The sequence below is a fragment of the Delphinapterus leucas genome, chromosome 17 (genome assembly GCF_059928025.1).
Source record: "Delphinapterus leucas isolate spDelLeu-1000000601 "Yukka" chromosome 17, BTC_Dleu_Yukka2, whole genome shotgun sequence".
In the NCBI taxonomy this organism is placed as follows: Eukaryota; Metazoa; Chordata; class Mammalia; order Artiodactyla; family Monodontidae; genus Delphinapterus; species Delphinapterus leucas.
Genome location: NC_143145.1, coordinates 53,555,271 through 53,699,449, shown reverse-complemented (window position 1 = coordinate 53,699,449; position 144,179 = coordinate 53,555,271). Strand labels below are relative to the sequence as shown.

The 144,179-nt window shown below is 41.3% G+C and overlaps 7 long non-coding RNA genes across 34 annotated transcripts; 1 reads left to right on the top strand and 6 right to left on the bottom strand.

Annotated features, from left to right (window-relative positions):
- Positions 1 to 1,531: 1,531 nt before the first annotated feature.
- LOC149747035 (uncharacterized) lies at positions 1,532 to 11,404 on the bottom strand. 4 transcript variants are annotated; one of them, XR_016388531.1, is made up of 7 exons: positions 9,985 to 11,404; positions 6,527 to 6,814; positions 5,574 to 5,744; positions 4,394 to 5,297; positions 3,999 to 4,143; positions 2,932 to 3,027; positions 1,532 to 1,772 (listed from the first exon to the last, which is right to left on the bottom strand). It is a non-coding gene; the product is annotated as an uncharacterized LOC149747035 (long non-coding RNA). The 4 variants fall into 4 exon arrangements; XR_016388530.1 differs by lacking the exon at positions 9,985 to 11,404 and having other exon boundaries at positions 6,527 to 7,471; XR_016388532.1 differs by lacking the exon at positions 9,985 to 11,404 and having other exon boundaries at positions 4,048 to 4,143; positions 6,527 to 7,471.
- A 5,934-nt stretch (positions 11,405 to 17,338) lies between these two features.
- Positions 17,339 to 27,218, bottom strand: LOC149747034 (uncharacterized). Of its 5 annotated transcripts, XR_016388517.1 has the most exons (7): positions 25,800 to 27,218; positions 22,342 to 22,629; positions 21,389 to 21,559; positions 20,209 to 21,112; positions 19,814 to 19,958; positions 18,739 to 18,834; positions 17,339 to 17,579 (listed from the first exon to the last, which is right to left on the bottom strand). It is a non-coding gene; the product is annotated as an uncharacterized LOC149747034 (long non-coding RNA). The 5 variants fall into 5 exon arrangements; XR_016388516.1 differs by lacking the exon at positions 25,800 to 27,218 and having other exon boundaries at positions 22,342 to 23,286; XR_016388518.1 differs by lacking the exon at positions 25,800 to 27,218 and having other exon boundaries at positions 19,863 to 19,958; positions 22,342 to 23,286.
- Positions 27,219 to 33,153: 5,935 nt separating this feature from the next.
- Positions 33,154 to 43,025, bottom strand: LOC149747033 (uncharacterized). 5 transcript variants are annotated; one of them, XR_016388512.1, is made up of 7 exons: positions 41,607 to 43,025; positions 38,149 to 38,436; positions 37,196 to 37,366; positions 36,016 to 36,919; positions 35,621 to 35,765; positions 34,554 to 34,649; positions 33,154 to 33,394 (listed from the first exon to the last, which is right to left on the bottom strand). It is a non-coding gene; the product is annotated as an uncharacterized LOC149747033 (long non-coding RNA). The 5 variants fall into 5 exon arrangements; XR_016388511.1 differs by lacking the exon at positions 41,607 to 43,025 and having other exon boundaries at positions 38,149 to 39,093; XR_016388513.1 differs by lacking the exon at positions 41,607 to 43,025 and having other exon boundaries at positions 35,670 to 35,765; positions 38,149 to 39,093.
- A 5,935-nt stretch (positions 43,026 to 48,960) lies between these two features.
- On the bottom strand, positions 48,961 to 58,829 carry LOC149747032 (uncharacterized). 4 transcript variants are annotated; one of them, XR_016388527.1, is made up of 7 exons: positions 57,410 to 58,829; positions 53,952 to 54,239; positions 52,999 to 53,169; positions 51,819 to 52,722; positions 51,424 to 51,568; positions 50,361 to 50,456; positions 48,961 to 49,201 (listed from the first exon to the last, which is right to left on the bottom strand). It is a non-coding gene; the product is annotated as an uncharacterized LOC149747032 (long non-coding RNA). The 4 variants fall into 4 exon arrangements; XR_016388526.1 differs by lacking the exon at positions 57,410 to 58,829 and having other exon boundaries at positions 53,952 to 54,896; XR_016388528.1 differs by lacking the exon at positions 57,410 to 58,829 and having other exon boundaries at positions 51,473 to 51,568; positions 53,952 to 54,896.
- A 5,934-nt stretch (positions 58,830 to 64,763) lies between these two features.
- LOC149747031 (uncharacterized) lies at positions 64,764 to 74,647 on the bottom strand. Of its 5 annotated transcripts, XR_016388507.1 has the most exons (7): positions 73,229 to 74,647; positions 69,771 to 70,058; positions 68,818 to 68,988; positions 67,638 to 68,541; positions 67,243 to 67,387; positions 66,164 to 66,259; positions 64,764 to 65,004 (listed from the first exon to the last, which is right to left on the bottom strand). It is a non-coding gene; the product is annotated as an uncharacterized LOC149747031 (long non-coding RNA). The 5 variants fall into 5 exon arrangements; XR_016388506.1 differs by lacking the exon at positions 73,229 to 74,647 and having other exon boundaries at positions 69,771 to 70,715; XR_016388508.1 differs by lacking the exon at positions 73,229 to 74,647 and having other exon boundaries at positions 67,292 to 67,387; positions 69,771 to 70,715.
- A 5,935-nt stretch (positions 74,648 to 80,582) lies between these two features.
- LOC149747030 (uncharacterized) lies at positions 80,583 to 112,354 on the bottom strand. 9 transcript variants are annotated; one of them, XR_016388502.1, is made up of 11 exons: positions 111,054 to 112,354; positions 110,793 to 110,839; positions 107,195 to 109,852; positions 102,603 to 102,668; positions 101,784 to 101,899; positions 85,590 to 85,877; positions 84,637 to 84,807; positions 83,457 to 84,360; positions 83,062 to 83,206; positions 81,983 to 82,078; positions 80,583 to 80,823 (listed from the first exon to the last, which is right to left on the bottom strand). It is a non-coding gene; the product is annotated as an uncharacterized LOC149747030 (long non-coding RNA). The 9 variants fall into 9 exon arrangements; XR_016388498.1 differs by lacking the exon at positions 102,603 to 102,668 and having other exon boundaries at positions 107,195 to 107,360; positions 109,665 to 109,852; positions 111,054 to 111,743; XR_016388500.1 differs by lacking the exon at positions 102,603 to 102,668 and having other exon boundaries at positions 111,045 to 112,353.
- LOC149747029 (uncharacterized) lies at positions 111,222 to 122,467 on the top strand. 2 transcript variants are annotated; one of them, XR_016388539.1, is made up of 4 exons: positions 111,222 to 111,993; positions 113,759 to 113,840; positions 118,980 to 119,345; positions 120,550 to 122,467. It is a non-coding gene; the product is annotated as an uncharacterized LOC149747029 (long non-coding RNA). The 2 variants fall into 2 exon arrangements; XR_016388538.1 differs by lacking the exon at positions 118,980 to 119,345 and having other exon boundaries at positions 111,441 to 111,993; positions 122,122 to 122,390.
- The last annotated feature ends 21,712 nt before the right edge of the window (positions 122,468 to 144,179 follow it).

Here is a 144,179-nt window from a genome sequence, read left to right as displayed (position 1 = left end):
ATAGCCCGGAGATGGAAACAACCTAAGTGCCCGTAATCTGATGAATGGATAAAGAAGATGTGGCACATATATACAATGGAATATTACTCAGCCATAAAAAGAAATGAAATTCAGCTATTTGTAATGAGGTGGATAGACCTAGAGTCTGTCATACAGAGTGAAGTAAGTCAGAAAGAGAAAGACAAATACCGTATGCTAACACATATATATGGAATTTAAGAAAAAAAAATGTCATGAAGAACCTGGGGGTAAGACAGGAATAAAGACAGAGACCTACTAGAGAACGAACTTGAGGATATGGGGAGGGGGAAGGTTAAGCTGTGACAAAGCGAGAGAGAGGCATAGACATATATACACTAACAAACGTAAGGTAGATAACTAGTGGAAGCAGCCGCATAGCACAGAGATATCAGCTCGGTGCTTTGTGACCGCCTGGAGGGGTGGGATAGGGAGGGTGGGAGGGAGGGAGACGCAAGCGGGAAGAGATATGGGAACATATGTATGTGTGTAACTGATTCACTTTGTTATAAAGCGGAAACTAACACACCTTTGTAAAGCAATTATACCCCAATAAAGATGTTTAAAAAAAAAAAAAAGAAAATATATAGGCGAAGGGTAAAAGGGTTGGAATAGATATACCATAACAGTAAAAACAAAACAAAACAACAACAACAAAACCGGAGTGGCTAAGAAAATATCAGAAAAAAATTACATTTTAAGACGAAAATTTTTACCAGAGACAAAGACATTTTAAAATGATAAAATGATTATTCCATCTAGAATGCATAATAATTATAAACTTATATGCACGTAACAACAGGACTTCAAAATACAATGAAGCAAAATCGACACAACAGAAAAGAGAAACAGACAGTTCTACAATAATAGTCGTATACTTTAAAACCCTTCTTTCAATAGCAGAACAGACAGAAAATCAACAAGAAAATAAAAACCTTGAACAGCATTATCAATCAAGTAGACCTAACAGCCATCTAAAAAACATTCCACCCAACAGCATCAGAATATACATTCTTTTCAAATGCACATGGATATACTATATGCTAGAGCATAAAACAAATTTCAGTACATTTTAAAGGATATAAACCATACGAAGAGTGCTCTCAGATGACAACAGAATGCAATAAGAAATCGTTAACAGAAAGAAATTTGTTGAAAATCACAAATGGAAATTAAAGAATATATTCCTAAATAATTCATGGGTCAAGTAAGAACTCGTAAGGGGAATTAGAAATAATTTGAGATGAATTAAAATGAAAGTATAACATATTAATACTTGATTGGTCCCACATACTCTTCTGAAAAGCAGAGGGGTTAGACAAAGAGATCTAAATTAATTAAAAAATCATTTATTATTCTGGGAATAAAAAGAACTGGGCTTAGTCTCAGTTTTGCCTTTATCTTTGTGTCTGTTGATTATCTTGGAATAGTCATTACATAATCAACATACAGTTGCCAGCTCAGGAATCAAATACTGTCATCTCTAGGGCTACCATAACAAGATACCACAAACTTGTTAGCTTAAAAGAACAGAAATTTATTTTATCACAGCTCTAGAGGCCAGAAGTTCAAACTCGAAGTGTTGAGAGGACCATGTTCTTTCTGACGCCTCAAGGGGAGGATCCTTCTTTGTCTTAACCAGATTCTGGTGGTGGCCATCAATCACTGGTGTTGGCAGTTTTTTGATTTGCAGCTGCATCACTCTGGTCTCTTTCACTCTTGTCACATGGAATTGTCTCTGTGTGTTTCTGTCTCTGGAAACAATTTGAATAGAAATTTCTATTTTTAAAAAACAAACTGTTGATTATTATGCTCTATTTAGATACTTCCTCTAACCCCCACCCACCTCCATTTCCCCATATGTATTTGAGAAGGAAAGAGGAACTCCTGTGAGCTATCATATTGGAAAGAATCAATAATACAATGTTTTACTAGAGATGCCTCTTATCTAAAATATTTGAATTAAATATAAAATCTGGGGAAATTATCGCCCAGTTTCCCTCTTCTAGAGGCATGTTCTAAATGACAGGCGGCAGAATATTCTATACCCATGAGGTTTGCTGACATTATTGATTTGGGCCAGGATCTGTATTTTCTCTCTAAAGAAAACAGTATTCTCTCTTTACTTTCTTTAATATATAATGTTGGTGTCTTAAGTTTATTGTCAGAGAGGATGCTTATAGCTCAAATGATTTGGTTGTATTTCACCAGGATTATTACAAGATAGTCAAACAATGGCCGGGCTCCAGGATAGACCTCGGTCCCTTTGGTCCACTGGGATACTGATCTGAAAGCCACTGTTTTCTTATATTCCAAAGACCAAATAAATAAACAAACAAAAAAACAAGTAAATGAAACTATTTTAAAACCAACTCTCTTTTCTTCCTCATCCATGTTAATTCTCTTCTACCTAAAATTACTTCCTGGAAGTGATTTTTATGTTTCTTAGAGCTTCTTTACGTATATATCCACACTAATGCATATAAAACTGTGCCTTGTAGATCTTATACTTTTTCCATTTGAATAACTATTTTCTCATGTCATATAGAGTTTATCCATTGTCCTAGATATGCATTTTCCCTGTGTATTTGAGCATCATAGGAAGATAAATTCTACTCTTGAAAATGTTAACTGGTCACTGAGACACAGAAAGCTATTATTCTTACCAGTTTTCAATAGTGAGTAGATTCTGTAGGGGTGGGATTTTAAGATGTAAGTATACTGTTTTTCTACACTCAAATTCCGTTCCCCTTATCATAGAAATTGACCAGCGAAGTGTGCTGCTGACTTTTCAGAATCCATGTACATATAATCCATTGTTATTAGATATAACATTGGTCAGAAAAGCATACTGTGAAATGTTGCTTTTATTTAAACTCCCACTATTTTCACTACATGGTTTCAAGATTTTACTTCATTATTGTCCTCTGGTGGTGGGCTCTGTGAACTGCATATTTACGGGTCTGGAGCACATATCTTCCCGGAGGTATACAACTCCTCAGGTACCAGCTAAAGAGTAGATGATAAGAAGCATTCAGATTTATTAAAACTCATTAAGAATATCAGTAGCCTGACTGTTGTTTCTAAAAATATAAAATATTTATCCTTCTGTTGTCAAACAACCATATTTCATGAAAAGAAGTATAAATCTTTTTTTGCTTGCAATAGAAGAACGATAATTGAAGATATTCTTCATTTGGACCAAATACCTTCTCTGAAAATATAAGTTAAAATAGGAGTTGAAATTTCCAAAATATTCTTTAGGAAATAAAACTCCACATATAATTTCAAATTATAATTTAGTTTTACCTTAAATTTAAATATCTATATTGAATTTAATTTAAGGAAGGAAGGAAGGAAGAAAGAAAGAAGAAAAGAAGGAAAGAAGGAAAGAAAGAAAGGATGGAGGGAGGGAGGGACGGTGGGAGGAAGGAAGGAAGGGAGGAGGGAAGGAAGGAAAAAGGAAAGAAAGAAAGAAGATAAAGTAAAATAAAATATAATAAAGTTATTAAATTAAAAATTACTTATTAAGAAAAAAAAACGAACGGATAGAACCTTTGGATAAATGGTGGAAGCAAAGCTATACAGACAAAATCTCATACAGAAGCATACACTTACAAACTCACAAAAAGAGGAATAGGGGGAAAAAATCATAAATCTTGCTCTCAAAGTCCACCTCCTCAATTTGGGATGATTCTTTGTCTAAATGAGGGAAGGAAAGAAGGAAGGAAGGAAGGAAGGAAGGAAGGAAAGAAAGAAAGAAAGAAAGAAAGAAAGAAAGAAAGAAAGAAAGAAAGAAAGAAAGAAAGAGAGAAAGAAAGAAAGAAAGAAAGAAGATAAAGTAATATAAAATAAAGTTATTAAAATAAAAATAATTATTAAGAAAAAAATTTTTTAAAACTACAGAACCCTAGAACAAATGGTGGAAGCAAAGCTATACAGGCAAAATCTCACAGAGAAGCATACACATACACACTCACAAAAAGAGGTAAAGGGGAAAAAATGATAAATCTTGCTCTCAAAGTCCACCTCCTCAATTTGGGATGATTCGTTGTCTATTCATGTATTCCACAGATGCAGGGTACATCAAGTTGATTGTGGAGCTTTAATCCGCTGCTTCTGAGGCTGCTGGGAGAGATTTCCCTTTCTGTTCTTTGTTTGCACCGCTCCCAGGGGCTCAGCTTTGGATTTGGCCCCGCCTCTGCGTGTAGGTCGCTGGAGGGCGTCTGTTTTTCACTCAGACAAGACGGGGTTAAAGGAGCCGCTGATTCGGGGGCTCTGGCTCACTCAGGCCGGGGGGAGGGAGGGGCACGGAGTGCGGGGCGAGCCTGCGGCGCCACGGGCCGGTGTGACTTTGCACCAGCCTGAGGCTCACCGTGCGTTCTCCCGGGGAAGTTGTCCCTGGATCCCGGGAACCTGGCAGTGGCGGGCTGCACAGGCTCCGCGGAAGCGGGGTGTGGATAGTGACCTGTGCTCGCACACAGCCTTTTTGGTGGCGGCAGCAGCAGCCTTAGCGTGTCATGCCCGTCTCTGGGGTCCGCGCTTTTAGCCACGACTCGCGCCCGTCTCTGGAGCTCCTTTAAGCAGCGCTCTTAATCCCCTCTCCTCGCGCAGTAGGAAACAAAGAGGGAAGAAAATGTCTCTTGCCTCTTCGGCAGCTCCAGATCTTTTCCCGGACTCCCTCCCGGCTAGCCGTGGTGCACTAACCCCTTCAGGCTCTGTTCACGCCACCAACCCCAGTCCTCTCCCTGCGCTCCGACTAAAGCCCGATCCTCAGCTTGCAGCCCCGCCCAGCCCCGCGGCTGAGCAGACAAACCTCTCGGGCTGGTGAGTGCCAGTTGGCACCTATCCTCTGTGCGGGAATCTCTCCGCTTTCCCTCCGCACCCCTGTGGCTGTGCTCTCCTCCGCGGCTCCTAAGCTTCCCCCCTCCGCCACGCGCACCCTCCTCCCGCGAAGGGGCTTCCTAGTGTGTGGAATCCTTTCCTCCTTCACAGCTCCCTCCCACTGGTGCAGGTCCCGTCCCTATTCTTTTGTCTCTGTTTTTTCTTTTTTTCTTTGGCCCTACCCAGGTATGTGGGGAGTTTCTTGCCTTTTGGGAGGTCTGAGGTCTTCTGCCAGCGTTCAGTAGGTGTTCTGTAGGAGTTGTTCCACGTGTAGATGTATTTCTGGTGTATCTGTGGGGAGGAAGGTGATCTCCGCGTCTTACTCTTCCGCCATCTTCCCCTCCCAGGTATCCGTTTTTTCTAGACTTTTCTTTCTTCAGCTCACAAAGGGGCCCCTGAGGATTAAGCAGAGGAACGTCAGGGTTTCTTCCAGGCCAGCTTCAGCCCTGGGATGTTCAGGGCAGACTCTCATTACAAACCTCAGTTTCTGAGGCTCCTGGCTTATGGCCATTTAGTATAGAAGGAGGCTCCTGGCTGGGGAAGGCTCAGACAAAACGATGCAGGTTCTAATCTGTGGCAGTGGGCAGTGGGGGGCGGGGGGTGTCAGTGCAGGAAGAGGCATTCGCTGCCTTAGGCATTTAAACCGTTGCCTTCTCTTCAGGATGACTCACCTGCAAGATTCTGTGGGGTCCGCCTCCTGCCACCATGCTACAATTGCCGGATTTTGGGTCTGGAGCAACCCAGGTCTTCGTCCGGCATTTCCAGAGAGTGCTTTCTCTTCGGAGCACGTCTGGGGACTGGCTTCTCTGCTTCCACCTTGGCTGGCGAGGCCAAAGGAGCATCTTCCATGGGGAAGAGAGGGAAGACATTCCAGTTTGGAAGAACAAAAGCAAAGACACACTCTTCTCTACCTTGTCCTGCCCCAAATATAAATTCATAGCACCTTCACATTTTTATAACTATGGACTTAAAAAGACCAAGAGATTAAGGGGCCTACCCAGTGTTACACAGGTAGTGGAGAGGTGTTCTGCTCAATGGTTAGGTTCATGGTGGGGCTCCGGATTTACAGCTGATAGGAATGTGAGGACAAGCTCATGCCATTTCAAACATTTCCAAGTGGTACTGAGAGAGATGTTGAAGGTGCAAAATGAGGGTGCTGAATGACCTCACAAAGTGGGGATGGTGGGCCCATTTTAACATGAAATTGAAAATAAATTCATGACAAAAGGACATAATAGAAAATGACAACATAATCATAACACTCCCCTCTCCCCTGGAAGTAAAATTCATTAGAATCCTCTCTCTCTCCACCATGAAAGGATGAGATAAAGTCTCAGCAGCAGCCCCCGTGAAAAACATGGTCAACAGGGTGAAGAGGTGTCACTAAGACCATATGGTGCGACTCAGAGAAGCAAAGAGACAGCTCTGCCCTTAGCCTGATGAGGCCCACAGGAAGGAACATGTGTGGCAACCTTGGATAGTGTGGCAATGAGAGAGAACCTTCTTTAGGAGGGGACTCCCTGCTGCCACCTTGAAAAAGCAAATATGGGACATTCGTTTACTGTGGCTCTTGCAGAGGCGATGTGCCCAGAGGTTGGGCCACCCTGCTTGACAATCAAAGCACCTTGTATTCCTGTGCTGCTTGAAAGCTCCAATCGCCGGATTTTGGGTCTGGGGCAACCCAGGTCTTCGTCCGACCATTCCAGAGAGTGCTTTCTCTTCGGAGCACGTCTGGGGACTGGCTTCTCTGCTTCTACCTTAGCTGGCGTGGCCAAAGGAACATCCCCGTAGAGCCGGTAGCCACCAACCAGGCAGTATGTCTCCCCATGCCAGCCCAACTGCGTTTCTCCACACCCGCGGTACAGGACATGGTAGTGACCAGGTGTAGGATGAGAAGCGGGAGCCACTGCTGCTGCAAAGAAAATCAGAACTGATCAGTCACTTCTGCTGTGCACAGTCTCCTGCCAGAATTTCCCTCTCTCATGTCTCTCCCAGTTTCTGGCTGAAGACCTTTTAATCTACTTGACGTCCAAAACACAGCCTTGGCGCATCATCTCTATGAGTCCCTAGAGAAGGGACACTGGCTGCAAAAGCAATCCCTAGAGCCTAGGGCTGCAGCACATGAGGAAGTCTCTTCACCATTCCCAGGGAAAACAGTAGAACCCGAAAGTAATTGCAATCATGATCCTCTCCATCTCTCGCTTCCACAACAGAGAAAACATTTCTTGCAGTCTGTCACTTCTGAGGCTTTCATGGAAATGTCTTTCAAGTTTTGGAAAAAAATAATCTAATATAAATTGGTTAAGAGCCCCGCCCACCTTGGCAACCCCTCTTGGGCCCCATTTATACTGCCTATTTCAACCACACTGAACTCTAGCTGTCTAATACTTTTATGTCGATTAGAACAAGGCCAAATACTGAGGCAGAGTGATCAGGAGACTCAGAACCGGGTTCTGGGTACCAAGTCTAGGCTCACATCAACCCAGCCTCCTGGGACACCATCTCCTCAGCCCTCCAGTCTCATTAGCACTTCATCACCGCCCCCCCCTTCGTTCTTACGGTCTTCCCATCAATATGGCAACACCCTCTCCCCTAGTACTCAGCAACTCAGTAAGGGATGTGTCTGAGGGGACCGATATAGATGTCTACATGATAGCACAGTGGTGCCTGGGTTTGAAGGTGCGGTTCAAGAGTGGCCCTGTTCCTCAAACCGCTCCATTTGCAACTTGCCAACAAAAATGCGCTTGTCTTTTGTTAAGAGGCCAATCAGGAAAGGGTCTGAATGGAAGCATCCTGTAGCCCAAAGGGTAAGGCTACATTTATAAAGCTCAGAACCGTCCTGCACACTTGTCCAGGGATGAGCTTTCACTTGTCCTCAGCAGTGAGAACTGTGCGTCCCTGAAGGCGTCCCAGGTCACTGGTATTACTTACATTTGGGGGGAAAGTGCTCAGCTGTACGTAGTTGGCAACCCCCACAGGAACATGTGCCAGCCGGGTGAGGTTGTGTGTATATCACACCTCCTGTAGAGTTGCCCTGTCTGGGTGTACCTGCTGCACTGCCCACCCAGGGAACAGAGCACAGGTTAGAGTACACATACACTACCCGGTCACACATTCTCACACAGACAGCCAAAAAGATTGGTATCTGGTGGAGAACGGGTAGAGTAGTTTCTCTGAGTGCAGCCCGTTTGCACAGTTATGCTGCCATGGAAACCCTGAGAACGCCTGTGAGGGCATCACTACCCAGTGACGTCATATATGGAACCTTTGACTTGAGGGGCAGGCTTGAGGAGGAGGGGCAGTTTTGTGGAGGAGAACAGGGTAGAGGCAAAGGTACTCTGCCTCGCCCCTCACCCCTGGGCCTCCCCACCCACGCCCCAGCCTAGTAGACACCCCACGTGGGGCGTGCCGGTGGGCTGGCACAGCCGCAGGGGCCACAGGAGGGCAAGAGACACCCATATTCTGAGTTTGGCTTGAGAGACAAGATTAACGTAAGAGACAGCTAGGTTGTATGGCACTGACCCTAAGAGGCAGAGATTTGTGTGGCCTGGGGAATCAGGGAAGGCTCCTTGGCAGTCGGCCTGAAGGACAAGTGAGATTTGGACCCATGCGGAAGAGAGGGAAGACATTCCAGTTTGGAAGAATAAAGGAAAAGACACACTCTTCTCGACCTTGTCGTGCCCCAAATATAAATCCATAGCACCCTCACATTTTTACAACTGAGGACTTAAAAAAACCAAGAGGCTACGGGGCCTACCCAGTGTTACACAGGTAGTGGAGAGGTGTTCTGCTCAATGGTTAGGTTCATGTCGGGGCTCCAGATTTACAGCTAATAGGAATGTGAGGACAAGCTCATGCCATTTCAAATATTTCCAAGTGATACCGAGAGAGATGTTAAAGGAGCAAAAGGAGGGTGCTGAATGACCTCACAAAGTGGAAATGGTGGGCCCACTTTTAACATGAAATTGAAAACAAATTCATGACACAAGGACATAATAGAAAATGACAACATAATCATTACACTCCCCTCTCCCCTAGAAGTAAAACTCATTAGAATCCTCTTTCTCTCCACCATGAAAGGATGAGAGAAAGACTCAGCAGCAGCTCCCATGAAAAACATGGTCAACAGTGTGAAGAGGTGTTTCTAAGACGATTTGGTCCGACTCAGAGAAGGAAAGAGACAACTCTGCCCTTAGCCTGATCAAGCCTACGGGAAGGAACATTTGCGGCAGGCTTTGATAGTGTGGCAATGAGAGACAACCTTCTTTAGGAGGGGACTCCCTGTTGCCGACCTCGAAAAAGCAAAGGTGGGACATTCGTTCACTGGGGCTGTTGCAGAGGCGATGTGCCCGGGAGGTAGAGACTGCTTCGACTACCATTTTAGAGGTTGGACCACCCTGGTTGAAAACCACAGCACCTTCTATTCCTAAACTGCTTGAATCAGCGGGTGCACGTTAGGACACACGAAGTCAGGCCCCATTTGGAGCAGATTGCCTTTGGGAATGGTAGAATGTAAAATGTGAAGGGGAATGCTCTGGAGGAGCTTTGTCATGGCAGGTGGGCCAGCATGAGACCACTCAGATTCTCCAAGGCTCCAGAGATTACTTGGCTGGGAGCATCCCTCTGATGTGGTGGGGGAACTTCTACCTTAATAGGACCTGGCTGGGCATCTGGGAGAGGCAGAATAAATGGTTTATTAACTACGAGAGCGAGAGACTCACCTGGGGGGTTCCACAAAAGCACTTAAAAAGACTTGTACCTGGATTCTTGAGCCAACCCCAAGAAAACTTATCTAGATGTGGAGTAGGGCTCAGGAAGCTGCACTTTTAATAAGCTTCCTGGGCAGTCCCACCACAGTGGTCCATGGATAGAATGACCAAATTACTGTGTATTCTCGGTTGCTTTTGGGAGTCAAAGCGGGCAATATGAGAAACCGCAGCAGCCCTACGTATAAACAGGGAATATTCAAGGCAAACAGAGGTGTTTAGTTATTCTATGCATGAATCAGATTTGAGAAAAGCTAGCCTGCTGGTTAAAGAACACAACCCTTACGACAGACAGACCAGATTCTGTCCTACTTACTTGTGTGATTTTGACCAAGTTCTTTTATCCTTCTGACTGTTTCTTCATATGGAAAAGAGCTATGGCTGTACATTTAGCACAATATTCTCTTTTGGCAAAAGTTGCTCTGGGTCCATGTGTGCTCTCTGCAACGTAATCCTTTACAGTGCGCAAGCATTTTTAAGTTGTTTGGTGAAGTACTACACTTGACTTTTAACTGTCCATTACTTCGGGCAAAGCTTATGTAGTGCTGCAGAGACTAGAACCTATGCAGAGATAGTGAGAGGATGTTATAAGCTTATTCTGCCGGTTTATGAAAAACTTTTAACCTTTTCTCCTCTTCCTCAACCTGCCACCAAGAGATGAGAAAGAAGGCAGAGCCTGGAAATGCACACCAAGCAATACTTCTGGGGAGTTAGTTGGAGCGGGAGGGCTGACGCCTGAGCCCAGCTCCGCTTAGCCGTGCGGGTCCGCGGCGTGTCCAGCGGCTGTGGCGGAACCCGAGGGTGGTGGGCGTGGGCCCGTGTCGCGGCTGCACTGGAGCGGTGAGTGAGGGCCATGGGCCGTTCTTGCGCGGCCGCCACATTCCCAGACCGCCCGCCAGCCCTCCTGGTTCCTTCGCCGCTCCCCGCCGCCGGGAGCCGGGAGCCCAGAGAAGCCCGCAAACGGGCACCTGCGCCCGCCGCCCGGAGATACACCAGAAATACATCTACACGAGGAACAACTCCTACATAACACCTACTGAACTCTGGCAGAAGACCTCAGACCTCCCAAAAGGGAAGAAAGTCCCCACGTACCTGGACGTGCGGATGAAAGGCTCTTGGTGCTGCAGCCAGGAGGCAGTGCTGTGCCTCTGAGGTGGGAGAGTCAACTGCAGGACACTGGTCCACAAGAGACCTCCCAGCTCCACGTAATATCAAATGGCGAAAATCTCCCAGAGATCTCCATCTCAACAACAGCACGCAGAATCACTCAACGACCAGCAAGCTACAGTGCTGGACACCCTATGGCAAACAACTAGCAAGACAGGAACACAACCCCACCCATTAGCAGAGAGGCTGCCGAAAATCATAATAAGTCCACAGACACCCCAAAACACACCAACAGACGTGGACCTGCCCACCAGAAAGACAAGATCCAGCCTCATCCACCAGAACACAGGCACTACTGCCCTCCACCTGGAAGCCTACACAACCCACGGAAACAACTTTCGCCACTGGGGACAGACACCAAAAACAAAGGGAACTACGAACGTGCAGCCTGCAAAAAGGAGACCCAAAACACAGTAAGAGAAGCAAAATGAGAAGACAGAAAAACACACATCAGATGAAGGAGCAAGATAAAAACACACCAGACCTAACAAATGAAGAGGAAATAGGCAGTCTACCTGAAAGAGAATTCAGAATAATGATAGTAGAGAGGATCCAATATCTTGGAGATAGAATAGACAAAATGCAAGAAACATTTAACAAGGACCTAAAAGAACTAAAGATGAAACAAACAATGATGAACAATGCAAGAAATGAAAATAAAAATACTCTACATGGGATTAATAGCAGAATAACAGGCAGAAGAACGGATAAGTGACCTGGAAGATAAAATAGTGGAAATAACTACTGCAGAGCAGAATAAAGAAAAAAGAATGAAAAGAACTGAGGACACTCTCAGAGGCATCTGGGACAACATTAGACGCACCAACTTTCAAATTATAGGGGTTCCAGAAGAAGAAGAGAAAAACAAAGGGACTGAGAAAATATTTGAAGAGATGATAGTTGAAAACTTCCCTAATATGGGAAAGGAAATAGTTAATCAACTCCAGGAAGCACAGAGTCTCATACAGGATAAATCCAAGGAGAAATACGCCAAGACACATATTAATGAAACTGTCAAAAATTAAATTCAAAGAAAACGTATTAAAAGCAGCAAGGGAAAAACAACAAATAACACACAAGGGAATCCCCATAAGGTTAAAAGCTGATCTTTCAGCAGAAACTCTGCAAGCCAGAAGGGACTGGCAGGACATATTTAAAGTGATGAAGGAGAAGAACCTATAACCAAGATTACTCTACCCAGCAAGGATCTCATTCAGATTTGATGGAGCAATTAAAAGCTTTAGAGACAAGCAAAAGCTGAGAGAGCTCAGCACCACCAAACCAGCTTTACAACAAAGGCTAAAGGAACTTCTCTAGGAAAGAAACCCAACAGAAGGAAAAGACCTACAATAATGAACCCAAAACAATTAAGAAAATGGGAATAGGGACATACATATAGAAAATTACCTTAAATGTAAATACACTAAATGCTCCCACCAAAAGACACAGATTGGCTGAATGGATACAAAAACAAGACCCATATAGATGCTGTCTACAAGAGACCCGCTTCAGACCTAGAGACACATACAGACTAAAAGTAAGGGGATGGAAAAAGATATTCCATGCAAATGGAAACCAAAAGAAAGCCGGAGTAGCAATTCTCATATCAGTCAAAATAGACTTTAAAATAAAGACTATTAGAAGAGACAAAGGACACTACATAATGATCAAGGGATCGATCCAAGAAGAAGATATAACAATTGTAAATGTTTATGCACCCAACATAGGAGCACCTCAATACACAAGGCAAATACTAATAGCCATAAAAGGAGAAATCGACAGTAACACATTCATAGTAGGGGACTTTAACACCCCACTTTCACCAATGGACAGATCATCCAAAATGAAAATAAATAAGGAAACACAAGCTTTAAATGATACGTTAAACAAGATGGACTTAATTGCTATTTATAGGACATTCAATCCAAAAACAACAGAATACACATTTTTCTCAAGTGCTCGTGGAACATTCTCCAGGATAGATCATATCTTGGGTCACAAATCAAGCCTTGGTAAATTTAAGGAAATTGAAATTGTATCAAGTACCTTTTCCGACCAAAACGCTATGAGACTAGACATCAATTACAGGAAAAGATCTGTAAAAACTACAATCACGTGGAGGCTAAACAATACACTACTTAATAACGAAGTGATCACTGAAGAAGTCAAAGAGGAAATCAAAAAATACCTAGAAGCAAATGACAATGGAGACACGACGACCCAAAACTTATGGGATGCAGCAAAAGCGCTTCTAAGAGGGAAGTTTATAGCAATACAATCCTACCTTAAGAAACAGGAAACATCTCGAATAAACAACCTAAACTTGCATCTAAAGCAATTAGAGAAAGAAGAAGAAAAAAAGCCCAAAGTTAGCAGAAGGACAGAAATCATAAAGATCAGATCAGAAATAAATGAAAAAGAAATGAAGGAAACGATAGCAAAGATCAATAAAACTAAAAGCTGGTTCTCTGAGCAGATAAACAAAATTGATAAACCATTAGCCAGATTCATCAAGAAAAAAAGGGAGAAGAGTCAAATCAATAGAATCAGAAATGAAAAAGTAGAAGTAACAACTGACACTGCAGAAATACAAAAGATCATGAGAGATTACCACAGGCAACTCTATGCCAATAAAATGGACAACATGGAAGAAGTGGACAAATTCTTAGAAATGCACAAGGTGCCAAGACTGAATCAGGAAAAAACGGAAAATATGAACAGAAGAATCACAAGCACTGAAATTGAAACTGTGATTAAAAATCTTCCAACAATCAAAAACCCAGGACCAGATGGCTTCACAGGCGAATTCTATCAAACGTTTAGAGAAGAGCTAACAGCTATCCTTCTCAAACCCTTCCAAAATATAGCAGAGGGAGGAACACTCCCAAACTCATTCTACGAGGCCACCATCACCCTGATACCAAAACCAGACAAGGATGTCACAAAGAAAGGAAACTACAGGCCAATATAACTGATGAACATAGATGCAAAAATCCTGAACAAAATACTAGCAAACAGAATCCAAGAGCACATTCAAAGGATCATACACCATGATCAAGTGGGGTTTATTCCAGGAATGCAAGGATTCTTCAATATACGCAAATCAATCAATGTGATACACCATATTAACAGATTGAAGGAGAAAAACCATATGGTCATCTCAATAGATGCAGAGAAAGCTTTCGACAAAATTCAACACCCATTTATGATAAAAACCCTGCAGAAAATAGGCATAGAGGGAACTTTCCTCAACATAATAAAGGCCATATATGACAAACCCACAGCCAACACCATCCTCAATGGTGAAAAACTGAAAGAATTTCCACTAAGATCAGGAAAAAGACAAGGTTGCCCACTCCCACCACTCTTATTCAACATAATTTTGGAAGTTTTAGCCACAGCAATCAGAGAAGAAAAGGAAATAAAGGGAATCCAAATCGGAAAAGAAGAAGTAAAGCTGTCACTGTTTGCAGATGACATGATACTATACATAGAGAATCCTAAAGATGCTACCAGAAAACTACTAGAACTAATCAATGAATTTGGTAGAGTTGCAGGAAACAAAATTAATGCACAGAAATCTCTTGCATTCTTATACACTAACGATGAAAAATCTGAAAGTGAAATCAAGAAAACACTCCCATTTACCATTGCAACAAAAAGAATAAAATATCTACGAATAAACCTACCTAAGGAGACAAAAGACCTATATGAAGAAAATTATAAGACACTGATGTAAGAAATTACAGATGATACAAATAGATGGAGAGATATACCATGTTCTTGGATTGGAAGAATCAACATTGTGAAAATGACTCTACTACCCAAAGCAATCTACAGATTCAATGCAATTCCTATCAAACTATCACTGGCATTTTTCACAGAACTACAAGTAAAAATTTCACAATTTGTATGGAAACACAAAAGACCCCAAATAGCCAAAGCTATCTTGAGAACAAAACACGGAGCTGGAGGAATCAGGCTACCTGAGTTCAGACTCTACTACAAAGCTACAGTAATCAAGACAGTATGGTACTGGCACAAAAACAGAGAGATAGATCAATGGAGCAGGATAGAAAGCCCAGAGATAAACCCACACACATATGGTCACCTTATCTTTGATAAAGGAGGCAGGAATGTACAATGGAGAAAGGACAGCCTCTTCAATAAATTGTGCTGGGAAAACTGGACAGGTACATGTCAAAGTATGAGATTAGATCACTCCCTAACAGCATACACAAAAATAAGCTCAAAATGGATTAAAGACCTAAATGTGAGGCCAGACACTATCAAACTCTTAGAGGAAATCATAGGCAGGACACTCTATGACATAAATCACAGCAAGATCCTTTTTGACCCACCTCCTAGAGAAATGGAAATAAAAACAAAAATAAACAAATGGGACCTAATGAAACTTCAAAGCTTTCGCACAGCAAAGGAAACCATAAACAAGACCAAAAGACAACCCTCAGAATGGGAGAAAATATTTGCAACTGAAGCAACTGACAAAGGATTAATTTCCAAAATTTACAAGCAGCACATGCAGCTCAATAACGAAAAAAGAAAACAAGCCAATCCAAAAATGGGCAGAAGATCTAAATAGACATTTCTCCAAAGAAAATATACAGACTGCCAACAAACACATGAAAGAATGATCAACATCATTAATCATTAGAGAAATGCAAATCAAAACTACAATGAGATATCATCTCACACCAGTCAGAATGGCCATCATCAAAAATCTAGAAACAATAAATGCTGGAGAGGGTGTGGAGAAAAGGGAACACTCTTTCACTGCTGGTGGGAATGTGAATTGGTTCAGCCACTGTGGAGAACACTATGGAGGTTCCTTAAAAAACTACAAATAGAACTACCATATGACCCAGCAATCCCACTACTGGGCATACACCCTGAGAAAGCCAAAATTCAAAAAGAGTCATGTACCAAAATGTTCATTGCAGCTCTATTTACAATAGCCCGGAGATGGAAACAACCTAAGTGCCCGTAATCTGATGAATGGATAAAGAAGATGTGGCACATATATACAATGGAATATTACTCAGCCATAAAAAGAAATGAAATTCAGCTATTTGTAATGAGGTGGATAGACCTAGAGTCTGTCATACAGAGTGAAGTAAGTCAGAAAGAGAAAGACAAATACCGTATGCTAACACATATATATGGAATTTAAGAAAAAAAAATGTCATGAAGAACCTGGGGGTAAGACAGGAATAAAGACAGAGACCTACTAGAGAACGAACTTGAGGATATGGGGAGGGGGAAGGTTAAGCTGTGACAAAGCGAGAGAGAGGCATAGACATATATACACTAACAAACGTAAGGTAGATAACTAGTGGAAGCAGCCGCATAGCACAGAGATATCAGCTCGGTGCTTTGTGACCGCCTGGAGGGGTGGGATAGGGAGGGTGGGAGGGAGGGAGACGCAAGCGGGAAGAGATATGGGAACATATGTATGTGTGTAACTGATTCACTTTGTTATAAAGCGGAAACTAACACACCTTTGTAAAGCAATTATACCCCAATAAAGATGTTTAAAAAAAAAAAAAAGAAAATATATAGGCGAAGGGTAAAAGGGTTGGAATAGATATACCATAACAGTAAAAACAAAACAAAACAACAACAACAAAACCGGAGTGGCTAAGAAAATATCAGAAAAAAATTACATTTTAAGACGAAAATTTTTACCAGAGACAAAGACATTTTAAAATGATAAAATGATTATTCCATCTAGAATGCATAATAATTATAAACTTATATGCACGTAACAACAGGACTTCAAAATACAATGAAGCAAAATCGACACAACAGAAAAGAGAAACAGACAGTTCTACAATAATAGTCGTATACTTTAAAACCCTTCTTTCAATAGCAGAACAGACAGAAAATCAACAAGAAAATAAAAACCTTGAACAGCATTATCAATCAAGTAGACCTAACAGCCATCTAAAAAACATTCCACCCAACAGCATCAGAATATACATTCTTTTCAAATGCACATGGATATACTATATGCTAGAGCATAAAACAAATTTCAGTACATTTTAAAGGATATAAACCATACGAAGAGTGCTCTCAGATGACAACAGAATGCAATAAGAAATCGTTAACAGAAAGAAATTTGTTGAAAATCACAAATGGAAATTAAAGAATATATTCCTAAATAATTCATGGGTCAAGTAAGAACTCGTAAGGGGAATTAGAAATAATTTGAGATGAATTAAAATGAAAGTATAACATATTAATACTTGATTGGTCCCACATACTCTTCTGAAAAGCAGAGGGGTTAGACAAAGAGATCTAAATTAATTAAAAAATCATTTATTATTCTGGGAATAAAAAGAACTGGGCTTAGTCTCAGTTTTGCCTTTATCTTTGTGTCTGTTGATTATCTTGGAATAGTCATTACATAATCAACATACAGTTGCCAGCTCAGGAATCAAATACTGTCATCTCTAGGGCTACCATAACAAGATACCACAAACTTGTTAGCTTAAAAGAACAGAAATTTATTTTATCACAGCTCTAGAGGCCAGAAGTTCAAACTCGAAGTGTTGAGAGGACCATGTTCTTTCTGACGCCTCAAGGGGAGGATCCTTCTTTGTCTTAACCAGATTCTGGTGGTGGCCATCAATCACTGGTGTTGGCAGTTTTTTGATTTGCAGCTGCATCACTCTGGTCTCTTTCACTCTTGTCACATGGAATTGTCTCTGTGTGTTTCTGTCTCTGGAAACAATTTGAATAGAAATTTCTATTTTTAAAAAACAAACTGTTGATTATTATGCTCTATTTAGATACTTCCTCTAACCCCCACCCACCTCCATTTCCCCATATGTATTTGAGAAGGAAAGAGGAACTCCTGTGAGCTATCATATTGGAAAGAATCAATAATACAATGTTTTACTAGAGATGCCTCTTATCTAAAATATTTGAATTAAATATAAAATCTGGGGAAATTATCGCCCAGTTTCCCTCTTCTAGAGGCATGTTCTAAATGACAGGCGGCAGAATATTCTATACCCATGAGGTTTGCTGACCTTATTGATTTGGGCCAGGATCTGTATTTTCTCTCTAAAGAAAACAGTATTCTCTCTTTACTTTCTTTAATATATAATGTTGGTGTCTTAAGTTTATTGTCAGAGAGGATGCTTATAGCTCAAATGATTTGGTTGTATTTCACCAGGATTATTACAAGATAGTCAAACAATGGCCGGGCTCCAGGATAGACCTCGGTCCCTTTGGTCCACTGGGATACTGATCTGAAAGCCACTGTTTTCTTATATTCCAAAGACCAAATAAATAAACAAACAAAAAAACAAGTAAATGAAACTATTTTAAAACCAACTCTCTTTTCTTCCTCATCCATGTTAATTCTCTTCTACCTAAAATTACTTCCTGGAAGTGATTTTTATGTTTCTTAGAGCTTCTTTACGTATATATCCACACTAATGCATATAAAACTGTGCCTTGTAGATCTTATACTTTTTCCATTTGAATAACTATTTTCTCATGTCATATAGAGTTTATCCATTGTCCTAGATATGCATTTTCCCTGTGTATTTGAGCATCATAGGAAGATAAATTCTACTCTTGAAAATGTTAACTGGTCACTGAGACACAGAAAGCTATTATTCTTACCAGTTTTCAATAGTGAGTAGATTCTGTAGGGGTGGGATTTTAAGATGTAAGTATACTGTTTTTCTACACTCAAATTCCGTTCCCCTTATCATAGAAATTGACCAGCGAAGTGTGCTGCTGACTTTTCAGAATCCATGTACATATAATCCATTGTTATTAGATATAACATTGGTCAGAAAAGCATACTGTGAAATGTTGCTTTTATTTAAACTCCCACTATTTTCACTACATGGTTTCAAGATTTTACTTCATTATTGTCCTCTGGTGGTGGGCTCTGTGAACTGCATATTTACGGGTCTGGAGCACATATCTTCCCGGAGGTATACAACTCCTCAGGTACCAGCTAAAGAGTAGATGATAAGAAGCATTCAGATTTATTAAAACTCATTAAGAATATCAGTAGCCTGACTGTTGTTTCTAAAAATATAAAATATTTATCCTTCTGTTGTCAAACAACCATATTTCATGAAAAGAAGTATAAATCTTTTTTTGCTTGCAATAGAAGAACGATAATTGAAGATATTCTTCATTTGGACCAAATACCTTCTCTGAAAATGTAAGTTAAAATAGGAGTTGAAATTTCCAAAATATTCTTTAGGAAATAAAACTCCACATATAATTTCAAATTATAATTTAGTTTTACCTTAAATTTAAATATCTATATTGAATTTAATTTAAGGAAGGAAGGAAGGAAGAAAGAAAGAAGAAAAGAAGGAAAGAAGGAAAGAAAGAAAGGATGGAGGGAGGGAGGGACGGTGGGAGGAAGGAAGGAAGGGAGGAGGGAAGGAAGGAAAAAGGAAAGAAAGAAAGAAGATAAAGTAAAATAAAATATAATAAAGTTATTAAATTAAAAATTACTTATTAAGAAAAAAAAACGAACGGCTAGAACCTTTGGATAAATGGTGGAAGCAAAGCTATACAGACAAAATCTCATACAGAAGCATACACTTACAAACTCACAAAAAGAGGAATAGGGGGAAAAAATCATAAATCTTGCTCTCAAAGTCCACCTCCTCAATTTGGGATGATTCTTTGTCTAAATGAGGGAAGGAAAGAAGGAAGGAAGGAAGGAAGGAAGGAAGGAAAGAAAGAAAGAAAGAAAGAAAGAAAGAAAGAAAGAAAGAAAGAAAGAAAGAAAGAAAGAAAGAAAGAGAGAAAGAAAGAAAGAAAGAAAGAAGATAAAGTAATATAAAATAAAGTTATTAAAATAAAAATAATTATTAAGAAAAAAATTTTTTAAAACTACAGAACCCTAGAACAAATGGTGGAAGCAAAGCTATACAGGCAAAATCTCACAGAGAAGCATACACATACACACTCACAAAAAGAGGTAAAGGGGAAAAAATGATAAATCTTGCTCTCAAAGTCCACCTCCTCAATTTGGGATGATTCGTTGTCTATTCATGTATTCCACAGATGCAGGGTACATCAAGTTGATTGTGGAGCTTTAATCCGCTGCTTCTGAGGCTGCTGGGAGAGATTTCCCTTTCTGTTCTTTGTTTGCACCGCTCCCAGGGGCTCAGCTTTGGATTTGGCCCCGCCTCTGCGTGTAGGTCGCTGGAGGGCGTCTGTTTTTCACTCAGACAAGACGGGGTTAAAGGAGCCGCTGATTCGGGGGCTCTGGCTCACTCAGGCCGGGGGGAGGGAGGGGCACGGAGTGCGGGGCGAGCCTGCGGCGCCACGGGCCGGTGTGACTTTGCACCAGCCTGAGGCTCACCGTGCGTTCTCCCGGGGAAGTTGTCCCTGGATCCCGGGAACCTGGCGGTGGCGGGCTGCACAGGCTCCGCGGAAGCGGGGTGTGGATAGTGACCTGTGCTCGCACACAGCCTTTTTGGTGGCGGCAGCAGCAGCCTTAGCGTGTCATGCCCGTCTCTGGGGTCCGCGCTTTTAGCCACGACTCGCGCCCGTCTCTGGAGCTCCTTTAAGCAGCGCTCTTAATCCCCTCTCCTCGCGCAGTAGGAAACAAAGAGGGAAGAAAATGTCTCTTGCCTCTTCGGCAGCTCCAGATCTTTTCCCGGACTCCCTCCCGGCTAGCCGTGGTGCACTAACCCCTTCAGGCTCTGTTCACGCCACCAACCCCAGTCCTCTCCCTGCGCTCCGACTAAAGCCCGATCCTCAGCTTGCAGCCCCGCCCAGCCCCGCGGCTGAGCAGACAAACCTCTCGGGCTGGTGAGTGCCAGTTGGCACCTATCCTCTGTGCGGGAATCTCTCCGCTTTCCCTCCGCACCCCTGTGGCTGTGCTCTCCTCCGCGGCTCCTAAGCTTCCCCCCTCCGCCACGCGCACCCTCCTCCCGCGAAGGGGCTTCCTAGTGTGTGGAATCCTTTCCTCCTTCACAGCTCCCTCCCACTGGTGCAGGTCCCGTCCCTATTCTTTTGTCTCTGTTTTTTCTTTTTTTCTTTGGCCCTACCCAGGTATGTGGGGAGTTTCTTGCCTTTTGGGAGGTCTGAGGTCTTCTGCCAGCGTTCAGTAGGTGTTCTGTAGGAGTTGTTCCACGTGTAGATGTATTTCTGGTGTATCTGTGGGGAGGAAGGTGATCTCCGCGTCTTACTCTTCCGCCATCTTCCCCTCCCAGGTATCCGTTTTTTCTAGACTTTTCTTTCTTCAGCTCACAAAGGGGCCCCTGAGGATTAAGCAGAGGAACGTCAGGGTTTCTTCCAGGCCAGCTTCAGCCCTGGGATGTTCAGGGCAGACTCTCATTACAAACCTCAGTTTCTGAGGCTCCTGGCTTATGGCCATTTAGTATAGAAGGAGGCTCCTGGCTGGGGAAGGCTCAGACAAAACGATGCAGGTTCTAATCTGTGGCAGTGGGCAGTGGGGGGCGGGGGGTGTCAGTGCAGGAAGAGGCATTCGCTGCCTTAGGCATTTAAACCGTTGCCTTCTCTTCAGGATGACTCACCTGCAAGATTCTGTGGGGTCCGCCTCCTGCCACCATGCTACAATTGCCGGATTTTGGGTCTGGAGCAACCCAGGTCTTCGTCCGGCATTTCCAGAGAGTGCTTTCTCTTCGGAGCACGTCTGGGGACTGGCTTCTCTGCTTCCACCTTGGCTGGCGAGGCCAAAGGAGCATCTTCCATGGGGAAGAGAGGGAAGACATTCCAGTTTGGAAGAACAAAAGCAAAGACACACTCTTCTCTACCTTGTCCTGCCCCAAATATAAATTCATAGCACCTTCACATTTTTATAACTATGGACTTAAAAAGACCAAGAGATTAAGGGGCCTACCCAGTGTTACACAGGTAGTGGAGAGGTGTTCTGCTCAATGGTTAGGTTCATGGTGGGGCTCCGGATTTACAGCTGATAGGAATGTGAGGACAAGCTCATGCCATTTCAAACATTTCCAAGTGGTACTGAGAGAGATGTTGAAGGTGCAAAATGAGGGTGCTGAATGACCTCACAAAGTGGGGATGGTGGGCCCATTTTAACATGAAATTGAAAATAAATTCATGACAAAAGGACATAATAGAAAATGACAACATAATCATAACACTCCCCTCTCCCCTGGAAGTAAAATTCATTAGAATCCTCTCTCTCTCCACCATGAAAGGATGAGATAAAGTCTCAGCAGCAGCCCCCGTGAAAAACATGGTCAACAGGGTGAAGAGGTGTCACTAAGACCATATGGTGCGACTCAGAGAAGCAAAGAGACAGCTCTGCCCTTAGCCTGATGAGGCCCACAGGAAGGAACATGTGTGGCAACCTTGGATAGTGTGGCAATGAGAGAGAACCTTCTTTAGGAGGGGACTCCCTGCTGCCACCTTGAAAAAGCAAATATGGGACATTCGTTTACTGTGGCTCTTGCAGAGGCGATGTGCCCAGAGGTTGGGCCACCCTGCTTGACAATCAAAGCACCTTGTATTCCTGTGCTGCTTGAAAGCTCCAATCGCCGGATTTTGGGTCTGGGGCAACCCAGGTCTTCGTCCGACCATTCCAGAGAGTGCTTTCTCTTCGGAGCACGTCTGGGGACTGGCTTCTCTGCTTCTACCTTAGCTGGCGTGGCCAAAGGAACATCCCCGTAGAGCCGGTAGCCACCAACCAGGCAGTATGTCTCCCCATGCCAGCCCAACTGCGTTTCTCCACACCCGCGGTACAGGACATGGTAGTGACCAGGTGTAGGATGAGAAGCGGGAGCCACTGCTGCTGCAAAGAAAATCAGAACTGATCAGTCACTTCTGCTGTGCACAGTCTCCTGCCAGAATTTCCCTCTCTCATGTCTCTCCCAGTTTCTGGCTGAAGACCTTTTAATCTACTTGACGTCCAAAACACAGCCTTGGCGCATCATCTCTATGAGTCCCTAGAGAAGGGACACTGGCTGCAAAAGCAATCCCTAGAGCCTAGGGCTGCAGCACATGAGGAAGTCTCTTCACCATTCCCAGGGAAAACAGTAGAACCCGAAAGTAATTGCAATCATGATCCTCTCCATCTCTCGCTTCCACAACAGAGAAAACATTTCTTGCAGTCTGTCACTTCTGAGGCTTTCATGGAAATGTCTTTCAAGTTTTGGAAAAAAATAATCTAATATAAATTGGTTAAGAGCCCCGCCCACCTTGGCAACCCCTCTTGGGCCCCATTTATACTGCCTATTTCAACCACACTGAACTCTAGCTGTCTAATACTTTTATGTCGATTAGAACAAGGCCAAATACTGAGGCAGAGTGATCAGGAGACTCAGAACCGGGTTCTGGGTACCAAGTCTAGGCTCACATCAACCCAGCCTCCTGGGACACCATCTCCTCAGCCCTCCAGTCTCATTAGCACTTCATCACCGCCCCCCCCTTCGTTCTTACGGTCTTCCCATCAATATGGCAACACCCTCTCCCCTAGTACTCAGCAACTCAGTAAGGGATGTGTCTGAGGGGACCGATATAGATGTCTACATGATAGCACAGTGGTGCCTGGGTTTGAAGGTGCGGTTCAAGAGTGGCCCTGTTCCTCAAACCGCTCCATTTGCAACTTGCCAACAAAAATGCGCTTGTCTTTTGTTAAGAGGCCAATCAGGAAAGGGTCTGAATGGAAGCATCCTGTAGCCCAAAGGGTAAGGCTACATTTATAAAGCTCAGAACCGTCCTGCACACTTGTCCAGGGATGAGCTTTCACTTGTCCTCAGCAGTGAGAACTGTGCGTCCCTGAAGGCGTCCCAGGTCACTGGTATTACTTACATTTGGGGGGAAAGTGCTCAGCTGTACGTAGTTGGCAACCCCCACAGGAACATGTGCCAGCCGGGTGAGGTTGTGTGTATATCACACCTCCTGTAGAGTTGCCCTGTCTGGGTGTACCTGCTGCACTGCCCACCCAGGGAACAGAGCACAGGTTAGAGTACACATACACTACCCGGTCACACATTCTCACACAGACAGCCAAAAAGATTGGTATCTGGTGGAGAACGGGTAGAGTAGTTTCTCTGAGTGCAGCCCGTTTGCACAGTTATGCTGCCATGGAAACCCTGAGAACGCCTGTGAGGGCATCACTACCCAGTGACGTCATATATGGAACCTTTGACTTGAGGGGCAGGCTTGAGGAGGAGGGGCAGTTTTGTGGAGGAGAACAGGGTAGAGGCAAAGGTACTCTGCCTCGCCCCTCACCCCTGGGCCTCCCCACCCACGCCCCAGCCTAGTAGACACCCCACGTGGGGCGTGCCGGTGGGCTGGCACAGCCGCAGGGGCCACAGGAGGGCAAGAGACACCCATATTCTGAGTTTGGCTTGAGAGACAAGATTAACGTAAGAGACAGCTAGGTTGTATGGCACTGACCCTAAGAGGCAGAGATTTGTGTGGCCTGGGGAATCAGGGAAGGCTCCTTGGCAGTCGGCCTGAAGGACAAGTGAGATTTGGACCCATGCGGAAGAGAGGGAAGACATTCCAGTTTGGAAGAATAAAGGAAAAGACACACTCTTCTCGACCTTGTCGTGCCCCAAATATAAATCCATAGCACCCTCACATTTTTACAACTGAGGACTTAAAAAAACCAAGAGGCTACGGGGCCTACCCAGTGTTACACAGGTAGTGGAGAGGTGTTCTGCTCAATGGTTAGGTTCATGTCGGGGCTCCAGATTTACAGCTAATAGGAATGTGAGGACAAGCTCATGCCATTTCAAATATTTCCAAGTGATACCGAGAGAGATGTTAAAGGAGCAAAAGGAGGGTGCTGAATGACCTCACAAAGTGGAAATGGTGGGCCCACTTTTAACATGAAATTGAAAACAAATTCATGACACAAGGACATAATAGAAAATGACAACATAATCATTACACTCCCCTCTCCCCTAGAAGTAAAACTCATTAGAATCCTCTTTCTCTCCACCATGAAAGGATGAGAGAAAGACTCAGCAGCAGCTCCCATGAAAAACATGGTCAACAGTGTGAAGAGGTGTTTCTAAGACGATTTGGTCCGACTCAGAGAAGGAAAGAGACAACTCTGCCCTTAGCCTGATCAAGCCTACGGGAAGGAACATTTGCGGCAGGCTTTGATAGTGTGGCAATGAGAGACAACCTTCTTTAGGAGGGGACTCCCTGTTGCCGACCTCGAAAAAGCAAAGGTGGGACATTCGTTCACTGGGGCTGTTGCAGAGGCGATGTGCCCGGGAGGTAGAGACTGCTTCGACTACCATTTTAGAGGTTGGACCACCCTGGTTGAAAACCACAGCACCTTCTATTCCTAAACTGCTTGAATCAGCGGGTGCACGTTAGGACACACGAAGTCAGGCCCCATTTGGAGCAGATTGCCTTTGGGAATGGTAGAATGTAAAATGTGAAGGGGAATGCTCTGGAGGAGCTTTGTCATGGCAGGTGGGCCAGCATGAGACCACTCAGATTCTCCAAGGCTCCAGAGATTACTTGGCTGGGAGCATCCCTCTGATGTGGTGGGGGAACTTCTACCTTAATAGGACCTGGCTGGGCATCTGGGAGAGGCAGAATAAATGGTTTATTAACTACGAGAGCGAGAGACTCACCTGGGGGGTTCCACAAAAGCACTTAAAAAGACTTGTACCTGGATTCTTGAGCCAACCCCAAGAAAACTTATCTAGATGTGGAGTAGGGCTCAGGAAGCTGCACTTTTAATAAGCTTCCTGGGCAGTCCCACCACAGTGGTCCATGGATAGAATGACCAAATTACTGTGTATTCTCGGTTGCTTTTGGGAGTCAAAGCGGGCAATATGAGAAACCGCAGCAGCCCTACGTATAAACAGGGAATATTCAAGGCAAACAGAGGTGTTTAGTTATTCTATGCATGAATCAGATTTGAGAAAAGCTAGCCTGCTGGTTAAAGAACACAACCCTTACGACAGACAGACCAGATTCTGTCCTACTTACTTGTGTGATTTTGACCAAGTTCTTTTATCCTTCTGACTGTTTCTTCATATGGAAAAGAGCTATGGCTGTACATTTAGCACAATATTCTCTTTTGGCAAAAGTTGCTCTGGGTCCATGTGTGCTCTCTGCAACGTAATCCTTTACAGTGCGCAAGCATTTTTAAGTTGTTTGGTGAAGTACTACACTTGACTTTTAACTGTCCATTACTTCGGGCAAAGCTTATGTAGTGCTGCAGAGACTAGAACCTATGCAGAGATAGTGAGAGGATGTTATAAGCTTATTCTGCCGGTTTATGAAAAACTTTTAACCTTTTCTCCTCTTCCTCAACCTGCCACCAAGAGATGAGAAAGAAGGCAGAGCCTGGAAATGCACACCAAGCAATACTTCTGGGGAGTTAGTTGGAGCGGGAGGGCTGACGCCTGAGCCCAGCTCCGCTTAGCCGTGCGGGTCCGCGGCGTGTCCAGCGGCTGTGGCGGAACCCGAGGGTGGTGGGCGTGGGCCCGTGTCGCGGCTGCACTGGAGCGGTGAGTGAGGGCCATGGGCCGTTCTTGCGCGGCCGCCACATTCCCAGACCGCCCGCCAGCCCTCCTGGTTCCTTCGCCGCTCCCCGCCGCCGGGAGCCGGGAGCCCAGAGAAGCCCGCAAACGGGCACCTGCGCCCGCCGCCCGGAGATACACCAGAAATACATCTACACGAGGAACAACTCCTACATAACACCTACTGAACTCTGGCAGAAGACCTCAGACCTCCCAAAAGGGAAGAAAGTCCCCACGTACCTGGACGTGCGGATGAAAGGCTCTTGGTGCTGCAGCCAGGAGGCAGTGCTGTGCCTCTGAGGTGGGAGAGTCAACTGCAGGACACTGGTCCACAAGAGACCTCCCAGCTCCACGTAATATCAAATGGCGAAAATCTCCCAGAGATCTCCATCTCAACAACAGCACGCAGAATCACTCAACGACCAGCAAGCTACAGTGCTGGACACCCTATGGCAAACAACTAGCAAGACAGGAACACAACCCCACCCATTAGCAGAGAGGCTGCCGAAAATCATAATAAGTCCACAGACACCCCAAAACACACCAACAGACGTGGACCTGCCCACCAGAAAGACAAGATCCAGCCTCATCCACCAGAACACAGGCACTACTGCCCTCCACCTGGAAGCCTACACAACCCACGGAAACAACTTTCGCCACTGGGGACAGACACCAAAAACAAAGGGAACTACGAACGTGCAGCCTGCAAAAAGGAGACCCAAAACACAGTAAGAGAAGCAAAATGAGAAGACAGAAAAACACACATCAGATGAAGGAGCAAGATAAAAACACACCAGACCTAACAAATGAAGAGGAAATAGGCAGTCTACCTGAAAGAGAATTCAGAATAATGATAGTAGAGAGGATCCAATATCTTGGAGATAGAATAGACAAAATGCAAGAAACATTTAACAAGGACCTAAAAGAACTAAAGATGAAACAAACAATGATGAACAATGCAAGAAATGAAAATAAAAATACTCTACATGGGATTAATAGCAGAATAACAGGCAGAAGAACGGATAAGTGACCTGGAAGATAAAATAGTGGAAATAACTACTGCAGAGCAGAATAAAGAAAAAAGAATGAAAAGAACTGAGGACACTCTCAGAGGCATCTGGGACAACATTAGACGCACCAACTTTCAAATTATAGGGGTTCCAGAAGAAGAAGAGAAAAACAAAGGGACTGAGAAAATATTTGAAGAGATGATAGTTGAAAACTTCCCTAATATGGGAAAGGAAATAGTTAATCAACTCCAGGAAGCACAGAGTCTCATACAGGATAAATCCAAGGAGAAATACGCCAAGACACATATTAATGAAACTGTCAAAAATTAAATTCAAAGAAAACGTATTAAAAGCAGCAAGGGAAAAACAACAAATAACACACAAGGGAATCCCCATAAGGTTAAAAGCTGATCTTTCAGCAGAAACTCTGCAAGCCAGAAGGGACTGGCAGGACATATTTAAAGTGATGAAGGAGAAGAACCTATAACCAAGATTACTCTACCCAGCAAGGATCTCATTCAGATTTGATGGAGCAATTAAAAGCTTTAGAGACAAGCAAAAGCTGAGAGAGCTCAGCACCACCAAACCAGCTTTACAACAAAGGCTAAAGGAACTTCTCTAGGAAAGAAACCCAACAGAAGGAAAAGACCTACAATAATGAACCCAAAACAATTAAGAAAATGGGAATAGGGACATACATATAGAAAATTACCTTAAATGTAAATACACTAAATGCTCCCACCAAAAGACACAGATTGGCTGAATGGATACAAAAACAAGACCCATATAGATGCTGTCTACAAGAGACCCGCTTCAGACCTAGAGACACATACAGACTAAAAGTAAGGGGATGGAAAAAGATATTCCATGCAAATGGAAACCAAAAGAAAGCCGGAGTAGCAATTCTCATATCAGTCAAAATAGACTTTAAAATAAAGACTATTAGAAGAGACAAAGGACACTACATAATGATCAAGGGATCGATCCAAGAAGAAGATATAACAATTGTAAATGTTTATGCACCCAACATAGGAGCACCTCAATACACAAGGCAAATACTAATAGCCATAAAAGGAGAAATCGACAGTAACACATTCATAGTAGGGGACTTTAACACCCCACTTTCACCAATGGACAGATCATCCAAAATGAAAATAAATAAGGAAACACAAGCTTTAAATGATACGTTAAACAAGATGGACTTAATTGCTATTTATAGGACATTCAATCCAAAAACAACAGAATACACATTTTTCTCAAGTGCTCGTGGAACATTCTCCAGGATAGATCATATCTTGGGTCACAAATCAAGCCTTGGTAAATTTAAGGAAATTGAAATTGTATCAAGTACCTTTTCCGACCAAAACGCTATGAGACTAGACATCAATTACAGGAAAAGATCTGTAAAAACTACAATCACGTGGAGGCTAAACAATACACTACTTAATAACGAAGTGATCACTGAAGAAGTCAAAGAGGAAATCAAAAAATACCTAGAAGCAAATGACAATGGAGACACGACGACCCAAAACTTATGGGATGCAGCAAAAGCGCTTCTAAGAGGGAAGTTTATAGCAATACAATCCTACCTTAAGAAACAGGAAACATCTCGAATAAACAACCTAAACTTGCATCTAAAGCAATTAGAGAAAGAAGAAGAAAAAAAGCCCAAAGTTAGCAGAAGGACAGAAATCATAAAGATCAGATCAGAAATAAATGAAAAAGAAATGAAGGAAACGATAGCAAAGATCAATAAAACTAAAAGCTGGTTCTCTGAGCAGATAAACAAAATTGATAAACCATTAGCCAGATTCATCAAGAAAAAAAGGGAGAAGAGTCAAATCAATAGAATCAGAAATGAAAAAGTAGAAGTAACAACTGACACTGCAGAAATACAAAAGATCATGAGAGATTACCACAGGCAACTCTATGCCAATAAAATGGACAACATGGAAGAAGTGGACAAATTCTTAGAAATGCACAAGGTGCCAAGACTGAATCAGGAAAAAACGGAAAATATGAACAGAAGAATCACAAGCACTGAAATTGAAACTGTGATTAAAAATCTTCCAACAATCAAAAACCCAGGACCAGATGGCTTCACAGGCGAATTCTATCAAACGTTTAGAGAAGAGCTAACAGCTATCCTTCTCAAACCCTTCCAAAATATAGCAGAGGGAGGAACACTCCCAAACTCATTCTACGAGGCCACCATCACCCTGATACCAAAACCAGACAAGGATGTCACAAAGAAAGGAAACTACAGGCCAATATAACTGATGAACATAGATGCAAAAATCCTGAACAAAATACTAGCAAACAGAATCCAAGAGCACATTCAAAGGATCATACACCATGATCAAGTGGGGTTTATTCCAGGAATGCAAGGATTCTTCAATATACGCAAATCAATCAATGTGATACACCATATTAACAGATTGAAGGAGAAAAACCATATGGTCATCTCAATAGATGCAGAGAAAGCTTTCGACAAAATTCAACACCCATTTATGATAAAAACCCTGCAGAAAATAGGCATAGAGGGAACTTTCCTCAACATAATAAAGGCCATATATGACAAACCCACAGCCAACACCATCCTCAATGGTGAAAAACTGAAAGAATTTCCACTAAGATCAGGAAAAAGACAAGGTTGCCCACTCCCACCACTCTTATTCAACATAATTTTGGAAGTTTTAGCCACAGCAATCAGAGAAGAAAAGGAAATAAAGGGAATCCAAATCGGAAAAGAAGAAGTAAAGCTGTCACTGTTTGCAGATGACATGATACTATACATAGAGAATCCTAAAGATGCTACCAGAAAACTACTAGAACTAATCAATGAATTTGGTAGAGTTGCAGGAAACAAAATTAATGCACAGAAATCTCTTGCATTCTTATACACTAACGATGAAAAATCTGAAAGTGAAATCAAGAAAACACTCCCATTTACCATTGCAACAAAAAGAATAAAATATCTACGAATAAACCTACCTAAGGAGACAAAAGACCTATATGAAGAAAATTATAAGACACTGATGTAAGAAATTACAGATGATACAAATAGATGGAGAGATATACCATGTTCTTGGATTGGAAGAATCAACATTGTGAAAATGACTCTACTACCCAAAGCAATCTACAGATTCAATGCAATTCCTATCAAACTATCACTGGCATTTTTCACAGAACTACAAGTAAAAATTTCACAATTTGTATGGAAACACAAAAGACCCCAAATAGCCAAAGCTATCTTGAGAACAAAACACGGAGCTGGAGGAATCAGGCTACCTGAGTTCAGACTCTACTACAAAGCTACAGTAATCAAGACAGTATGGTACTGGCACAAAAACAGAGAGATAGATCAATGGAGCAGGATAGAAAGCCCAGAGATAAACCCACACACATATGGTCACCTTATCTTTGATAAAGGAGGCAGGAATGTACAATGGAGAAAGGACAGCCTCTTCAATAAATTGTGCTGGGAAAACTGGACAGGTACATGTCAAAGTATGAGATTAGATCACTCCCTAACAGCATACACAAAAATAAGCTCAAAATGGATTAAAGACCTAAATGTGAGGCCAGACACTATCAAACTCTTAGAGGAAATCATAGGCAGGACACTCTATGACATAAATCACAGCAAGATCCTTTTTGACCCACCTCCTAGAGAAATGGAAATAAAAACAAAAATAAACAAATGGGACCTAATGAAACTTCAAAGCTTTCGCACAGCAAAGGAAACCATAAACAAGACCAAAAGACAACCCTCAGAATGGGAGAAAATATTTGCAACTGAAGCAACTGACAAAGGATTAATTTCCAAAATTTACAAGCAGCACATGCAGCTCAATAACGAAAAAAGAAAACAAGCCAATCCAAAAATGGGCAGAAGATCTAAATAGACATTTCTCCAAAGAAAATATACAGACTGCCAACAAACACATGAAAGAATGATCAACATCATTAATCATTAGAGAAATGCAAATCAAAACTACAATGAGATATCATCTCACACCAGTCAGAATGGCCATCATCAAAAATCTAGAAACAATAAATGCTGGAGAGGGTGTGGAGAAAAGGGAACACTCTTTCACTGCTGGTGGGAATGTGAATTGGTTCAGCCACTGTGGAGAACACTATGGAGGTTCCTTAAAAAACTACAAATAGAACTACCATATGACCCAGCAATCCCACTACTGGGCATACACCCTGAGAAAGCCAAAATTCAAAAAGAGTCATGTACCAAAATGTTCATTGCAGCTCTATTTACAATAGCCCGGAGATGGAAACAACCTAAGTGCCCGTAATCTGATGAATGGATAAAGAAGATGTGGCACATATATACAATGGAATATTACTCAGCCATAAAAAGAAATGAAATTCAGCTATTTGTAATGAGGTGGATAGACCTAGAGTCTGTCATACAGAGTGAAGTAAGTCAGAAAGAGAAAGACAAATACCGTATGCTAACACATATATATGGAATTTAAGAAAAAAAAATGTCATGAAGAACCTGGGGGTAAGACAGGAATAAAGACAGAGACCTACTAGAGAACGAACTTGAGGATATGGGGAGGGGGAAGGTTAAGCTGTGACAAAGCGAGAGAGAGGCATAGACATATATACACTAACAAACGTAAGGTAGATAACTAGTGGAAGCAGCCGCATAGCACAGAGATATCAGCTCGGTGCTTTGTGACCGCCTGGAGGGGTGGGATAGGGAGGGTGGGAGGGAGGGAGACGCAAGCGGGAAGAGATATGGGAACATATGTATGTGTGTAACTGATTCACTTTGTTATAAAGCGGAAACTAACACACCTTTGTAAAGCAATTATACCCCAATAAAGATGTTTAAAAAAAAAAAAAAGAAAATATATAGGCGAAGGGTAAAAGGGTTGGAATAGATATACCATAACAGTAAAAACAAAACAAAACAACAACAACAAAACCGGAGTGGCTAAGAAAATATCAGAAAAAAATTACATTTTAAGACGAAAATTTTTACCAGAGACAAAGACATTTTAAAATGATAAAATGATTATTCCATCTAGAATGCATAATAATTATAAACTTATATGCACGTAACAACAGGACTTCAAAATACAATGAAGCAAAATCGACACAACAGAAAAGAGAAACAGACAGTTCTACAATAATAGTCGTATACTTTAAAACCCTTCTTTCAATAGCAGAACAGACAGAAAATCAACAAGAAAATAAAAACCTTGAACAGCATTATCAATCAAGTAGACCTAACAGCCATCTAAAAAACATTCCACCCAACAGCATCAGAATATACATTCTTTTCAAATGCACATGGATATACTATATGCTAGAGCATAAAACAAATTTCAGTACATTTTAAAGGATATAAACCATACGAAGAGTGCTCTCAGATGACAACAGAATGCAATAAGAAATCGTTAACAGAAAGAAATTTGTTGAAAATCACAAATGGAAATTAAAGAATATATTCCTAAATAATTCATGGGTCAAGTAAGAACTCGTAAGGGGAATTAGAAATAATTTGAGATGAATTAAAATGAAAGTATAACATATTAATACTTGATTGGTCCCACATACTCTTCTGAAAAGCAGAGGGGTTAGACAAAGAGATCTAAATTAATTAAAAAATCATTTATTATTCTGGGAATAAAAAGAACTGGGCTTAGTCTCAGTTTTGCCTTTATCTTTGTGTCTGTTGATTATCTTGGAATAGTCATTACATAATCAACATACAGTTGCCAGCTCAGGAATCAAATACTGTCATCTCTAGGGCTACCATAACAAGATACCACAAACTTGTTAGCTTAAAAGAACAGAAATTTATTTTATCACAGCTCTAGAGGCCAGAAGTTCAAACTCGAAGTGTTGAGAGGACCATGTTCTTTCTGACGCCTCAAGGGGAGGATCCTTCTTTGTCTTAACCAGATTCTGGTGGTGGCCATCAATCACTGGTGTTGGCAGTTTTTTGATTTGCAGCTGCATCACTCTGGTCTCTTTCACTCTTGTCACATGGAATTGTCTCTGTGTGTTTCTGTCTCTGGAAACAATTTGAATAGAAATTTCTATTTTTAAAAAACAAACTGTTGATTATTATGCTCTATTTAGATACTTCCTCTAACCCCCACCCACCTCCATTTCCCCATATGTATTTGAGAAGGAAAGAGGAACTCCTGTGAGCTATCATATTGGAAAGAATCAATAATACAATGTTTTACTAGAGATGCCTCTTATCTAAAATATTTGAATTAAATATAAAATCTGGGGAAATTATCGCCCAGTTTCCCTCTTCTAGAGGCATGTTCTAAATGACAGGCGGCAGAATATTCTATACCCATGAGGTTTGCTGACCTTATTGATTTGGGCCAGGATCTGTATTTTCTCTCTAAAGAAAACAGTATTCTCTCTTTACTTTCTTTAATATATAATGTTGGTGTCTTAAGTTTATTGTCAGAGAGGATGCTTATAGCTCAAATGATTTGGTTGTATTTCACCAGGATTATTACAAGATAGTCAAACAATGGCCGGGCTCCAGGATAGACCTCGGTCCCTTTGGTCCACTGGGATACTGATCTGAAAGCCACTGTTTTCTTATATTCCAAAGACCAAATAAATAAACAAACAAAAAAACAAGTAAATGAAACTATTTTAAAACCAACTCTCTTTTCTTCCTCATCCATGTTAATTCTCTTCTACCTAAAATTACTTCCTGGAAGTGATTTTTATGTTTCTTAGAGCTTCTTTACGTATATATCCACACTAATGCATATAAAACTGTGCCTTGTAGATCTTATACTTTTTCCATTTGAATAACTATTTTCTCATGTCATATAGAGTTTATCCATTGTCCTAGATATGCATTTTCCCTGTGTATTTGAGCATCATAGGAAGATAAATTCTACTCTTGAAAATGTTAACTGGTCACTGAGACACAGAAAGCTATTATTCTTACCAGTTTTCAATAGTGAGTAGATTCTGTAGGGGTGGGATTTTAAGATGTAAGTATACTGTTTTTCTACACTCAAATTCCGTTCCCCTTATCATAGAAATTGACCAGCGAAGTGTGCTGCTGACTTTTCAGAATCCATGTACATATAATCCATTGTTATTAGATATAACATTGGTCAGAAAAGCATACTGTGAAATGTTGCTTTTATTTAAACTCCCACTATTTTCACTACATGGTTTCAAGATTTTACTTCATTATTGTCCTCTGGTGGTGGGCTCTGTGAACTGCATATTTACGGGTCTGGAGCACATATCTTCCCGGAGGTATACAACTCCTCAGGTACCAGCTAAAGAGTAGATGATAAGAAGCATTCAGATTTATTAAAACTCATTAAGAATATCAGTAGCCTGACTGTTGTTTCTAAAAATATAAAATATTTATCCTTCTGTTGTCAAACAACCATATTTCATGAAAAGAAGTATAAATCTTTTTTTGCTTGCAATAGAAGAACGATAATTGAAGATATTCTTCATTTGGACCAAATACCTTCTCTGAAAATGTAAGTTAAAATAGGAGTTGAAATTTCCAAAATATTCTTTAGGAAATAAAACTCCACATATAATTTCAAATTATAATTTAGTTTTACCTTAAATTTAAATATCTATATTGAATTTAATTTAAGGAAGGAAGGAAGGAAGAAAGAAAGAAGAAAAGAAGGAAAGAAGGAAAGAAAGAAAGGATGGAGGGAGGGAGGGACGGTGGGAGGAAGGAAGGAAGGGAGGAGGGAAGGAAGGAAAAAGGAAAGAAAGAAAGAAGATAAAGTAAAATAAAATATAATAAAGTTATTAAATTAAAAATTACTTATTAAGAAAAAAAAACGAACGGCTAGAACCTTTGGATAAATGGTGGAAGCAAAGCTATACAGACAAAATCTCATACAGAAGCATACACTTACAAACTCACAAAAAGAGGAATAGGGGGAAAAAATCATAAATCTTGCTCTCAAAGTCCACCTCCTCAATTTGGGATGATTCTTTGTCTAAATGAGGGAAGGAAAGAAGGAAGGAAGGAAGGAAGGAAGGAAGGAAAGAAAGAAAGAAAGAAAGAAAGAAAGAAAGAAAGAAAGAAAGAAAGAAAGAAAGAAAGAGAGAAAGAAAGAAAGAAAGAAAGAAGATAAAGTAATATAAAATAAAGTTATTAAAATAAAAATAATTATTAAGAAAAAAATTTTTTAAAACTACAGAACCCTAGAACAAATGGTGGAAGCAAAGCTATACAGGCAAAATCTCACAGAGAAGCATACACATACACACTCACAAAAAGAGGTAAAGGGGAAAAAATGATAAATCTTGCTCTCAAAGTCCACCTCCTCAATTTGGGATGATTCGTTGTCTATTCATGTATTCCACAGATGCAGGGTACATCAAGTTGATTGTGGAGCTTTAATCCGCTGCTTCTGAGGCTGCTGGGAGAGATTTCCCTTTCTGTTCTTTGTTTGCACCGCTCCCAGGGGCTCAGCTTTGGATTTGGCCCCGCCTCTGCGTGTAGGTCGCTGGAGGGCGTCTGTTTTTCACTCAGACAAGACGGGGTTAAAGGAGCCGCTGATTCGGGGGCTCTGGCTCACTCAGGCCGGGGGGAGGGAGGGGCACGGAGTGCGGGGCGAGCCTGCGGCGCCACGGGCCGGTGTGACTTTGCACCAGCCTGAGGCTCACCGTGCGTTCTCCCGGGGAAGTTGTCCCTGGATCCCGGGAACCTGGCGGTGGCGGGCTGCACAGGCTCCGCGGAAGCGGGGTGTGGATAGTGACCTGTGCTCGCACACAGCCTTTTTGGTGGCGGCAGCAGCAGCCTTAGCGTGTCATGCCCGTCTCTGGGGTCCGCGCTTTTAGCCACGACTCGCGCCCGTCTCTGGAGCTCCTTTAAGCAGCGCTCTTAATCCCCTCTCCTCGCGCAGTAGGAAACAAAGAGGGAAGAAAATGTCTCTTGCCTCTTCGGCAGCTCCAGATCTTTTCCCGGACTCCCTCCCGGCTAGCCGTGGTGCACTAACCCCTTCAGGCTCTGTTCACGCCACCAACCCCAGTCCTCTCCCTGCGCTCCGACTAAAGCCCGATCCTCAGCTTGCAGCCCCGCCCAGCCCCGCGGCTGAGCAGACAAACCTCTCGGGCTGGTGAGTGCCAGTTGGCACCTATCCTCTGTGCGGGAATCTCTCCGCTTTCCCTCCGCACCCCTGTGGCTGTGCTCTCCTCCGCGGCTCCTAAGCTTCCCCCCTCCGCCACGCGCACCCTCCTCCCGCGAAGGGGCTTCCTAGTGTGTGGAATCCTTTCCTCCTTCACAGCTCCCTCCCACTGGTGCAGGTCCCGTCCCTATTCTTTTGTCTCTGTTTTTTCTTTTTTTCTTTGGCCCTACCCAGGTATGTGGGGAGTTTCTTGCCTTTTGGGAGGTCTGAGGTCTTCTGCCAGCGTTCAGTAGGTGTTCTGTAGGAGTTGTTCCACGTGTAGATGTATTTCTGGTGTATCTGTGGGGAGGAAGGTGATCTCCGCGTCTTACTCTTCCGCCATCTTCCCCTCCCAGGTATCCGTTTTTTCTAGACTTTTCTTTCTTCAGCTCACAAAGGGGCCCCTGAGGATTAAGCAGAGGAACGTCAGGGTTTCTTCCAGGCCAGCTTCAGCCCTGGGATGTTCAGGGCAGACTCTCATTACAAACCTCAGTTTCTGAGGCTCCTGGCTTATGGCCATTTAGTATAGAAGGAGGCTCCTGGCTGGGGAAGGCTCAGACAAAACGATGCAGGTTCTAATCTGTGGCAGTGGGCAGTGGGGGGCGGGGGGTGTCAGTGCAGGAAGAGGCATTCGCTGCCTTAGGCATTTAAACCGTTGCCTTCTCTTCAGGATGACTCACCTGCAAGATTCTGTGGGGTCCGCCTCCTGCCACCATGCTACAATTGCCGGATTTTGGGTCTGGAGCAACCCAGGTCTTCGTCCGGCATTTCCAGAGAGTGCTTTCTCTTCGGAGCACGTCTGGGGACTGGCTTCTCTGCTTCCACCTTGGCTGGCGAGGCCAAAGGAGCATCTTCCATGGGGAAGAGAGGGAAGACATTCCAGTTTGGAAGAACAAAAGCAAAGACACACTCTTCTCTACCTTGTCCTGCCCCAAATATAAATTCATAGCACCTTCACATTTTTATAACTATGGACTTAAAAAGACCAAGAGATTAAGGGGCCTACCCAGTGTTACACAGGTAGTGGAGAGGTGTTCTGCTCAATGGTTAGGTTCATGGTGGGGCTCCGGATTTACAGCTGATAGGAATGTGAGGACAAGCTCATGCCATTTCAAACATTTCCAAGTGGTACTGAGAGAGATGTTGAAGGTGCAAAATGAGGGTGCTGAATGACCTCACAAAGTGGGGATGGTGGGCCCATTTTAACATGAAATTGAAAATAAATTCATGACAAAAGGACATAATAGAAAATGACAACATAATCATAACACTCCCCTCTCCCCTGGAAGTAAAATTCATTAGAATCCTCTCTCTCTCCACCATGAAAGGATGAGATAAAGTCTCAGCAGCAGCCCCCGTGAAAAACATGGTCAACAGGGTGAAGAGGTGTCACTAAGACCATATGGTGCGACTCAGAGAAGCAAAGAGACAGCTCTGCCCTTAGCCTGATGAGGCCCACAGGAAGGAACATGTGTGGCAACCTTGGATAGTGTGGCAATGAGAGAGAACCTTCTTTAGGAGGGGACTCCCTGCTGCCACCTTGAAAAAGCAAATATGGGACATTCGTTTACTGTGGCTCTTGCAGAGGCGATGTGCCCAGAGGTTGGGCCACCCTGCTTGACAATCAAAGCACCTTGTATTCCTGTGCTGCTTGAAAGCTCCAATCGCCGGATTTTGGGTCTGGGGCAACCCAGGTCTTCGTCCGACCATTCCAGAGAGTGCTTTCTCTTCGGAGCACGTCTGGGGACTGGCTTCTCTGCTTCTACCTTAGCTGGCGTGGCCAAAGGAACATCCCCGTAGAGCCGGTAGCCACCAACCAGGCAGTATGTCTCCCCATGCCAGCCCAACTGCGTTTCTCCACACCCGCGGTACAGGACATGGTAGTGACCAGGTGTAGGATGAGAAGCGGGAGCCACTGCTGCTGCAAAGAAAATCAGAACTGATCAGTCACTTCTGCTGTGCACAGTCTCCTGCCAGAATTTCCCTCTCTCATGTCTCTCCCAGTTTCTGGCTGAAGACCTTTTAATCTACTTGACGTCCAAAACACAGCCTTGGCGCATCATCTCTATGAGTCCCTAGAGAAGGGACACTGGCTGCAAAAGCAATCCCTAGAGCCTAGGGCTGCAGCACATGAGGAAGTCTCTTCACCATTCCCAGGGAAAACAGTAGAACCCGAAAGTAATTGCAATCATGATCCTCTCCATCTCTCGCTTCCACAACAGAGAAAACATTTCTTGCAGTCTGTCACTTCTGAGGCTTTCATGGAAATGTCTTTCAAGTTTTGGAAAAAAATAATCTAATATAAATTGGTTAAGAGCCCCGCCCACCTTGGCAACCCCTCTTGGGCCCCATTTATACTGCCTATTTCAACCACACTGAACTCTAGCTGTCTAATACTTTTATGTCGATTAGAACAAGGCCAAATACTGAGGCAGAGTGATCAGGAGACTCAGAACCGGGTTCTGGGTACCAAGTCTAGGCTCACATCAACCCAGCCTCCTGGGACACCATCTCCTCAGCCCTCCAGTCTCATTAGCACTTCATCACCGCCCCCCCCTTCGTTCTTACGGTCTTCCCATCAATATGGCAACACCCTCTCCCCTAGTACTCAGCAACTCAGTAAGGGATGTGTCTGAGGGGACCGATATAGATGTCTACATGATAGCACAGTGGTGCCTGGGTTTGAAGGTGCGGTTCAAGAGTGGCCCTGTTCCTCAAACCGCTCCATTTGCAACTTGCCAACAAAAATGCGCTTGTCTTTTGTTAAGAGGCCAATCAGGAAAGGGTCTGAATGGAAGCATCCTGTAGCCCAAAGGGTAAGGCTACATTTATAAAGCTCAGAACCGTCCTGCACACTTGTCCAGGGATGAGCTTTCACTTGTCCTCAGCAGTGAGAACTGTGCGTCCCTGAAGGCGTCCCAGGTCACTGGTATTACTTACATTTGGGGGGAAAGTGCTCAGCTGTACGTAGTTGGCAACCCCCACAGGAACATGTGCCAGCCGGGTGAGGTTGTGTGTATATCACACCTCCTGTAGAGTTGCCCTGTCTGGGTGTACCTGCTGCACTGCCCACCCAGGGAACAGAGCACAGGTTAGAGTACACATACACTACCCGGTCACACATTCTCACACAGACAGCCAAAAAGATTGGTATCTGGTGGAGAACGGGTAGAGTAGTTTCTCTGAGTGCAGCCCGTTTGCACAGTTATGCTGCCATGGAAACCCTGAGAACGCCTGTGAGGGCATCACTACCCAGTGACGTCATATATGGAACCTTTGACTTGAGGGGCAGGCTTGAGGAGGAGGGGCAGTTTTGTGGAGGAGAACAGGGTAGAGGCAAAGGTACTCTGCCTCGCCCCTCACCCCTGGGCCTCCCCACCCACGCCCCAGCCTAGTAGACACCCCACGTGGGGCGTGCCGGTGGGCTGGCACAGCCGCAGGGGCCACAGGAGGGCAAGAGACACCCATATTCTGAGTTTGGCTTGAGAGACAAGATTAACGTAAGAGACAGCTAGGTTGTATGGCACTGACCCTAAGAGGCAGAGATTTGTGTGGCCTGGGGAATCAGGGAAGGCTCCTTGGCAGTCGGCCTGAAGGACAAGTGAGATTTGGACCCATGCGGAAGAGAGGGAAGACATTCCAGTTTGGAAGAATAAAGGAAAAGACACACTCTTCTCGACCTTGTCGTGCCCCAAATATAAATCCATAGCACCCTCACATTTTTACAACTGAGGACTTAAAAAAACCAAGAGGCTACGGGGCCTACCCAGTGTTACACAGGTAGTGGAGAGGTGTTCTGCTCAATGGTTAGGTTCATGTCGGGGCTCCAGATTTACAGCTAATAGGAATGTGAGGACAAGCTCATGCCATTTCAAATATTTCCAAGTGATACCGAGAGAGATGTTAAAGGAGCAAAAGGAGGGTGCTGAATGACCTCACAAAGTGGAAATGGTGGGCCCACTTTTAACATGAAATTGAAAACAAATTCATGACACAAGGACATAATAGAAAATGACAACATAATCATTACACTCCCCTCTCCCCTAGAAGTAAAACTCATTAGAATCCTCTTTCTCTCCACCATGAAAGGATGAGAGAAAGACTCAGCAGCAGCTCCCATGAAAAACATGGTCAACAGTGTGAAGAGGTGTTTCTAAGACGATTTGGTCCGACTCAGAGAAGGAAAGAGACAACTCTGCCCTTAGCCTGATCAAGCCTACGGGAAGGAACATTTGCGGCAGGCTTTGATAGTGTGGCAATGAGAGACAACCTTCTTTAGGAGGGGACTCCCTGTTGCCGACCTCGAAAAAGCAAAGGTGGGACATTCGTTCACTGGGGCTGTTGCAGAGGCGATGTGCCCGGGAGGTAGAGACTGCTTCGACTACCATTTTAGAGGTTGGACCACCCTGGTTGAAAACCACAGCACCTTCTATTCCTAAACTGCTTGAATCAGCGGGTGCACGTTAGGACACACGAAGTCAGGCCCCATTTGGAGCAGATTGCCTTTGGGAATGGTAGAATGTAAAATGTGAAGGGGAATGCTCTGGAGGAGCTTTGTCATGGCAGGTGGGCCAGCATGAGACCACTCAGATTCTCCAAGGCTCCAGAGATTACTTGGCTGGGAGCATCCCTCTGATGTGGTGGGGGAACTTCTACCTTAATAGGACCTGGCTGGGCATCTGGGAGAGGCAGAATAAATGGTTTATTAACTACGAGAGCGAGAGACTCACCTGGGGGGTTCCACAAAAGCACTTAAAAAGACTTGTACCTGGATTCTTGAGCCAACCCCAAGAAAACTTATCTAGATGTGGAGTAGGGCTCAGGAAGCTGCACTTTTAATAAGCTTCCTGGGCAGTCCCACCACAGTGGTCCATGGATAGAATGACCAAATTACTGTGTATTCTCGGTTGCTTTTGGGAGTCAAAGCGGGCAATATGAGAAACCGCAGCAGCCCTACGTATAAACAGGGAATATTCAAGGCAAACAGAGGTGTTTAGTTATTCTATGCATGAATCAGATTTGAGAAAAGCTAGCCTGCTGGTTAAAGAACACAACCCTTACGACAGACAGACCAGATTCTGTCCTACTTACTTGTGTGATTTTGACCAAGTTCTTTTATCCTTCTGACTGTTTCTTCATATGGAAAAGAGCTATGGCTGTACATTTAGCACAATATTCTCTTTTGGCAAAAGTTGCTCTGGGTCCATGTGTGCTCTCTGCAACGTAATCCTTTACAGTGCGCAAGCATTTTTAAGTTGTTTGGTGAAGTACTACACTTGACTTTTAACTGTCCATTACTTCGGGCAAAGCTTATGTAGTGCTGCAGAGACTAGAACCTATGCAGAGATAGTGAGAGGATGTTATAAGCTTATTCTGCCGGTTTATGAAAAACTTTTAACCTTTTCTCCTCTTCCTCAACCTGCCACCAAGAGATGAGAAAGAAGGCAGAGCCTGGAAATGCACACCAAGCAATACTTCTGGGGAGTTAGTTGGAGCGGGAGGGCTGACGCCTGAGCCCAGCTCCGCTTAGCCGTGCGGGTCCGCGGCGTGTCCAGCGGCTGTGGCGGAACCCGAGGGTGGTGGGCGTGGGCCCGTGTCGCGGCTGCACTGGAGCGGTGAGTGAGGGCCATGGGCCGTTCTTGCGCGGCCGCCACATTCCCAGACCGCCCGCCAGCCCTCCTGGTTCCTTCGCCGCTCCCCGCCGCCGGGAGCCGGGAGCCCAGAGAAGCCCGCAAACGGGCACCTGCGCCCGCCGCCCGGAGATACACCAGAAATACATCTACACGAGGAACAACTCCTACATAACACCTACTGAACTCTGGCAGAAGACCTCAGACCTCCCAAAAGGGAAGAAAGTCCCCACGTACCTGGACGTGCGGATGAAAGGCTCTTGGTGCTGCAGCCAGGAGGCAGTGCTGTGCCTCTGAGGTGGGAGAGTCAACTGCAGGACACTGGTCCACAAGAGACCTCCCAGCTCCACGTAATATCAAATGGCGAAAATCTCCCAGAGATCTCCATCTCAACAACAGCACGCAGAATCACTCAACGACCAGCAAGCTACAGTGCTGGACACCCTATGGCAAACAACTAGCAAGACAGGAACACAACCCCACCCATTAGCAGAGAGGCTGCCGAAAATCATAATAAGTCCACAGACACCCCAAAACACACCAACAGACGTGGACCTGCCCACCAGAAAGACAAGATCCAGCCTCATCCACCAGAACACAGGCACTACTGCCCTCCACCTGGAAGCCTACACAACCCACGGAAACAACTTTCGCCACTGGGGACAGACACCAAAAACAAAGGGAACTACGAACGTGCAGCCTGCAAAAAGGAGACCCAAAACACAGTAAGAGAAGCAAAATGAGAAGACAGAAAAACACACATCAGATGAAGGAGCAAGATAAAAACACACCAGACCTAACAAATGAAGAGGAAATAGGCAGTCTACCTGAAAGAGAATTCAGAATAATGATAGTAGAGAGGATCCAATATCTTGGAGATAGAATAGACAAAATGCAAGAAACATTTAACAAGGACCTAAAAGAACTAAAGATGAAACAAACAATGATGAACAATGCAAGAAATGAAAATAAAAATACTCTACATGGGATTAATAGCAGAATAACAGGCAGAAGAACGGATAAGTGACCTGGAAGATAAAATAGTGGAAATAACTACTGCAGAGCAGAATAAAGAAAAAAGAATGAAAAGAACTGAGGACACTCTCAGAGGCATCTGGGACAACATTAGACGCACCAACTTTCAAATTATAGGGGTTCCAGAAGAAGAAGAGAAAAACAAAGGGACTGAGAAAATATTTGAAGAGATGATAGTTGAAAACTTCCCTAATATGGGAAAGGAAATAGTTAATCAACTCCAGGAAGCACAGAGTCTCATACAGGATAAATCCAAGGAGAAATACGCCAAGACACATATTAATGAAACTGTCAAAAATTAAATTCAAAGAAAACGTATTAAAAGCAGCAAGGGAAAAACAACAAATAACACACAAGGGAATCCCCATAAGGTTAAAAGCTGATCTTTCAGCAGAAACTCTGCAAGCCAGAAGGGACTGGCAGGACATATTTAAAGTGATGAAGGAGAAGAACCTATAACCAAGATTACTCTACCCAGCAAGGATCTCATTCAGATTTGATGGAGCAATTAAAAGCTTTAGAGACAAGCAAAAGCTGAGAGAGCTCAGCACCACCAAACCAGCTTTACAACAAAGGCTAAAGGAACTTCTCTAGGAAAGAAACCCAACAGAAGGAAAAGACCTACAATAATGAACCCAAAACAATTAAGAAAATGGGAATAGGGACATACATATAGAAAATTACCTTAAATGTAAATACACTAAATGCTCCCACCAAAAGACACAGATTGGCTGAATGGATACAAAAACAAGACCCATATAGATGCTGTCTACAAGAGACCCGCTTCAGACCTAGAGACACATACAGACTAAAAGTAAGGGGATGGAAAAAGATATTCCATGCAAATGGAAACCAAAAGAAAGCCGGAGTAGCAATTCTCATATCAGTCAAAATAGACTTTAAAATAAAGACTATTAGAAGAGACAAAGGACACTACATAATGATCAAGGGATCGATCCAAGAAGAAGATATAACAATTGTAAATGTTTATGCACCCAACATAGGAGCACCTCAATACACAAGGCAAATACTAATAGCCATAAAAGGAGAAATCGACAGTAACACATTCATAGTAGGGGACTTTAACACCCCACTTTCACCAATGGACAGATCATCCAAAATGAAAATAAATAAGGAAACACAAGCTTTAAATGATACGTTAAACAAGATGGACTTAATTGCTATTTATAGGACATTCAATCCAAAAACAACAGAATACACATTTTTCTCAAGTGCTCGTGGAACATTCTCCAGGATAGATCATATCTTGGGTCACAAATCAAGCCTTGGTAAATTTAAGGAAATTGAAATTGTATCAAGTACCTTTTCCGACCAAAACGCTATGAGACTAGACATCAATTACAGGAAAAGATCTGTAAAAACTACAATCACGTGGAGGCTAAACAATACACTACTTAATAACGAAGTGATCACTGAAGAAGTCAAAGAGGAAATCAAAAAATACCTAGAAGCAAATGACAATGGAGACACGACGACCCAAAACTTATGGGATGCAGCAAAAGCGCTTCTAAGAGGGAAGTTTATAGCAATACAATCCTACCTTAAGAAACAGGAAACATCTCGAATAAACAACCTAAACTTGCATCTAAAGCAATTAGAGAAAGAAGAAGAAAAAAAGCCCAAAGTTAGCAGAAGGACAGAAATCATAAAGATCAGATCAGAAATAAATGAAAAAGAAATGAAGGAAACGATAGCAAAGATCAATAAAACTAAAAGCTGGTTCTCTGAGCAGATAAACAAAATTGATAAACCATTAGCCAGATTCATCAAGAAAAAAAGGGAGAAGAGTCAAATCAATAGAATCAGAAATGAAAAAGTAGAAGTAACAACTGACACTGCAGAAATACAAAAGATCATGAGAGATTACCACAGGCAACTCTATGCCAATAAAATGGACAACATGGAAGAAGTGGACAAATTCTTAGAAATGCACAAGGTGCCAAGACTGAATCAGGAAAAAACGGAAAATATGAACAGAAGAATCACAAGCACTGAAATTGAAACTGTGATTAAAAATCTTCCAACAATCAAAAACCCAGGACCAGATGGCTTCACAGGCGAATTCTATCAAACGTTTAGAGAAGAGCTAACAGCTATCCTTCTCAAACCCTTCCAAAATATAGCAGAGGGAGGAACACTCCCAAACTCATTCTACGAGGCCACCATCACCCTGATACCAAAACCAGACAAGGATGTCACAAAGAAAGGAAACTACAGGCCAATATAACTGATGAACATAGATGCAAAAATCCTGAACAAAATACTAGCAAACAGAATCCAAGAGCACATTCAAAGGATCATACACCATGATCAAGTGGGGTTTATTCCAGGAATGCAAGGATTCTTCAATATACGCAAATCAATCAATGTGATACACCATATTAACAGATTGAAGGAGAAAAACCATATGGTCATCTCAATAGATGCAGAGAAAGCTTTCGACAAAATTCAACACCCATTTATGATAAAAACCCTGCAGAAAATAGGCATAGAGGGAACTTTCCTCAACATAATAAAGGCCATATATGACAAACCCACAGCCAACACCATCCTCAATGGTGAAAAACTGAAAGAATTTCCACTAAGATCAGGAAAAAGACAAGGTTGCCCACTCCCACCACTCTTATTCAACATAATTTTGGAAGTTTTAGCCACAGCAATCAGAGAAGAAAAGGAAATAAAGGGAATCCAAATCGGAAAAGAAGAAGTAAAGCTGTCACTGTTTGCAGATGACATGATACTATACATAGAGAATCCTAAAGATGCTACCAGAAAACTACTAGAACTAATCAATGAATTTGGTAGAGTTGCAGGAAACAAAATTAATGCACAGAAATCTCTTGCATTCTTATACACTAACGATGAAAAATCTGAAAGTGAAATCAAGAAAACACTCCCATTTACCATTGCAACAAAAAGAATAAAATATCTACGAATAAACCTACCTAAGGAGACAAAAGACCTATATGAAGAAAATTATAAGACACTGATGTAAGAAATTACAGATGATACAAATAGATGGAGAGATATACCATGTTCTTGGATTGGAAGAATCAACATTGTGAAAATGACTCTACTACCCAAAGCAATCTACAGATTCAATGCAATTCCTATCAAACTATCACTGGCATTTTTCACAGAACTACAAGTAAAAATTTCACAATTTGTATGGAAACACAAAAGACCCCAAATAGCCAAAGCTATCTTGAGAACAAAACACGGAGCTGGAGGAATCAGGCTACCTGAGTTCAGACTCTACTACAAAGCTACAGTAATCAAGACAGTATGGTACTGGCACAAAAACAGAGAGATAGATCAATGGAGCAGGATAGAAAGCCCAGAGATAAACCCACACACATATGGTCACCTTATCTTTGATAAAGGAGGCAGGAATGTACAATGGAGAAAGGACAGCCTCTTCAATAAATTGTGCTGGGAAAACTGGACAGGTACATGTCAAAGTATGAGATTAGATCACTCCCTAACAGCATACACAAAAATAAGCTCAAAATGGATTAAAGACCTAAATGTGAGGCCAGACACTATCAAACTCTTAGAGGAAATCATAGGCAGGACACTCTATGACATAAATCACAGCAAGATCCTTTTTGACCCACCTCCTAGAGAAATGGAAATAAAAACAAAAATAAACAAATGGGACCTAATGAAACTTCAAAGCTTTCGCACAGCAAAGGAAACCATAAACAAGACCAAAAGACAACCCTCAGAATGGGAGAAAATATTTGCAACTGAAGCAACTGACAAAGGATTAATTTCCAAAATTTACAAGCAGCACATGCAGCTCAATAACGAAAAAAGAAAACAAGCCAATCCAAAAATGGGCAGAAGATCTAAATAGACATTTCTCCAAAGAAAATATACAGACTGCCAACAAACACATGAAAGAATGATCAACATCATTAATCATTAGAGAAATGCAAATCAAAACTACAATGAGATATCATCTCACACCAGTCAGAATGGCCATCATCAAAAATCTAGAAACAATAAATGCTGGAGAGGGTGTGGAGAAAAGGGAACACTCTTTCACTGCTGGTGGGAATGTGAATTGGTTCAGCCACTGTGGAGAACACTATGGAGGTTCCTTAAAAAACTACAAATAGAACTACCATATGACCCAGCAATCCCACTACTGGGCATACACCCTGAGAAAGCCAAAATTCAAAAAGAGTCATGTACCAAAATGTTCATTGCAGCTCTATTTACAATAGCCCGGAGATGGAAACAACCTAAGTGCCCGTAATCTGATGAATGGATAAAGAAGATGTGGCACATATATACAATGGAATATTACTCAGCCATAAAAAGAAATGAAATTCAGCTATTTGTAATGAGGTGGATAGACCTAGAGTCTGTCATACAGAGTGAAGTAAGTCAGAAAGAGAAAGACAAATACCGTATGCTAACACATATATATGGAATTTAAGAAAAAAAAATGTCATGAAGAACCTGGGGGTAAGACAGGAATAAAGACAGAGACCTACTAGAGAACGAACTTGAGGATATGGGGAGGGGGAAGGTTAAGCTGTGACAAAGCGAGAGAGAGGCATAGACATATATACACTAACAAACGTAAGGTAGATAACTAGTGGAAGCAGCCGCATAGCACAGAGATATCAGCTCGGTGCTTTGTGACCGCCTGGAGGGGTGGGATAGGGAGGGTGGGAGGGAGGGAGACGCAAGCGGGAAGAGATATGGGAACATATGTATGTGTGTAACTGATTCACTTTGTTATAAAGCGGAAACTAACACACCTTTGTAAAGCAATTATACCCCAATAAAGATGTTTAAAAAAAAAAAAAAGAAAATATATAGGCGAAGGGTAAAAGGGTTGGAATAGATATACCATAACAGTAAAAACAAAACAAAACAACAACAACAAAACCGGAGTGGCTAAGAAAATATCAGAAAAAAATTACATTTTAAGACGAAAATTTTTACCAGAGACAAAGACATTTTAAAATGATAAAATGATTATTCCATCTAGAATGCATAATAATTATAAACTTATATGCACGTAACAACAGGACTTCAAAATACAATGAAGCAAAATCGACACAACAGAAAAGAGAAACAGACAGTTCTACAATAATAGTCGTATACTTTAAAACCCTTCTTTCAATAGCAGAACAGACAGAAAATCAACAAGAAAATAAAAACCTTGAACAGCATTATCAATCAAGTAGACCTAACAGCCATCTAAAAAACATTCCACCCAACAGCATCAGAATATACATTCTTTTCAAATGCACATGGATATACTATATGCTAGAGCATAAAACAAATTTCAGTACATTTTAAAGGATATAAACCATACGAAGAGTGCTCTCAGATGACAACAGAATGCAATAAGAAATCGTTAACAGAAAGAAATTTGTTGAAAATCACAAATGGAAATTAAAGAATATATTCCTAAATAATTCATGGGTCAAGTAAGAACTCGTAAGGGGAATTAGAAATAATTTGAGATGAATTAAAATGAAAGTATAACATATTAATACTTGATTGGTCCCACATACTCTTCTGAAAAGCAGAGGGGTTAGACAAAGAGATCTAAATTAATTAAAAAATCATTTATTATTCTGGGAATAAAAAGAACTGGGCTTAGTCTCAGTTTTGCCTTTATCTTTGTGTCTGTTGATTATCTTGGAATAGTCATTACATAATCAACATACAGTTGCCAGCTCAGGAATCAAATACTGTCATCTCTAGGGCTACCATAACAAGATACCACAAACTTGTTAGCTTAAAAGAACAGAAATTTATTTTATCACAGCTCTAGAGGCCAGAAGTTCAAACTCGAAGTGTTGAGAGGACCATGTTCTTTCTGACGCCTCAAGGGGAGGATCCTTCTTTGTCTTAACCAGATTCTGGTGGTGGCCATCAATCACTGGTGTTGGCAGTTTTTTGATTTGCAGCTGCATCACTCTGGTCTCTTTCACTCTTGTCACATGGAATTGTCTCTGTGTGTTTCTGTCTCTGGAAACAATTTGAATAGAAATTTCTATTTTTAAAAAACAAACTGTTGATTATTATGCTCTATTTAGATACTTCCTCTAACCCCCACCCACCTCCATTTCCCCATATGTATTTGAGAAGGAAAGAGGAACTCCTGTGAGCTATCATATTGGAAAGAATCAATAATACAATGTTTTACTAGAGATGCCTCTTATCTAAAATATTTGAATTAAATATAAAATCTGGGGAAATTATCGCCCAGTTTCCCTCTTCTAGAGGCATGTTCTAAATGACAGGCGGCAGAATATTCTATACCCATGAGGTTTGCTGACCTTATTGATTTGGGCCAGGATCTGTATTTTCTCTCTAAAGAAAACAGTATTCTCTCTTTACTTTCTTTAATATATAATGTTGGTGTCTTAAGTTTATTGTCAGAGAGGATGCTTATAGCTCAAATGATTTGGTTGTATTTCACCAGGATTATTACAAGATAGTCAAACAATGGCCGGGCTCCAGGATAGACCTCGGTCCCTTTGGTCCACTGGGATACTGATCTGAAAGCCACTGTTTTCTTATATTCCAAAGACCAAATAAATAAACAAACAAAAAAACAAGTAAATGAAACTATTTTAAAACCAACTCTCTTTTCTTCCTCATCCATGTTAATTCTCTTCTACCTAAAATTACTTCCTGGAAGTGATTTTTATGTTTCTTAGAGCTTCTTTACGTATATATCCACACTAATGCATATAAAACTGTGCCTTGTAGATCTTATACTTTTTCCATTTGAATAACTATTTTCTCATGTCATATAGAGTTTATCCATTGTCCTAGATATGCATTTTCCCTGTGTATTTGAGCATCATAGGAAGATAAATTCTACTCTTGAAAATGTTAACTGGTCACTGAGACACAGAAAGCTATTATTCTTACCAGTTTTCAATAGTGAGTAGATTCTGTAGGGGTGGGATTTTAAGATGTAAGTATACTGTTTTTCTACACTCAAATTCCGTTCCCCTTATCATAGAAATTGACCAGCGAAGTGTGCTGCTGACTTTTCAGAATCCATGTACATATAATCCATTGTTATTAGATATAACATTGGTCAGAAAAGCATACTGTGAAATGTTGCTTTTATTTAAACTCCCACTATTTTCACTACATGGTTTCAAGATTTTACTTCATTATTGTCCTCTGGTGGTGGGCTCTGTGAACTGCATATTTACGGGTCTGGAGCACATATCTTCCCGGAGGTATACAACTCCTCAGGTACCAGCTAAAGAGTAGATGATAAGAAGCATTCAGATTTATTAAAACTCATTAAGAATATCAGTAGCCTGACTGTTGTTTCTAAAAATATAAAATATTTATCCTTCTGTTGTCAAACAACCATATTTCATGAAAAGAAGTATAAATCTTTTTTTGCTTGCAATAGAAGAACGATAATTGAAGATATTCTTCATTTGGACCAAATACCTTCTCTGAAAATATAAGTTAAAATAGGAGTTGAAATTTCCAAAATATTCTTTAGGAAATAAAACTCCACATATAATTTCAAATTATAATTTAGTTTTACCTTAAATTTAAATATCTATATTGAATTTAATTTAAGGAAGGAAGGAAGGAAGAAAGAAAGAAGAAAAGAAGGAAAGAAGGAAAGAAAGAAAGGATGGAGGGAGGGAGGGACGGTGGGAGGAAGGAAGGAAGGGAGGAGGGAAGGAAGGAAAAAGGAAAGAAAGAAAGAAGATAAAGTAAAATAAAATATAATAAAGTTATTAAATTAAAAATTACTTATTAAGAAAAAAAAACGAACGGATAGAACCTTTGGATAAATGGTGGAAGCAAAGCTATACAGACAAAATCTCATACAGAAGCATACACTTACAAACTCACAAAAAGAGGAATAGGGGGAAAAAATCATAAATCTTGCTCTCAAAGTCCACCTCCTCAATTTGGGATGATTCTTTGTCTAAATGAGGGAAGGAAAGAAGGAAGGAAGGAAGGAAGGAAGGAAGGAAAGAAAGAAAGAAAGAAAGAAAGAAAGAAAGAAAGAAAGAAAGAAAGAAAGAAAGAGAGAAAGAAAGAAAGAAAGAAAGAAGATAAAGTAATATAAAATAAAGTTATTAAAATAAAAATAATTATTAAGAAAAAAATTTTTTAAAACTACAGAACCCTAGAACAAATGGTGGAAGCAAAGCTATACAGGCAAAATCTCACAGAGAAGCATACACATACACACTCACAAAAAGAGGTAAAGGGGAAAAAATGATAAATCTTGCTCTCAAAGTCCACCTCCTCAATTTGGGATGATTCGTTGTCTATTCATGTATTCCACAGATGCAGGGTACATCAAGTTGATTGTGGAGCTTTAATCCGCTGCTTCTGAGGCTGCTGGGAGAGATTTCCCTTTCTGTTCTTTGTTTGCACCGCTCCCAGGGGCTCAGCTTTGGATTTGGCCCCGCCTCTGCGTGTAGGTCGCTGGAGGGCGTCTGTTTTTCACTCAGACAAGACGGGGTTAAAGGAGCCGCTGATTCGGGGGCTCTGGCTCACTCAGGCCGGGGGGAGGGAGGGGCACGGAGTGCGGGGCGAGCCTGCGGCGCCACGGGCCGGTGTGACTTTGCACCAGCCTGAGGCTCACCGTGCGTTCTCCCGGGGAAGTTGTCCCTGGATCCCGGGAACCTGGCAGTGGCGGGCTGCACAGGCTCCGCGGAAGCGGGGTGTGGATAGTGACCTGTGCTCGCACACAGCCTTTTTGGTGGCGGCAGCAGCAGCCTTAGCGTGTCATGCCCGTCTCTGGGGTCCGCGCTTTTAGCCACGACTCGCGCCCGTCTCTGGAGCTCCTTTAAGCAGCGCTCTTAATCCCCTCTCCTCGCGCAGTAGGAAACAAAGAGGGAAGAAAATGTCTCTTGCCTCTTCGGCAGCTCCAGATCTTTTCCCGGACTCCCTCCCGGCTAGCCGTGGTGCACTAACCCCTTCAGGCTCTGTTCACGCCACCAACCCCAGTCCTCTCCCTGCGCTCCGACTAAAGCCCGATCCTCAGCTTGCAGCCCCGCCCAGCCCCGCGGCTGAGCAGACAAACCTCTCGGGCTGGTGAGTGCCAGTTGGCACCTATCCTCTGTGCGGGAATCTCTCCGCTTTCCCTCCGCACCCCTGTGGCTGTGCTCTCCTCCGCGGCTCCTAAGCTTCCCCCCTCCGCCACGCGCACCCTCCTCCCGCGAAGGGGCTTCCTAGTGTGTGGAATCCTTTCCTCCTTCACAGCTCCCTCCCACTGGTGCAGGTCCCGTCCCTATTCTTTTGTCTCTGTTTTTTCTTTTTTTCTTTGGCCCTACCCAGGTATGTGGGGAGTTTCTTGCCTTTTGGGAGGTCTGAGGTCTTCTGCCAGCGTTCAGTAGGTGTTCTGTAGGAGTTGTTCCACGTGTAGATGTATTTCTGGTGTATCTGTGGGGAGGAAGGTGATCTCCGCGTCTTACTCTTCCGCCATCTTCCCCTCCCAGGTATCCGTTTTTTCTAGACTTTTCTTTCTTCAGCTCACAAAGGGGCCCCTGAGGATTAAGCAGAGGAACGTCAGGGTTTCTTCCAGGCCAGCTTCAGCCCTGGGATGTTCAGGGCAGACTCTCATTACAAACCTCAGTTTCTGAGGCTCCTGGCTTATGGCCATTTAGTATAGAAGGAGGCTCCTGGCTGGGGAAGGCTCAGACAAAACGATGCAGGTTCTAATCTGTGGCAGTGGGCAGTGGGGGGCGGGGGGTGTCAGTGCAGGAAGAGGCATTCGCTGCCTTAGGCATTTAAACCGTTGCCTTCTCTTCAGGATGACTCACCTGCAAGATTCTGTGGGGTCCGCCTCCTGCCACCATGCTACAATTGCCGGATTTTGGGTCTGGAGCAACCCAGGTCTTCGTCCGGCATTTCCAGAGAGTGCTTTCTCTTCGGAGCACGTCTGGGGACTGGCTTCTCTGCTTCCACCTTGGCTGGCGAGGCCAAAGGAGCATCTTCCATGGGGAAGAGAGGGAAGACATTCCAGTTTGGAAGAACAAAAGCAAAGACACACTCTTCTCTACCTTGTCCTGCCCCAAATATAAATTCATAGCACCTTCACATTTTTATAACTATGGACTTAAAAAGACCAAGAGATTAAGGGGCCTACCCAGTGTTACACAGGTAGTGGAGAGGTGTTCTGCTCAATGGTTAGGTTCATGGTGGGGCTCCGGATTTACAGCTGATAGGAATGTGAGGACAAGCTCATGCCATTTCAAACATTTCCAAGTGGTACTGAGAGAGATGTTGAAGGTGCAAAATGAGGGTGCTGAATGACCTCACAAAGTGGGGATGGTGGGCCCATTTTAACATGAAATTGAAAATAAATTCATGACAAAAGGACATAATAGAAAATGACAACATAATCATAACACTCCCCTCTCCCCTGGAAGTAAAATTCATTAGAATCCTCTCTCTCTCCACCATGAAAGGATGAGATAAAGTCTCAGCAGCAGCCCCCGTGAAAAACATGGTCAACAGGGTGAAGAGGTGTCACTAAGACCATATGGTGCGACTCAGAGAAGCAAAGAGACAGCTCTGCCCTTAGCCTGATGAGGCCCACAGGAAGGAACATGTGTGGCAACCTTGGATAGTGTGGCAATGAGAGAGAACCTTCTTTAGGAGGGGACTCCCTGCTGCCACCTTGAAAAAGCAAATATGGGACATTCGTTTACTGTGGCTCTTGCAGAGGCGATGTGCCCAGAGGTTGGGCCACCCTGCTTGACAATCAAAGCACCTTGTATTCCTGTGCTGCTTGAAAGCTCCAATCGCCGGATTTTGGGTCTGGGGCAACCCAGGTCTTCGTCCGACCATTCCAGAGAGTGCTTTCTCTTCGGAGCACGTCTGGGGACTGGCTTCTCTGCTTCTACCTTAGCTGGCGTGGCCAAAGGAACATCCCCGTAGAGCCGGTAGCCACCAACCAGGCAGTATGTCTCCCCATGCCAGCCCAACTGCGTTTCTCCACACCCGCGGTACAGGACATGGTAGTGACCAGGTGTAGGATGAGAAGCGGGAGCCACTGCTGCTGCAAAGAAAATCAGAACTGATCAGTCACTTCTGCTGTGCACAGTCTCCTGCCAGAATTTCCCTCTCTCATGTCTCTCCCAGTTTCTGGCTGAAGACCTTTTAATCTACTTGACGTCCAAAACACAGCCTTGGCGCATCATCTCTATGAGTCCCTAGAGAAGGGACACTGGCTGCAAAAGCAATCCCTAGAGCCTAGGGCTGCAGCACATGAGGAAGTCTCTTCACCATTCCCAGGGAAAACAGTAGAACCCGAAAGTAATTGCAATCATGATCCTCTCCATCTCTCGCTTCCACAACAGAGAAAACATTTCTTGCAGTCTGTCACTTCTGAGGCTTTCATGGAAATGTCTTTCAAGTTTTGGAAAAAAATAATCTAATATAAATTGGTTAAGAGCCCCGCCCACCTTGGCAACCCCTCTTGGGCCCCATTTATACTGCCTATTTCAACCACACTGAACTCTAGCTGTCTAATACTTTTATGTCGATTAGAACAAGGCCAAATACTGAGGCAGAGTGATCAGGAGACTCAGAACCGGGTTCTGGGTACCAAGTCTAGGCTCACATCAACCCAGCCTCCTGGGACACCATCTCCTCAGCCCTCCAGTCTCATTAGCACTTCATCACCGCCCCCCCCTTCGTTCTTACGGTCTTCCCATCAATATGGCAACACCCTCTCCCCTAGTACTCAGCAACTCAGTAAGGGATGTGTCTGAGGGGACCGATATAGATGTCTACATGATAGCACAGTGGTGCCTGGGTTTGAAGGTGCGGTTCAAGAGTGGCCCTGTTCCTCAAACCGCTCCATTTGCAACTTGCCAACAAAAATGCGCTTGTCTTTTGTTAAGAGGCCAATCAGGAAAGGGTCTGAATGGAAGCATCCTGTAGCCCAAAGGGTAAGGCTACATTTATAAAGCTCAGAACCGTCCTGCACACTTGTCCAGGGATGAGCTTTCACTTGTCCTCAGCAGTGAGAACTGTGCGTCCCTGAAGGCGTCCCAGGTCACTGGTATTACTTACATTTGGGGGGAAAGTGCTCAGCTGTACGTAGTTGGCAACCCCCACAGGAACATGTGCCAGCCGGGTGAGGTTGTGTGTATATCACACCTCCTGTAGAGTTGCCCTGTCTGGGTGTACCTGCTGCACTGCCCACCCAGGGAACAGAGCACAGGTTAGAGTACACATACACTACCCGGTCACACATTCTCACACAGACAGCCAAAAAGATTGGTATCTGGTGGAGAACGGGTAGAGTAGTTTCTCTGAGTGCAGCCCGTTTGCACAGTTATGCTGCCATGGAAACCCTGAGAACGCCTGTGAGGGCATCACTACCCAGTGACGTCATATATGGAACCTTTGACTTGAGGGGCAGGCTTGAGGAGGAGGGGCAGTTTTGTGGAGGAGAACAGGGTAGAGGCAAAGGTACTCTGCCTCGCCCCTCACCCCTGGGCCTCCCCACCCACGCCCCAGCCTAGTAGACACCCCACGTGGGGCGTGCCGGTGGGCTGGCACAGCCGCAGGGGCCACAGGAGGGCAAGAGACACCCATATTCTGAGTTTGGCTTGAGAGACAAGATTAACGTAAGAGACAGCTAGGTTGTATGGCACTGACCCTAAGAGGCAGAGATTTGTGTGGCCTGGGGAATCAGGGAAGGCTCCTTGGCAGTCGGCCTGAAGGACAAGTGAGATTTGGACCCATGCGGAAGAGAGGGAAGACATTCCAGTTTGGAAGAATAAAGGAAAAGACACACTCTTCTCGACCTTGTCGTGCCCCAAATATAAATCCATAGCACCCTCACATTTTTACAACTGAGGACTTAAAAAAACCAAGAGGCTACGGGGCCTACCCAGTGTTACACAGGTAGTGGAGAGGTGTTCTGCTCAATGGTTAGGTTCATGTCGGGGCTCCAGATTTACAGCTAATAGGAATGTGAGGACAAGCTCATGCCATTTCAAATATTTCCAAGTGATACCGAGAGAGATGTTAAAGGAGCAAAAGGAGGGTGCTGAATGACCTCACAAAGTGGAAATGGTGGGCCCACTTTTAACATGAAATTGAAAACAAATTCATGACACAAGGACATAATAGAAAATGACAACATAATCATTACACTCCCCTCTCCCCTAGAAGTAAAACTCATTAGAATCCTCTTTCTCTCCACCATGAAAGGATGAGAGAAAGACTCAGCAGCAGCTCCCATGAAAAACATGGTCAACAGTGTGAAGAGGTGTTTCTAAGACGATTTGGTCCGACTCAGAGAAGGAAAGAGACAACTCTGCCCTTAGCCTGATCAAGCCTACGGGAAGGAACATTTGCGGCAGGCTTTGATAGTGTGGCAATGAGAGACAACCTTCTTTAGGAGGGGACTCCCTGTTGCCGACCTCGAAAAAGCAAAGGTGGGACATTCGTTCACTGGGGCTGTTGCAGAGGCGATGTGCCCGGGAGGTAGAGACTGCTTCGACTACCATTTTAGAGGTTGGACCACCCTGGTTGAAAACCACAGCACCTTCTATTCCTAAACTGCTTGAATCAGCGGGTGCACGTTAGGACACACGAAGTCAGGCCCCATTTGGAGCAGATTGCCTTTGGGAATGGTAGAATGTAAAATGTGAAGGGGAATGCTCTGGAGGAGCTTTGTCATGGCAGGTGGGCCAGCATGAGACCACTCAGATTCTCCAAGGCTCCAGAGATTACTTGGCTGGGAGCATCCCTCTGATGTGGTGGGGGAACTTCTACCTTAATAGGACCTGGCTGGGCATCTGGGAGAGGCAGAATAAATGGTTTATTAACTACGAGAGCGAGAGACTCACCTGGGGGGTTCCACAAAAGCACTTAAAAAGACTTGTACCTGGATTCTTGAGCCAACCCCAAGAAAACTTATCTAGATGTGGAGTAGGGCTCAGGAAGCTGCACTTTTAATAAGCTTCCTGGGCAGTCCCACCACAGTGGTCCATGGATAGAATGACCAAATTACTGTGTATTCTCGGTTGCTTTTGGGAGTCAAAGCGGGCAATATGAGAAACCGCAGCAGCCCTACGTATAAACAGGGAATATTCAAGGCAAACAGAGGTGTTTAGTTATTCTATGCATGAATCAGATTTGAGAAAAGCTAGCCTGCTGGTTAAAGAACACAACCCTTACGACAGACAGACCAGATTCTGTCCTACTTACTTGTGTGATTTTGACCAAGTTCTTTTATCCTTCTGACTGTTTCTTCATATGGAAAAGAGCTATGGCTGTACATTTAGCACAATATTCTCTTTTGGCAAAAGTTGCTCTGGGTCCATGTGTGCTCTCTGCAACGTAATCCTTTACAGTGCGCAAGCATTTTTAAGTTGTTTGGTGAAGTACTACACTTGACTTTTAACTGTCCATTACTTCGGGCAAAGCTTATGTAGTGCTGCAGAGACTAGAACCTATGCAGAGATAGTGAGAGGATGTTATAAGCTTATTCTGCCGGTTTATGAAAAACTTTTAACCTTTTCTCCTCTTCCTCAACCTGCCACCAAGAGATGAGAAAGAAGGCAGAGCCTGGAAATGCACACCAAGCAATACTTCTGGGGAGTTAGTTGGAGCGGGAGGGCTGACGCCTGAGCCCAGCTCCGCTTAGCCGTGCGGGTCCGCGGCGTGTCCAGCGGCTGTGGCGGAACCCGAGGGTGGTGGGCGTGGGCCCGTGTCGCGGCTGCACTGGAGCGGTGAGTGAGGGCCATGGGCCGTTCTTGCGCGGCCGCCACATTCCCAGACCGCCCGCCAGCCCTCCTGGTTCCTTCGCCGCTCCCCGCCGCCGGGAGCCGGGAGCCCAGAGAAGCCCGCAAACGGGCACCTGCGCCCGCCGCCCGGAGATACACCAGAAATACATCTACACGAGGAACAACTCCTACATAACACCTACTGAACTCTGGCAGAAGACCTCAGACCTCCCAAAAGGGAAGAAAGTCCCCACGTACCTGGACGTGCGGATGAAAGGCTCTTGGTGCTGCAGCCAGGAGGCAGTGCTGTGCCTCTGAGGTGGGAGAGTCAACTGCAGGACACTGGTCCACAAGAGACCTCCCAGCTCCACGTAATATCAAATGGCGAAAATCTCCCAGAGATCTCCATCTCAACAACAGCACGCAGAATCACTCAACGACCAGCAAGCTACAGTGCTGGACACCCTATGGCAAACAACTAGCAAGACAGGAACACAACCCCACCCATTAGCAGAGAGGCTGCCGAAAATCATAATAAGTCCACAGACACCCCAAAACACACCAACAGACGTGGACCTGCCCACCAGAAAGACAAGATCCAGCCTCATCCACCAGAACACAGGCACTACTGCCCTCCACCTGGAAGCCTACACAACCCACGGAAACAACTTTCGCCACTGGGGACAGACACCAAAAACAAAGGGAACTACGAACGTGCAGCCTGCAAAAAGGAGACCCAAAACACAGTAAGAGAAGCAAAATGAGAAGACAGAAAAACACACATCAGATGAAGGAGCAAGATAAAAACACACCAGACCTAACAAATGAAGAGGAAATAGGCAGTCTACCTGAAAGAGAATTCAGAATAATGATAGTAGAGAGGATCCAATATCTTGGAGATAGAATAGACAAAATGCAAGAAACATTTAACAAGGACCTAAAAGAACTAAAGATGAAACAAACAATGATGAACAATGCAAGAAATGAAAATAAAAATACTCTACATGGGATTAATAGCAGAATAACAGGCAGAAGAACGGATAAGTGACCTGGAAGATAAAATAGTGGAAATAACTACTGCAGAGCAGAATAAAGAAAAAAGAATGAAAAGAACTGAGGACACTCTCAGAGGCATCTGGGACAACATTAGACGCACCAACTTTCAAATTATAGGGGTTCCAGAAGAAGAAGAGAAAAACAAAGGGACTGAGAAAATATTTGAAGAGATGATAGTTGAAAACTTCCCTAATATGGGAAAGGAAATAGTTAATCAACTCCAGGAAGCACAGAGTCTCATACAGGATAAATCCAAGGAGAAATACGCCAAGACACATATTAATGAAACTGTCAAAAATTAAATTCAAAGAAAACGTATTAAAAGCAGCAAGGGAAAAACAACAAATAACACACAAGGGAATCCCCATAAGGTTAAAAGCTGATCTTTCAGCAGAAACTCTGCAAGCCAGAAGGGACTGGCAGGACATATTTAAAGTGATGAAGGAGAAGAACCTATAACCAAGATTACTCTACCCAGCAAGGATCTCATTCAGATTTGATGGAGCAATTAAAAGCTTTAGAGACAAGCAAAAGCTGAGAGAGCTCAGCACCACCAAACCAGCTTTACAACAAAGGCTAAAGGAACTTCTCTAGGAAAGAAACCCAACAGAAGGAAAAGACCTACAATAATGAACCCAAAACAATTAAGAAAATGGGAATAGGGACATACATATAGAAAATTACCTTAAATGTAAATACACTAAATGCTCCCACCAAAAGACACAGATTGGCTGAATGGATACAAAAACAAGACCCATATAGATGCTGTCTACAAGAGACCCGCTTCAGACCTAGAGACACATACAGACTAAAAGTAAGGGGATGGAAAAAGATATTCCATGCAAATGGAAACCAAAAGAAAGCCGGAGTAGCAATTCTCATATCAGTCAAAATAGACTTTAAAATAAAGACTATTAGAAGAGACAAAGGACACTACATAATGATCAAGGGATCGATCCAAGAAGAAGATATAACAATTGTAAATGTTTATGCACCCAACATAGGAGCACCTCAATACACAAGGCAAATACTAATAGCCATAAAAGGAGAAATCGACAGTAACACATTCATAGTAGGGGACTTTAACACCCCACTTTCACCAATGGACAGATCATCCAAAATGAAAATAAATAAGGAAACACAAGCTTTAAATGATACGTTAAACAAGATGGACTTAATTGCTATTTATAGGACATTCAATCCAAAAACAACAGAATACACATTTTTCTCAAGTGCTCGTGGAACATTCTCCAGGATAGATCATATCTTGGGTCACAAATCAAGCCTTGGTAAATTTAAGGAAATTGAAATTGTATCAAGTACCTTTTCCGACCAAAACGCTATGAGACTAGACATCAATTACAGGAAAAGATCTGTAAAAACTACAATCACGTGGAGGCTAAACAATACACTACTTAATAACGAAGTGATCACTGAAGAAGTCAAAGAGGAAATCAAAAAATACCTAGAAGCAAATGACAATGGAGACACGACGACCCAAAACTTATGGGATGCAGCAAAAGCGCTTCTAAGAGGGAAGTTTATAGCAATACAATCCTACCTTAAGAAACAGGAAACATCTCGAATAAACAACCTAAACTTGCATCTAAAGCAATTAGAGAAAGAAGAAGAAAAAAAGCCCAAAGTTAGCAGAAGGACAGAAATCATAAAGATCAGATCAGAAATAAATGAAAAAGAAATGAAGGAAACGATAGCAAAGATCAATAAAACTAAAAGCTGGTTCTCTGAGCAGATAAACAAAATTGATAAACCATTAGCCAGATTCATCAAGAAAAAAAGGGAGAAGAGTCAAATCAATAGAATCAGAAATGAAAAAGTAGAAGTAACAACTGACACTGCAGAAATACAAAAGATCATGAGAGATTACCACAGGCAACTCTATGCCAATAAAATGGACAACATGGAAGAAGTGGACAAATTCTTAGAAATGCACAAGGTGCCAAGACTGAATCAGGAAAAAACGGAAAATATGAACAGAAGAATCACAAGCACTGAAATTGAAACTGTGATTAAAAATCTTCCAACAATCAAAAACCCAGGACCAGATGGCTTCACAGGCGAATTCTATCAAACGTTTAGAGAAGAGCTAACAGCTATCCTTCTCAAACCCTTCCAAAATATAGCAGAGGGAGGAACACTCCCAAACTCATTCTACGAGGCCACCATCACCCTGATACCAAAACCAGACAAGGATGTCACAAAGAAAGGAAACTACAGGCCAATATAACTGATGAACATAGATGCAAAAATCCTGAACAAAATACTAGCAAACAGAATCCAAGAGCACATTCAAAGGATCATACACCATGATCAAGTGGGGTTTATTCCAGGAATGCAAGGATTCTTCAATATACGCAAATCAATCAATGTGATACACCATATTAACAGATTGAAGGAGAAAAACCATATGGTCATCTCAATAGATGCAGAGAAAGCTTTCGACAAAATTCAACACCCATTTATGATAAAAACCCTGCAGAAAATAGGCATAGAGGGAACTTTCCTCAACATAATAAAGGCCATATATGACAAACCCACAGCCAACACCATCCTCAATGGTGAAAAACTGAAAGAATTTCCACTAAGATCAGGAAAAAGACAAGGTTGCCCACTCCCACCACTCTTATTCAACATAATTTTGGAAGTTTTAGCCACAGCAATCAGAGAAGAAAAGGAAATAAAGGGAATCCAAATCGGAAAAGAAGAAGTAAAGCTGTCACTGTTTGCAGATGACATGATACTATACATAGAGAATCCTAAAGATGCTACCAGAAAACTACTAGAACTAATCAATGAATTTGGTAGAGTTGCAGGAAACAAAATTAATGCACAGAAATCTCTTGCATTCTTATACACTAACGATGAAAAATCTGAAAGTGAAATCAAGAAAACACTCCCATTTACCATTGCAACAAAAAGAATAAAATATCTACGAATAAACCTACCTAAGGAGACAAAAGACCTATATGAAGAAAATTATAAGACACTGATGTAAGAAATTACAGATGATACAAATAGATGGAGAGATATACCATGTTCTTGGATTGGAAGAATCAACATTGTGAAAATGACTCTACTACCCAAAGCAATCTACAGATTCAATGCAATTCCTATCAAACTATCACTGGCATTTTTCACAGAACTACAAGTAAAAATTTCACAATTTGTATGGAAACACAAAAGACCCCAAATAGCCAAAGCTATCTTGAGAACAAAACACGGAGCTGGAGGAATCAGGCTACCTGAGTTCAGACTCTACTACAAAGCTACAGTAATCAAGACAGTATGGTACTGGCACAAAAACAGAGAGATAGATCAATGGAGCAGGATAGAAAGCCCAGAGATAAACCCACACACATATGGTCACCTTATCTTTGATAAAGGAGGCAGGAATGTACAATGGAGAAAGGACAGCCTCTTCAATAAATTGTGCTGGGAAAACTGGACAGGTACATGTCAAAGTATGAGATTAGATCACTCCCTAACAGCATACACAAAAATAAGCTCAAAATGGATTAAAGACCTAAATGTGAGGCCAGACACTATCAAACTCTTAGAGGAAATCATAGGCAGGACACTCTATGACATAAATCACAGCAAGATCCTTTTTGACCCACCTCCTAGAGAAATGGAAATAAAAACAAAAATAAACAAATGGGACCTAATGAAACTTCAAAGCTTTCGCACAGCAAAGGAAACCATAAACAAGACCAAAAGACAACCCTCAGAATGGGAGAAAATATTTGCAACTGAAGCAACTGACAAAGGATTAATTTCCAAAATTTACAAGCAGCACATGCAGCTCAATAACGAAAAAAGAAAACAAGCCAATCCAAAAATGGGCAGAAGATCTAAATAGACATTTCTCCAAAGAAAATATACAGACTGCCAACAAACACATGAAAGAATGATCAACATCATTAATCATTAGAGAAATGCAAATCAAAACTACAATGAGATATCATCTCACACCAGTCAGAATGGCCATCATCAAAAATCTAGAAACAATAAATGCTGGAGAGGGTGTGGAGAAAAGGGAACACTCTTTCACTGCTGGTGGGAATGTGAATTGGTTCAGCCACTGTGGAGAACACTATGGAGGTTCCTTAAAAAACTACAAATAGAACTACCATATGACCCAGCAATCCCACTACTGGGCATACACCCTGAGAAAGCCAAAATTCAAAAAGAGTCATGTACCAAAATGTTCATTGCAGCTCTATTTACAATAGCCCGGAGATGGAAACAACCTAAGTGCCCGTAATCTGATGAATGGATAAAGAAGATGTGGCACATATATACAATGGAATATTACTCAGCCATAAAAAGAAATGAAATTCAGCTATTTGTAATGAGGTGGATAGACCTAGAGTCTGTCATACAGAGTGAAGTAAGTCAGAAAGAGAAAGACAAATACCGTATGCTAACACATATATATGGAATTTAAGAAAAAAAAATGTCATGAAGAACCTGGGGGTAAGACAGGAATAAAGACAGAGACCTACTAGAGAACGAACTTGAGGATATGGGGAGGGGGAAGGTTAAGCTGTGACAAAGCGAGAGAGAGGCATAGACATATATACACTAACAAACGTAAGGTAGATAACTAGTGGAAGCAGCCGCATAGCACAGAGATATCAGCTCGGTGCTTTGTGACCGCCTGGAGGGGTGGGATAGGGAGGGTGGGAGGGAGGGAGACGCAAGCGGGAAGAGATATGGGAACATATGTATGTGTGTAACTGATTCACTTTGTTATAAAGCGGAAACTAACACACCTTTGTAAAGCAATTATACCCCAATAAAGATGTTTAAAAAAAAAAAAAAGAAAATATATAGGCGAAGGGTAAAAGGGTTGGAATAGATATACCATAACAGTAAAAACAAAACAAAACAACAACAACAAAACCGGAGTGGCTAAGAAAATATCAGAAAAAAATTACATTTTAAGACGAAAATTTTTACCAGAGACAAAGACATTTTAAAATGATAAAATGATTATTCCATCTAGAATGCATAATAATTATAAACTTATATGCACGTAACAACAGGACTTCAAAATACAATGAAGCAAAATCGACACAACAGAAAAGAGAAACAGACAGTTCTACAATAATAGTCGTATACTTTAAAACCCTTCTTTCAATAGCAGAACAGACAGAAAATCAACAAGAAAATAAAAACCTTGAACAGCATTATCAATCAAGTAGACCTAACAGCCATCTAAAAAACATTCCACCCAACAGCATCAGAATATACATTCTTTTCAAATGCACATGGATATACTATATGCTAGAGCATAAAACAAATTTCAGTACATTTTAAAGGATATAAACCATACGAAGAGTGCTCTCAGATGACAACAGAATGCAATAAGAAATCGTTAACAGAAAGAAATTTGTTGAAAATCACAAATGGAAATTAAAGAATATATTCCTAAATAATTCATGGGTCAAGTAAGAACTCGTAAGGGGAATTAGAAATAATTTGAGATGAATTAAAATGAAAGTATAACATATTAATACTTGATTGGTCCCACATACTCTTCTGAAAAGCAGAGGGGTTAGACAAAGAGATCTAAATTAATTAAAAAATCATTTATTATTCTGGGAATAAAAAGAACTGGGCTTAGTCTCAGTTTTGCCTTTATCTTTGTGTCTGTTGATTATCTTGGAATAGTCATTACATAATCAACATACAGTTGCCAGCTCAGGAATCAAATACTGTCATCTCTAGGGCTACCATAACAAGATACCACAAACTTGTTAGCTTAAAAGAACAGAAATTTATTTTATCACAGCTCTAGAGGCCAGAAGTTCAAACTCGAAGTGTTGAGAGGACCATGTTCTTTCTGACGCCTCAAGGGGAGGATCCTTCTTTGTCTTAACCAGATTCTGGTGGTGGCCATCAATCACTGGTGTTGGCAGTTTTTTGATTTGCAGCTGCATCACTCTGGTCTCTTTCACTCTTGTCACATGGAATTGTCTCTGTGTGTTTCTGTCTCTGGAAACAATTTGAATAGAAATTTCTATTTTTAAAAAACAAACTGTTGATTATTATGCTCTATTTAGATACTTCCTCTAACCCCCACCCACCTCCATTTCCCCATATGTATTTGAGAAGGAAAGAGGAACTCCTGTGAGCTATCATATTGGAAAGAATCAATAATACAATGTTTTACTAGAGATGCCTCTTATCTAAAATATTTGAATTAAATATAAAATCTGGGGAAATTATCGCCCAGTTTCCCTCTTCTAGAGGCATGTTCTAAATGACAGGCGGCAGAATATTCTATACCCATGAGGTTTGCTGACCTTATTGATTTGGGCCAGGATCTGTATTTTCTCTCTAAAGAAAACAGTATTCTCTCTTTACTTTCTTTAATATATAATGTTGGTGTCTTAAGTTTATTGTCAGAGAGGATGCTTATAGCTCAAATGATTTGGTTGTATTTCACCAGGATTATTACAAGATAGTCAAACAATGGCCGGGCTCCAGGATAGACCTCGGTCCCTTTGGTCCACTGGGATACTGATCTGAAAGCCACTGTTTTCTTATATTCCAAAGACCAAATAAATAAACAAACAAAAAAACAAGTAAATGAAACTATTTTAAAACCAACTCTCTTTTCTTCCTCATCCATGTTAATTCTCTTCTACCTAAAATTACTTCCTGGAAGTGATTTTTATGTTTCTTAGAGCTTCTTTACGTATATATCCACACTAATGCATATAAAACTGTGCCTTGTAGATCTTATACTTTTTCCATTTGAATAACTATTTTCTCATGTCATATAGAGTTTATCCATTGTCCTAGATATGCATTTTCCCTGTGTATTTGAGCATCATAGGAAGATAAATTCTACTCTTGAAAATGTTAACTGGTCACTGAGACACAGAAAGCTATTATTCTTACCAGTTTTCAATAGTGAGTAGATTCTGTAGGGGTGGGATTTTAAGATGTAAGTATACTGTTTTTCTACACTCAAATTCCGTTCCCCTTATCATAGAAATTGACCAGCGAAGTGTGCTGCTGACTTTTCAGAATCCATGTACATATAATCCATTGTTATTAGATATAACATTGGTCAGAAAAGCATACTGTGAAATGTTGCTTTTATTTAAACTCCCACTATTTTCACTACATGGTTTCAAGATTTTACTTCATTATTGTCCTCTGGTGGTGGGCTCTGTGAACTGCATATTTACGGGTCTGGAGCACATATCTTCCCGGAGGTATACAACTCCTCAGGTACCAGCTAAAGAGTAGATGATAAGAAGCATTCAGATTTATTAAAACTCATTAAGAATATCAGTAGCCTGACTGTTGTTTCTAAAAATATAAAATATTTATCCTTCTGTTGTCAAACAACCATATTTCATGAAAAGAAGTATAAATCTTTTTTTGCTTGCAATAGAAGAACGATAATTGAAGATATTCTTCATTTGGACCAAATACCTTCTCTGAAAATGTAAGTTAAAATAGGAGTTGAAATTTCCAAAATATTCTTTAGGAAATAAAACTCCACATATAATTTCAAATTATAATTTAGTTTTACCTTAAATTTAAATATCTATATTGAATTTAATTTAAGGAAGGAAGGAAGGAAGAAAGAAAGAAGAAAAGAAGGAAAGAAGGAAAGAAAGAAAGGATGGAGGGAGGGAGGGACGGTGGGAGGAAGGAAGGAAGGGAGGAGGGAAGGAAGGAAAAAGGAAAGAAAGAAAGAAGATAAAGTAAAATAAAATATAATAAAGTTATTAAATTAAAAATTACTTATTAAGAAAAAAAAACGAACGGCTAGAACCTTTGGATAAATGGTGGAAGCAAAGCTATACAGACAAAATCTCATACAGAAGCATACACTTACAAACTCACAAAAAGAGGAATAGGGGGAAAAAATCATAAATCTTGCTCTCAAAGTCCACCTCCTCAATTTGGGATGATTCTTTGTCTAAATGAGGGAAGGAAAGAAGGAAGGAAGGAAGGAAGGAAGGAAGGAAAGAAAGAAAGAAAGAAAGAAAGAAAGAAAGAAAGAAAGAAAGAAAGAAAGAAAGAAAGAAAGAAAGAAAGAGAGAAAGAAAGAAAGAAAGAAAGAAGATAAAGTAATATAAAATAAAGTTATTAAAATAAAAATAATTATTAAGAAAAAAATTTTTTAAAACTACAGAACCCTAGAACAAATGGTGGAAGCAAAGCTATACAGGCAAAATCTCACAGAGAAGCATACACATACACACTCACAAAAAGAGGTAAAGGGGAAAAAATGATAAATCTTGCTCTCAAAGTCCACCTCCTCAATTTGGGATGATTCGTTGTCTATTCATGTATTCCACAGATGCAGGGTACATCAAGTTGATTGTGGAGCTTTAATCCGCTGCTTCTGAGGCTGCTGGGAGAGATTTCCCTTTCTGTTCTTTGTTTGCACCGCTCCCAGGGGCTCAGCTTTGGATTTGGCCCCGCCTCTGCGTGTAGGTCGCTGGAGGGCGTCTGTTTTTCACTCAGACAAGACGGGGTTAAAGGAGCCGCTGATTCGGGGGCTCTGGCTCACTCAGGCCGGGGGGAGGGAGGGGCACGGAGTGCGGGGCGAGCCTGCGGCGCCACGGGCCGGTGTGACTTTGCACCAGCCTGAGGCTCACCGTGCGTTCTCCCGGGGAAGTTGTCCCTGGATCCCGGGAACCTGGCGGTGGCGGGCTGCACAGGCTCCGCGGAAGCGGGGTGTGGATAGTGACCTGTGCTCGCACACAGCCTTTTTGGTGGCGGCAGCAGCAGCCTTAGCGTGTCATGCCCGTCTCTGGGGTCCGCGCTTTTAGCCACGACTCGCGCCCGTCTCTGGAGCTCCTTTAAGCAGCGCTCTTAATCCCCTCTCCTCGCGCAGTAGGAAACAAAGAGGGAAGAAAATGTCTCTTGCCTCTTCGGCAGCTCCAGATCTTTTCCCGGACTCCCTCCCGGCTAGCCGTGGTGCACTAACCCCTTCAGGCTCTGTTCACGCCACCAACCCCAGTCCTCTCCCTGCGCTCCGACTAAAGCCCGATCCTCAGCTTGCAGCCCCGCCCAGCCCCGCGGCTGAGCAGACAAACCTCTCGGGCTGGTGAGTGCCAGTTGGCACCTATCCTCTGTGCGGGAATCTCTCCGCTTTCCCTCCGCACCCCTGTGGCTGTGCTCTCCTCCGCGGCTCCTAAGCTTCCCCCCTCCGCCACGCGCACCCTCCTCCCGCGAAGGGGCTTCCTAGTGTGTGGAATCCTTTCCTCCTTCACAGCTCCCTCCCACTGGTGCAGGTCCCGTCCCTATTCTTTTGTCTCTGTTTTTTCTTTTTTTCTTTGGCCCTACCCAGGTATGTGGGGAGTTTCTTGCCTTTTGGGAGGTCTGAGGTCTTCTGCCAGCGTTCAGTAGGTGTTCTGTAGGAGTTGTTCCACGTGTAGATGTATTTCTGGTGTATCTGTGGGGAGGAAGGTGATCTCCGCGTCTTACTCTTCCGCCATCTTCCCCTCCCAGGTATCCGTTTTTTCTAGACTTTTCTTTCTTCAGCTCACAAAGGGGCCCCTGAGGATTAAGCAGAGGAACGTCAGGGTTTCTTCCAGGCCAGCTTCAGCCCTGGGATGTTCAGGGCAGACTCTCATTACAAACCTCAGTTTCTGAGGCTCCTGGCTTATGGCCATTTAGTATAGAAGGAGGCTCCTGGCTGGGGAAGGCTCAGACAAAACGATGCAGGTTCTAATCTGTGGCAGTGGGCAGTGGGGGGCGGGGGGTGTCAGTGCAGGAAGAGGCATTCGCTGCCTTAGGCATTTAAACCGTTGCCTTCTCTTCAGGATGACTCACCTGCAAGATTCTGTGGGGTCCGCCTCCTGCCACCATGCTACAATTGCCGGATTTTGGGTCTGGAGCAACCCAGGTCTTCGTCCGGCATTTCCAGAGAGTGCTTTCTCTTCGGAGCACGTCTGGGGACTGGCTTCTCTGCTTCCACCTTGGCTGGCGAGGCCAAAGGAGCATCTTCCATGGGGAAGAGAGGGAAGACATTCCAGTTTGGAAGAACAAAAGCAAAGACACACTCTTCTCTACCTTGTCCTGCCCCAAATATAAATTCATAGCACCTTCACATTTTTATAACTATGGACTTAAAAAGACCAAGAGATTAAGGGGCCTACCCAGTGTTACACAGGTAGTGGAGAGGTGTTCTGCTCAATGGTTAGGTTCATGGTGGGGCTCCGGATTTACAGCTGATAGGAATGTGAGGACAAGCTCATGCCATTTCAAACATTTCCAAGTGGTACTGAGAGAGATGTTGAAGGTGCAAAATGAGGGTGCTGAATGACCTCACAAAGTGGGGATGGTGGGCCCATTTTAACATGAAATTGAAAATAAATTCATGACAAAAGGACATAATAGAAAATGACAACATAATCATAACACTCCCCTCTCCCCTGGAAGTAAAATTCATTAGAATCCTCTCTCTCTCCACCATGAAAGGATGAGATAAAGTCTCAGCAGCAGCCCCCGTGAAAAACATGGTCAACAGGGTGAAGAGGTGTCACTAAGACCATATGGTGCGACTCAGAGAAGCAAAGAGACAGCTCTGCCCTTAGCCTGATGAGGCCCACAGGAAGGAACATGTGTGGCAACCTTGGATAGTGTGGCAATGAGAGAGAACCTTCTTTAGGAGGGGACTCCCTGCTGCCACCTTGAAAAAGCAAATATGGGACATTCGTTTACTGTGGCTCTTGCAGAGGCGATGTGCCCAGAGGTTGGGCCACCCTGCTTGACAATCAAAGCACCTTGTATTCCTGTGCTGCTTGAAAGCTCCAATCGCCGGATTTTGGGTCTGGGGCAACCCAGGTCTTCGTCCGACCATTCCAGAGAGTGCTTTCTCTTCGGAGCACGTCTGGGGACTGGCTTCTCTGCTTCTACCTTAGCTGGCGTGGCCAAAGGAACATCCCCGTAGAGCCGGTAGCCACCAACCAGGCAGTATGTCTCCCCATGCCAGCCCAACTGCGTTTCTCCACACCCGCGGTACAGGACATGGTAGTGACCAGGTGTAGGATGAGAAGCGGGAGCCACTGCTGCTGCAAAGAAAATCAGAACTGATCAGTCACTTCTGCTGTGCACAGTCTCCTGCCAGAATTTCCCTCTCTCATGTCTCTCCCAGTTTCTGGCTGAAGACCTTTTAATCTACTTGACGTCCAAAACACAGCCTTGGCGCATCATCTCTATGAGTCCCTAGAGAAGGGACACTGGCTGCAAAAGCAATCCCTAGAGCCTAGGGCTGCAGCACATGAGGAAGTCTCTTCACCATTCCCAGGGAAAACAGTAGAACCCGAAAGTAATTGCAATCATGATCCTCTCCATCTCTCGCTTCCACAACAGAGAAAACATTTCTTGCAGTCTGTCACTTCTGAGGCTTTCATGGAAATGTCTTTCAAGTTTTGGAAAAAAATAATCTAATATAAATTGGTTAAGAGCCCCGCCCACCTTGGCAACCCCTCTTGGGCCCCATTTATACTGCCTATTTCAACCACACTGAACTCTAGCTGTCTAATACTTTTATGTCGATTAGAACAAGGCCAAATACTGAGGCAGAGTGATCAGGAGACTCAGAACCGGGTTCTGGGTACCAAGTCTAGGCTCACATCAACCCAGCCTCCTGGGACACCATCTCCTCAGCCCTCCAGTCTCATTAGCACTTCATCACCGCCCCCCCCTTCGTTCTTACGGTCTTCCCATCAATATGGCAACACCCTCTCCCCTAGTACTCAGCAACTCAGTAAGGGATGTGTCTGAGGGGACCGATATAGATGTCTACATGATAGCACAGTGGTGCCTGGGTTTGAAGGTGCGGTTCAAGAGTGGCCCTGTTCCTCAAACCGCTCCATTTGCAACTTGCCAACAAAAATGCGCTTGTCTTTTGTTAAGAGGCCAATCAGGAAAGGGTCTGAATGGAAGCATCCTGTAGCCCAAAGGGTAAGGCTACATTTATAAAGCTCAGAACCGTCCTGCACACTTGTCCAGGGATGAGCTTTCACTTGTCCTCAGCAGTGAGAACTGTGCGTCCCTGAAGGCGTCCCAGGTCACTGGTATTACTTACATTTGGGGGGAAAGTGCTCAGCTGTACGTAGTTGGCAACCCCCACAGGAACATGTGCCAGCCGGGTGAGGTTGTGTGTATATCACACCTCCTGTAGAGTTGCCCTGTCTGGGTGTACCTGCTGCACTGCCCACCCAGGGAACAGAGCACAGGTTAGAGTACACATACACTACCCGGTCACACATTCTCACACAGACAGCCAAAAAGATTGGTATCTGGTGGAGAACGGGTAGAGTAGTTTCTCTGAGTGCAGCCCGTTTGCACAGTTATGCTGCCATGGAAACCCTGAGAACGCCTGTGAGGGCATCACTACCCAGTGACGTCATATATGGAACCTTTGACTTGAGGGGCAGGCTTGAGGAGGAGGGGCAGTTTTGTGGAGGAGAACAGGGTAGAGGCAAAGGTACTCTGCCTCGCCCCTCACCCCTGGGCCTCCCCACCCACGCCCCAGCCTAGTAGACACCCCACGTGGGGCGTGCCGGTGGGCTGGCACAGCCGCAGGGGCCACAGGAGGGCAAGAGACACCCATATTCTGAGTTTGGCTTGAGAGACAAGATTAACGTAAGAGACAGCTAGGTTGTATGGCACTGACCCTAAGAGGCAGAGATTTGTGTGGCCTGGGGAATCAGGGAAGGCTCCTTGGCAGTCGGCCTGAAGGACAAGTGAGATTTGGACCCATGCGGAAGAGAGGGAAGACATTCCAGTTTGGAAGAATAAAGGAAAAGACACACTCTTCTCGACCTTGTCGTGCCCCAAATATAAATCCATAGCACCCTCACATTTTTACAACTGAGGACTTAAAAAAACCAAGAGGCTACGGGGCCTACCCAGTGTTACACAGGTAGTGGAGAGGTGTTCTGCTCAATGGTTAGGTTCATGTCGGGGCTCCAGATTTACAGCTAATAGGAATGTGAGGACAAGCTCATGCCATTTCAAATATTTCCAAGTGATACCGAGAGAGATGTTAAAGGAGCAAAAGGAGGGTGCTGAATGACCTCACAAAGTGGAAATGGTGGGCCCACTTTTAACATGAAATTGAAAACAAATTCATGACACAAGGACATAATAGAAAATGACAACATAATCATTACACTCCCCTCTCCCCTAGAAGTAAAACTCATTAGAATCCTCTTTCTCTCCACCATGAAAGGATGAGAGAAAGACTCAGCAGCAGCTCCCATGAAAAACATGGTCAACAGTGTGAAGAGGTGTTTCTAAGACGATTTGGTCCGACTCAGAGAAGGAAAGAGACAACTCTGCCCTTAGCCTGATCAAGCCTACGGGAAGGAACATTTGCGGCAGGCTTTGATAGTGTGGCAATGAGAGACAACCTTCTTTAGGAGGGGACTCCCTGTTGCCGACCTCGAAAAAGCAAAGGTGGGACATTCGTTCACTGGGGCTGTTGCAGAGGCGATGTGCCCGGGAGGTAGAGACTGCTTCGACTACCATTTTAGAGGTTGGACCACCCTGGTTGAAAACCACAGCACCTTCTATTCCTAAACTGCTTGAATCAGCGGGTGCACGTTAGGACACACGAAGTCAGGCCCCATTTGGAGCAGATTGCCTTTGGGAATGGTAGAATGTAAAATGTGAAGGGGAATGCTCTGGAGGAGCTTTGTCATGGCAGGTGGGCCAGCATGAGACCACTCAGATTCTCCAAGGCTCCAGAGATTACTTGGCTGGGAGCATCCCTCTGATGTGGTGGGGGAACTTCTACCTTAATAGGACCTGGCTGGGCATCTGGGAGAGGCAGAATAAATGGTTTATTAACTACGAGAGCGAGAGACTCACCTGGGGGGTTCCACAAAAGCACTTAAAAAGACTTGTACCTGGATTCTTGAGCCAACCCCAAGAAAACTTATCTAGATGTGGAGTAGGGCTCAGGAAGCTGCACTTTTAATAAGCTTCCTGGGCAGTCCCACCACAGTGGTCCATGGATAGAATGACCAAATTACTGTGTATTCTCGGTTGCTTTTGGGAGTCAAAGCGGGCAATATGAGAAACCGCAGCAGCCCTACGTATAAACAGGGAATATTCAAGGCAAACAGAGGTGTTTAGTTATTCTATGCATGAATCAGATTTGAGAAAAGCTAGCCTGCTGGTTAAAGAACACAACCCTTACGACAGACAGACCAGATTCTGTCCTACTTACTTGTGTGATTTTGACCAAGTTCTTTTATCCTTCTGACTGTTTCTTCATATGGAAAAGAGCTATGGCTGTACATTTAGCACAATATTCTCTTTTGGCAAAAGTTGCTCTGGGTCCATGTGTGCTCTCTGCAACGTAATCCTTTACAGTGCGCAAGCATTTTTAAGTTGTTTGGTGAAGTACTACACTTGACTTTTAACTGTCCATTACTTCGGGCAAAGCTTATGTAGTGCTGCAGAGACTAGAACCTATGCAGAGATAGTGAGAGGATGTTATAAGCTTATTCTGCCGGTTTATGAAAAACTTTTAACCTTTTCTCCTCTTCCTCAACCTGCCACCAAGAGATGAGAAAGAAGGCAGAGCCTGGAAATGCACACCAAGCAATACTTCTGGGGAGTTAGTTGGAGCGGGAGGGCTGACGCCTGAGCCCAGCTCCGCTTAGCCGTGCGGGTCCGCGGCGTGTCCAGCGGCTGTGGCGGAACCCGAGGGTGGTGGGCGTGGGCCCGTGTCGCGGCTGCACTGGAGCGGTGAGTGAGGGCCATGGGCCGTTCTTGCGCGGCCGCCACATTCCCAGACCGCCCGCCAGCCCTCCTGGTTCCTTCGCCGCTCCCCGCCGCCGGGAGCCGGGAGCCCAGAGAAGCCCGCAAACGGGCACCTGCGCCCGCCGCCCGGAGATACACCAGAAATACATCTACACGAGGAACAACTCCTACATAACACCTACTGAACTCTGGCAGAAGACCTCAGACCTCCCAAAAGGGAAGAAAGTCCCCACGTACCTGGACGTGCGGATGAAAGGCTCTTGGTGCTGCAGCCAGGAGGCAGTGCTGTGCCTCTGAGGTGGGAGAGTCAACTGCAGGACACTGGTCCACAAGAGACCTCCCAGCTCCACGTAATATCAAATGGCGAAAATCTCCCAGAGATCTCCATCTCAACAACAGCACGCAGAATCACTCAACGACCAGCAAGCTACAGTGCTGGACACCCTATGGCAAACAACTAGCAAGACAGGAACACAACCCCACCCATTAGCAGAGAGGCTGCCGAAAATCATAATAAGTCCACAGACACCCCAAAACACACCAACAGACGTGGACCTGCCCACCAGAAAGACAAGATCCAGCCTCATCCACCAGAACACAGGCACTACTGCCCTCCACCTGGAAGCCTACACAACCCACGGAAACAACTTTCGCCACTGGGGACAGACACCAAAAACAAAGGGAACTACGAACGTGCAGCCTGCAAAAAGGAGACCCAAAACACAGTAAGAGAAGCAAAATGAGAAGACAGAAAAACACACATCAGATGAAGGAGCAAGATAAAAACACACCAGACCTAACAAATGAAGAGGAAATAGGCAGTCTACCTGAAAGAGAATTCAGAATAATGATAGTAGAGAGGATCCAATATCTTGGAGATAGAATAGACAAAATGCAAGAAACATTTAACAAGGACCTAAAAGAACTAAAGATGAAACAAACAATGATGAACAATGCAAGAAATGAAAATAAAAATACTCTACATGGGATTAATAGCAGAATAACAGGCAGAAGAACGGATAAGTGACCTGGAAGATAAAATAGTGGAAATAACTACTGCAGAGCAGAATAAAGAAAAAAGAATGAAAAGAACTGAGGACACTCTCAGAGGCATCTGGGACAACATTAGACGCACCAACTTTCAAATTATAGGGGTTCCAGAAGAAGAAGAGAAAAACAAAGGGACTGAGAAAATATTTGAAGAGATGATAGTTGAAAACTTCCCTAATATGGGAAAGGAAATAGTTAATCAACTCCAGGAAGCACAGAGTCTCATACAGGATAAATCCAAGGAGAAATACGCCAAGACACATATTAATGAAACTGTCAAAAATTAAATTCAAAGAAAACGTATTAAAAGCAGCAAGGGAAAAACAACAAATAACACACAAGGGAATCCCCATAAGGTTAAAAGCTGATCTTTCAGCAGAAACTCTGCAAGCCAGAAGGGACTGGCAGGACATATTTAAAGTGATGAAGGAGAAGAACCTATAACCAAGATTACTCTACCCAGCAAGGATCTCATTCAGATTTGATGGAGCAATTAAAAGCTTTAGAGACAAGCAAAAGCTGAGAGAGCTCAGCACCACCAAACCAGCTTTACAACAAAGGCTAAAGGAACTTCTCTAGGAAAGAAACCCAACAGAAGGAAAAGACCTACAATAATGAACCCAAAACAATTAAGAAAATGGGAATAGGGACATACATATAGAAAATTACCTTAAATGTAAATACACTAAATGCTCCCACCAAAAGACACAGATTGGCTGAATGGATACAAAAACAAGACCCATATAGATGCTGTCTACAAGAGACCCGCTTCAGACCTAGAGACACATACAGACTAAAAGTAAGGGGATGGAAAAAGATATTCCATGCAAATGGAAACCAAAAGAAAGCCGGAGTAGCAATTCTCATATCAGTCAAAATAGACTTTAAAATAAAGACTATTAGAAGAGACAAAGGACACTACATAATGATCAAGGGATCGATCCAAGAAGAAGATATAACAATTGTAAATGTTTATGCACCCAACATAGGAGCACCTCAATACACAAGGCAAATACTAATAGCCATAAAAGGAGAAATCGACAGTAACACATTCATAGTAGGGGACTTTAACACCCCACTTTCACCAATGGACAGATCATCCAAAATGAAAATAAATAAGGAAACACAAGCTTTAAATGATACGTTAAACAAGATGGACTTAATTGCTATTTATAGGACATTCAATCCAAAAACAACAGAATACACATTTTTCTCAAGTGCTCGTGGAACATTCTCCAGGATAGATCATATCTTGGGTCACAAATCAAGCCTTGGTAAATTTAAGGAAATTGAAATTGTATCAAGTACCTTTTCCGACCAAAACGCTATGAGACTAGACATCAATTACAGGAAAAGATCTGTAAAAACTACAATCACGTGGAGGCTAAACAATACACTACTTAATAACGAAGTGATCACTGAAGAAGTCAAAGAGGAAATCAAAAAATACCTAGAAGCAAATGACAATGGAGACACGACGACCCAAAACTTATGGGATGCAGCAAAAGCGCTTCTAAGAGGGAAGTTTATAGCAATACAATCCTACCTTAAGAAACAGGAAACATCTCGAATAAACAACCTAAACTTGCATCTAAAGCAATTAGAGAAAGAAGAAGAAAAAAAGCCCAAAGTTAGCAGAAGGACAGAAATCATAAAGATCAGATCAGAAATAAATGAAAAAGAAATGAAGGAAACGATAGCAAAGATCAATAAAACTAAAAGCTGGTTCTCTGAGCAGATAAACAAAATTGATAAACCATTAGCCAGATTCATCAAGAAAAAAAGGGAGAAGAGTCAAATCAATAGAATCAGAAATGAAAAAGTAGAAGTAACAACTGACACTGCAGAAATACAAAAGATCATGAGAGATTACCACAGGCAACTCTATGCCAATAAAATGGACAACATGGAAGAAGTGGACAAATTCTTAGAAATGCACAAGGTGCCAAGACTGAATCAGGAAAAAACGGAAAATATGAACAGAAGAATCACAAGCACTGAAATTGAAACTGTGATTAAAAATCTTCCAACAATCAAAAACCCAGGACCAGATGGCTTCACAGGCGAATTCTATCAAACGTTTAGAGAAGAGCTAACAGCTATCCTTCTCAAACCCTTCCAAAATATAGCAGAGGGAGGAACACTCCCAAACTCATTCTACGAGGCCACCATCACCCTGATACCAAAACCAGACAAGGATGTCACAAAGAAAGGAAACTACAGGCCAATATAACTGATGAACATAGATGCAAAAATCCTGAACAAAATACTAGCAAACAGAATCCAAGAGCACATTCAAAGGATCATACACCATGATCAAGTGGGGTTTATTCCAGGAATGCAAGGATTCTTCAATATACGCAAATCAATCAATGTGATACACCATATTAACAGATTGAAGGAGAAAAACCATATGGTCATCTCAATAGATGCAGAGAAAGCTTTCGACAAAATTCAACACCCATTTATGATAAAAACCCTGCAGAAAATAGGCATAGAGGGAACTTTCCTCAACATAATAAAGGCCATATATGACAAACCCACAGCCAACACCATCCTCAATGGTGAAAAACTGAAAGAATTTCCACTAAGATCAGGAAAAAGACAAGGTTGCCCACTCCCACCACTCTTATTCAACATAATTTTGGAAGTTTTAGCCACAGCAATCAGAGAAGAAAAGGAAATAAAGGGAATCCAAATCGGAAAAGAAGAAGTAAAGCTGTCACTGTTTGCAGATGACATGATACTATACATAGAGAATCCTAAAGATGCTACCAGAAAACTACTAGAACTAATCAATGAATTTGGTAGAGTTGCAGGAAACAAAATTAATGCACAGAAATCTCTTGCATTCTTATACACTAACGATGAAAAATCTGAAAGTGAAATCAAGAAAACACTCCCATTTACCATTGCAACAAAAAGAATAAAATATCTACGAATAAACCTACCTAAGGAGACAAAAGACCTATATGAAGAAAATTATAAGACACTGATGTAAGAAATTACAGATGATACAAATAGATGGAGAGATATACCATGTTCTTGGATTGGAAGAATCAACATTGTGAAAATGACTCTACTACCCAAAGCAATCTACAGATTCAATGCAATTCCTATCAAACTATCACTGGCATTTTTCACAGAACTACAAGTAAAAATTTCACAATTTGTATGGAAACACAAAAGACCCCAAATAGCCAAAGCTATCTTGAGAACAAAACACGGAGCTGGAGGAATCAGGCTACCTGAGTTCAGACTCTACTACAAAGCTACAGTAATCAAGACAGTATGGTACTGGCACAAAAACAGAGAGATAGATCAATGGAGCAGGATAGAAAGCCCAGAGATAAACCCACACACATATGGTCACCTTATCTTTGATAAAGGAGGCAGGAATGTACAATGGAGAAAGGACAGCCTCTTCAATAAATTGTGCTGGGAAAACTGGACAGGTACATGTCAAAGTATGAGATTAGATCACTCCCTAACAGCATACACAAAAATAAGCTCAAAATGGATTAAAGACCTAAATGTGAGGCCAGACACTATCAAACTCTTAGAGGAAATCATAGGCAGGACACTCTATGACATAAATCACAGCAAGATCCTTTTTGACCCACCTCCTAGAGAAATGGAAATAAAAACAAAAATAAACAAATGGGACCTAATGAAACTTCAAAGCTTTCGCACAGCAAAGGAAACCATAAACAAGACCAAAAGACAACCCTCAGAATGGGAGAAAATATTTGCAACTGAAGCAACTGACAAAGGATTAATTTCCAAAATTTACAAGCAGCACATGCAGCTCAATAACGAAAAAAGAAAACAAGCCAATCCAAAAATGGGCAGAAGATCTAAATAGACATTTCTCCAAAGAAAATATACAGACTGCCAACAAACACATGAAAGAATGATCAACATCATTAATCATTAGAGAAATGCAAATCAAAACTACAATGAGATATCATCTCACACCAGTCAGAATGGCCATCATCAAAAATCTAGAAACAATAAATGCTGGAGAGGGTGTGGAGAAAAGGGAACACTCTTTCACTGCTGGTGGGAATGTGAATTGGTTCAGCCACTGTGGAGAACACTATGGAGGTTCCTTAAAAAACTACAAATAGAACTACCATATGACCCAGCAATCCCACTACTGGGCATACACCCTGAGAAAGCCAAAATTCAAAAAGAGTCATGTACCAAAATGTTCATTGCAGCTCTATTTACAATAGCCCGGAGATGGAAACAACCTAAGTGCCCGTAATCTGATGAATGGATAAAGAAGATGTGGCACATATATACAATGGAATATTACTCAGCCATAAAAAGAAATGAAATTCAGCTATTTGTAATGAGGTGGATAGACCTAGAGTCTGTCATACAGAGTGAAGTAAGTCAGAAAGAGAAAGACAAATACCGTATGCTAACACATATATATGGAATTTAAGAAAAAAAAATGTCATGAAGAACCTGGGGGTAAGACAGGAATAAAGACAGAGACCTACTAGAGAACGAACTTGAGGATATGGGGAGGGGGAAGGTTAAGCTGTGACAAAGCGAGAGAGAGGCATAGACATATATACACTAACAAACGTAAGGTAGATAACTAGTGGAAGCAGCCGCATAGCACAGAGATATCAGCTCGGTGCTTTGTGACCGCCTGGAGGGGTGGGATAGGGAGGGTGGGAGGGAGGGAGACGCAAGCGGGAAGAGATATGGGAACATATGTATGTGTGTAACTGATTCACTTTGTTATAAAGCGGAAACTAACACACCTTTGTAAAGCAATTATACCCCAATAAAGATGTTTAAAAAAAAAAAAAAGAAAATATATAGGCGAAGGGTAAAAGGGTTGGAATAGATATACCATAACAGTAAAAACAAAACAAAACAACAACAACAAAACCGGAGTGGCTAAGAAAATATCAGAAAAAAATTACATTTTAAGACGAAAATTTTTACCAGAGACAAAGACATTTTAAAATGATAAAATGATTATTCCATCTAGAATGCATAATAATTATAAACTTATATGCACGTAACAACAGGACTTCAAAATACAATGAAGCAAAATCGACACAACAGAAAAGAGAAACAGACAGTTCTACAATAATAGTCGTATACTTTAAAACCCTTCTTTCAATAGCAGAACAGACAGAAAATCAACAAGAAAATAAAAACCTTGAACAGCATTATCAATCAAGTAGACCTAACAGCCATCTAAAAAACATTCCACCCAACAGCATCAGAATATACATTCTTTTCAAATGCACATGGATATACTATATGCTAGAGCATAAAACAAATTTCAGTACATTTTAAAGGATATAAACCATACGAAGAGTGCTCTCAGATGACAACAGAATGCAATAAGAAATCGTTAACAGAAAGAAATTTGTTGAAAATCACAAATGGAAATTAAAGAATATATTCCTAAATAATTCATGGGTCAAGTAAGAACTCGTAAGGGGAATTAGAAATAATTTGAGATGAATTAAAATGAAAGTATAACATATTAATACTTGATTGGTCCCACATACTCTTCTGAAAAGCAGAGGGGTTAGACAAAGAGATCTAAATTAATTAAAAAATCATTTATTATTCTGGGAATAAAAAGAACTGGGCTTAGTCTCAGTTTTGCCTTTATCTTTGTGTCTGTTGATTATCTTGGAATAGTCATTACATAATCAACATACAGTTGCCAGCTCAGGAATCAAATACTGTCATCTCTAGGGCTACCATAACAAGATACCACAAACTTGTTAGCTTAAAAGAACAGAAATTTATTTTATCACAGCTCTAGAGGCCAGAAGTTCAAACTCGAAGTGTTGAGAGGACCATGTTCTTTCTGACGCCTCAAGGGGAGGATCCTTCTTTGTCTTAACCAGATTCTGGTGGTGGCCATCAATCACTGGTGTTGGCAGTTTTTTGATTTGCAGCTGCATCACTCTGGTCTCTTTCACTCTTGTCACATGGAATTGTCTCTGTGTGTTTCTGTCTCTGGAAACAATTTGAATAGAAATTTCTATTTTTAAAAAACAAACTGTTGATTATTATGCTCTATTTAGATACTTCCTCTAACCCCCACCCACCTCCATTTCCCCATATGTATTTGAGAAGGAAAGAGGAACTCCTGTGAGCTATCATATTGGAAAGAATCAATAATACAATGTTTTACTAGAGATGCCTCTTATCTAAAATATTTGAATTAAATATAAAATCTGGGGAAATTATCGCCCAGTTTCCCTCTTCTAGAGGCATGTTCTAAATGACAGGCGGCAGAATATTCTATACCCATGAGGTTTGCTGACCTTATTGATTTGGGCCAGGATCTGTATTTTCTCTCTAAAGAAAACAGTATTCTCTCTTTACTTTCTTTAATATATAATGTTGGTGTCTTAAGTTTATTGTCAGAGAGGATGCTTATAGCTCAAATGATTTGGTTGTATTTCACCAGGATTATTACAAGATAGTCAAACAATGGCCGGGCTCCAGGATAGACCTCGGTCCCTTTGGTCCACTGGGATACTGATCTGAAAGCCACTGTTTTCTTATATTCCAAAGACCAAATAAATAAACAAACAAAAAAACAAGTAAATGAAACTATTTTAAAACCAACTCTCTTTTCTTCCTCATCCATGTTAATTCTCTTCTACCTAAAATTACTTCCTGGAAGTGATTTTTATGTTTCTTAGAGCTTCTTTACGTATATATCCACACTAATGCATATAAAACTGTGCCTTGTAGATCTTATACTTTTTCCATTTGAATAACTATTTTCTCATGTCATATAGAGTTTATCCATTGTCCTAGATATGCATTTTCCCTGTGTATTTGAGCATCATAGGAAGATAAATTCTACTCTTGAAAATGTTAACTGGTCACTGAGACACAGAAAGCTATTATTCTTACCAGTTTTCAATAGTGAGTAGATTCTGTAGGGGTGGGATTTTAAGATGTAAGTATACTGTTTTTCTACACTCAAATTCCGTTCCCCTTATCATAGAAATTGACCAGCGAAGTGTGCTGCTGACTTTTCAGAATCCATGTACATATAATCCATTGTTATTAGATATAACATTGGTCAGAAAAGCATACTGTGAAATGTTGCTTTTATTTAAACTCCCACTATTTTCACTACATGGTTTCAAGATTTTACTTCATTATTGTCCTCTGGTGGTGGGCTCTGTGAACTGCATATTTACGGGTCTGGAGCACATATCTTCCCGGAGGTATACAACTCCTCAGGTACCAGCTAAAGAGTAGATGATAAGAAGCATTCAGATTTATTAAAACTCATTAAGAATATCAGTAGCCTGACTGTTGTTTCTAAAAATATAAAATATTTATCCTTCTGTTGTCAAACAACCATATTTCATGAAAAGAAGTATAAATCTTTTTTTGCTTGCAATAGAAGAACGATAATTGAAGATATTCTTCATTTGGACCAAATACCTTCTCTGAAAATGTAAGTTAAAATAGGAGTTGAAATTTCCAAAATATTCTTTAGGAAATAAAACTCCACATATAATTTCAAATTATAATTTAGTTTTACCTTAAATTTAAATATCTATATTGAATTTAATTTAAGGAAGGAAGGAAGGAAGAAAGAAAGAAGAAAAGAAGGAAAGAAGGAAAGAAAGAAAGGATGGAGGGAGGGAGGGACGGTGGGAGGAAGGAAGGAAGGGAGGAGGGAAGGAAGGAAAAAGGAAAGAAAGAAAGAAGATAAAGTAAAATAAAATATAATAAAGTTATTAAATTAAAAATTACTTATTAAGAAAAAAAAACGAACGGCTAGAACCTTTGGATAAATGGTGGAAGCAAAGCTATACAGACAAAATCTCATACAGAAGCATACACTTACAAACTCACAAAAAGAGGAATAGGGGGAAAAAATCATAAATCTTGCTCTCAAAGTCCACCTCCTCAATTTGGGATGATTCTTTGTCTAAATGAGGGAAGGAAAGAAGGAAGGAAGGAAGGAAGGAAGGAAGGAAAGAAAGAAAGAAAGAAAGAAAGAAAGAAAGAAAGAAAGAAAGAAAGAAAGAAAGAAAGAAAGAAAGAAAGAGAGAAAGAAAGAAAGAAAGAAAGAAGATAAAGTAATATAAAATAAAGTTATTAAAATAAAAATAATTATTAAGAAAAAAATTTTTTAAAACTACAGAACCCTAGAACAAATGGTGGAAGCAAAGCTATACAGGCAAAATCTCACAGAGAAGCATACACATACACACTCACAAAAAGAGGTAAAGGGGAAAAAATGATAAATCTTGCTCTCAAAGTCCACCTCCTCAATTTGGGATGATTCGTTGTCTATTCATGTATTCCACAGATGCAGGGTACATCAAGTTGATTGTGGAGCTTTAATCCGCTGCTTCTGAGGCTGCTGGGAGAGATTTCCCTTTCTGTTCTTTGTTTGCACCGCTCCCAGGGGCTCAGCTTTGGATTTGGCCCCGCCTCTGCGTGTAGGTCGCTGGAGGGCGTCTGTTTTTCACTCAGACAAGACGGGGTTAAAGGAGCCGCTGATTCGGGGGCTCTGGCTCACTCAGGCCGGGGGGAGGGAGGGGCACGGAGTGCGGGGCGAGCCTGCGGCGCCACGGGCCGGTGTGACTTTGCACCAGCCTGAGGCTCACCGTGCGTTCTCCCGGGGAAGTTGTCCCTGGATCCCGGGAACCTGGCGGTGGCGGGCTGCACAGGCTCCGCGGAAGCGGGGTGTGGATAGTGACCTGTGCTCGCACACAGCCTTTTTGGTGGCGGCAGCAGCAGCCTTAGCGTGTCATGCCCGTCTCTGGGGTCCGCGCTTTTAGCCACGACTCGCGCCCGTCTCTGGAGCTCCTTTAAGCAGCGCTCTTAATCCCCTCTCCTCGCGCAGTAGGAAACAAAGAGGGAAGAAAATGTCTCTTGCCTCTTCGGCAGCTCCAGATCTTTTCCCGGACTCCCTCCCGGCTAGCCGTGGTGCACTAACCCCTTCAGGCTCTGTTCACGCCACCAACCCCAGTCCTCTCCCTGCGCTCCGACTAAAGCCCGATCCTCAGCTTGCAGCCCCGCCCAGCCCCGCGGCTGAGCAGACAAACCTCTCGGGCTGGTGAGTGCCAGTTGGCACCTATCCTCTGTGCGGGAATCTCTCCGCTTTCCCTCCGCACCCCTGTGGCTGTGCTCTCCTCCGCGGCTCCTAAGCTTCCCCCCTCCGCCACGCGCACTCTCCTCCCGCGAAGGGGCTTCCTAGTGTGTGGAATCCTTTCCTCCTTCACAGCTCCCTCCCACTGGTGCAGGTCCCGTCCCTATTCTTTTGTCTCTGTTTTTTCTTTTTTTCTTTGGCCCTACCCAGGTATGTGGGGAGTTTCTTGCCTTTTGGGAGGTCTGAGGTCTTCTGCCAGCGTTCAGTAGGTGTTCTGTAGGAGTTGTTCCACGTGTAGATGTATTTCTGGTGTATCTGTGGGGAGGAAGGTGATCTCCGCGTCTTACTCTTCCGCCATCTTCCCCTCCCAGGTATCCGTTTTTTCTAGACTTTTCTTTCTTCAGCTCACAAAGGGGCCCCTGAGGATTAAGCAGAGGAACGTCAGGGTTTCTTCCAGGCCAGCTTCAGCCCTGGGATGTTCAGGGCAGACTCTCATTACAAACCTCAGTTTCTGAGGCTCCTGGCTTATGGCCATTTAGTATAGAAGGAGGCTCCTGGCTGGGGAAGGCTCAGACAAAACGATGCAGGTTCTAATCTGTGGCAGTGGGCAGTGGGGGGCGGGGGGTGTCAGTGCAGGAAGAGGCATTCGCTGCCTTAGGCATTTAAACCGTTGCCTTCTCTTCAGGATGACTCACCTGCAAGATTCTGTGGGGTCCGCCTCCTGCCACCATGCTACAATTGCCGGATTTTGGGTCTGGAGCAACCCAGGTCTTCGTCCGGCATTTCCAGAGAGTGCTTTCTCTTCGGAGCACGTCTGGGGACTGGCTTCTCTGCTTCCACCTTGGCTGGCGAGGCCAAAGGAGCATCTTCCATGGGGAAGAGAGGGAAGACATTCCAGTTTGGAAGAACAAAAGCAAAGACACACTCTTCTCTACCTTGTCCTGCCCCAAATATAAATTCATAGCACCTTCACATTTTTATAACTATGGACTTAAAAAGACCAAGAGATTAAGGGGCCTACCCAGTGTTACACAGGTAGTGGAGAGGTGTTCTGCTCAATGGTTAGGTTCATGGTGGGGCTCCGGATTTACAGCTGATAGGAATGTGAGGACAAGCTCATGCCATTTCAAACATTTCCAAGTGGTACTGAGAGAGATGTTGAAGGTGCAAAATGAGGGTGCTGAATGACCTCACAAAGTGGGGATGGTGGGCCCATTTTAACATGAAATTGAAAATAAATTCATGACAAAAGGACATAATAGAAAATGACAACATAATCATAACACTCCCCTCTCCCCTGGAAGTAAAATTCATTAGAATCCTCTCTCTCTCCACCATGAAAGGATGAGATAAAGTCTCAGCAGCAGCCCCCGTGAAAAACATGGTCAACAGGGTGAAGAGGTGTCACTAAGACCATATGGTGCGACTCAGAGAAGCAAAGAGACAGCTCTGCCCTTAGCCTGATGAGGCCCACAGGAAGGAACATGTGTGGCAACCTTGGATAGTGTGGCAATGAGAGAGAACCTTCTTTAGGAGGGGACTCCCTGCTGCCACCTTGAAAAAGCAAATATGGGACATTCGTTTACTGTGGCTCTTGCAGAGGCGATGTGCCCAGAGGTTGGGCCACCCTGCTTGACAATCAAAGCACCTTGTATTCCTGTGCTGCTTGAAAGCTCCAATCGCCGGATTTTGGGTCTGGGGCAACCCAGGTCTTCGTCCGACCATTCCAGAGAGTGCTTTCTCTTCGGAGCACGTCTGGGGACTGGCTTCTCTGCTTCTACCTTAGCTGGCGTGGCCAAAGGAACATCCCCGTAGAGCCGGTAGCCACCAACCAGGCAGTATGTCTCCCCATGCCAGCCCAACTGCGTTTCTCCACACCCGCGGTACAGGACATGGTAGTGACCAGGTGTAGGATGAGAAGCGGGAGCCACTGCTGCTGCAAAGAAAATCAGAACTGATCAGTCACTTCTGCTGTGCACAGTCTCCTGCCAGAATTTCCCTCTCTCATGTCTCTCCCAGTTTCTGGCTGAAGACCTTTTAATCTACTTGACGTCCAAAACACAGCCTTGGCGCATCATCTCTATGAGTCCCTAGAGAAGGGACACTGGCTGCAAAAGCAATCCCTAGAGCCTAGGGCTGCAGCACATGAGGAAGTCTCTTCACCATTCCCAGGGAAAACAGTAGAACCCGAAAGTAATTGCAATCATGATCCTCTCCATCTCTCGCTTCCACAACAGAGAAAACATTTCTTGCAGTCTGTCACTTCTGAGGCTTTCATGGAAATGTCTTTCAAGTTTTGGAAAAAAATAATCTAATATAAATTGGTTAAGAGCCCCGCCCACCTTGGCAACCCCTCTTGGGCCCCATTTATACTGCCTATTTCAACCACACTGAACTCTAGCTGTCTAATACTTTTATGTCGATTAGAACAAGGCCAAATACTGAGGCAGAGTGATCAGGAGACTCAGAACCGGGTTCTGGGTACCAAGTCTAGGCTCACATCAACCCAGCCTCCTGGGACACCATCTCCTCAGCCCTCCAGTCTCATTAGCACTTCATCACCGCCCCCCCCTTCGTTCTTACGGTCTTCCCATCAATATGGCAACACCCTCTCCCCTAGTACTCAGCAACTCAGTAAGGGATGTGTCTGAGGGGACCGATATAGATGTCTACATGATAGCACAGTGGTGCCTGGGTTTGAAGGTGCGGTTCAAGAGTGGCCCTGTTCCTCAAACCGCTCCATTTGCAACTTGCCAACAAAAATGCGCTTGTCTTTTGTTAAGAGGCCAATCAGGAAAGGGTCTGAATGGAAGCATCCTGTAGCCCAAAGGGTAAGGCTACATTTATAAAGCTCAGAACCGTCCTGCACACTTGTCCAGGGATGAGCTTTCACTTGTCCTCAGCAGTGAGAACTGTGCGTCCCTGAAGGCGTCCCAGGTCACTGGTATTACTTACATTTGGGGGGAAAGTGCTCAGCTGTACGTAGTTGGCAACCCCCACAGGAACATGTGCCAGCCGGGTGAGGTTGTGTGTATATCACACCTCCTGTAGAGTTGCCCTGTCTGGGTGTACCTGCTGCACTGCCCACCCAGGGAACAGAGCACAGGTTAGAGTACACATACACTACCCGGTCACACATTCTCACACAGACAGCCAAAAAGATTGGTATCTGGTGGAGAACGGGTAGAGTAGTTTCTCTGAGTGCAGCCCGTTTGCACAGTTATGCTGCCATGGAAACCCTGAGAACGCCTGTGAGGGCATCACTACCCAGTGACGTCATATATGGAACCTTTGACTTGAGGGGCAGGCTTGAGGAGGAGGGGCAGTTTTGTGGAGGAGAACAGGGTAGAGGCAAAGGTACTCTGCCTCGCCCCTCACCCCTGGGCCTCCCCACCCACGCCCCAGCCTAGTAGACACCCCACGTGGGGCGTGCCGGTGGGCTGGCACAGCCGCAGGGGCCACAGGAGGGCAAGAGACACCCATATTCTGAGTTTGGCTTGAGAGACAAGATTAACGTAAGAGACAGCTAGGTTGTATGGCACTGACCCTAAGAGGCAGAGATTTGTGTGGCCTGGGGAATCAGGGAAGGCTCCTTGGCAGTCGGCCTGAAGGACAAGTGAGATTTGGACCCATGCGGAAGAGAGGGAAGACATTCCAGTTTGGAAGAATAAAGGAAAAGACACACTCTTCTCGACCTTGTCGTGCCCCAAATATAAATCCATAGCACCCTCACATTTTTACAACTGAGGACTTAAAAAAACCAAGAGGCTACGGGGCCTACCCAGTGTTACACAGGTAGTGGAGAGGTGTTCTGCTCAATGGTTAGGTTCATGTCGGGGCTCCAGATTTACAGCTAATAGGAATGTGAGGACAAGCTCATGCCATTTCAAATATTTCCAAGTGATACCGAGAGAGATGTTAAAGGAGCAAAAGGAGGGTGCTGAATGACCTCACAAAGTGGAAATGGTGGGCCCACTTTTAACATGAAATTGAAAACAAATTCATGACACAAGGACATAATAGAAAATGACAACATAATCATTACACTCCCCTCTCCCCTAGAAGTAAAACTCATTAGAATCCTCTTTCTCTCCACCATGAAAGGATGAGAGAAAGACTCAGCAGCAGCTCCCATGAAAAACATGGTCAACAGTGTGAAGAGGTGTTTCTAAGACGATTTGGTCCGACTCAGAGAAGGAAAGAGACAACTCTGCCCTTAGCCTGATCAAGCCTACGGGAAGGAACATTTGCGGCAGGCTTTGATAGTGTGGCAATGAGAGACAACCTTCTTTAGGAGGGGACTCCCTGTTGCCGACCTCGAAAAAGCAAAGGTGGGACATTCGTTCACTGGGGCTGTTGCAGAGGCGATGTGCCCGGGAGGTAGAGACTGCTTCGACTACCATTTTAGAGGTTGGACCACCCTGGTTGAAAACCACAGCACCTTCTATTCCTAAACTGCTTGAATCAGCGGGTGCACGTTAGGACACACGAAGTCAGGCCCCATTTGGAGCAGATTGCCTTTGGGAATGGTAGAATGTAAAATGTGAAGGGGAATGCTCTGGAGGAGCTTTGTCATGGCAGGTGGGCCAGCATGAGACCACTCAGATTCTCCAAGGCTCCAGAGATTACTTGGCTGGGAGCATCCCTCTGATGTGGTGGGGGAACTTCTACCTTAATAGGACCTGGCTGGGCATCTGGGAGAGGCAGAATAAATGGTTTATTAACTACGAGAGCGAGAGACTCACCTGGGGGGTTCCACAAAAGCACTTAAAAAGACTTGTACCTGGATTCTTGAGCCAACCCCAAGAAAACTTATCTAGATGTGGAGTAGGGCTCAGGAAGCTGCACTTTTAATAAGCTTCCTGGGCAGTCCCACCACAGTGGTCCATGGATAGAATGACCAAATTACTGTGTATTCTCGGTTGCTTTTGGGAGTCAAAGCGGGCAATATGAGAAACCGCAGCAGCCCTACGTATAAACAGGGAATATTCAAGGCAAACAGAGGTGTTTAGTTATTCTATGCATGAATCAGATTTGAGAAAAGCTAGCCTGCTGGTTAAAGAACACAACCCTTACGACAGACAGACCAGATTCTGTCCTACTTACTTGTGTGATTTTGACCAAGTTCTTTTATCCTTCTGACTGTTTCTTCATATGGAAAAGAGCTATGGCTGTACATTTAGCACAATATTCTCTTTTGGCAAAAGTTGCTCTGGGTCCATGTGTGCTCTCTGCAACGTAATCCTTTACAGTGCGCAAGCATTTTTAAGTTGTTTGGTGAAGTACTACACTTGACTTTTAACTGTCCATTACTTCGGGCAAAGCTTATGTAGTGCTGCAGAGACTAGAACCTATGCAGAGATAGTGAGAGGATGTTATAAGCTTATTCTGCCGGTTTATGAAAAACTTTTAACCTTTTCTCCTCTTCCTCAACCTGCCACCAAGAGATGAGAAAGAAGGCAGAGCCTGGAAATGCACACCAGGCAATACTTCTGGGGAGTTAGTTGGAGCGGGAGGGCTGACGCCTGAGCCCAGCTCCGCTTAGCCGTGCGGGTCCGCGGCGTGTCCAGCGGCTGTGGCGGAACCCGAGGGTGGTGGGCGTGGGCCCGTGTCGCGGCTGCACTGGAGCGGTGAGTGAGGGCCATGGGCCGTTCTTGCGCGGCCGCCACATTCCCAGACCGCCCGCCAGCCCTCCTGGTTCCTTCGCCGCTCCCCGCCGCCGGGAGCCGGGAGCCCAGAGAAGCCCGCAAACGGGCACCTGCGCCCGCCGCCCGGAGATACACCAGAAATACATCTACACGAGGAACAACTCCTACATAACACCTACTGAACTCTGGCAGAAGACCTCAGACCTCCCAAAAGGGAAGAAAGTCCCCACGTACCTGGACGTGTGGATGAAAGGCTCTTGGTGCTGCAGCCAGGAGGCAGTGCTGTGCCTCTGAGGTGGGAGAGTCAACTGCAGGACACTGGTCCACAAGAGACCTCCCAGCTCCACGTAATATCAAATGGCGAAAATCTCCCAGAGATCTCCATCTCAACAACAGCACGCAGAATCACTCAACGACCAGCAAGCTACAGTGCTGGACACCCTATGGCAAACAACTAGCAAGACAGGAACACAACCCCACCCATTAGCAGAGAGGCTGCCGAAAATCATAATAAGTCCACAGACACCCCAAAACACACCAACAGACGTGGACCTGCCCACCAGAAAGACAAGATCCAGCCTCATCCACCAGAACACAGGCACTACTGCCCTCCACCTGGAAGCCTACACAACCCACTGAAACAACTTTAGCCACTGGGGACAGACACCAAAAACAAAGGGAACTACGAACGTGCAGCCTGCAAAAAGGAGACCCAAAACACAGTAAGAGAAGCAAAATGAGAAGACAGAAAAACACACATCAGATGAAGGAGCAAGATAAAAACACACCAGACCTAACAAATGAAGAGGAAATAGGCAGTCTACCTGAAAGAGAATTCAGAATAATGATAGTAGAGAGGATCCAATATCTTGGAGATAGAATAGACAAAATGCAAGAAACATTTAACAAGGACCTAAAAGAACTAAAGATGAAACAAACAATGATGAACAATGCAAGAAATGAAAATAAAAATACTCTACATGGGATTAATAGCAGAATAACAGGCAGAAGAACGGATAAGTGACCTGGAAGATAAAATAGTGGAAATAACTACTGCAGAGCAGAATAAAGAAAAAAGAATGAAAAGAACTGAGGACACTCTCAGAGGCATCTGGGACAACATTAGACGCACCAACTTTCAAATTATAGGGGTTCCAGAAGAAGAAGAGAAAAACAAAGGGACTGAGAAAATATTTGAAGAGATGATAGTTGAAAACTTCCCTAATATGGGAAAGGAAATAGTTAATCAACTCCAGGAAGCACAGAGTCTCATACAGGATAAATCCAAGGAGAAATACGCCAAGACACATATTAATGAAACTGTCAAAAATTAAATTCAAAGAAAACGTATTAAAAGCAGCAAGGGAAAAACAACAAATAACACACAAGGGAATCCCCATAAGGTTAAAAGCTGATCTTTCAGCAGAAACTCTGCAAGCCAGAAGGGACTGGCAGGACATATTTAAAGTGATGAAGGAGAAGAACCTATAACCAAGATTACTCTACCCAGCAAGGACCTCATTCAGATTTGATGGAGCAATTAAAAGCTTTAGAGACAAGCAAAAGCTGAGAGAGCTCAGCACCACCAAACCAGCTTTACAACAAAGGCTAAAGGAACTCCTCTAGGCAAGAAACCCAACAGAAGGAAAAGACCTACAATAACGAACCCAAAGCAATTAAGAAATGGGAATAGGAACATACATATAGAAAATTACCTTAAATGTAAATACACTAAATGCTCCCACCAAAAGACACAGATTGGCTGAATGGATACAAAAACAAGACCCATATAGATGCTGTCTACAAGAGACCCGCTTCAGACCTAGAGACACATACAGACTAAAAGTAAGGGGATGGAAAAAGATATTCCATGCAAATGGAAACCAAAAGAAAGCCGGAGTAGCAATTCTCATATCAGTCAAAATAGACTTTAAAATAAAGACTATTAGAAGAGACAAAGGACACTACATAATGATCAAGGGATCGATCCAAGAAGAAGATATAACAATTGTAAATATTTATGCACCCAACATAGGAGCACCTCAATACACAAGGCAAATACTAATAGCCATAAAAGGAGAAATCGACAGTAACACATTCATAGTAGGGGACTTTAACACCCCACTTTCACCAATGGACAGATCATCCAAAATGAAAATAAATAAGGAAACACAAGCTTTAAATGATACGTTAAACAAGATGGACTTAATTGCTATTTATAGGACATTCAATCCAAAAACAACAGAATACACATTTTTCTCAAGTGCTCGTGGAACATTCTCCAGGATAGATCATATCTTGGGTCACAAATCAAGCCTTGGTAAATTTAAGGAAATTGAAATTGTATCAAGTACCTTTTCCGACCAAAACGCTATGAGACTAGACATCAATTACAGGAAAAGATCTGTAAAAAATACAATCACGTGGAGGCTAAACAATACACTACTTAATAACGAAGTGATCACTGAAGAAGTCAAAGAGGAAATCAAAAAATACCTAGAAGCAAATGACAATGGAGACACGACGACCCAAAACTTATGGGATGCAGCAAAAGCGCTTCTAAGAGGGAAGTTTATAGCAATACAATCCTACCTTAAGAAACAGGAAACATCTCGAATAAACAACCTAAACTTGCATCTAAAGCAATTAGAGAAAGAAGAAGAAAAAAAGCCCAAAGTTAGCAGGACAGAAATCATAAAGATCAGATCAGAAATAAATGAAAAAGAAATGAAGGAAACGATAGCAAAGATCAATAAAACTAAAAGCTGGTTCTTTGAGAAGATAAACAAAATTGATAAACCATTAGCCAGATTCATCAAGAAAAAAAGGGAGAAGAGTCAAATCAATAGAATCGGAAATGAAAAAGGAGAAGTAACAACTGACACTGCAGAAATACAAAAGATCATGAGAGATTACTACAAGCAACTCTATGCCAATAAAATGGACAACATGGAAGAAGTGGACAAATTCTTAGAAATGCACAAGGTGCCAAGAATGAATCAGGAAAAAACAGAAAATATGAACAGACCAATCACAAGCACTGAAATTGAAACTGTGATTAAAAATCTTCCAACAATCAAAAACCCAGGACCCGATGGCTTCACAGGCGAATTCTATCAAACGTTTAGAGAAGAGCTAACAGCTATCCTTCTCAAACCCTTCCAAAATATAGCAGAGGGAGGAACACTCCCAAACTCATTCTACGAGGCCACCATCACCCTGATACCAAAACCAGACAAGGATGTCACAAAGAAAGGAAACTACAGGCCAATATAACTGATGAGCATAGATGCAAAAATCCTGAACAAAATACTAGCAAACAGAATCCAAGAGCACATTCAAAGGATCATACACCATGATCAAGTGGGGTTTATTCCAGGAATGCAAGGATTCTTCAATATACGCAAATCAATCAATATGATATACCATATTAACAGATTGAAGGAGAAAAACCATATGGTCATCTCAATAGATGCAGAGAAAGATTTCGACAAAATTCAACACCCATTTATGATAAAAACCCTGCAGAAAATAGGCATAGAGGGAAGTTTCCTCAACATAATAAAGGCCATATATGACAAACCCACAGACAACACCATTCTCAATGGTGAAAAACTGAAAGAATTTCCACTAAGATCAGGAAAAAGACAAGGTTGCCCACTCCCACCACTCTTATTCAACATAATTTTGGAAGTTTTAGCCACAGCAATCAGAGAAGAAAAGGAAATAAAGGGAATCCAAATCGGAAAAGAAGAAGTAAAGCTGTCACTGTTTGCAGATGACATGATACTATACATAGAGAATCCTAAAGATGCTACCAGAAAACTACTAGAACTACTCAATGAATTTGGTAAAGTTGCAGGAAACAAAATTAATGCACAGAAATCTCTTGCATTCTTATACACTAATGATGAAAAATCTGAAAGTGAAATCAAGAAAACATGCCCATTTACCATTGCAACAAAAAGAATAAAATATCTACGAATAAACCTACCTAAGGAGACAAAAGACCTATATGAAGAAAATTATAAGACACTGATGTAAGAAATTACAGATGATACAAATAGATGGAGAGATATACCATGTTCTTGGATGGGAAGAACCAACATTGTGAAAATGACTCTACTACCCAAAGCAATCTACAGGTTCAATGCAATCCCTATCAAACTATCACTGGCATTTTTCACAGAACTACAAGTAAAAATTTCACAATTTGTATGGAAACACAAAAGACCCCAAATAGCCAAAGCTATCTTGAGAACGAAACACGGAGCTGGAGGAATCAGGCTACCTGAGTTCAGACTCTACTACAAAGCTACAGTAATCAAGACAGTATGGTACTGGCACAAAAACAGACAGATAGATCAATGGAACAGGATAGAAAGGCCAGAGATCAACCCCCACACATATGGTCACCTTATCTTTGATAAAGGAGGCAGGAATGTACAGTGGAGAAAGGACAGCCTCTTCAATAAATTGTGCTGGGAAAACTGGACAGGTACATGTCAAAGTATGAGATTAGATCACTCCCTAACAGCATACACAAAAATAAGCTCAAAATGGATTAAAGTCGTAAACCTAAGGCCAGAAACTATCAAACTCTTAGAGGAAAACATAGGCAGGACACTCTATGACATAAATCACAGCAAGATCCTTTTTGACCCACCTCCTAGAGAAATGGAAATAAAAACAAAAATAAACAAATGGGACCTAATGAAACTTCAAAGCTTTTGCACAGCAAAGGAAACCATAAACAAGACCAAAAGACAACCCACAGAATGGGAGCAAATATTTGCAAATGAAGCAAGTGACAAGGGATTAATGTCCAAAATTTATAAGACGCTCATGCAGCTCAATGACAAAAAAAAAACAAAGAAATCCAAAAATGGGCAGAAGACCTAAATAGACAATTCCCCCAAAAATTACATGTATATTGCAGTATAACTGCTTTACAATGGTGTGTTCGTTTCTGCTTTATAGCAAAGCGAATCAGTTATACATATACATATGTTCCCATATCTCTTCCCTCTTGTGTCTCCCTCCCTCCCACCCTCCCTATCCCACCCCTCTAGGTGGTCACAAAGCACCAAGCTGATCTCCCTGTGCTATGCGGCTGCTTCCCACTAGCTATCTATTTTACGTTTGGTAGTGTATATATGTCCATGCCACTCACTTTGTCATGGCTTACCATTCCCCCTCCCCATATCCTCAAGTTCATTCTCTAGTAGGTCTGTGTCTTTATTCCTGTCTTACCCCTAGGTTCTTCATGACATGATTTTTCTTAAATTCCATATATATGTGTTAGCATACAGTATATGTCTTTCTCTTTCTGACTTACTTCACTCTGTATGACAGACTCTAGGTCTATCCACCTCATTACAAATAGCTGAATTTCATTTCTTTTTATGGCTGAGTAATATTCCACTGTATATATGTGCCACATCTTCTTTATCCATTCATCCGATGATGGACACTTAGGTTGTTTCCATCTCCTGGCTATTGTAAATAGAGGTGCAATGAACATTTTGGTACATGACTCTTTTTGACTTATGGTTTTCTCAGGGTGTATGGCCAGGAGTGGGATTGCTGGGTCATATGGTAGTTCTATTTGTAGTTTTTTAAGGAACCTCCATACTGTTCTCCACAGTGGCTGTACCAATTCACATTCCCACCAGCAGTGCAAGAGTGTTCCCTTTTCTCCACACCCTCTCCAGCATTTATTGTTTCTAGATTTTTTGATGATGGCCATTCTGACTGGTGTGAGATGTGTAATACCAAGAATGAACTGCAATGTAGACTATGTAATGTAAACAGATGTAAACTATGGACTCTGAATGATTATGATGTGTTAGTGTATGTTAAACAGGTGTAATAAATGAACCACTCTGGTCGGGGGATGCTGATAATAGGGGAGGCTATGCATGTGCAGGGGCAGTGAGTATAAGGGAAATTCCTGTACCTTACCCACAACTTTGCTGTGAACCTCAAACTGCTCTTTTAAAAAGTATAAATAAATAATAAAAGAGAAATCATATCCTTCAAGAACAACGAAGTGGGGGAAGAAGGGGTACGTCTCCGTCAGAGAATTATTAGCACTGCTTTCCCTTCTACTTAGGGCTCTAAGGCATTAGGGCCATATGCTACGAACAACATTCAAACCAAAATAACAAATGAAAGATTACCACTACTAAGATGAGAAAATGGATCTGTTGAGATGGGGCACGGTGCTGAATATATCTACTTCCTTTCCCTGATGGTTCAAAACACTGCTAACTCCCTGCCACATCCTGGTAGAGAGGCTGGTTTCACACACTTTCCAAACCGTAGAATCTAGAAATACATATTCCAACAAAACCTTAACTAGATATAAAATTACTCAAGCAAATTGGAGGTAGTATGGAATTCATTTTTAAATTGGCTTTTGGCTGAATATAAAAATCAGCAGTTTAAAGGCCCAGAATAATTTTCAGCAACTAAGGCTTACGCATAACTAAGAAACTCATTAGCTTCTTAAATTCTTAAATTTTCAGAGCCTGTGAAAGCAGTATAGCCTGGCTATATATTTCAACCAACACTCAAAGCACGTAACACCAGGTAGCATCAGAAAATTTTTTAAGAAATTGATAAAATGCCTCAGCTGCCTGCTGGAGCAGAGGGAGGAAACAGAGCAGAAAAAAACAAAAGACAAATACAACCAATAACAAAAGCAGTCATCTCACAAACTTTTAGCTGAAGGCCTCCCTCCAGATTCTTGCATGATTTCCTCCTTTGCCTGATTCCTTTTAGATGTAAACATTTATATGGTGATCCTACGGTAAAGTTTTATGTGAGTCACCAGTTTGTTCTATATGTCAAACAACCTAGTGCCTTCCACATATTCTTCTCCTGTAACTCAGAGGAGAACAAGACAGGAAACCTGTACTCTCTCAGAGACAAGACTCTGCCAACATAGGCCAACTTCCTGAGAAGATGAGGGTTCCCATCTTTTTAATTTGCTGGTAAATTATTGTAAAGGCAGACTTATTTTGTTCTTTGTTTGTTTTGACGGGACACCTAAGTCAGCTTGAAATTACCTTTGATTTCAAACTCAAGACTAAACTTTATCAGACAGAACAGGAATCTGCCCAGTTCTGCCACTTGCTAACCAGGTAACATTTGGAAAGTAACAGTAACTGAGTGTTTGCTACTAAAGCACCGTTCAAACTGCTTTACTTAGATTCATCCATTTAATCCTCAAAAACACCCTTTGAGATGAGACGCAAGTAGACAAAGTAACTGTGTGAGAGAACAAGTAACCCACTCAAGATCACAGAGCTGGTAAGACAAAGAACTAGGATTAAACCAAGGTAACCTTTTTGCCAGAGCCTGTACTCTTAACCACTTTACTGGTAGGTTTAAAATTTTTTTAATGTAACCCACTATAAGAAATATGTTCTACAGGGCTTCCCTGGTGGTGCAGTGGTTGAGAGTCTGCCTGCCGATGCAGGGCACACGGGTTCGTGCCCTGGTCCGGGAAGATCCGACATGCCGCGGAGCTGGCTAGGCCCGTGAGCCATGGCCGCTGAGCCTGCGCGTCCGGAGCCTGTGCTCCGCAACGGGAGAGGCCACAACTGTGAGAGGCCCGTGTACCGCAAGAAAAAAAAAAAAAAAAAAAAAAGAAATATGTTCTACAACACAACCCAATACATATATATTTTATCAATTAAGACTCACCTGTAACTTGAGAGTCTTTGTTATATGTATAATTGAAACCAAATTTTATGAAAATATACTTATTCATTTTATGCAGTACACTGGTATTTTTCTACTGTATTTTATTGTTTAAAATTCCTTGTCAATCCTCACCAAACTGATTTCAACTTCCACTGAGACTCATGACCTGAACTTTGAAAAACAAGGTACTACATTTCTTTTTACCACCATGGGAATTTTGTGAGGATTAAATATGATCATGTGTACAAACCTTTAGCACAATGCCTGACACAGACTGTGCACCCAGTGCGTGATAGTGATTATTACTGATCTTGTAAATTAGCAGTAAGTAAGGGAGGCAAGGACACTTAGGGGGAAAACCTGACTGGAGTATAGGTGAATTTATGGCCTGTTGGCATCTTTCCCGGGCAGTGAGATAGGGAATTTCCCCAGTATTTTCAATTTATATTGTAATGGAAATCCACATTTAGAAAGAGACCTGGCTTGTAGCTAACTCTGATTTCCTCTTCTTCACTATAAAGGGCAATTTACAAGTTGCTATGCCTCTCTGCTGGAACCCTCAGTAGACCCAATTTTTGCATTTATGTTCCCATCCCGCACTACTCTGGACACTATGAGCTTTACGAAATTGGTCTTCAGCTGGGGAGGTGCACTCATTTCCTATTGATGCTTTAGTAATTACCACTACCTTAGTGGCTTAAAACAACACACACTTATTATCTTACAATTCTAGGGCTCACAAATCTGAACCAGATCTTACTGGGCTAAAAGCCTTTCTGCTGGCTCTGGGAGACAATCCCTTTATGTTTTCCAGCTTCTTTTTAGATGCCAGTATTCCTTGGCTCTTCTTCCATCTTTAAAGCCTGCAAAAGCAGGTTGACTCCTTCTCACATCAAATCACACTAACTCTGACACTGATTCTTCTTCCCTGAATCTTCTACCTTCGTCTTCCATCTATAAAGGATCCTTGTGATTATACTGGGTCTACCTGACAATCCAGAATATGTTCCCTATTTTAATATCTTTGATTTAATCACATCGGCAAAGTCCCTTTTGCCATGTAAGGTAACATTCAGAGGCTCTGGTGATTAGGATGTGGACATTTGGAGGGGGAAGAGGGTCAACTATTCTGCCCAACACAGGAGACAAACCTTACAAAATAGCAAATAAGATTTAACAACAATAACACATAACATTTATTGAACATTTACCATACAGTAGGCATTGTGCTGAGTGCTTTACCTGCTAACTCATTTCCTTGTTGAGAAACCAAGGCTCCAAAAGATCAGAGAGTGTCAAACCTAGGTGTGCCTGACTTCAAAGGTCATGCTCTCAACCACTTGACTACATAATTAGGTACTAGATGTGTGTACAGTTAGTGGTTTGCAACTTCTCCCCAGCAAGTACTCCTTTTTCTCTTTCCCCGCAAGAACCATATTTTGAAAAATTCTGTATGTTAACTTTTTTCATTAATCAAAGATAATTCTAACAGCTGATAGCTTTGAGCTAACCTGTTTGCCTCTTTGGATTTATATAGTTCCAGCCAAATAATGCAACTTAATATTTTATTTAACATATTTTGGCATCATTTTGGGATACTGAAGCATAACCCACTTTGTAGATGCCTAGGAGTTCAGAGAAGAAGGAAATCAATGGGGATGGGTGGAGCAGTCAGAAGAAATAGGGTCTGACTTCAGTCTCAAAGAAGCACAAATTTCACATAGACTAGAGAAGAGAGAAGATCATGAATGAGAAGTGAGAACAAGTACATGTAGGAATGAGACATAGGGAGCTTGTTAGGAGAACTGGACAAAAGAAATTAAAGAAGAATAAATAAAACATTGAGGCTTTGAAAGATAGGTAAATAAGGTTAAATTTAACCAGACAGGAAAATGCAGAAGCTGGAAAATTTCTGAGCAGGAGCCCTTGGGCTTGGGGAGATTAATCGGCTAGAACAAAGAGCATGAAAGGAGGAAGTGAGAGATTGGCAATTGTAATTCACCTTCCAGGAGGGAAATTGGTGGCTGGGAGGCATAGAAAGGGGTAGAGACTAACTTTTCACTATACCCCTTTTGATTCTTCTAAATTTTATACAATGTACATGTATGAACTAATGTCATATATAGATACACATATGTAATGTATATAATGTATAAGTAACATATAGAAGCAGACATGTATGTACGACTATCATTACTGACCCAAAATACCATATAATAAAACTACACATCTACTTTTAGCACACTTAAGAATTAAGGATAAACCACTCCTCAGTTGTACTCTGCACCCCGCAACGCCTGCCCTGAGTAGAGCAACTTCAGCAATTTTCTCATTGGTTTAAAAAATTGATCCTTTAGTCTCTGTCTACCTACCTCATCCTAAGCATCAACTCCAGGTTGGGCTGGTGCCCAAGCAATTATATACTGCTCTTACATGTTTGCCCAACTTGAACGAGAACCTACTTCAGAACTGACTCAGAAATCTCACAGGATGTTGCCATTCACCCCCAGGATCAATGATCAATAAGAGAGTTATAAGGTCTATACCTCCTGGCCCAGCTCAAGGTCCTGACTCAGACAATGCCTGCTAGCTGGCCTCATCCCCACATGAGGAGCCCCTCATCCCCTAGGCTCCACTTCATCACCAGTGTATTGGCATCAATATTTATCTTTTCAAAGGAAATCGTTTACCTCATAAATCAATAGGTATCCTGTTGTTATCAGTTGTTTTGTTTTTAAGAGCTAATTAATGAAATAACTTCATCAACGATTTTGTGGGAAGATGTAGAACCTTTGTACTTTCTGAATAATCTATGTTTTATTTGTAGTGTTAGAAAGCTCAGCAGTGAAAGCAAGTACCCCATACTGCCCAGGCACACAACCTGCTGCATTAGCGCTCTGAGCAGTAACTGACACAAATGGACGACTACAGAATTATTCTAATGTTTTGAGGTTTAGGGAGAGTTGCATTAGAAAACAATTCCTTCATCATACTGTGACTTCATTACATTCAAAGCCATAGTGGCTAGCTCTTATAGTTTAGAAGTTATACATGAAGATGACATAAATAAATACAAGATACAGCAGGCAGAGGAGAGAGATAATAAACCAAAACTGACTGACACAGCTAGATCCTAAAAGCCAGCTTGGTTACTCTTTGAACATGTTGCCAATTTTCATCTGTAAGATAACACGCTATATTGTATGAATGAAAGTGTTACATCTAATTATTTGATCTGCCTGTCTTATGTTAGTTACTGGAGAAATATTTATTGAGCTCCACACAGATGAGTAATTTTAGAAACCATGTTAGTAGGGAAACATGCAAGAGTGGAATAAGTGCTAAGCCTCTAAAAACTGTTCTCTCTTTTCTTAAAACTCCTGGAAGGCAGGAAATACCCTGTGTTTTTCTATATGTGCCTTGTGCAGTGCTCACCCTCAAATGACACTAAACTAGAACAAAGAAAACCTTAAAGAAGAGCCATGATTCAAAACTAAAATTAATTAGTATGTCACAGTTCATAAAGTACTTCCCTTATGGATGAGGAAAGCAAGTTTCAGTAAGGATAAGCAATGCAGGTACGAAAATAGAGACTGGGGTTAAAACCAAACATGATCTTGTTAACGTGTTTTTATATGTGTGATTAAGGCCAAGCCTTTGCCCGTCTACCCACAAATTATAGGTAAGATGTTACAAACTCATATTATGGAACCTGACTCTTAAAACATTTTATTGCCCAGAGTGTAGTGAGGTACAGACTTCATTCACCATGCTATTGCTTCTTTGCAACATACACACCCACCATTTGTCCTGGTGGGACATGGTTCTCATTCTTGGATTTTGTAGCCCTCTCTAAAATGTAACAAAAATTCTCTGGAAACAACGAAAAATGATTCTCTCCTTTGAACTGACCTTCAGATCACCTCTTTCTGTAAGTTTTTCTCAATCATTTACACTCTACAAAATAATAGTGATTAAATTCCTCGTTCACTAACTCTCTGGTAACTTCCATACTTCAGCATGAATATAATTGAACCTCTTTACTGTGTTTCTGTTAAATATTTGCGTGCATAAACATATGTACACTCTGCTACGTCTCCAATGATAGCATCTTAATAACTGAGATATTTCAGGCATTTAATTCAGATGTATGCACCATTTGAGTACTCACTAAATAAAAATATATACAATGCTTTTATTCTAATAATTTCATTACCTCATCACAAAGCAAATATAAAGAAAGCTGCAAATTTATGATATTCAGCTCTGACTTTTACATGTATAGGTCCCGGTTTTACTGTGATTCTAGGATACTATATCGTGTACCTCATTAATAAGGGCCCTCTGATAAACCTGAAATAAACCATCTGGTTTACTCCCAGTTCTATCACCTTTTACTTGTAATACTTGAAGCTAGTCAATCTACTCTTAAACTTAGTTTTCCCATCTTTAAAATGGGAATTGTTGGGGAGAACACTTACCACCATCCCCTCATTCCACGAATTTTCTTCCAGGAGGAGTTCCTTCACTGGAATAATGTACCCAGGCTCTCGCTGTACCATCCACTCCCCTTCCTTCATCAGGCCAGTACTCCTTCCTAGGGGAAGAGAAGTATCTTACCTGACTTGTAGGTTTGGTAACATAGTAGCTTATCTTTTTTCTTCCCTTTCTTTTTGGAATCTTCCTGTCTTTATAATATCATTTATTAGCCCCATCATATCTCAATAGAGATAATAATTACAACACAAGCTTGTCTTAATGATATTGTATTTGGTAGAATGTAAAACATTTTTACGTGTGAGAAGTTAGTATTTCAATTTTAATACTTCTTTCATCTATTTATTTCATAATAAGTTTTTAAAGAAGATTGATATATTCATTCAATCAGATCACTAAGTTTTCACTAAATCTACTAAAAGGAATAAACTTAAGTTAATACCTAATTATGCTTGAAATCAAGTATCTTCCATCCAACATATTCAGTTGTACATGGTTTCTTTAATAATACTTTAATTTTCTAAATAGGTGAAAGAATATATTACTTCTACTTAGACTACAGTCTAAGAGTTTAGAGATACAGTTTAGATTCAGAGAGTTATCAGAATATTGGCTGCAAAGATTTTTTAAAATCCTGTACTTTTGTCATAATAGATGTCATAATATTATTATTACTATTTACCTTTGTGAACTATAATGATTTTTAAACATGAACTTGTAACTCTGAAAACACAAAACCTTGAAATGAGCACACTAGAGAATTCTGCATGCTTTTCACACAAGAATTGCAGTCTTCTACTGACCATAACATCCTTCCACAGTCTAAGGTGATAGTAGGTGTATTATTATCACTTTCATTGTCCTAGGCACTGTTAAACAAAACAGATATGGTCCATGTCTGCATAGAGATCACATTTGAAACAACAGCATGGCTACACAGTTTTTAAGTCATTTTTCACTATTCATAACCCAGCCTTGACAATCATAAAGTTGATAATTCTCACTTAGACTAACATTGGCAAGGCCCAAATATTTTACTTTGAGAAAGAAAACGAATACCTATTGGGTATAATCTTATGCACATTATCCTATTTAATTCTCCTAACACCCTTAAGAAAAGTATTATTTTCACTATTTAGTAGTTGAAGGAAATGAGACTCACTGAGATTACAAAATACCAAAGAGGTCATGCACATAGATTAATGAAGAAGGAGACTTTTAACTCTACTGGGTGCCGAAGCCCCATATTTTTCTGCTAGAATCAGATCAGTTAATGCCAATTATATTCCAATTCCAAGTTGTTATTATAATAAGGAAGATTTCTAAACGATAAAAATCATGTATATAAAGACTTAAATCATCATGATGTATATAAAGACTTTAGTCATCACTTTTGTAGACAGCAGTGTAGAGCTTATTTATTCTGTAGATAGCAATGTAGAGCTTTTGTCCCATACTACATACCAAAGAGCCATTCTCATCATAGACAGTCAATAAATGCCGAATTAAAATGTTCATATGTAAAAGAAAAAGCAAATTATAGCCAATGGAGTTAGTTCCATAAAGTTTAAATGATTCCTAACAGACACTATTATTAAAGAGACACATCAACACTTTACGATTGCTAGACTGAACTCCTTTAAAAGATATCCTTGCTCACGTATAAAATAACTCTTCATATAAAAGTGTGTTGAGTGGTGCCAAATCATTCACACTCCATCTCTCAGTACTCTATTACTTCATGAGAACAGCTGAACTGATTCAGAATACAGCAACATAATTTCCTTTGTTCAATTGCTGGCTATGCCTCTGAATAGCTGTGGGACCTTACACAAGTAATTAACATCTCTGTGCCTCAGTTTCTACATCTGTGAAGTTAGAGTCATAAGAGCATCTATTGCACAGTGTTGGTGTCCTAAGTGAGTGACTCTATGGAAATTGCTTAGAAGAGTCCCTGACACGTAGCAAGCATTATATAAGTGTTAGGTTGTTTTTTAAAAAAATTAATTAATTAATTTATTGAGTGCATTGTGTCTTCGTTGCTGTGCACGGTCTTTCTCTAGTTGCGGCGAGCGGGCACTACTCTTTGTTGTGGTGTGTGGGCTTCTCATTGCGGTGGCTTCTCTTTCCTGTGGAGCACACGTACTAGGCACGTGGGCTGCAGTAGTTGTGGCACGTGGGCTCAGTAGTTGTGGCTTGCAGGCTCTAGAGAGCTGGCTCAGTAGTTGTAGTGCACGAGCTTAGTTGCTCCACAGCATATGGGATCTTCCCGCACCAGGGCTTGAACCCGTGCCCCCTGCATTCGCAGGCGGATTCTTAACCTATAAGTCTTAGTTATTATTGCTGTTGTCGATATTGTTGTTGTTGTTGCTGTTTTAGAAATTCAGTACCTCATGTCCATATCCCCGTAATCCACAAAGGACTTGAAGGGGGATATTATGGCCAACCAGAATCTCTTCCTCAGGAGTTCTGGGCTATGAAAAAGAACCTACACCATAGCTAAGTCCCTAGAGAAGTTAGAGGAGCCAGTTCTTTAACTGAAATGCAGACAGTGAGGGCTCCATAGAGCATTCATAATAACTGCTCTATGAATCTGCCAATGTCCTCTATCCAAAGACCACCAGGAACACATCTGCAGTTCTATAAATCTGGGTTTACTGACTCATTGCAATCAGGAGTTATGGGTACCATGAAGAATCAGGACATCTCAGTAAGAGGATGTTAGAAATAATTTATCATAGGATTTGGACTTCTTGTAGGTGATTCTGAGGAGCATTCAAGGAAACGGGTATCTTCCCTGCATTGGATGCTGTCTGGAAGCAGGAGTGATTCTCTGATCAGGTATCTTAATTTATATCTAGACAGTGAGAATAATGAAATTGAGATAAAGCTATAATTGGTAAAGAAGAAGCAGGCACTTATTATTAGCCAGGAAAGGGCAATGTTTGCTCATTTTTGTGGTTTGAACAATGTTTTTACCTCTGTCTGTTCAAACATGATAATGAAGTGGTCTTATTTTTTCTTGCTCCACTACAGTGACAAAATAGTCCTGTCTGACGTTGATGTTCTATGAAAGTGTTTATATTGAACAGGACAATGCCACAGATTCATTGGGAGTGCCAGGCCAGCTCCCAGCTAATAAGGGCTGCTTTTCTCTTTCTTAAACTAGATAAGAATGTTTTGCTTGAAGGGCAGAGCTGGCCAGGAAAATAACTATTATTATTATTATTTACATAGATTGACAGGTTTATAACTTATAAAGTTCTTTTATATTCATTGTATAAATTGAGTCTCTCAGAACAATCCTGGGAGACAGGTAGGCTATAGGGTTTCCACATCGCACAACTCTAGGGGGCCCATTCATAACGTATTCCACGTGAATGGCACCTCCCCAGTGTGAACAGTGTCCTTGGCAGGAGTTGTGCAACAAGGTTTCCCTGGCAGGGCAGACATTTCTATTCCTTTTTACAATTATAAAAATTAAGTCAAAGAAGCTTCCTGAGTGTTCCTTAGTTCCCAATAAACCTTAGAGTTCTCTCTGGCAACCTGTTCAGCTGCTGACATTGGACCCCTGCTTCAGTCATGTTTCCGATTCCAAATTGCACCAGCCGGCGCTGTTATGACCTAGACCAGTGGTCCCCAACCTTTTTGGCACCAGGGACCGGTTTTGTGAAAGACAATTTTTCCCCGGACTGGGTGGGGGGGATGGCGAGCGATGGGGAGCGATGGGGAGCAGCAGATGAAGCTCCGCTCGCTTGCCAGCCGCTCACCTCCTGCTGTGCGGCCTAGTTCCTAACAGGCTGCACACCGGTACCAGTCTGCGGCCCGGGGGTTGGGGACTCCTGACCTACACTATATTGGCTACTACAATAAGAAAAGCCCTGCCTTCTTCTACAACTTGGTCTATACTTGCCCAAAAAAGGATACTAAAAAGGGTACTGAACTTATAATCTCTTTCATATAGCCACTGCCTAAAGCAGAAAAAAAAAAAAAAAAGTGTGGCTTTGTCTGTGTGTGTGTGTGTGTGTGTGTGTGTGTGTATTGCCTAAAAAATATATCTTAGTATATTTTGCTTACAAGCTAGGAGTGACAGCTGGAGAAAATGATTTTGAGTTCTGAAGACATTTGAAAAAGCAAAATATCCTGCTTAATTCAGGAGCTAAAATTTTTAAATGCAGACTGAGCTACTGGTAACATACCTTTCCACACTCTTGGAAACCTGCCAATTAAAATGTCAAAAGAAAATGGAATTTCCCATGAAATGTCCATTAATAATAAATTTTTGTCCATCACTGTCTTTTTGTAGCTGGGAAATTCCCTCTTGCTACTAAATTCCTCTCCTGAGACATCATATAAAGTGAAACTGAAAATGTAATACCCTAGTGACACAGCAAGCAGTTCCCAGAAAGAATATGAGCTTTAATTCAAATAGATTTGTGCAGGAATCATGTCTCTGTAGTTTAAAAACTCTATGACTTTGGGCAGTTTGCCTTACCTCTCTTCATTAAATTACCATGCAGGCTTCTTTCTCCTAATTTCTGAGTGTGCCCTGGACTTCCCTACCAGAACATTTATCACACTCTACTGTAATTGTATGCTTAGGTTCTATCTCCCTTAGAACACTAAAGGCATTTTAAGGACAGAGACCATGTGTCTTTTGTTATCCCTGTATTTCCAGCACCTAGCATTATGGCACATAATATTTGTTAAATTTATTTGCTGTCTTAGGGGAGGTGAACTGGAGATCTGAAGAATCAGGAAGCCTTACTTCTCCTTTACATACCTTTTTATAAGTCTTGTGGTTCTTTGTTATGGCAGTCCCTGGAAACTAATACACCCAGGTACAACTTTTTAAAACTTTTTATTTGGAGATAATAATAGACTCACAGGAAGTTGTAAAAATAATACAGAGTGGTCCCACATATCCTTCACCCATTTTCCCCCAATGGTTACCAGATGCTTTTAGACCAAAAAATAGAAAAAATTAGAATATGAGATGTTTTTAATTCTTGCATTTGTACTTTTTTAAGTGGTTTATTTTTCAACTTTTCTGTCTTGTTTCTAATTTTAAAGACTATGAGATATATCCCCTCTTTTTTTGGATTTCCTTCCCATTTAGGTCACCACAGAGCATTGAGTAGAGTTCCTTGAGCTATATACAGTAGGTTCTCATTAGTTACCTAGTTCATACATAGTAGCAATAGTGTATATCTGTCAATCCCAATCTCCCAATTCATCCCACCCACCCCCCCACTTCCTGCCTTGGTGTTCATACGTTTGTTCTCTACGTCTGTGTCTCTATTTCTGCTTTGCAAATAAGATCATCTATACCATTTTTCTAGATTCCACATATAAACGTTAGTATATGATATTTGTTTTTCTCTTTCCGACTTACTTCACTCTTTATGATAGTCTCTGGCTCCATCCACGTCTCTACAAATGACCCAATTTCATTCCTTTTTATGGCTGAATAATATTCCATTGCATATATATACCACATCTTCTTTATCCATTCCTCTGTCGATGGACATTATATGTATACATATAGCTGATTCACTTTGCTGTACAGCAGAAATTAACACAACATTGTAAAGCAACTATACTCCAATAAAAATTAATTTTTAAAAAAATTAGAAAAATAAATAAATATAAAGAACTTACAAGAATAAAAGGCATTGAAGTTAAAAAAACAAGTAAAACAAAAAAACAGACTATGAGAGATTTCAAACATGCCATTTCAAGCTACCGTGTCCCTAAAATAGCACATGCAGATATAAATAACCTTTATTCTCAGTAAATGGAAAATATGACTTAATATGATTCTACAGAATTTTGAATAGATGAATTCAACATATAGGTGTGAGGCTTGTTTTTTAGCCTAATTTGCATAATTATTCTCATGTTTTTTGTTTCTCATTTAGTTGATGTAGTTTAGCATTAGTATTATTTAGGTTTTCTGTCATTAGCCATTCATTATGGGCATTAATTAAACAATGTACATATCACTAAGAATACATAGTTTTAGCTCTATAATGGTGAAACTATCATGAAAGCTAAAGGTTTGATGTTGTGATAAGCAAATTGAAGCCAGATATTTAGAAGGTCTGCAATACAAAGAATCTTAGCATTTAAATGACTTTAAAAGCACTGAAATACAGGAATCAGCAGATCAACATTATACTATCTATCTCGAAAAGAAATGAAAGAAGGTGTGTGGAGAAACAGCACTCTCATTTGTCTGCAGAAAAAGAAAACTGGAACAACCTCAGTGAAGGTCAATTCAACAATACAAACCAAAATTACAAACGAACATAACTCTTTTGTCCAGCAGTTCAGCTTCTAGGGCATATATATGGATACACTTGCACATGTATGAAATGACATATATGATTACTTATTGCAGCATAATTTGTAATAGTAAATATGTGGAAACAAGCTAAGTGTCCACCAATGAGGGGTAAATTATGGCATATCCATCATGAAAAAAAAAAAGATGAGAAAGCTTTATATGCATTTGTATGGAAAGATATCCGAAATAGATTACTAAGTGAAAGACAAGCAAGGTGAACAGGTATATACTGTAATACTAATTAAATAAAAGTAAGAGACATAATATACACCCACATATATTATTTATTTTGTATTTAAACCTATTAACCTTTTATTGAAGTATAACATATATATACACAGAAAAGTGCACATTGTGTAACCTCAAAGAATTTTCATAACTGAACATACCCATGTAACTGGCACCAAGAGTCTAGGTCCTAGATCAAGAAACAGAACATTTCTATCACCCCAGAGGCCTCATCCTGTCCCTTCTACTCACTATGACCACTCTACAAGAGTAGACATTATCCTGATTTCTAAAAGCATAGGCTAGTTTTGCTTACTTTTGTACTTAATAGGAATTGACTCATAAAATGTATACTCTTCTGTGTCTGGCTTTTTCATCCAGTATTGTATTTGTGCAATTCATCATATTGTACACTGCTCAATATCATTGCTGTTTAGTATTCCACTGTGTAAATGGGCCACAAATCATTTACTCATTCTACTATGTATGGATATTTGGGTAATTTCCAGTTTGAAGCTATTATAAATAGCACTACTATGAACTTTCTAATATATGCATATGCATGTCCATATACCTAGGCAAGGAATTGCTGAGGATCCTCATAACTGCAATTTTAATACTACTGCCAAACAGTTTGCAAAATTGATTGTACCAATTGACACTCCCACCAGCAATGTACAAGAGCTCCAATTGTTACAAAACCTCACCCACACTTGCTATATTCTGTCCTTTTAATTTTAGTTATTCTTGTATTTGTGTAGTGATATTGCACTGTGGTTTTAACTTGTAGTTCTCTAATGACTGATGATGTCGAGCACCTTTTCACATTCATGTACTATTTGCTATTTAGATATACCCTTGTGTGAAGTATCTAGGTCTTTTGCCTAATTTTCTACTGAATTATCTGTCTGTTACACTTTTAAATTTTGAACCATGTGAATGCTAATTTTTAAAAATTTTAAAGTAATGTAATTAAAAATATACATAAATTTTAGAGTGCTCTATGCTGCATGTTCTCTCCTTCGAGGTTTATAATACACGAGTATTTCAGAAGCTCTAAAAAGTCCTAGAATTTTCACCACACAACAGTTGGAGAAACGCTGTTTCCATTCTTGTCTAATTTTTAGTTTTCATGGAATTAATAATTGCTTCCGTTTTGTACTTGCTTATATTTTTTAAGTTCTCTCTCGAATTTTATCACGTATTTCATTAGATCTATCAAACATCTATCAATATAACTACCCAAATACTCAAAATTAGTAATCTAAATAAATTCAATTACACTAACCAGTCTTTCTTCTTGGAGTCTGCCATCTTCCTTCTCCGGTGAAAACGACTGCTCTCTAATTCTGCCACATATCTTTCACCCTGGCATTTCCCTTCACATTCTCCTGGTCCTTTTTTCTGGATCCCATGTCTTTCTCTTTCTTGTCTTGCTCTCATGTTTTGTTGGAGCACAACCTCTAGTAACTTGCCCTAAAAAAAAAGAAAAAAAAAAAAAGGTGGATGGATGGATGGAAAATAAATGTTTTCATCCTTGTATATGTGAAAATGTTTTTATTCTACTCTTACACTTGATGGATAGTTTGACTATACGATTCTAGGTTGGAAGTTATTGTCTTACAAAACTTGAAATTTCACTGTAGTGTTTTAGCATAAAAGTGTTATTGTTGAGAAACCCAATGCCATTCTAATTCCCATCCGTTTATTCCTGCTTCTTCCCTCTAAAAACTTTTAGAATCCTCTCTTTATTCTTCGTGTTCTGATCTTTTTAATGGTGTGCTTTAACATAGGTCCTTCTTCATTCACTGTGGGTAGCTGGTGGGTCCTCTAAATATGAAGATCTTTGTCTTTTGGTCCTGGAAGAAATTCTTGAATTATTATTTTGATCATTTCCTCCCTTCTTAATTTTTGTTCTCTTTCTCTAGAATTCTTAGTTTGTAAACTGACTGGATGAATGAATGAATGGGAAAAGTTTTCTGAGCACTTTTTGTAGCAAAAAGCTTATTAAGGTATGAACCACAGATTATCAGACCATATCTTTAGAGCTAAGTATTTTATTTTAAATTATCAAATTTTAAAACACACTCTTTCATTACAGCTTCCATTTATTGTGAAATGTAACACTGCTACTCTCATTTCAGGCAATACAAAAATACAGGAAGCACTGATTTTCTGTAGGCAGAAATCCCTGATTGAGGTCAGGCATTCCCTATTACTTTTGCTTTAGAATTCATTAAATGCCTAGCATGGACTTGGTATTGTGTATAATATTTGCACCACACTTTGCAAAATAATCATTTCTGGTGTAGAAAAGTGTTTGTTTAAGGTAAAAAGATCTTTGCAGTCTTTTTTGGTTGGCATTAAACACCGCATTCTTCCCAGATCTATAAGAAAGTAATGTTTGCAGTATTACCTGGAATCAAGGGAGGGACTCTCTCAAGGTTACTTTTCAATCTCTGTCTGTAATTATGCATGTCAGGAGAGAAAAAAAAAAAAGTCAGAAAAATAGGTCCCTAGTAGAGAAGCACCCAACAGGAACTAAACATCTGAAGGTTTAGACAGGATTAAACTCTGACAGGGCTTATCAGCCACCCCCACACGACTAAAGTAGTTGGAAGTGAGGTTAGATTGGAGTCCAGATAAGCAAGTGAATCTACAACCCTACCTGACTCACCGGGCTGAGAAGTGCGGAGCCCTAGTACGTCTCCACCGCACGTCCTCAAAGGGCTTTCCGCGCTGGCTTGGAGTCAGGAAACGGCAGCTGCCACACCCACCCCACTACCTCTGTCTGGTGTTTGGTGACTCCCGGAAGACGCGCCGATGGGACCAGAGGCGATTCCTCCTGGGTGGGAGGGTCCGCTGACTGGGTGTGAAGCTGCGAAGAGGAAATTTCCCCAAAAGAAAACCTTTCCAACCTAGTGGGTTGGGTGGAGAGAAGACAAATTGAGCGCCCCTGCCTCACTCCCAAGCCCCCGCCCGAGCCCCGCCGGTGTGGCACACGTCGCCTGGGCGCCACAAGGCGGAGATCTCGGGCCTCAGGCCGAGGCCGGAGCCTTGCTGGGAGGATCGCGGGCCAGTGGCCCTCATCCCCGCCTCGGCATCCGCCGCTGACGTCGCCTGAGAAGTCTTGAGGAGGGAGGAGCTCCGAAAGGCGGGCTCGGGTGGCTGGCAGCGCCTGGGAGGGCCAGCTCGGAGAGAGGAAGCTTCTCCCCTGTGCGCCCCGCCGCCGCAGAGTGGACCAGTCTCTAGAAGAGAAGAGTCCGCTCCGGCTCCGGATAAGCAGCGGCTTGGCGTGGGCTGCGCGGAGAATGGACGGCCTCGTGACCTCATGTCCGGCAGGCTGTAGGGCCTGCCGACCCGGCTCGCGCAGGGGGTGGAGCCGGGGGAGCGGCGGGCACTTCCGGAATCGACCGGCTGCCTGAGTGCCCGCTACCCGCTACCATGAATGAGGAGGCCATCTGCAGCGTCCTGCCCACCATCCCGTACCGCAAGCTCGCCGACTTGCGCTACGTGAGCCGCGGCGGGTCCGGCACCGTGTCTTCTGCCCGCCACGCAGACTGGCGCGTTCAGGTGGCCGTGAAACACCTGCACATTCACACCCCGCTGCTCGACAGGTAGGGCGCCCTGGCGGCTCCACCGCGGAGCCCCGAAATCTGCGTTCCCCACCCCACTGGCTCTAATCCCGGGCAAGCGGGCTTTGAAGCCCAAGCGACGGTGACCCTTTGGGATCGGCCGCACACCTCGTCACCTCTAGGCAGCCGTTCAACGCTTGGGCTAACATGGTGGGGAGAGCAGGCTTCTCTGGAGATGCGGCAATCACGCTTCTCTTCACTGCCCTCTCCTTTGTTTCTTACTCCTGGGCCTCCTTTCTCCAGACACCAAAAATCAGCGATCACAGCCCAACTCTAAACGTCCTCTTTATTGAAATTGGGTTCTGTTTGCTTTGTTTTTCCCTTTTTTTTTTTGAAGTCGAATTCTAGGGCTGCACTGCCCAATAGGTAGGCTCTTAGCCACAGGTGGCTATTACTTTTTTTTTTTAAGTGGCTATTAGAAAATTTCAAATTGTATATGTGGTTCACATTATATTTTTACTGAACAGCACTGCTGTAGAGTCTGGGACGTTTTGGTTTGGGCTTTTTGTTGTTTTTGGTTTACACATGTAGGCATGAAAGTTTAGATATCAAACTCAATTTAGTTTCTTCTCTTACCGTCACAGGGAAGGAAGCCTGTCTCTAGAGGAAACTTGTATTATTTTTGCTAACAATAAACGGAAATCAGAAAGCTGTTAAATGACCAAAACTTTTGAATGTCTCTCCCATCCTGGAACAAGTTTAGTGCAATGTCCAGATTTCAAGGGAAGGCTAGATTAGTTCCTGTTTCCAGAAAAACCTTTCAACCATATATATTAATCAGTGAGTCTAGTCACTAGCCTTGTGTATTTTCCTTCCAATAGGAATTTAACTAGGCCCTGCATTCAATTCTTAGTGAGTTAACATCCATGATTGCAACATTCTCCTCTCCTCCCCCTATATCTAAAGTGAAAATACATCATGCTAGATGCCTGATTAGCCAGAGGCCGTCAGTATCCAACAGCAGATAAATTCCTCAGCTTCAGCCCTGCTAATGGTATTGACTTTCATCTGCCTGTGGCTTTTTCTTGCTCTCTTGCGATCAGGCTTGGATGGGCTAGATCTCACAGTAAGTTTGAGACACCTCTAGAAATTGTTCCCGCTTTTTGTGTACCATAATCCTGATTTAGTGACATACAAGGTATATTTACCCTGGGTCTTGAATTCTGTGGAGCAATTACTGGGAAATTATGTGTATGTAGTCAACTTTGAAGGGTGGTGGTTGATTAGAGAGGGTAGATGTATTTTAGAATCAACTATTAAAATATATGGAAATCTAGCACTGATGGATTCCTTAGGTATTTTAAAGGAGATTGATCCTCCCATTTTGGATGCTGCTTCTCAAGATTTTAATTTATCTAAGTTTTGTGCCATTTGGGACCAAGAAATGAAGGGAGCTCCCTTTCGTGCTCATTAACAATTTCATAATCTAAAATTCTTCACTACATCGGGTAGGAAATTAATTCTGCCGTCAAAGAAGCCATAAGGAACAGTGCAACACTCTGGCATTACTGCATCACATTTTTCTTCCACTTGTTTCCTAGAATGTTAACATTAGCAGTACTTATGTAGTCTGAGCATAGGACTGGGCTATGCAGTTGACTCACAGGGTGTCTTATGTCCTTCACTTATGAAGTGGGAATAACAGATACATATACTTCTTGGGCTCTGGTGTGGATAATGTTTGCATTGTTCTTTGAGATCACAAAAGAAAAATAAGTTTATGTGCTGTAACATGTTCTTATTTTAGTGATTGGTGAATTATTCTCTGTAACCTGACTTCTGCCCATGAGAGGACCTTCCTCAACAATCTCCCAACGCCTTATGAGTAGGTGAGTCTGATAGGTTGTTCAAATACCTTGTGTAAACAGTGTAACTGTTTTGTAACTGAAATTTGCTATGGGTAATTTTGGTAATATGTCTATAAAAGCTGTTTTACATTTTAATTTTTTTAATATAAAAACCTATTTTTAAACTGTTTTGGCTTTCTCTGTTTTCCCATTCATTCTTCCTGAAATCTGACTTCAAGAATTTTCCTTCTCTGATTAAGCAGTGAGTGGAAAAAACAAAGGCTTTAGAGTCCCACAATTGCAATTCAAATCTGACTCCAAATCTGCCACTTATTGTTGGCATGACCAATAGAAACTATTAATTTATGTGAGCCTTAGTGTTCTCATATATAAAGTAGGGATGATGAAACCAACTGTAGTAAAGTGGGCAACACATAATAGGATCACAAGAGAAGGAGAATGCATCATACTCTTAATGGGAGGGGGAATTAGTATATTAAGTATCACTAAGATATCCCCTAGCATGCCCTCTCTATAATTCTTTCTCAGAGTATCCAGGAACCTTCCCGGCAAAGGTGCTACTCAATAACTGTCTTGTTGACCTACATTTCATGAGGCAAATACAGACCTGTTTCAGCTTAGGAAATATAAATTTAATTAAAACAGGTCTCACAAACTGGTATAATTGGGTGCCTCACAGTTGGGATATTAAGTGGCTGAAGAGCAGGGAGAAGAAGAGAAACTCTTTATGCATTCTTGTAATTCTTTTTTTTTTTTTTTTGCATTCTTGTAATTCTTGAATTTTGAAACATATAAGTATATTACCTATTCAAAACATAGATGACTAAGATTTTTTTGGTTTATTTTGCTTATTGTTTGCTTATTGTTCAGAGCAAACTCTAAATTTTCAGCTTTCTTCCAGTAAAACCAACTGGAACACTTCACACATAATGGAGAATAACCACCATTTTCAGGTCTGGGATTCAGTGAATTGCTAGGGGTACTAAGGACAACTTTGTTTTAATACTTTTTACACCCAAATCCCTTCTATCGTGATGAGGCATAAGTGGCCTTTTACCTTTCAATTTAGTGCTTACCCTTATTAAATTTACCAGTCAATTGGCTAATATTTAGAGAAAGAGCCTCTGCTCTATGTATTACCAGAGTTGCCACCAGACCCTTGCTCAAAACTCACCAATCCCTCCTTTGAACAGAAACTAACGTATATCTTTAAGTCACAGGGTCTGGACACAAAGGAAGTTATAGGTAGAGAAAAACAAAAACTGGTTAGAATCAGCTGAAACCAAAATGGCTACGAATCTGACCTCCAGCAGACCCTGAGTCTCATTTTATGCTTATTTTACTATATAGTATACTATATGACACACCTACAGGTGACTATGACCGGATGTCACAAAGCAAAAAAGGACAGAAAAGGGGTGGTACCCCATTTCCAGGGAAGCCCTGCTTCTTTCCCAGAAAACCAATGCACGTGCCTCACCGTCATTAGTCTCACTCCTACCCTCATCGTCCTTATTCCTTAAAAGCAAATCCCTCTCACCATTAAGGTGAGAAGTTGATTCGTGAACTAAGTTTCTACTTCTCCATTCTCTGACCATTGAATAAAGCTGCTTCAATCTCAGCCTCGGTTTTATTTTGGCTGCATGAACTCAAATGGAGAAAGAACCTTCCCCACTGAGGCAGAGGGCCTCAGCAGGGCTAGGGAGCAAGCAGGGGTCCATAAGACTTAATTTGGTAAAGTATACATAACAGTGCTTTGGGAAAATTCCTTTAAAATAGTCAAGTAATGACATGAATGTTCACAGAATGCATAAAGCTGTAAGGTATTCCTTTCATAGAATCTTTTCAAGAAGTAATACTTATTCTGATAATACTACTGTTACTAAAAAATATTTTTGAACCATTTGTTTGGAGATGTCTTTAGACTCAATTTACAATCTCATGTTTGCACAGTTATAGCTAATATAGACGAGTAAATAAGAGATGATAAGTCCACCATAGTTTAGAGTAGGAAAAACTCATTTCAATAGAGATTGACTAAGGAATGACAGGGCATCTGCTCCACACAGAGCAATCAGCTCACTGCTTTAAGGGAATATTTTAAAAATAATTTGTTCATTATAAAACTATATAACAGAATATGTGCATCCATGAATGATTTTCTTTTCAGAATTATCTAGGTAAGCAATATAATAATACTATGATTGCTAAAATATTCTTAAATTAGCCATTTAGTGTGCCTTTAGACTCAGTTTACAAGTAATGTGAAAGACTTAATCTCATTTTTGTTTGGTTATCGTTAATGCAGGACACTAAATGAAAAGATAAATCCTAATATAATTCAGAGCTAAGAGATAGCATTTCAATAGACATTGGCCAAGAAATTATCTATGAAAGAAGTAAGATTTAAATTAGACCTTGAATACAAGTACCATTTGGAGATGTGTAGAGAGATAAAGATAGCACTCTATGCGGAAACAAGTGTGTAAACAAAGGCATCAATACTGGACAACTCAGATTCTGCTCATGAGAGAGTAAATAGATGTAAGTGAAAACAAATATGTAAGGGAACACTGAGAAACAAAATTAGGGTAAGAGTTTGTACGAAATTGTGGAGAGCTGTGGGCATATATGAGTTTTGATTAGCATGATGCCACTGGTAGCCATATACCACATTCAAAAACCATTTTTATTATTTTGCTCTAAGGCTTTCCATTAGCAGTTTGATGGGATTCATTGTTTGGTAATACTTCAGTCTGTATGCTGCTTTCATTAGCTAGTATAAGCAAGATTCCTATTAAAGATTTTTTATTTCCTATAACATTTCTATTTTAATTTGTTAGATATTTATAGTTTAAAATATTTGATGAAGACTCTATGACCTTTGGAAGATCAGAATAGGAGAGGTATGAAAAACAAATGACTCCATTCATTAAAATGTGAAAAAGTAGCTTATTTTCCCAAGAGTGGTGCATGAAAGGCCACTGTGTACATTACATAATCTTGCAAAGAAAACAACAAGCCTGTTTTTCACCAAAGTGGATCTGTTGGAGTTTTCTTCTAGTTCCTACTTCATTCTTTAATTCACAGTTGTATGACTTCTTTATTCTCCTTGTTTTACATTGTTTACTATTTCTTCCTGTCTTGACTCTTATTCCACTAACTTGTCCTAAAGCCTCAAAATCTCCCACCTACACCGTTATGTTAGTCACCACGGCAATGCTTAGGGCAGGTTATAATATATAGGCAGATACTGCCTTTATCTGGCATGTTCCCTTTGTGAGTACTTTTCAAACATCTTTCAGTGTTTGGTACTTTCTTCATTCCTGATCATTCAGTATGCCCATGACCTCAAGTGAAATCACTGTAACACTTTTACTAAGTATTATGAGAGATTGGACATGATAATATTATGGAACTCTCTAAAGGAAATAACAAATCTGAACTAGAAATCATTATGCAAGGCTTCCTAGTGGAGAAGAAACCTAAGGTTAGCCAAAGTGATAATCAGGAGCTACCCAGGCAAAATGTTGAGGTAAATAACTGCTGTCAGAAAGCATGGAATAAGCAAGTGTTCAGAGGAGAAAGAGCTGACGGTTTTGAGGGAACTGCAGGTGACTTGGCAGAGATGCCACATGGGCAGTGAATCTGAGATGGGCGTGAGGAATGAGGCTGACAGGGTAATCAAAGCCTGGGTTGTGAAAGGACATGGATGCCATAGGATAGATGATGTCTTTCATCCTGAAGGTAAAAAGATGCTACCGACAAATTTTAAGGAGGAATATTACATGAAAACATACAAAGTTTTAGGAAGATTTTTCTAGCTTCAATGTAGAGAATGTGTTAGGAGTGCTCAAGACAGGAGATAAGGAGTTCCACTAAGAAGATATTTTAATATTCTGAATGAGAGATGATAGAACCCTGAAGTGGAAATATGGTAGAAGGAATGGAGTGAAAGGGAATACTCTAGTGATGTTATGCGGGTAAAATCAACAGGATTTTGTGCTTAATTGAATGTGAGGAGTGAGTGAAAATAAAATTTAATCTCTGAGAATTAAAAAGTATAATATATGTAATGTTTTCTTCAAGCTAGTATTCAGAAATATTAGTTTTGATTTAAATTCTGTTTATACCATAGTGTTCTATCCATTATAGGGATAGAATTTTGTGTAATTATAAAATTGACTTCCACCTAGTCTGTATTTGTTTCTAGTACATTTTTAAAGATTCTTCATTATGTGTCTAGTTTGATGAATTCCTATGATGATGTCTATTAACTGTCTTTATCCAGGTATTACTAGACTGGCAATGGCTTCTATTTTTGTAGCTTGAGAGTCTCTCTCTCTCTTTCTCCCCTCACCTTCTTCTTTCCCTCTCTCTGTCTCTGTCCCTCTCTCTCTGTCTCTGTCTCTCTCTAATTACTTTCATTACTTTCATTTCATCTCTTCTCATTGCTTTCTTATTTCCAGGTGGTAGTGAGTGGGATTTAATCCTAATTGGATCCAAGCTGAGGCCAGATCCTTTCTTTCACAAATTATGGGCCCCGTTTCATACCAATTCACTTTGGTGGGTGTGTATGTGTGTGTGGAGTGGTGGTATTTTTGAGCCCCTTGTATGGTGGGCTACATAAATACAGTAATAAAAATTTTTTTAAATAGAATTTTTATGAAGAAATAAGAGCAATTCATATCCTATAAGAAGCCTATAAATAACGTTTTCTTTCTCCTTCAGTCTTTGCCAGACTGGCTAAGCTGCCATGACTTAAACGAAGGGTCTGCAAAATGATCTGAGACAGCAGAAATAAGCCTGTTTCTTATATGAGACACAGGATTTATTAGATCCACTTTAGAGATTCTGTGAAAAGTTTTAATTTTAAATGGATTTTTAAATGTCCTCCCCCTTTTCTTCTTTTAAAATCAATATTTTCTGCCTCGTGTCTGTATTTTTTAAGTGTTAACCCTCAAATTGAATATACCCTGTGCTTGGCAAATGAATATTAAATGATTTTTCCTGGAAAATGTGTTTGCTCTTTAAATTTGACAGTCATTGCTTATATGGTAAATGTTGTCAGTGCCAAGAACTACCTGGCATGGCTGCCAGCTACAGGTCCATTATTTTCATTGCCTTTAACCTATAATAAATATTTACTGCTTTCCATAGAAAGAGACTGCGTAGCTAAGCAGGATGAAAAGTAAGTTTATTCTTCTGAACCTTAGTTTCTGCTTTCACATCTAAAAGATAACATTAAACGCTTCCTCTGTGTACTACTGTCTTTACAAAACTGTTTCTTACCACTTATTTTGTGAAATGCTCACATCAGCCAAATCATGTCTATTTGAAATGACAGTTTGAATTTATCACTAAGTGAGACCCAAATTCTGCTTCATCGTGGAGTTATCTACATTTTTTGTTTTGTCATTGGGAGAAGGTTCTGAATTTTAATAGAATTTTTTGAGGACTGTATGCCTTTAAGTATAAAATCACCAGGATTTGCTCCGGGAATTTGGAGAAGAACTAAGCCTACAGGTAAAAATCAAGAGATCCTAATTGGGAAGAGGCAGAATTCAAAGGCTAGGAGGATGCTTTGATCTTTTAGATATGCAGGCTGGCAATGGGGACCCACTGAAGACGATTAAACTGAGGCATGGCATATAAATGTCATTGTGAAATGATTACTCTGATGATATGTGGAGACTGAAATGGTAGAGTCAGGAAAAGTGGGGTTTAATATAAACAAATACAGTAATTGAAAGAAATACAGCAATATTGTACATCAGGAATATCATAATAGTGTATGTGTGTAAGTACCTAGGCACATGAATTTTTATTGTGAGAATTTTTATAATAATAAATATTTGGAAAGAGCTTAAATTGTCAAAAATCAGGGATTGGTAAAATAAATATGCTACTCTCCACTCTAATGAAGCCACTGAATTTGATTTCTAAAAAGCATATTTAGTACACAATGTTCATGGTACATGGTTGACATAAAATAATGTTCATGACACATTAAGTGAAAAATTGAATATCTATATGACAGGTTCATATTATATGCAAATAAACACATCTAGATGGAAACACTAAAATGTTATCTCTAAATGATCAAGTTATAGTTGATTTTATTTTCTCCTTTTATTGGTATTTAGATTTATTTTCTGAATTTTTATAACAAGTGAGCACTGTATGCATGATTTCTGCACTTGTCCACATGCTGAAATATTATAATGCAGCACTATGGATGTGGTCATGAAATTTGAGAGAAGGGCACAGTTTTGGAAGTCAGTGTTAGATTGAACTGGAATTTGATGACATTGAGTTCATCTAGAATTCTAATAAATTTCATGTGATTGACCAATGTCACCACCAATGAAGCTCTACAATGTAGTCATTTCTCAAATATTAACTTTATGTGTATCACAACCTTACTTCATGGGAGAGAAAATGTGTGAAGAAAGAAAACAGCCTTACAGTCAAGGAACTTTTGTATGGTAATGTCTTATAGTATAGTCTCTAACTACATAGGATAATTATATCGGGCAAGGATAATCTACCACTAGCAAACGTTTGAAGTTTTCAGCTACAAAGAAATTACGTCTCTTTCCAAATAAAAGTTTAAACTCCCTTATATTCTAACAAAATATTTTCAGTTAAAATAGACAATGAATTAAGTGAAAATGTATGGCATCAGCCAAACATCATGTATGCTTACTATAAAAACATTTTTTTTCAGTCACAGACAAAATACACCAACCAGTGCATTATGATTTACTTCATTCAAAACATATTTTCATTATCTGTCTTGTGCAAGGCACTGTGCTAAGCCCTGCAGAGCATACAAAACTTATGAAATATAGTATGATCTCAAGGAGGTAATAGATGAAATGACATAAGTATTGATAGCCAGAAAGCAAGGTAAATATAACAAGGTAACTATAACAACAATAAGAATCATACAGACAACTAGTTTAACTGAATAAGAAACAGAACTCTAAGTTTTCGATTTTCATAAGAAGCTGAGAACAATACAATAGGTATTGCGTACCCTGCCACTTCAGAGGGTGGCAGTAGATGCAAGACTTTCCAAGAAACTATGAGAGCTGTTATGCCATCATTAACCCACCATGTTCCTATAGACAAAAGTAACCCACTTTACTGAATGGAAAGTTTTCAGCTCAAAGGGAGGTTGTATAGAGGAGGATTTTGAGAAACTGAAAGAAGTGAATTATGTTCTCAATTATTAAGTACGTAACTGGCAACAGATAGCTAGCAAGAAAACCTGATAGATCAGCTCCTCCGCAGTCCTAGGTCTTGAGTGAGTAGCAGTAAGAATCTACACACATAATTTTAATTGTCATAAGAAAATATTAATTTCTAATTTTGACTATGGAGTATATACTCACAGTCCCAAAATCAAGTGATTGCTGATGGTTTCAAAATACTTCTTCATATAGTAGATACAAAGTTTACACCTACATGGATCATACAACTAAGTCCTTAAGAGTTTAAGTCATATGATACATGATGGCATAAACTATATATATATATACACACACACACACACACACACATATATATATTAAGATTTAGAACAATGATTCTGTGATATGAAGAGTTAGATGATTTTTTTCAGAACAAGCTTTGTTCTCACAGGTTATACCTATTTTATAATCACAAGATTATAAAAGAAAATTTTATAAGAAATCACAAGGATTTGAGGAGCAATCTATTTATTTTGAGTAGAATGGGGTAAAATTCTGCCATTGTGCATTTCAAATCCGGGAAAGGGAAGCTGAATTATTATATGTAAAAATACATATTTTTGAGACAAATAGCTCACTATTTGGATAAAATAAAGCAAAATCCATACCTCATTCTTTGTAACTTCCAAATTGCTCAAATGGCTAAAATACTTAAATACAAAAATAATCCATAAAAATAGCATAAGAAATCTTCCTAAGGTTTAATTTTTTGAAAGTACTCTAAGAATGGGGAAGACCTGAGTACAGTAATAACTTCAGACAACATAAAAGATAAATTTGAAAATATAAACATTTTCAAGAGTTTTTAGGGGACACACACTCCAAGTCAAATACATAGAAAAAGTTGTTCTATATCCCTCATAGATACACAGTTCCTGAGGTGGCTCCTAATGATCCTTATCCTCGTGTATTATCCTTCTCTTAAATTTGGGCTGGATCTGGTGACAGTTTCCAACAAATAGAAAAAGCAAAAATGATGGAGTTACGTTCATGATTAAATAATAAAGGACTGTATCTTCCTTTCTCTGGCTTCAACACCTTAGACTGCTGCCATGTCATGAGGACATTCAGGGAGCCAGTGGAGAGCCCTATGTGACAAAGAAACAAGACCTGACAGCAACAACATGAGCAATCTTGGAAGGGGACTCTCCCCCAGTTGAGCTTTGAGATGACTGTAGGCCCTGCCAATATTTTGATGGCACCCTGCCTGAGAGCCGGAGCCTGAGGCTTTGACACTCCCAGCTAACTTGCACCTGTTTTCCTATATCTGTTTCCATAGAAACTGTGAGATAATAAATGTCTGTTGTTCTAAGCTGCTAAAGTTTTTGGACTATTTGTTACACAGGAATACATAATTAATAAACCTCTTAATTCTTTTTTTTTAACGTCTTTATTGGAGTATAACTGCTTTACAATGGTGTGTTAGTTTCTGTTTTTTAACAAAGTGAATCAGTTATACATATACATATGTTCCCATATCTCTTCCTTCTGGCATCGCCCTCCCTCCCACCCTCCCTATACCCCGCCTCTAGGTGGTCACAGAGCACCGAGCTGATCTCCCTGTGCTATGCAGCTGCTTCCCACCACCTATCTATTTTACGTTTGGTAGTGTATGTATGTCCATGCCACTCTCTCACTTTGTCACAGCTTACCCTTCCCCTCCCCATATCCTCAAGTCCATTCTCTAGTAGGTCTGTGTCTTTATTCCCGTCTGGCCCCTAGGTTCTTCATGACCTTTTTTTTTTTTTCTTAGGCTCCATATATATGTGCTAGCATATGGTATTTGTTTTTCTCTTTCTGACTTACTTCACTCTGTATGACAGACTCTAGGTCCATCCATCTCACTACAAATAACTCAGTTTCGTTTCTTTTTATGGCTGAGTAATATTCCATTGTATATATGTGCCACATCTTCTTTATGCATTCATCTGTTGATGGACAGTTACGTTGCTTCCATGTCCTGGCTATTGTAAATAGAGCTGCAACGAACATTTTGGTACATGACTCTTTGAATTATGGTTTTCTCAAGGTATATGCCCAGTAGTGGGATTGCTGTGTCATATGGTAGTTCTATTTGTAGTTTTTTAAGGAACCTCCATACTGTTCTCCATAGTGGCTGTACCAATTTACATTCCCACCAACAGTGCAAGTGGGTTCCCTTTTCTCCACACCGACTCCAGCATTGTTTGTAGATTCTGACCAGTGTGAGATGATATCTCATTGTAGTTTTGACTTGCATTTCTCTAATGATTAATGATGTTGAGCATTCTTTCATGTGTTTGTTGGCGGTCTGTATATCTTCTTTGGAGCAATGTCTATTTAGGTTTTCTGCCCATTTTTGGATTGGGTTGTTTGTTTTTTTGTTATTGAGCTGCATGAGCTGCTTGTAAATTTTGGAAATTAATCCTTTGTCAGTTGCTTCATTTGCAAATATTTTCTCCCATTCTGAGGGTTGTCTTTTGGTCTTGTTTATGGTTTCCTTTGCTGTGCAAAAGCTTTGAAGTTTCATTAGGTCCCATTTGTTTATTTTTCTTTTTATTTCCATTTCTCTAGGAGGTGGCTCAAAAGGGATCTTGCTGTGATTTATGTCACAGAGTGTTATGCCTATGTTTTCCCCTAAGAGTTTGATAGTGTCTGGCCTTACATTTAGGTCTTTAATCTATTTTGAGCTTATTTCTGTGTATGGTGTTAGGGAGTGATCTAATCTCATACTTTGACATGTACCTGTCCAGTTTTCCCAGCACCACTTATTGAAGAGGCTGTCCTTTCTCCACTGTACATTCCTGCCTCCTTTATCAAAGATAAGGTGAACATGTGTGCGTGGGTTTATCTCTGGGCTTTCTATCTTGTTCCATTGATCTATCTTTCTGTTTTTGTGCCAGTACCATACTGTCTTGATTACTGTAGCTTTGTAGTATAGTCTGAACTCAGGTAGCCTGATTCCTCCAGCTCCGTTTTTCATTCTCATGATTGCTTTGGCTATTCGGGGTCTTTTGTGTTTCCATACAAATTGTGAAATGCTTTGTTCTAGTTCTGTGAAAAATGCCAGTGGTAGTTTGATAGGGATTGCATTGAATCTGTAGATTGCTTTGGGTAGTAGAGTCATTTTCACAATGTTGATTCTTCCAATCCAAGAACATGGTATATCAGATGGAGACCTCTTTGTATCATCTTTAATTTCTTTCATCAGTGTCTTATACTTTTCTGCATACAGGTCTTTTGTCTCCTTAGGTAGGTTTATACCTAGATAGTTTATTCTTTTTGTTGCAATGGTAAATGGGAGTGTTTTCTTGATTTCACTTTCAGATTTTTCATCATTAGTGTATAGGAATGCCAGAGATTTCTGTGCATTAATTTTGTATCCTGCTACTGTACCATAGCTCTAGTAGTTTTCTGGTAGCATCCTTAGCATTCTCTATGTATAGTTATCTGCAAACAGTGACAGCTTTACTTCTTCTTTTCCAATTTGGATTCCTTTTATTTCTTTTTCTTCTCTGATTGCTGTGGCTAAAACTTCCAAAACTATGTTGAATAAGAGTGGTGAAAGTGGGCACCTTTGTCTTGTTCCTGATCTTAGTGGAAATGGTTTCAGTTTTTCACCATTGAGTACACTGTTGGCTGTGGGTTTGTCATAAATGGCCTTCATTATGTTGAGGAATGTTCCCTCTATGCCTACTTCCTGCAGGGCTTTTGTCATAAATGGGTGTTGAATTTTGTCGAAAGCTTTCTCTGCATCGATTTAATTCTTAAGATATAAGACATTAGAAATAATTATTCACACATCCTATTGACAAAGAATGAAGGTTAATGATGCCCATTCTTGATAAAGAGTGGGAAAAGAGACTTTGCTTACTGTTTATAATGTATAAATTCGGTCATTTTTAAAGGTAAGATTTTTAATGTGTCTATGGTTTTAAATGTTTATACCCATTCACCCAGCAATTTATTTGATAGAGTATTTATGAAAGTACCCAAACTATGTGTCCATCAATAGATGACTGATTATATTAGTCATGAGTCACACATGCGATGGAATATTTTGTGAAGAATAAGATACATCTATATGCTAATGTCTAAATTTGCCAAGGAAATGATGCTGTTACCTTTGCTTTATTTTCTATTTCATTTTGCTCCGTTTTCTAAAGATTCTTCCCCCTTACCCTAACATTGTTTTCAGCAATGTTTATTCTAACTTGTAACAGGTTAGTTTCGAGACTAAGTTGTTTACTTTGGAAGCAGATTATCTGAGTTCAAATCTCTTCTCTGCCCCTTCTTTTGTGACCTTGGACAGGTTACTCTGTGGCTTCTTCATCTGTTAGTAGTAACTGTTTCATAGGTATATTGTGAAAATTAAATGAGTCAATATAAGTCAAGACTTACAATAGTATTTGGAACATAGTACAAACTGCATAAGTGTTGATTCTTTTCTAAGTTGTAGTTTTGTCTAGGTTAGATATTTCCTAAAAAATAATTTCAGAATGTTTTAGGGGACAGATGAGCAGCAGGCACATTCAAGGATGTGGTCTTAGAATAGTCTCATCAGGTCTGCTCTTGGTACATCTCTTATTGGTGTCCTCTGGGTTCAATGTTTTTCTCCTTCTTGGTTACCAGGAAACCTGTGGATTGAGTTAAACCCCCTACTTTAGAAGATTTACATGAGATGCTTTGGATATTAAAAATTATTATTTTCACTGGTACTGGCAAAATATGCTACTACTTTCACTTTTTAAAAAAAGAAACAGAGTGTCCTTTGACCCACAGATGACCTCATTCCATTTCCAGATGAAACCACCATTACCAAAATGCTGGTATCCAGGCACCACCCTTAGTCTGGAGACCAACTCGGAAATGCCCATGGAATTTTACAGCATTAAGGATGGAATGGACTAAGACTAAAGTACAAGGGGAACATTGCTGATGGGGCAACTGCTTCTGTGCACAGGAGTGGGAAATTTTTCACAGAATGTATCGCATGTAAGATAATATATTAAGAAAGTGTCTGGTAGCCATAAAGAAACTGGAAAGAAAGACTGGACCTCAGTCAAACTTAAATATTAGAAACGACTCATATGTAAAAAAGAAAAGTGCTATTAATACTACAATTTTTAGATGATAATTATGAAAATCGTATAGAAGATTGTTCAAATTGCATAGAGGTTGATGGTGGAAAGCCAGCCAAAGGAAGAGGAAGGCCTAAATCAAGGCAGTGGCAAGGAATGGAGCTGGATTTCAGAAACTCATCTGATGTGAATAAGAGGCTATATAAATGAGATGAGGGTATGGTTATAGATATATATGAATGTGGAGAGTTTTACTATAAATGTAAAGAAAGGAATTTATTTAATTTGTATTAGATACCTGTGAAAACACCTGTCAATCATGGTTCCATCTACTTATAATACAACTTTGACTGTGCACGATAAGTGTATGGATGACAAAATGCAGGTTGATCTTCATTATCTAGTCTGGAATCATTGTAGAATAAGTTTTCTAGCCTAATCTTTAAAAAAATAATACATAATGTATATCTATTTCAATATTAAGATGGATCTATATTGCTAGCACATTTATATCAGCCCAGATGAAACACTATTAAATTTCTTTTATGTAATGTTAAAAGTAAGTTAAGCATTTCTAATTTTATGGCATGTTTGTGTAATTTCCCCTTGCCCCCAAGTTCCACAGGGGTGGTGTGAATGAGGTCAGATGAATGCCTGCCCATGCAGTAGCTTTAGTGCAGGAGAGGAACTCTGAGCTGACCGAACCTGACTATATTTGAATGGGCAGAAAGAATCCTGCCCTTTGCTCTGGAGGAAGACGTTCTCTTTAACCTGTTGCAGAATAACCTAAGCATGCCTGGTTTTGCTCCAGCAGGAGACACTATTTCTCTCTATCAAGGTATACCAAAATCCTTGAAAATACAGTTTGTTAACAAAGGACAGTTAATTACAACACACGTTTGGACTGCTAGGGTCCACTTATACACTGAGTTTTTTCAATAATAAATAACATAATACTACATGATCCACACTTGGGAGAATCCACAGTTGTAGAATTACAGATACAGAGGGCAGACTGTAAGTTGGCTGGCTATAACTTATATGCAGAGTTTCAACTGCTAGGGGGTTAGGGCCCCAACCCTTGTGTTATTCAAGGATTGACAGTATTTGTTTGCAAAACATGCAGAAATGTGAGCCACCCATGGAGAGTTGTCTCCAACAGACAGTGTAAAGCAAAAGCACAATATCACAGTTGGTAACCATAAGTTTGTCTTCTATGTCTGTGAGTCTATTTCTGTTTTGTAAATACTTTAATTTGTATCATTTTTTTAGAGTCCACATATATAAATGATATATGATATTTGTCTTTCTACATCTGGCTTACTTCACTTAGTATGATAATCTCTAGGAACTATATATCAGAATAACCTATAATGGAAAAGAATCTGAAAAAGAATATATATACATATACATACATACATGTATATATATATATATATATACACACACAATATATCACTTTGCTGTACACCTGTAACTAACACAACATTGTAAATCAACTATACTTCAATTTTAAAACAGCACAGTATCACACTGCCAATTTCACAAGTGTTCTTCTAGTCATGTAACATTAAATCCCCAGTGATGACAGCAATCACCTAGTGATGACAGTTTGATTCAGATCAATATTGTGAATAACAAAACAGTATTCTAAGTTGGTGATCTCTAGCGGACATTATTTATTTAGATCATATTGCCCCAAAAGTTTAATTTAGTTACTATATTTAATATAAGAGAATTCAATAAAAGTCAATTTATAAAAATAATTCAGAAAATTATTTTCAACTGATATCTATGCAAATATGGCTTAGCATGAGATGCATGATTCCTGCAAATTAAAAATAAACTATCAAATAAAATATGGCACTGATATATAGGAAAATTTATACTTCCCAAATCATTTGAAGGAGCAAGGGAAAATATACTATTCAAATTATATGGATTTACCTGGATATATCTAGAAATGCTTGGCTTATTTTACCATTCTATCTTGGTATGATTACATACAATTTCTGAGCACCTTTCTGTGATAAGTTCTTAAAACATATATCTACCATCTTCCTTTCACAAAACACAAATAATACTTGCAAAATATTTCATTTAAAAAACTAATTTACTTAAGACACCAGGTTTATGCCATTCTGTGGCCTGGTTAAAATATGTCCAAATCAAGAAAGTTACATTTAGACATTTCTTACTTTTCATTTCTTCCAACATGCTATAATAAAAAAAATTCAAATAGAAAATCGAAAGAAATGTACAATGAAAACCTGTGTACCTTTCAGTGGAACTAGTATCCTCTTTTTTTCAGAACAATTTGAAAGGCCACAGCCATCAGAGAAGAAAAAGAAATAAAAGGAATCCAAATTGGAAAAGAACAAGTAAAACTGTCAGTGTTTGTAGATGACATGATACTATACATAAAGAATCCTAAAGATGCTACCAGAAAACTAGTAGAGCTAATCATTGTATTTGGTAACGTAGCAAGATACAAAATTAATGCCCAGAAAGCTCTTCCATTTCTATAACGTAATGATGACAAATCTGAAAGAGAAATTAAGGAAACACTCCCAATTACCATTGCAACAAAAAGAATAAAATACCTAGGAATAAACTTACATAAGGAGACAAAAGACCTGTATGCAGAAAACTATAAGACAATGATGAAAGAAATCACAGGCGATACAAACAGATGGCGAGATATACCATGTTCTTGGATTGGAAGAATCAACATTGTGAAAATCAACATTGTGGGTAGTAGTATACTACCCAAATTAATCTACAGCTTCAGTGCAATCCCTATCACACTACCAATGGCATTTTTCACAGAACTAGAACAAATAATTGCAAAATTTGTATGGAAACACAAAAGACCCCAAATAGCCAAAACAATCTCGAGGAAAACAAAACAGAGCAGGACGAATCAGGCTCACAGACACTAGACTGTACTACAAAGCTACAGTAATCAAGAGAGTATGGTACTGTCACAAAAACAGACATATAAATCAATGGAACAGGATAGAAAGCCCAAAAATAAACCCATGCGCATATGGTCACCTTATTTTTGATAAAGGAGGCAAGAATAAACAATGGAGGAAAAACAGTCTCTTCAATAAATGGTGCTGGGTAAACTGGACAGCTACGTGTAAAAGAATGAAATTAGAAATCTCCCTAACGGCATAGACAAAGAGAAACTCAAAATGGATTAAAGACCTAAATGTAAGGCCAGACACTATAAAACTCTTAGAGGAAAACAAAGGCAGAACATTCTATGACATAAATCACAGCAAACTCCTTTTTGACCCACCTCCTAGAGAAATGGAAATAAAAACAAAAATAAACAAATAGCACGTAATGAAACTAAAAAGCTTTTCCACAGCAAATGAAACCCTAAACAAGATGACAAGACAACCCACAGAATGGGAGAAAATATTTGCAAACGAAGCAACTGACAAAGTATTAATATCCAAAACATACAAGTATCTCATGCAGCTGAATATCAAAAAAAAAAACACCAACCACTCCCAAAATGGGCAGAAGATCTAAACGGATATTTCTCCAAAGAAGATATACAGATTGTCAACAAACACATGAAAATATGCTCGACATCAGTAATCATTAGAAAACAAATCAAAACTACAATGAGGTATTTCCTCATACTGGTCATCATCAAAAAATCTACAAACAGGGCTTCCCTGATGGCGCAGTGGGTAAGAGTCCGCCTGCCGATGCAGGTGACACGGGTTCGTGCCTCGGTCCGGGAAGATCCCACATGCCGTGGAGCAGCTGGGCCCATGAGCCGTGGCCGCTAAGCCTGCACGTCCGGAGCCTGTGCTCCGCAACAGGAGAGGCCACAACAGTGAGAGGACAGCTAATCAATGAATTTGGTAAAGTAGCAGTATACAAAATTAATGCACAGAAATCTCTGGCATTCTTATACACTAAAGATTAATAATCTGAAAGTGAAATCAAGAAAACACTCCCACTTACCATTGCAACAAAAAGGATAAAATATCTAGGAATAAACCTACCTAAGGAGCCAAAAGACCTGTATGCAGAAAATTATAAGACACTGATGAAAGAAATTAAAGATGATAACAAATAGATGGAGAGATATACCATGTTCTTGGATTTGAAGAATCAACATTGTGAAAATGACTCTACTACCCAAAGCAATCTACTGATTCAATGCAGTCCCTATCAAACTACCACTGGCATCTTTCACAGAACTAGTACAAAAAATTTCACAATTTGTATGGAAACACAAAAGATGCTGAAGAGCCGAAGCAATCTTGAGAATGAAAAACGAAGCTGGAGGAATCAGGCTCCCTGACTTCAGACTATACTACAAAGCTACAGTAATCAAGACAGTATGGTACTGGCACAAAAACAGAAAGATAGATCAATGGAACAAGATAGAAAGCCCAGAGATAAACTCACGCACATATAGTCACCTTATCTTTGATAAAGGAGGCAGGAATGTACAGTGGAGAAAGGACAGCCTCTTCAATAAGTGGTGCTGGGAAAACTGGACAGGTACATGTCAAAGTATGAGACTAGATCACTCCCTAACAGCATACACAAAAATAAGCTCAAAATGGATTAAAGTCGTAAACCTAAAGCCAGAAACTATCAAACTCTTAGAGGAAAACATAAGCAGAACACTCTGACATAAATCACAGCAAGATCCTTTCTGACCCACCTCCTAGAGAAATGGAAATAAAAAGAAAAATAAACAAATGGGACCTAATGAAACTTCAAAGCTTTCGCACAGCAAAGAAAACCATGAACAAGACCAAAAGACAGCCCTCAGAATGGGAGAAAATATTTCCAAATGAAGCAACTGACAAAGGATTAAGCTCCAAAATTTACAAGCAGCTCATGCAGCTCAATAACAAAAAAAACAAACAACCCAATCCAAAAATGGGCAGAAGACCTAAATAGACATTTCTCCAAAGCAGATATACAGACTGCCAACAAACACATGAAAGAATACTCAACATCAATAATCATTAGAGAAATCCAGATCAAAACTACAATGAGATATCATCTCACACCAGTCAGAATGGCCATCATCAAAAATTCTAGAAACAATAAATGCTGGAGAGGGTGTGAAGAAAAGGGAACACTCTTGCACTGCTGGTGGGAATGTGAATTGGTACAGCCACTATGGAGAACAGTATGGAGGTTCCTTAAAAAACTACAAATAGAACTACCATATGACCCAGCAATCCCACTACTGGGCATATACCCTGAGAAAACCATAATTCAAAAAGAGTCATGGACCAAAATGTTCATTGCAGCTCTATATACAATAGCCTGGAGATGGAAACAACCTACGTGTCTATCATTGGATGAATGGATAAAGAAGATGTGGCACATATATACAATGGAATGTTACTCAGCCATAAAAAGAAACGAAATTGAGCTATTTGTAATGAGGTGGATAGACCCAGATTCTGTCATACAGAGTGTAAGTCAGAAAGAGAAAGACAAATACCGTATGCTAACACACACACACACACACACACACACATATATATGGAAATTAAGGGGAAAAAATGTCATGAAGAGCCTAGGGGTAAGACAGGAATAAAGACACAGACCTACTAGAGAATGGACTTGAGGATATGGGGATCAGGAAGGGTAAGCTGTGACAAAGCGAGAGAGAGGCATGGACATATATACACTACCAAATGTAAAGTAGATAGCTAGTGGCAAGCAGCCGCGTAGCACAGGGAGATCAGCTAGGTGCTTTGTTACCGCCTGGAGGGGGGGGATAGGGAGGGTGGTAGGGAGGGAGACGCAAGAGGGAAGAGATATGGGAACATATGTATATGTATAACTGATTCACTTTGTTATAAAGCAGAAACTAACACAGCATTGTAAAGCAATTGTACTCTAATAAAGATGTAAAAAAAAAAAGAAAAGAAAAGAAATTCTGTGGAGAACGAAGAATGAAGCCGACCACGGGCTGTCCCATTCCTGCCCCAGAATCTCATAGAGCCTGGCTGTACAACCTAACCCCAGGTTCCATGCAATATCCCTCCATGCCCTCAATACATTTCCTTTTCATCAGCAATAGCTATTAAGACTGTGGTTTAAATTGGTTTCCTACCCACCCCTTTCTCACAGGCTGGCTTCCGCCCTACTAAAGCACCCTCACCAGCCCCCCAGTAGATGTATCCCTATCCCACCCGAGGTCCTGGCTGTTTTCTCGGTCTGCTATTCTTCATGCTCCACAAGTACGAATAGAATCTGACCGCCAAGTCTTCTTCACACTCTGTCCTCTGTTGGTTTCCATGACATTGTGCTTCCTAATTTCAGCCTCTTCCCACATCTTCTCCCAGCCCCTTCTCTCTCCTCGGTGTCCAGTCCTTGATTGATCTTTGGTTCAGTCCATGGGCTTCTACTCTTCTTTGTATATAGTCTTTCTAGTAATTCTTTCTTTTAGTGGCCTTACCCAATACCAGGCCTATGGTTTCTAACTGTATTGTTTAGCTCTTACTTGTCCATGAGCCCGCTCAAATTCAATACGTGCAAAGCAAAACTATCCCTGCATCCAAATTTTCCTCAGTTACCTGCCCTTTTTTTTTTCTTCAATTTTCTATATACAAGAGACCTCAGAACTTATTTCTGACTCTACTCTATCCCTTAAGTGGAATCTGTACTATAACCTTGCAGGCTTTCTCTTTCAGATAGCTCTCAGATTTGTGCTATCCTCCCCGTCCCCAATGCCATTACCTTTGCCCTAGCACGTATTACTTCAACAGACTCTTAACTGGTCTCTTGTTTTCCAGTCTCTCAATCATGTCCATTCTGTACATCACTGCAAAATCTCTCCCACCTCTCTTGCATTGGGCATGTGATTCCCCTATTCAGAACCAACAGTGGATTCCCCATCACTAGTATCCACAAATATTTACTGAATTCTTACTATGGATGCTTGCGTGTACAGATGCAAAACATCTTCTAGGAGCCTATGATACAATTATGGAAATTACAGAGGACATAAGTTTTAAAAGATGTAAAACCACGGTAATATAATGTATCAAATTAATGGTGCAAATAACAGTGCCAAATAACCTCCATTCTATGCAGGATGTAATTACAAGGTTGGGGGAGTTAGAAGAACGGGAGACATGACAGAGAGGCAGTAAGAAAAACATTCTATAGAGAAACTAGCATCAGCAAAGATCAGAAACTCTCAGTGCATTTTCAGGAAACAGGAAGAGGAAGCCAGGCTGGTGAAGATAGAGGGGAGGATATGCCATGTAGAAAAATTAGAATAGTCAACGAGGCAGGAAGTTACCTAATTGGTTGGAGAAGAGTGACCAATAGCCCCATTAGTCGAGAACGTGGGACTAAGACATTTTGTCTAGTGCGAAGACGTTCTGTAGTGTGAAGAGTGCCAGAAGACAGCATTGGAAATTTTGATGGAGAATCCAGAGTTCACTGGGAGCCACTAAAGGCTTTAAGACAACCGAACAAGGCCATCAAAGAGGTGTTTCAGGGCCCCGAGGACAAGGACCAGATCCAGCCTGCTAACATAGTGCTGAGCGTCAGAGGTACTTAATATTCAGTGGTGCCTGTCAACGAGAAATGTGATCCTTAGGGGTAGGGGGAGAGCTAACTTGGGGGTAAGGAGGGTCATGATAGAAATAGAAGACTAAATAGGAAATGCCACTGGCAAAATAAAAAAAAGAGCTGTGTCGGACCACATTGCTTATTTATACTAATCACCATTCTTCAAGCAGGGTAACAATGAGAGCACAAGCTTGTGGGCAGGAATAAGCATAGTTATCATCATCACGTTCATCATTTTAAAATAACAACAGGAACCATAACTTACATGTACTGAATGCTTACTGTATGCCAGACACTGTGCTAAGTGCTTTTCTCCAGGCTGAAATGCCAGCTATTACGGTACTGAAATGTTGTCACGTGCATTACCAAGCAGCTATTACGCTGAGCATCCTTAGGGAGCCGCCACTGCCCTGATCATCTGAGCTCTCCCCACTACTAGAACGTCCTGTGTCCCCTCCCTCCAGGAAGTAAAAACATAAAAGGAGTCTGCTAGGACCCCTCTTCAGCGTTGTGACCTGTGCCTATTCTGATTGGTCAATGCCCCCATTGAATATTTTGAAAATCAGTGCTGTATTCCACTCATTAGCCAACTTTATTCTTACACTAGTCTTATATTCTGCAAGAGCAGACTAAAGCTCAAAGAGGTCGGAGACTTGAAAGGTCATAGCTCATTAGGGACTGAGCACAGATTCTATCTGACCCCAGTTTGCACTCTTGGTCCCCCTCGTAGGGCAGGTTTTATGCTGGAGGTTGTAAGACCTCAGGCTGAAAAGACCGGCCACACTAAGTACAACAACAGAGGAAACATAATTTCCAGAAACACCCTGTTCTAACAGGTCATAGAAATCCCCAAATTCTCTTAAGAACATCAGGCTCCTTAGCCCACAATGCATACTAAATATTGTTAAGCCTGCTGGGTGAGCCCGCACTGCTAAGTTTATGCACAGGGTAACATTGCCTTCGGTGGTGACATTTAGAGTGGACTGTTTCATCTTCATCTTGCAGAAAAACCCAAATTCTTTTCTTCCATTCTTAAATTTAACTGATCTCACCCCAGATGCTATGGTTATTTGCCTCTAGCTTCCAAAACACAAGTAAATGGCAATACCATCTGTTAACAGCCAGCTATATGAAAAGGTCACCAGCCTCTCCCATTGTCTCTTTACTCCAAGTTAAGTGTTATCAAAACAGAGAGACGTTTATTTAGTATGAACTCTTGAGTTTCTTCTGGTGGTAAAAGGAGGGTCAGAAAACAGGACTCAACTTAGGTTGCCATAATATGTGACTATGAAGTCAGAAAAAGGACAGCAAAAGCCTAAGGAAAACAAGAAATACTTACAATAGGAAAAAAGCAGAAATTAAGGAATTCGAAAACCAGACTAAGTCTTTATGTAAGAAGTCCATCAGCTTCTATAGGAAAACATATACAGATCAATAAATATGTAGACAAATACTATTTTTCATTGTTTCAATAGGTCAATATAGAAAATGCTCAATAGGCTGTATGACCATTTCAAAGGGCTCCAAAAGGCACTTGAGGAAATGCAACATTCATTCTTGAATTTTTTTAGACAGGTAATAATATATATGCATAGCGAAATACCCAGAAAGGTATACAGAGAGATATTCATCAAAATGTTAACAGTATTTATCTCTGGGTGACACAATTTGGGGCCATTTTTCTGTCTTCTTTACACTTCTCCATACTTCTTGAATTGTTTACAATGAGCATTTATCATTTTTATAGTCAGAATAAAACTTCTAAAGCCATGTTCATTTTCTAACTGTCCCAAACATGATTCAGTGTGAAACAAAATACACACAAAAAACTACATCAAATGCAAAACCAATCATGGTCGTATTTGCTTTGTGACAAAGAATTACACATTTTGTATCACAATGGAGAATAAAAAGAGAGATCTCATGAAATTGCCTACTACTCTCCTGTCAGATTACTCCCCAACACGTGGAGGGCAGTGGGATCCCGATGAGTGAGTGAGCCCAGTGGCCTGAGAAAGCCAACCACAGGCTGACCTCACCTCAGAGACGGGGCTGATAGAGCTCACAGGGAGCTTCACCTAAATGTCACTGTGCTAGCACCTAAAACAAGACCAAATGACCACAATTAATTTTGTATAAACAAGTCCAATAGAACTGAAGACTAGTGGATGAAGTTAAGTTAGTCTAAACTACCCTTAAATTAATAAGCAGACTTGGGAAAAACACTCCCTCTCAAATTTTTAAAGGCCTCTTTCTAGTCATTAATGGAAAGTGCATGAGGGCGACATCTATACATTTGTAGGCATAAACCCCTTCTTTATGTGGGGTCACAGGGATGGGCATGCGACCCAGACCTGGCAAGTTATCTCACCCAGTACAGAGATTGGTCCAAGAAATGGGCACATAACCAACAGGACCAGTCAGTATCCCACCATTAAACCAGAGACTGGAAGACTCTGGGATCACAGGCTTTAAGGACCATGTAAGCCAGCAGCCAGTGGGGCTCATCTTACCACCACTTGGAGATGTACCTGAGAATGAATCCAAGGGAAAAAAGCAAGCAGTCTAGAAACACAGAGAGACAATGCTGAGGAGTTCTTACAACATACCAAGCACTATTCCAATCACTTTATGTGCATTAACTCATGAACAATTTTAACAATCCTATCCCCATATTACCTATGAAAAAGGAAGCACAGAGGGCTTCCCTTGTGGCGCAGTGGTTGATAATCTGCCTGCCAATGCAGGGGACACGGGTTCGAGCCCTGGTCTGGGAAGATCCCACATGCCGTGGAGCAACTGGGCCCGTGAGCCACAACTACTGAGCCTGCGCGTCTGGAGCTTGTGCTCCTCAACGAGAGGCCGCGATAGTGAGAGGCCCGCGCACCGCGATGAAGAGTGGTCCCCGCTCACCGCAACTAGAGAAAGCCCTCGCACAGAAACGAAGACCCAACACAGCCAAAAATAAATAAATTAATTAATTTTAAAGAAAACAGACATAATTGGCTATAACATTATAAAAAAAAAAAAAAAAAAGGAGGCACAGAGAATTGAGTAATTTGCCTGACCTCACTCAGCTAGTAAATAGCCCAGCCAGGATTTAGATGCAGGTGCTAGCCACAATGCTGCAGTTGCCTCTCCAGCCCAGGCTTACACTCAGCCAAATCCATCCTCATATTTCCTACTTGTCAGTTTTATGGTATGTGACCCCTGGTCTGCAGAGTGGTGCCACTGGGTTATTGAACTGAGAGGGGCCTGTTTGTCCTCTGCCAGGTTTTAAGCAGCCTTCTACAGGGGCACGTAAGAGGTGCTCCCAGGGTGAGGCAGAACCCAGAGTATCCATGGCTGACAATTGCAGCTGTGGAGAGAGAGTCACCACTATCCTTGCACATCTGACCTCACAGTTACAACACAGTCACCAGCCTACCTGACGCTCAAACACAGTAAGCCTCACACAGACAACAAACGAAAAAATAAACTGGAATTCGTCAAAATTAGAAACTCTTGCACATCAAAAGACACTATGAAGAGGGAAAAAACCCACCCACAGAATGAGAGAAAATATTTGCAAACAATTACATCTGATAAGGTATTACTATCAAGAATGCCTATGGGCTTCCCTGGTGGCGCCGTGGTTGAGAGTCCGCCTGCCAATGCAGGGGACACGGGTTCGTTCCCCGGTCCGGGAAGAACCCACATGCCACGGAGCGGCTGGGTCCGTGAGCCATGGCCGCTGAACCTGCGTGTCCGGAGCCTGTGCTCCGCAACGGGAGAGGCCACAACAGTGAAAGGCCTGCCTACCGCAAAAAAAAAAAAAAAAAAAAAAAAGAATGCCTAAAAAACTCCTATAACTCAACAACAACAATATAAGTAACCTGATCCAAAACAATGGGCAAAGGATTAGGGTGGACATTCCTCCAAAGAAGACATGAAATGGCCAAACACATGAAAAGATGCTCAAAATCACTCATCTTAGGGAAATGACAATTAAAATCACAATGAGATACCACTCCGTGCCCATTAGGATGGCTATTACCAAAAAAATGGGAAACCCCTGTATAGCTGTTGGGAATGTAAAATGGTGCAGTAGTGGAAAACAGTCTGGCAATTCCTCACAAAGTTAAGATAGCATTATCGTATGATCCAGCAATTTCACTTCTAGGTATATACACAAAAGAATCAAAAGCTGGGACACAAAGACACTTGTTACAAGTCAATGTTCCTAGCAGGTGGAAATAAGGCAAATGTCCATCAACAAATGAATGGATAAACAAAATGTGGTGGGTATACACACACACACACACAGACACACACACACACAACTGAATACTAATCAACCTTAGAAAAAGAATAAAATTCTGAAACAGGCTACAACATGCATGCACCTTAAAAACGTGCTAAACAGAAACAGAATCACATAGAAAACAAACTTACGGTTACCAGAGGGGAAACGGGGGCAGGGGGGAGGGATAAAGTAGGAGCATGGGATTAACAGATACAAACTACTATATATAAAATAGGCAAACAACAAGGATTCACTGTAGAGCACAGGGAACTAAATTGGATATCTTGTAATAACCTATAATGGAAAAGAATCTGAAGCTGTTCACCTGAAACTAACACAATATTGCAAATCAACAATAAATAAAAATAAACAAATACTAATTAATAAATACCTTGTGCTAAGTGAAATAAGCCAGCCACAAAAGGACAAATATTGTATGACTCCACTGAGATGAGCTACCTAGACTAGTCAAATTCACAAAGACAGAAAGCAGAATAGAGGTTACCAAGGACTGAGGGGAGGGGAGAACGGGAAATTGTTATTTAATGGGTTTCTGTTTGGAATGATGGAAAAGTTCTGAAAAGGATTAGTGGTTATGGCTACACAACACTGTACAAATTGTGAGTTACTTAATGCCACTGAATCGTACACTTAGAAATGATTTAAATGGTAAATTTTATGTTGTCTATATCTTACCACAATTAAAAGAAGCATTAAGCTATACAGAAAATCTCTGCCCATTCAAAATCAAATAGCAAAGTCTGAAAAGGGTCAGGCGACTAGATAGAAGAGAATCTATTCATTTAGCCAGAAGGATAGAAGAAAAAAAAATATTTAGGCAACAAACGGTCAGCAAAAATTGGTAAATCTTCAGGACACACGAACAAAGCTTTAAAACACAAAAAAGCAAAGAGCCTAGAAAAGAAACTTTCAGAAAGAATTAAATACAATAATGTTTACCTATTAGATATATGCTCACAAAGACATGTGCCAGGATAATAAAATAAATGTTCAAATTTTCAGCTACCAAAGCAGTGGAGAAATGAAGTTAAAATGCCCTGGTTTCACATGGATCTGAATGCAGAATAGAGCCTGAACATTTTAATTACAACCAAAGTCTACCCAGGGAAACTGCAATGTCCTTGGGAGCTTTCAATCCTTTCCAAAGGGCTAACACAAAAGTTTTAAAATATAAGTCTGCCATAAAACTATCCATTAGAGACCAGCCTGTTTTAATAAAATGAGCTGCGAACTCCATAACTGCAAAGCAAGGTCATGGGATTGTAAATTACTCTGCAATCCTCTGTCTTCCACTGGAGCATTTTGGATTCTCCCAAACCTTTAACTTGGCCCACATTGGGTAAATGGGGGCTGGCGAGTCATAACACTACAGGAATATTGGTTTATTTAAGAGGAGACTAGATTCAACCCCAGGATGTGCCATTAAGTTACTGGGTGACATTGGGCAAGTCACTCAATGTCCCTAAGCACCAATTTCATTTGTGTGGAATAAAGAGACTGGACAAAATAACCTCTGAATTCTCTTTAACACACTATGAGTCATATTTTTTAGGATAACTTTTGATTCAATTTATTTATTTAAACTAAAAAACAAAAGGACAAAAAACAATATGAGTCATCTTCTGTTCCATCTTTTCCCTTGGTGACATCTTTTTGCTTCTCTTTTCTAAATACGTCAGTATCCGAATTGAAAGCTGCAGTGTTTCATAAACTTCTCATAAAAATGTTATTCATTCAATCCCTCTAAACTTACTCTCCTCATCTCCCAGTTATCTGCACCCAAAGATGATTAGAGAAACCTCTCTTCATTGTATTTATTTGGACACATCACTTCAATCTGCAAGAATTTGCACCTAATTTCATTTGCTTCTAAAAATTTCAAAATTCTCTTGTATGAATACTGTGCATAATCTTATTTTAAGACTAAATCCTTTTCACCAAAAAAAATGCACGCTTTAAAGTGTTTACTTGTTTTATTTTTTCCATTAAAACAGGAAAGTGACATATGGATAAAGAAGGATGCTAAATGAATGCAGATTTGATACGGATGATTTCCAGCCAACTGCTGCCCTTTCTGTCCTGGCTTGGTGGCTAATCACCAAAATACATTTCAGAGCTGTTCTCTTGCTTCATATATTTCATTTGAGAGTGAATTCATTTCTGTTTCAAATGGTCCCATTTGGGAAAACCTAGATCCCATCAACAACAGCTTGAGAATAGAATCGAGGAGTAGAAAGGCAAGAAAGAAGAGAGGCATGGACATATATACACTAACAAACGTAAGGTAGATAGCTAGTGGGAAGCAGCCGCATGGCACAGGGATATCGGCTTAGTGCTTTGTGACCGCCTGGAGGGGTGGGATAGGGAGGGTGGGAAGGAGGGAGACGCAAGAGGGAAGAGATATGGGAACATATGTATATGTATAACTGATTCACTTTGTGATAAAGCAGAAACTAACACACCATTGTAAAGCAATTATACCCCAATAAAGATGTTTTAAAAAAAAAAGAAGTTTTAAAAATTAAAATAATCTTTCTTCAGTCTGTGTACAGAAAGGAAACTGTGGCTCTCAGTGTGCAGTCAGTCTATACAGGGAAGATTCTATTCTTCTTTTGTATTAAGTAATCAAACAGTTTAATAACATTTATTAGTCTTTAGTCAGGACTAAACTCCACAACTGACCTCCTTCCCCTGGTGCAACCACAGGCGGCGGCTGAGTTGTTAATGCAGTCCTGGTCTCACGTGCACCTCATAGACCTGCCATGCCTGGAATTTTCTCAATATAGCTAGAAATTGTGTTTTGCAGAATTTTAAAAACAGAAAGACCCCAGCTTTTAATTATATAGGCAACTATACTTATACCAGCATCTGCATTTTATATGAAATTTCTTAAATTATTATTACAATAACAGTTTAAATAATGAAGACTATAAAGCTAGATCTATGGAAATGCTATATGAACCAATCCAGGCTCGAACCAAAGTGGAACTCAAGTGTCAAAATAAATCCCACTATTTGATTCATTCATTTATTCATCAAACACAGACTGAGCAACATCTTTTTGCAACTATTCTAGGCATTGTGGGGGACCTATAAAGCGTACATCATCACATCCCATGGCAAAATGTAAAAAGTGCTTCTGGGAGGCATAAAGACACTTCCTTCCCTGCTGCCCCTGAGAAGCCCCTTACAAAGATTCTGATGACCTGGGAAACAGAGGTGAGGTCGTAGCTTCCTCCAGACTCTAACAAGCCTGTGCCAGAGCAGGCATTATGACACCTTTGACCCAAAGATGGACGTCAACATGGATATACGGCTGGAGGGGAAAGCTGAGCTTACCTCAGGACAGACAGGACCTCTGCATGTAGAGCCAGTCCCTCAGCTCTTCGGCCCTGACCTCCCCTGGAATCCCAGAAGTTGAGAGAAATGAGACACCTCAGAGAAGCCATTATGAGAAGAGAGGAGAATAGAAAGGCAAGAAAGAAGCCCTACCAATAAAATTCATCTTTCCTCAGCCTAAATCAAGACAGGATGATCTGCCTCTCAAGAGCTCATTCCATCCAAGAAGCAGAGAGAAGATGAAACACAAACTAACTCTGAGCTAAAAGAAAGAGGAGTAATGCTCTCTGAGGGGTGGGAGAAGAGGAAGGAGTAACAAAACGAGCCCACATTCCAGAAAATCCTGGTTTGAACTGTGGGAAGAAATAACACATCGGAGGGAAAAACAGAACAGCCCAAGCTGCCAATGAGTGACCAAGAGATTAAACAGCCTGACGAACTGATGACAAGCAGATTTCCAATTACAGCAGTGATATAATTGAGCACACAGGATCACTCATCCCCAAAGACTAGAAAAGACTCACCTCAGTCTGAAGGCAAGTTTTTACTTTAGAACTCACAAGTTGCTCTTGTAAAAAATTCTGCCCCAGCGTTTCTTCTCCAGCCAGATCAGATATGTGCCCCACAGACAGCCAGGAGGTGAAACGAGTGTCAGCAAGTACTGATGAGTGGCTTGAAAATCCAGCTTTTAGAACCTCTAAGTACAGAAGTCTCACTCTCAAGAGAGGGAGATTAAAAGAAATTGGGAGTGAAAGGACTCACCAGTTGTCTGTTTGGGTTGGGAATAGAAAGACACTGAAGAGCTGGAAGAGCAGAGAGAAGCCAGGAGCAGAAGTCGCAATGGAAGGCAAGGCTGTGAAACACCGTGAGTCATAGTCTTAAAGTTAGAAGAGCCAAATGCACCCCACACCCCAAAATCTGCATTGCTCAGCTAGACCCAGCAAACAGACCCATGATCATCTTGTCTAGAAAAGCATATGATAGCACTCCCTGTGGGACATAATCCCTTTACTGATACTAGCTTTGACCCAATTCCATCCTCCCTTGGGTTTCCAGTAAAATCTTCTGAAACTGTAATTTTCAAAAAGTGAAAAACATGACTCTCATCCAAATATCAAATGAACATGTGTCAAAGATGTTATCCAACTTGTTAATTAATGAGGGAAACGTTAAGATGGTAAAGCTCCTTCAAAGAGCATTTTCAGGATCTAGATTTTCATAAGCATGTGGAACAACATTAGAACAAGATCACGATGTTAAATACAAAACTGGCTAATGACCTAGAGAGCAATAAGCCATAACCTTTGGGGTTATCTATTATACTGAACAGAAATTATTTGCCAGATCTACATGTTAACATGTGACTTCACTGAGTCTGGAAATTTTAATGAAAAATAATGGTTGGGATGAACAAAGCGTATTCTCCTGCCTAAATACCCCTCGGGTGGAGCTGCTAAACTATGCCCCTAGATGATGTTAAAAGGACATATTACCTATCGTTCTGTCTTACTTCCAAGTTTTAAATAAGTTTTCTTAACTCCTTGGTGCTTTATTTTATAATAGAGTGTGGGCAAATCTCATTAACCACAGAAGCTAGAGAGCCTCCCCTCCTCAAATTTTTAAAAACTGGACTGTCCATAGAAAATGTTGACCTTGGCCTTGACTGACTGGCAAGAGGAATGGTGTATGAGTAAAGAGAAGAAATTCCTGATTTGAAAGGTCACTCAGATGGCAATGGGAAACAACTAACCCCCGCTAATCTTAGCCACCTGCCAGCCTACCAGACCTTACTGACTATGACACTCTTAAGTCTGGAATTCAGAAGGGGAAGTTGTTCACCTTCCTCTGTGCTGATCAACCACCTGAGTATAGTTCCCTCAGGATGGAACCACTGCAGTTAGAAATCCAAGGGCATCCTCTGCAGAAGCAGCACTTCTCAGGTGGGTGAGGTACAGACTACCCTTTGAGTGTGGTACAAAAAGCAACTTCAAGCATCCCTCAAAGAGACCAAGTGTTTAAATCAGTTGGTGTGGATCTCCAGACGTCTGTCCAAGAAGATGCTCTTGGTGCACCCAACTCCACATAGGACCAGGAGTAATTAACTATCTCACCTAGAACCTCTCCCAGAGAAAAGAACCCAGTATCTTTCGGTGAATATTGACCAAAACCAAAACACTTCCCTCCTTGAATCTTGGCTTTCATACCCTTTTTTGCATATGATTTTTTTTTAAGTATTTTCTGTTACGACAAACAAAGGGTCAGTAAAAGACATTTCACACAAAGACACAGAGTTGTACCCTAGGAACAAGATTGAGACAGGCGTGAAAGTAAGTGGCCAGGTATACAGAAGAGATTGGTGGTTCAAATGAATTTTGCCAAAGGATTTGCCTGGCATCTATTAGCTCTTATACTGGCTTGGAGTGGTGGTAATATGAAAGGTACCTTGTTACTTCCTAAAAGTAAGAATCAAAACCACAATGAGGGACTTTCCTGGTGGTCCAGTGGTTAAGACTCCACGAGGGTTCAATCCCTTGTCAGAGAACGAAGATCCCACATGCCGCATGGCAAGACCAAAAAAAAAAGAAAAGAGAAGGAACCAAAACCACAATGAGATACCACTTCATATCCACTAGGATGGCTGTAATCCAAAAAAAACAGAAAGTAACAGGCATGATGAGGATGTGGAGAAAATGGAACCCTCATACATTGCTGGCGGGCATATAAAATGGTGCAGTGGCTGAGGAAAAAAAGGCAGTTTCTCAAAAAGTTAAACGTAGAATTACCATAGCCGTTCTACTCCTAGGTATAT